Source organism: Poromitra crassiceps (genome assembly GCF_964638095.1).
Source record: "Poromitra crassiceps genome assembly, chromosome: 8".
NCBI classification, from domain to species: Eukaryota; Metazoa; Chordata; class Actinopteri; order Beryciformes; family Melamphaidae; genus Poromitra; species Poromitra crassiceps.
Window position 1 is genome coordinate 48,491,003 of NC_139629.1, and position 143,227 is coordinate 48,634,229.

Sequence of the window (143,227 nt, forward strand, 5' to 3'; positions counted from 1 at the left end):
ACTCATTCCATTCATCCTCCATGAGGTGCTGCTCTCTGCTCCAACATGGTCCGTTTGGAGGTGCTAAATGTTCCTCCTCAGCTGTGCTGAGTATTCTGTCTTTTTACACAACACACAGCAGCCTAATGAAGTCAAGGGTGGTCCAATTAAAACCTCAGCAGAACATCATGTCTGGCAACTGAGTGTTGGACCGGAGCAGGCAGAAAATCAGGACGGGTCATCACGGCAGAAGTTCTGCAGAGACCAGCAAGGCCAGATATTCAATACTCCTTGGTGGGGAAGACGGGTGCTGTGATGCAGAGATGGGAAACCCTGCTTAGTGTGTGTGAGCATACCCCGCCCCCACCCACCCCCAGGATGGCGAACGCATGTCCCGCCCTACTTTGCCTGATTGGCTTACCCTAATATTTTAGTCTAACCCTAACCAATCGCCCTAGCCCTCATGCCTAAACCCAACTCCCATCCTGGGAGGGAAAAAAATCTGCTTACACACAGCGCTCGTGTATGTGGACCATTGACGTGGACTGACCAGTGAAGATGGGGCAAAGCGTGTGTGTATGTTGTGGACTGACCAGTGAAGATGGGGCAAAGCGTGTGTGTATGTTGTGGACTGACCAGTGAAGATGGGGCAGAGCGTGTGTGTATGTTGTGGACTGACCAGTGAAGATGGGGCAGAGCGTGTGTGTATGTTGTGGACTGACCAGTGAAGATGGGGCAGAGCGTGTGTGTATGTTGTGGACTGACCAGTGAAGATGGGGCAGAGCGTGTGTGTAGAGTGGACTGACCAGTGAAGATGGGGCAGAGCGTGTGTATGTTGTGGACTGACCAGTGAAGATGGGGCAGAGTGTGTGTATGTGGACTGACCAGTGAAGATGGGGCAGAGCGTGTGTGTAGAGTGGACTGACCAGTGAAGATGGGGCAGAGCGTGTGTGTGTAGAGTGGACTGACCAGTGAAGATGGGGCAGAGCGTGTGTATGTTGTGGACTGACCAGTGAAGATGGGGCAGAGCGTGTGTGTGTATGTGGACTGACCAGTGAAGATGGGGCAGAGCGTGTGCCGTGTGTATGTTGTGGACTGACCAGTGAAGATGGGGCAGAGCGTGTGTGTATGTTGTGGACTGACCAGTGAAGATGGGACAGAGCGTGTGTATGTTGTGGACTGACCAGTGAAGATGGGGCAGAGCGTGTGTATGTTGTGGACTGACCACCAGTGAAGATGGGGCAGAGCGTGTGTGTAGGTGGACTGACCAGTGAATATGGGACAGAGCGTGTGTATGTTGTGGACTGACCAGTGAAGATGGGACAGAGCGTGTGTATGTTGTGGACTGACCAGTGAAGATGGGGCAGAGCGTGTGTATGTTGTGGACTGACCAGTGAAGATGGGGCAGAGTGTGTGTGTAGGTGGACTGACCAGTGAATATGGGGCAGAGCGTGTGTATGTTGTGGACTGACCAGTGAAGATGGGGCAGAGTGTGTGTATGTTGTGGACTGACCAGTGAAGATGGGGCAGAGTGTGTGTATGTTGTGGACTGACCAGTGAAGATGGGGCAGAGCGTGTGTATGTTGTGGACTGACCAGTGAAGATGGGGCAGAGCGTGTGTATGTTGTGGACTGACCAGTGAAGATGGGGCAGAGTGTGTGTGTAGGTGGACTGACCAGTGAATATGGGGCAGAGTGTGTGTGTAGAGTGGACTGACCAGTGAAGATGGGGCAGAGTGTGTGTGTAGAGTGGACTGACCAGTGAAGATGGGGCAGAGTGTGTGTGTAGAGTGGACTGACCAGTGAAGATGGGGCAGAGCGTGTGTGTGTATGTGGACTGACCAGTGAAGATGGGGCAGAGTGTGTGTGTAGAGTGGACTGACCAGTGAAGATGGGGCAGAGCTTGGCCCAGCAGGTGATCCCGCCCTCAGAGGTGTACTGGCCCAAAGCCACCTCCAGGAAGAACACCGGCAGCCCGCCCCCGAACAGGAAGATGAAGTAGGGGATGAGGAATGCACCTGGGTAACGGACAGAGAAAGAGAAACCCCATCAAGACAGTGTTAACACTTTACCCCCCCCCCCCCCCCCGGTACACTGACCGTATTCTGGTCTAATACTCTATATATATCTGCTGCTTACCTCCACCATTTTTATAGCAAAGGTAGGGGAAGCGCCAGACGTTTCCTAAACCCACGAAGCCGCCAGCGACGGACAGGACAAAGTCCAGCTTGCTGGCCCACTTCTCTCTCTGTGGAGGTTTGCCCTCGGCCTCGTCCTCCGGCCGCGTGCCGGGGCTCTTCCCCGGTGACGGCTTCAGGGTGTCTTTGTGGAAATCCTTCAGGCATTGGAGCTTCTCTTTTTGTGCCATGCTGTGGAGGGCAGAGAGGAGGAGAGGCATGTAGTTAAGTTAAGTTATCCTTTATTTATCCGCATGGGGAAATTCATCCTCTCCATTTGACCCATCCTCTACTTAGGAACCTTCCTAGAACTATAGGAGCAGTGGGCAGCAGCAGGTGAAGCGCCCGGGGACCAAGTCCAGTTCTTTCACCAGTGCCTTGGTCAGGGGCACTGACAGGAGTATGAACCCTAACATACATGTCTTTTGGTGGTGGGAGGAAACCGGAGCACCTGGAGAAAACCCACACGAACACCGGGAGAACATGCAAACTCCACACAGAAAGGACCTGGGACGGACCGGGGTTCGAACCCGGGACCTTCTTGCTGTGAGGCAACAGCGCTAACCACTGAGCCAAGGAGACAGACAGACAGACAGACAGACAGAGCGACAGATGGACAGAGCAACAGACAGACAGACAGACAGACGTACAGAGCGACACACAGACAGAGCGACAGAGCGACAGACAGACAGACAGACGGACAGAGCGACAGACAAACAGACAGACAGAGCGACAGACAGACCGAGTGACAGACAGACAGAGCGACAGACAGACAGACAGACAGACAGAGCGACAGACAGACAGAGCGACATACAGACAGACAGAGTGACATAGCGACAGACAGACAGAGCGACAGACAGACAGACACAGACAGACAGAGCGACAGACAGACCGAGTGACAGACAGACAGACAGAGCGACAGACAGACAGACAAACAGACAGACGGACAGAGCGACAGACAGACAGAGCGACAGATAGACAGACCGAGTGACAGACAGAGCGACAGACAGACAGACAGAGCGACAGACAGACACAGACAGACAGACAGACAGACAGACAGAGCGACAGACAGACACAGACAGACAGACAGACAGACAGAGCGACAGACAGACACAGACAGACAGACAGAGCGACAGACAGACATAGACAGACAGACAGACAGACAGACAGACAGACAGACACAGACAGACAGACAGAGACAGACAGACAGACAGACAGAGCGACAGACAGACAGACAGACAGAGCGACAGACAGATAGACAGACAGACAGACAGAGCGACAGACAGAGCGACAGACAGACAGACAGACAGACAGACAGACAAACAGACAGACAGACAGACAGACAGACAGACAGACAGACAGACAGAGCGACAGACAGACAGACAGACAGAGCGACAGACAGATAGACAGACAGACAGACAGACAGACAGACGTGAGCTGGATAAGACGCAGATAGGAGGGAGCATTAGGGAGATAATGCTGTCTCCTGATTGTGTTACGTGCTGCAGAACCATTGTGTGCATACAGTGCTACACTGCTAATCTGGCTAATCTGCAGCACTCAGGAATGGAGGTCACTCAGACGAGAGAAACATTCGGGTAAGTGATATACGCTGAGGTAGCAAAGCAAAAAGCCTATTCAAAAATGAAACGTATTATGCCCACAGAGGCACGGTATCAGCTACGAACAAGGAAACAGAAACAAGCGCACAGCGTTAATACGACACATTTTGCATTACAATGTATCAATTATTATGTCCACTAGCAAAACGTCTGAACTTTGAATGTAACTTTCTACTGTGGTCATAACACAGTAGTGTGTTTTTCTGTCTGCCTCCATTCATAAGAGCCCTGAAAACCAAAGAACTATATATTTTTTTGAAATAATCACATGGTACCAACTTAAATTCAATACCTTTTACGAAATGTTTTAAGACCTTTCCTTTTCAATCTATTTTAAGACCACGACGCCACTTTCGTCACATGAGCGACACAGGTGTGTAGTAGATCACAAGTTTCATCACGACACAATATTATATAGATTCCTGGGGGCAACGATGCGACATTTGCTGATAATCCCCCAAGTCTGCCACGATATGATTTTGATGAAATTCAGGGGGCTGCGATCGTTATGAGATGATATATGGCCCCATGGGCACTATTTAACACAATCAGCTACAAAATGTAATACTTCGTCAAATGGCGATAAGGGCCTTAATTTGTCCTAAATTGATTGATCAACTTTTAATACTTTTCAAGACTCTGCGGATACCCTGTGTCACTAATCAGGCACAACTCCTAGTAACAATGAACGTCATAAAAACAAACAATATAGCAAATTATGTTGGGGGATGTCCAGTCCACCTTAACTGAATTCAGAATGATCTATTTTATTCCGTCTTTGCTTGCCTCCCTCAGTTCACCGTCTTGCTCGACAGCACTCCAGCAGGTCAGAGGCTTGATCCTTCCTCGCTCACTATCGACACCCTGCCGCCCCAAATTCATGCTGGTTTTATGGCTGAATAGAATATTGTTGGCTTTATGCCTAAATCATCTTCATTTTGTCCAAATGAAGTTGGCTGGAGAGAGTGGATGTCGAGAGAGGAGGATGGACGGTTGATGGAGTTGGGGAAAGGTTGGGGGAGACGAGGCAAATAAATCTACACAGATTGCAATTTATGGATTCTTATTTGGAAGAACTAAAAGAAAATAAGAAATGTAACAACTGGAAGGTGTGTTTGTATGAAACTTGCTCAATAAAACATCAAGTTGAAAGAAAAAAACAGTGCTGCTGAAAATTCACAAAAATCAGCCTGGTCTGACAACAGCTTACAAAGTCCAAACCTGTGGTTTTGTTAACATTGCAAAACTAGACCTGCATCACGGTTGTTTTCTCAGGGTTGGACTTCGCAAAATGTCCAACTGCTCAGCGGGAGGCTCATTGTCAGTGAGGGAAGAGGAAAGGGCCTTTTGTGAGACGTCTCCTGAACGTGAAGGAAAGTTTTGAAACGTTATACAACGTTCTCTACTGTACACTACCAGTATCAGCAGCAACGCCTGGGCCAAATGTAATCCAGCTTTGGAGAGAAGAGATCCCCCTCTGCATTCCCAAAGCCTTTTGGCTGTGCTCCGGAAAGATACCAGAGCTTAGGTTCACCCGCGTGTTTGTACTGTAAAGCGCCTTTCCAAGAAACACAGGATTTGTTGTTATCACTGACTTAGGTATCCCGTTTCCCTCAGCGTGAGCGAGCCGCCCCGGAGAGAGGAGCAGGAGAACTCGACCCGTACTAGGGCAGGAATAACTTGCGTGCGCGAAACGACTTGTCGACATGTCCAGACCCCAACGTGATTTAAGCTTCCTGCTTGGCATATAATGAATGGCTGTGAATAACACGAGGCGAATAAAAACGCCGTGATTAATTGTACGCTATGTAATTAAGCGGGGGAAACATTTCCTCTTCTTTTGAGGCGGGTTCAGAGAGAGAGAGAAGTCGTTGGCAGGAGAACATCAAAGACTTCCCTTGTGCTCCTTGCCGGCTCCGAAAGAAATTTGCATTGTGCTTCTCGTTGAACCAATCGAAAGTGTAGCATTTTTTAACCCGTGAGGAGGACCGATAACGGCACTTATTATTTTTGATTTGTAACAAAGAAATGAAACGATCTATTCTACGGAAGAAAATATGTGCACATTATTAGGATGATAATAACACAAACTGAATACAAAGTAACAATCGCTGCAGCAATCAAACATTCGGGCGCTGGCACTCCTCCCAGCAAGCATCACACAAAACCAGATGAAATATTTCACCCCAAAACAACAACAACACGTTGTTGAAAATGTTGCCATATCTAAATGAATTCTCTCGCTCTTCCTAATTCAAGTACAGTCCAGTAGTGGATGTGGACTCTCCCACTCCTCCTCCTCCCTCGGTACTCGGCTCTCTCCCTTTTCGTGCACACTTTGTTCTATCTTTCTCTGGGTTTCCTCTCACTCTGCTATGCATGACGAGTCAACTTGAACCGCTTTCCACTCTCAAACCTCATTACATAACTGGATCAGCTCTCTCTCTCTCTCTCTCTCTCTCTCTGTCTGTCTCTGTCTCTCTCTCTCTATCTCGCTCTCCCCCTCTCTGTTGTTTACTCAGTGTGCTTTCACCTGCTGGCTGCTGGAAGGCCGTCGGATAAGACTTTAAGGCAAACAGTCCTTGGGATCAGGCAGCCATGTGACCCAGACACCCTTGACCATAAATTATCTCTCGCTTAAAAACAACAGCATCACAAGACAACAGTACCTGCTGCTGCTATCAGCCTGATTCAATCAACTCTTTAACTATCAGCCTGATTCAATCAACTCTTTAACTCACTCCCACTGTTTATACTGAAGACCTCCTGAATCAACTATTTAACTCACACCCACTGTTTATACTGAAGACCTCCTGAATCAACTATTTAACTCACTCCCACTGTTTATACTGAATACCTCCTGAATCAACTCTTTAACTCAACCCACTGTTTATACTGAAGACCTCCTGAATCAACTCTTTAACTCACCCCACTGTTTATACTGAAGACCTCCTGAATCAACTCTTTAACTCACCCCACTGTTTATACTGAAGACTCCTGAATCAACTCTTTAACTCAACCCACTGTTTATACTGAAGACCTCCTGAATCAACTCTTTAACTCAACCCACTGTTTATACTGAAGACCTCCTGAATCAACTCTTTAACTCAACCCGCTGTTTATACTGAAGACCTCCTGAATCAACTCTTTAACTCAACCCACTGTTTATACTGAAGACCTCCTGAATCAACTCTTTAACTCAACCCGCTGTTTATACTGAAGACCTCCTGAATCAACTCTTTAACTCACCCCACTGTTTATACTGAAGACCTCCTGAATCAACTCTTTAACTCAACCCACTGTTTATACTGAAGACCTCCTGAATCAACTCTTTAACTCACTCCCACTGTTTATACTGAAGACCTCCTGAATCAACTCTTTAACTCACCCCAACTGTTTATACTGAAGACTCCTGAATCAACTCTTTAACTCACCCCAACTGTTTATACTGAAGACCTCCTGAATCAACTCTTTAACTCACCCCACTGTTTATACTGAATACCTCCTGAATCAACTCTTTAACTCACCCCACTGTTTATACTGAATACCTCCTGAATCAACTCTTTAACTCACTCACTGAAGACCTCCTGCCGATATGAACCACAAACAGCAACATCAAAACAGAAAAGTGTGCAGTACTGGATCCCATCCAAACAGCACAGTCTTCCTGAATGAACGTTAACTCATGAATAGACCCAAGACACTAAACTGCTTATAACAATTTCTAAATCCACTCAAGGAGGGGGAAAAAAACCACGATACACACATGCAGCAGCAGACATGGAGAAATATCACTTTCTAAATTTCAAGCGAAGCAAATTGAGAAAACTTACATGTCCTTCATGGCTTTGCGACTATGTATAGGGTGCCTCTCTCTCAGCTGTCACCATGCCTCTGTCCTGAATGCCTTTATGCCAACACAGTTGAGAAGAAGTGGAGCTGACATGTAGAGACTGGCCCCGCCCCCCCCGGCTAAAGACAATTAAATCCTATGTGGAGATTGGGCACAGCCGCACAGTGACAGACAACTCAGATACTAACGTGGGGGACTGTAAATTTCCACTTCCCACTAACTGCCTGCCCACAAACCTACACACAGCCAGGGAGGGACTGGGGGCGAGTGCAATGCCCTCTGTGTGTGTCTGTCTCTCTCCCTCCCTCCCTCTCTCTCTCTCTCTCACACACACACACACACACACACACACACACACACACACACACACACACACACACACACACACACACACACACACACACACACACACACACACACACCTCTAATTCATATTGCAGATTGCAGAAACAAAGACAAGGCAGAGCCAGAGAGAAAGTGTGGGCTGGCCCAAACATGAGAAACATGAGTTGGGGGGGGGGGGGGGGGATCTGGGGGGGAGCTGTCTGTCTTAAATCATGACCTGGCTCAAGTGGATGAAGCGCAGTCAGGAGTGAGTTAGTAGCCCTACAGAGTTTCACTGTTTTGATTAGGGAGTGAGTTAGTAGCCCTACAGAGTTTCACTGTTTTGATTAGGGAGTGAGTTAGTAGCCCTACAGAGTTTCACTGTTTTGATTAGGGGGTGAGTTAGTAGCCCTACAGAGTTTCACTGTTTTGATTAGGGGGTGAGTTAGTAGCCCTACAGAGTTTCACTGTTTTGATTAGGGAGTGAGTTAGTAGCCCTACAGTTTCACTGTTTTGATTAGGGAGTGAGTTAGTAGCCCTACAGAGTTTCACTGTTTTGATTAGGGAGTGAGTTAGTAGCCCTACAGAGTTTCACTGTTTTGATTAGGGAGTGAGTTAGTAGCCCTACAGAGTTTCACTGTTTTGATTAGGGAGTGAGTTAGTAGCCCTACAGAGTTTCACTGTTTTGATTAGGGGGTGAGTTAGTAGCCCTACAGAGTTTCACTGTTTTGATTAGGGGGTGAGTTAGTAGCCCTACAGAGTTTCACTGTTTTGATTAGGGGGTGAGTTAGTAGCCCTACAGAGTTTCACTGTTTTGATTAGGGAGTGAGTTAGTAGCCCTACAGAGTTTCCCTGTTTTGATTAGGGAGTGAGTTAGTAGCCCTACAGAGTTTCACTGTTTTGATTGGGGAGTGAGTTAGTAGCCCTACAGAGTTTCACTGTTTTGATTGGGGAGTGAGTTAGTAGCCCTACAGAGTTTCACTGTTTTGATTAGCGAGTGAGTTATTCGCCCTACAGAGTTTCACTGTTTCGATTAGGGAGTGAGTTAGTAGCCCTACAGAGTTTCACTGTTTTGATTAGGGAGTGAGTTAGTAGCCCTACAGAGTTTCCCTGTTTTGATTAGGGAGTGAGTTAGTAGCCCTACAGAGTTTCACTGTTTTGATTGGGGAGTGAGTTAGTAGCCCTACAGAGTTTCACTGTTTTGATTGGGGAGTGAGTTAGTAGCCCTACAGAGTTTCACTGTTTTGATTAGCGAGTGAGTTATTCGCCCTACAGAGTTTCACTGTTTCGATTAGGGAGTGAGTTAGTAGCCCTACAGAGTTTCACTGTTTTGATTAGGGAGTGAGTTAGTAGCCCTACAGAGTTTCACTGTTTTGATTAGGGAGTGAGTTAGTAGCCCTACAGAGTTTCACTGTTTTGATTAGGGGGTGCGTTAGTAGCCCTACAGAGTTTCACTGTTTTGATTAGGGAGTGAGTTAGTAGCCCTACAGAGTTTCACTGCTTTTATTAGGGAGTGAGTTAGTAGCCCTACAGAGTTTCACTGTTTTGATTAGGGAGTGAGTTAGTAGCCCTACAGAGTTTCACTGTTTTGATTAGGGAGTGCGTTAGTAGCCCTACAGAGTTTCACTGTTTTGATTAGGGAGTGAGTTAGTAGCCCTACAGAGTTTCACTGTTTTGATTAGGGAGTGAGTTAGTAGCCCTACAGAGTTTCACTGTTTTGATTAGGGAGTGCGTTAGTAGCCCTACAGAGTTTCACTGTTTTGATTAGGGAGTGAGTTAGTAGCCCTACAGAGTTTCACTGTTTTGATTAGGGAGTGAGTTAGTAGCCCTACAGAGTTTCACTGTTTTGATTAGGGAGTGAGTTAGTAGCCCTACAGAGTTTCACTGTTTTGATTAGGGAGTGAGTTAGTAGCCCTACAGAGTTTCACTGTTTTGATTAGGGAGTGAGTTAGTAGCCCTACAGAGTTTCACTGTTTTGATTAGGGAGTGGGTTAGTAGCCCTACAGAGTTTCACTGTTTTGATTAGGGAGTGAGTTAGTAGCCCTACAGAGTTTCACTGTTTTGATTAGCGAGTGAGTTAGTAGCCCTACAGAGTTTCACTGTTTTGATTAGGGGGTGCGTTCGTAGCCCTACAGAGTTTCACTGTTTTGATTGCGTTCACAAACTCAACATCGCACTAGAATGCGAAGCGGCAGCGGGCTTCATAATCAGCCTCTTGTGACTCGTGTGTCAATTGGCGTCACGGCGCTACTTCCAAACGAGTCCGTGGGAACTATTTTTACGTATGAATCCACTGTGGTTAATTGCTGGCGCGCACGCCGAACCAGGGACGCGTTCAAGAGGGACATTTGGAGGACAGCGTTTGTCCTCCGTTCGGACGCCACACGTGGGGGGGAGCTGTCTGTCTGGGAAATGTAAACTCGTACAGTATCTCCCCCCCCCCCCACCCCCCACTATAACAACGCCTAATAAGGCAATGTGTCTTCCCCCGCTGTTCTCCAACGGGGCTGTTTAGATACTGTAAAACCAGGCCACAGTGGCTGGACACAAAGGCAAAGTCTATTAAAAAGTGTTCAACTTGTCTAGAGGATTTGCAGAGTTAAATAGGGGACGGGGGTCAGGCTGAGCGAGTGACAAGTGACAAGCCGTCTCTTAATCGCGCGCTCACACAGATACCTTTGACACCTCTTAACTTGACATGATGTCATCATCCATAATTATTTTTGGTCAGCATCGCACCGTGATGTCATATTTGACGGGAGACCGTCTAAAAAGCTTTGCCGCGCGAGTTGCCGTGGGATTTGGGCTGTGTTGCACGCTGGCAGAGAGAGGGGCAGATGAGTGTACTTACTGTGAATCCTACCATCAAGTCAAAGCCAATATACATCAATATAACAACAGCATGGCTGTTAAAAGACTGACACCTTCGCTGTGTTTGTTCACATCCCAGACAACTGACAAAGAGTTCTTTCACAGCAGCAGCAACAGCCAAAACCTGCCACAAAAAATGATTCCTAAAAATAGACGCGCGCGCCTCTTGCTGTTACATCTGGATTGGATATGGATTGAGGATCTTGTCTGCATATTTTGACTATGAATAAAACATTGTTCCCCACTTCTACTTCTTCTGACTAAATTCTGTCCAAAGCGTTGTGTTTATTGGCTCAACTGTGTTTTCTACTATAAACGTCTCCTCCTTACCCAGGCCCCATGCCTAAAGCGCTTCGCTGGGTAACAGCACAATTACAAGATTATGTAATTTTAACGATTTATGGATTTGGACTGTTTGTCTTGGCTCTGCAATCTATATGCCTCTAAGAAGGGTACATTTAAAGGGAAAACCTCTGTGGAGTTAAGTGTGTTGAGGGATGGGAGGGACATTCTTTGTGTGTGTGTGTGTGTGTGTGTGTGTATGTGTGTGTGTGCATGCGTGTGCGTGCGTGCGTGCGTGCGTGCGTGTACTGCACTGCTACGATAAGTGGTTGAAGATGGATGGATGTAAAAAGAGAAGTATTTGTTCCACTACATATGCTTGTTAAATTATATATTGAGTGTGTATGTCTGTGTATGTCTGTGTGTGTGTGTGTATGTCTGTGCGTGTGTGCGCGTGCGTGCGTGTGTGCGCGTGTGTGTGTGTGTGTGTGTGTCTTAAAAGGGAATAAACACAAGAGCGGGTCCAGGATGTAACATTGTAGCCGGCCAGCGGTTCTCGTGATCTAGTGACTAAAAACCACAGTCCAGCTGTGGCACATTATTGTGGAATGAATGGTTACTGTAACAATTCTCACGTGTCCAAAACAATGCACATGTCCACAACGCACGCCGGCCACATGTTTCCCCCCACAATGAATCATCTGAATAAAATGACATAATGTTCCGTCGGTCCCCGGCCGGCACACTGCCGGGCACTCCATGTACAAATTGATTTATGAAATGAATGAATAGACAAAACAAACAAACAACAACAACGCTGAATTCCTTTTGGCAGAGACCCAATCTCAGAGATGGAATGTTTTTTAAAGTCTATGAATAGGTTATGACCGACAACTTGAATCTTACTGATATATAAGATCAAACAAACGATAGATTTTGGAGTAATCTCTAGTTTCATGAAATCAGCGGGGGCCCTCTCTTGGCTTCGCCTATTGGATAAGATCCCTCACGTGAGTGTATCGACTGAAGACGTTTCTCATTAGCCCCATGCCTACCCATATAGGCTACTCCGGCAACCCCTATAGAGACAGTCCGCATGTCTGGGAACGCCCATACAGGCTCTAGGAACGCCCACAATAGACGCTGGTTTAGCTGGCTCAGCCTGGCTGGGGGCGTGGTCAGGGAGGGGTAAAAACCCCTGTTCTATCCATTCAGCAAAGTTAGAATTTAGCTGATAGCCCAGCCCAGGCAGACTCGATCGGGGATTTAACCACCGCAGTAAACGCACATCTGAGCAGACGTCTTGTGTTCTGCTCTAGAATCCCCAAACATGTAGTTTAGAGCCGCAGCACCGTCTTTTGGTGAGTCAGCCCATGAGATATATCGTCAGGTTTTACCCCACTCGCGCGCCAGCCGTTTAACATTTTGTGGGCGTTCCCAGACATGCGGACTGTCTCTATATAAGGGCGCTTCACCCAACAGCCGACTCCTAAGGGTATTCTTCCCCTAGAGGAGCAGGGAGCCGCATGCCAAGAGCGGGCCTCGCTGATTTCATGAAAGTAGAGATGACTCCAAATCTATCGTTTCATTTTACATTCAGCTCAGCCCTCTCTCGGCTTCCCCTATTGGATAATTGGCGGAGCAATCGATGTGGTGAATGCTCACTGCGACACTCAAAACGCAGGGGTCACCATCAGCCTGCAGACCATATGATGTGGGGTTGAGGTGGCCACTTCCTTCACCGGAGAAGGGTGACCTGAACAGCCTGTACGCATGCATCGCCCTGTTCCCAAGAGAGCACCACAGGGATGATGTGTTTTTCTAGGCTTTATCCAGAAATCGCCGCCATTTGGTTCTTCAGTGGAAAAGTCTATGGGGTTTTAGAATGGGGATTTCACTTAAATGCAAAAAATAAGGTCTGTGGTTAACAAAAGTTCATGGGAATGCAAATTTGGGTTCAGCATGATATTCTTCACAAACGTGGATAACTCGTATGCCTTTTGAAGCGTTTTATAAAAAATCGTGTTAAAAAAAACACGCATTTACGTTCCAAAAGTCATCAAAGTTATTCACGTTTGTGAAGGTTATCATGCAGAACCCAGTTCCCGTAAACTTTTGTTAACCACAGACCTTATTTTATGCATTTAGGTGAAACCCCCCATGTTAAATCCCATAGACTAGAAGTAGAAGTATACTTCCGGACTCATTCCTGCGGCTCTTCTAGTGAGATGCCCCGAGGGGGCGTTTGTTTCCAGGTACTCGGTCACCCTGCCCTAGAGGGCGTGCCCCTGAGGAGGTAGTGCATGTGGGTGTTTTGCATAGACATGTGATAATATGGGCAAATAACCCTGCCGCTGCGTCTCTAGGGCAGAGGTTTTTGCTCCCGAGGCAACTTGAGCGTATGTCTGGGAACAGGACATGCATGTATCTACTCTGGGAGGCGGAATCCTGCCAGAGGAAAAAGAAAAGGGGGGGGGGGGGGGGCGGGGCGAGGGAACGACTTTAGACATCGTTGCGTGCGCCCAGCACCGAATGACTCAGGGACGAACCTGAGACATTGCAGCAGGGAATGTCTCAGGTTGCAGGGGGATCACAGGGATGATTTTCATCAATAATCGAAAATCGATAATTGATCGTTAAGGAATCAATTCGATCATGTGGAATTTTGATCGTTTTTTTTTTTTTTGCAGACTAGGTTTGGGTGGAATTCTTTCCTGCTCTCCCCACTCCATTGCACAGCCGACTAGCGTGAGGCTTCGTATTAGTCTCTAGTTTTATGGCTGGGCGGGGCCCTTTGTGCCAACAACATTGTTTCTAACATGGGGGAATTCACACTGGCATGCGGCGGGGACACAAAACAAACGCACCCGGTGGTCTGCGGAGCTCATTGAGGCCGTTATCAACATGAAACTTTGTACACTTCTCTCCTAATTTTCAATCAAGTGTGAGTAACGGTACACGTGTTTGAGTGAATTCGTTTTATTTGTTTATAAAACATTATGAACTATGAACTTATGAAGTAGCGGCAGTCAGCATGGGTGGGCATGGACTCAGCTAGCCTTTAGCTGCTAAGCGTCCTGCTAAAAGGCTTAGACTGTTGTTTGACATACTTCAGACTACACCAATACACAAAAAAGGTCAGTCTGAAGAGGGATTTATTAATTAATTAATTCTATGTGATCTCCTTTTGATGACTAATCTAACAACTAATATTTTTTCACTTCCATTCACTTTTTGGGGCATGATTGACAGGTCGCCTGTCCAGTGATCACACAGCTTGCCGTTCACAGACCAATAGCAGGCCACACTGCGACTCTTCTTGTCCAAGTCACTTCTGGCTCCAAATAGCCAAGATGGCGACGGTGAAAATGCCAACCTCGAGGCTTCAAAATGGGAGTCCAAAAACCAATGGGTGACATCACAGTAGCTACGTCCATATTTATTATACAGTCTTTTGTATTGACACATTGATCTGGACTTGTGTGTAAGATTTCATGGCCTTTAATGATAGCATCCCCATCAGGCTGATTGGGTAGCCTAAATATTTCTAGAGCTAGTAATGGTTACAAATATCTGTCATTGGGCCAAATTTGATGTCACTGCAATGTAGGCTACCAACTCACGCGGCCCGGGAATTTGCACCAAAGCGGCAGGAAAATAATAATAATACACCAGCACAAAAACAATAGGGTTTCAGCCAAGCGGCAAGCTCAGGCTTGGACAGATGAAGTGAGCAGTTCCCTGAATAGCCACTTGAGGCTGGCTCCAAAAAGGGAGTCGTTCCCCATTCACCCCCATGATAAAATGCCCAACTTTACAACAGGATTAAACATAATGGTGATCGCGCAGCTTGCCGATTATGGACCAATAGCGGGCGGAGCTGCGGCTCTGTGGGAAAACCCATGATCTCATCATCTTGTGCAAGATCAAGATGGCGGCGGCCTAAACGCCAAACTAGAGGCTTCAAAACGCGTGTCCACAAACCAATGGGCGATGTCACGTGACTCCGTCCATATTTTTATACGGTCTATTGCTGCCTTCAAATGGGGTCGTGTTTAGCGCGTTTATGACATAAGTCCCCTCAGGTGGTATTCACGACTTGGTATTAAGTGGAATATTTCTGAAAGCTCAGAGTTCCCGATGTCGTGTGCACGACTCCCCAACTCATATTGAAGGCAGCGTGTTCAAAACGCCGTCACAGTGACTCTGTCCATATGTTTTATACAGTCTATAATGGTTTCAGGCTTGAACAATGTAGGCTAAATAATAGGTGAGGTGACAAGAGCTGGGAGGGTGAAACCTATGATCAATCACCATGATGCCTTCTGGGACCCCCCAGGAAGCCCCCTCTGACCTCTGGGGGCGGCACCCAGTTTTGGAATCTCTGGAGCCAGAATAGACCACGCCCACTCATCAGATCAAGCGCGCTTTCGCGACATTCTGGTTTCACCTAAAGGGCAGATGTGGGGGTTTTAAAGGACATGCCTTGATCAATCAGGATGGGCAAGTATGTGCAACTAAGCATAAAATAACCTCTTAAGCGCTCATATAAACTAGTCCAGCTGACTCCCATCCTCCTGGGCCTACGGTCCCCATCCTTAAACATGGACAGACCGTCGATGGGACAGACACATTCATTAATTGGGCATCGGAACAGACACGTGGGAGAGGGAGAACGAGAGAGACGAGATAGAAGACAATAAATAATCCAGACCAACCATTTGCATACATCAGAAAAAATGTCAATCAAGCCCGACAGTGAACCAGCCCAAATGATCAGGAACAGGAAGACGAATCGCAGCCCTCTATCTGGAGGAAATGGAGTTTCAATGCCAAAGCTGCACTGTTATCACAGCAAAAAAATACAATAAATAAGTCAATAAAAAATATGTAGCCTAACGTTACTTCAGTTGTTTTCAAAGTAGGCGAAAACGGAATTCAACCGTTTTCAGTCATAATGCAAGACGCGTCAGTTCGGACACAGCATCACTTCAAAGAAAGAGTGATAAAGTCAATTAAATTAATCAGCATGCCACAAACTGTCCAACCTTACACTACCCAAAGCATAGCAAAAAGGGATTGATTGACTACATATTCTGTTCAAATCACGCGGCTGACACGATCAATTAAAACCACAATATTCTCTATCATAACGCTATATTTTGTAGTTTTCAAATAAAACAATAGCCTACAGTAAAGCGATACGTAAAGATGATTACCTGTCAACTTATTGAGCTGCCTGTTGTTCCTTATTTTGTACGCTGCTGAACGCTGAATGGAATAATTTCATGGAGATATTTTTCTGTGTGATCTTTGTTTCTATGAGCTGGTGCGCGTTTAATATCAGTTTGAGTGGAAAATCACCAGCTTCTCCTCCATGCAACAGGAGACCTGATTCTTAAAGCGACAGGTTCCCCACCGCCAGCGCGTCACACCCGCCCTTCACCTCATTTGCATGATAGCTTAATTGAACTCGCACAAAACACTGAACAGTAAAAACCGGATCTAATATCCGGATAGGCTCAGAGGGACTGAATAACCCTGAATTGTATTATGTACAGATATAATAATATAACAGAATCCAAAATGAAGTCTGTCGTGTCAATAGCCTACATGTCAAAGCCTGTAGCCTACATATTAGTTCATCATTACACTGTAGTAGGGGGGCCTACTGTATATATACAGTCTTAATCCGCTGCACAGCCATACCAAACAGATGGCAAGGCCACGTGTCGACTTTGTATGTCATGTAGCCTATTGCAGGTAACTTGCCTTATAGGGCTACAGTCAGAGGAAGATGCTTCCTACTAACACATAAGGAACAGTGAACATAAGGTAGTAGAATATGTGGGTGACAGTCAATATATTATGCATTATTATAATTATTTCATTGTGTCTCAAGCTTTGTATTTCTCTATAGGCTAATCGAATCTGGTTGATCACTTAAAGAGCCTAGGGCAGGTTAGAGTAACCCCCAGTGAGTCAATATGTAAGATTCTGATTTAGTAAAGGATTTACCCTGCTCCATGCTTTTTAAGAGTCAGCTTTAGTAAGATTACCATTTTGCCTTTTCAAAAATGGAAAATAAAGGGATAAAACCTTGACTGGATGCTCAAACGAGGAACATTTACTCAATAATGACTGAGACGAGGCAGCAGGAGAAGCATTAATTGTGCAATTTCATTAAAAAAAGAGACCAGTTTATACAGCAAAATGTGAAAGAATGGAACTTTCTTCCATATTTTGTTGCGGTTTATGCTTCTATTTGCAAGCCTAGTTGCAAGAAGTCCAGTTCTTGTAAAGCAAAGTGTGTTTCAAAGCCACCCCAGTCCCTCGAGCTGCACTGATGGTTTCCCCTGCAGAGAACAAAAGCTCTGTCAGCACGACCAATTGCTTTCTGACGCCTAAAGGGGAAACAGGAACAGGAAAGCGACTGAAAAAACAAACAAACAATATGCTAGTTTGGACACTCACAGTTTGTAACTGTGACAAAAACCTAACTTGAATCTAAAGTAGTTGTCAGAGGAAACGGGGGGGGGGGACATAAAAAAAAAACTTTTTTTAAAGCTGTGTCTAACTTGTTAGCTGTTGCACCTGCAACAGCAGGCAGCACCACAAAGGATGCATGCTAATAAAGCATTCCACCCATTGTAATAAAAAAGGAATGATGTTTCTCTCCATGTTTATGATCTCATAACAGTAAAAAAAAAATGTTACAATGGAACAAAATGTTCTTAGTTTTTACAGCTCTCATAAGGTCATAATCATATTCAGTCTCATTCCTCGCATTCAGTGACTAGTTGCCCCTATATTTGTCAGTCGTCAAATTTGTGGCCGCTTTGCATGCAAGAACAGAACAGACGCAAGGATATAAGGATGTTCAGCGGTCTTCTAGGTCTTGTAACATCTAGTCCTATTAAGCAATCAAATTTGGATGTAGGAGGGTCTGTGTCCTGGATGGATTTAGCCTGTCTTGTGCTAGAGGTCTGTCTAAGGACAGACCAGTCACGTGGTACTGTGTAATCCCGTCTCACATGCGGGACGGGGACACTGTCTGCGTCTTCCTGCAGAGCTGCCATGTTCTCTACTGTCGTCAACCTTGTGAGTCACCTTGTGTCTGGTTTGTCTGTGCACTGATTGTACAACAAACAGACACGTGGTGAGCGAGCGTGTACACACGTAGCCAGACACATATGGCGTCTTTACTGCAGCACACCATGCATTGTCTCTCAGACTTACACTGTATATTTATGCAAAAGCCCAAATGCATTTTTTCCTCTCATGAAAACGGATCAATGCAACAGCACCACCTATGGCTTCGCTTGTTTGTTTTTAGCAGCTCCTATACTTCAAGTGAGCATGTAGGGTTTAATCCCATATTACTGGGCCTAGGTCATGTGAGCAGACTGAGCACATGTAAGTATCTGATGACTGTCACACACTGCCAAGAGGAGCTTGGATGCAGAGCGCGGAGATAAACACAATTCCCAGTCGATAAGCCTGTGTGCCGTGATTGCTGTTGATGGAATTTTGCAGACATCCTCAACCTTGCGTTCGGCACACTGCGTGACATTGGAAATGTGGGGGGGAAAGTGAAGGACTCCTAAACCCCCTCGCATTTCAGGGCAATCCTGTAAAGAGATCTTCATCTTGGCAGCAATTTAAAAGTTCAATTTAGAGCACGAGTAGCCTTCACCGTGCCATTTATTACATAATAGCCAGCCATGGCCTCAGTACAATAGGCCTACGCTGCTGGCCCGAGACTTAAGAGTCGAATACAATGGCCTTTCTTGTGGTACTACTGAGCTAATGGATCCGTATATGAACGCATAATAGGAACTCGCCTCCTTGATACTACGTGATAAAATGTTCTGCCTTCATTTTAAGTCAAAATCTTTGGCGTGTTCTGATTCATGCATGTTCAGAGAAATAGGAAATATATCAAATTCCAGGGGAGAAAATGGTGTGTCTAAAGAAATGAGAAGGAGAGAGAAAGGGAGGGAGAGAGAGAGAGAGCTTTTCACAATAGCCTTTGGCTAAGTATGTAGGCTTACCACTCTCTCTCAGGTGGTAAGCCGTAACTAATAGCAAATTAAGATATTGGCAGTGACAGCAGCAGCGAGCTATGTCTACTGCCTCCTAAAGGGCATATCAATACAAGGTCACAAGTGTGGAGCTTATGTATGCCAGCGCAAACACAGCCTCAGCACACTTGATCTTAATAGTGTAGAAATGCACCGTGTGCCATCCGGTAACAACACATGTTCCTTAAACACTCGAGGAGAAAATAGAGGCCAGACTCAGCTGACAAGATCCGATGATGTTTCTCGGCTTTACATCGGACCACCTGCAGCGCTCTCCATCTGCTGCTAACGTATTGAATCCCACATGCTAGCTGCATGTGTGAGAATGAGTATCTTCTCTGTTGCTGGCAAGACAAGCAGGCAGATGGTGTGAATGCCACGGCCCTGCAGGTCTCAACAGACATCATGAACCCAGTCATGATGCTGATAGTGAGAGCTGATAAAGAAATAAGAGAAAACACGTGGTGTAGGAAAACAACAGGATCAACTGCAGACGACTAGAGCCCTGCTTTTCAACCCTTTTTCACATCAAGGAGGACCCCCTCATTTCGTCCGCACGAGGGCCACGGAAACCCCCCATTTGATGAGATTTTGTCTCTTGACCTCAAATCTGCAAAGATCTTTACTGTTAAGATATGATTTTGTCCAGAATTCCATGACTGTCTGTATTGTAGGGTAGAGATAGATAAGAAACTATGATCAAAATAGTCCAAAAAGGTTCATTTAGTCTAACTTACTTCAAATAGTACTTAAATGTTCTTATAAACAGATTGAATAGGCGTTATTCAGGTACGAATAAGTCTGTTTATAAGAACATTTAGTCATTTACTATGATCAAAATAGTCATTCTTCTACATTCTCTAATTGTGTTTAACTTCTTGTAAATGAAATAATGCTTAAAGGAACACTCTGCCCATTTTCAACCAGCTTTGTATCATTAGAACATCAGTAGTATATCAGAAAACTGTAAACTGTTTTGAAGTCTGTCATTTAATTTGACAGTTATTGAGCGTTAAAGTGTGGACCAGTGACATCACTGGTCCACACTAACTCAAATTAATAACTCATTAACTCAAATCAATCAACTCTCAATAACTGTCAAACTAGATGAATGACAGAATGTTTGACAGTTATTGAGAGTTGATTTGAGTTAATGAGTTATTAATTTGAGTTAGTGTGGACCAGTGATGTCACTGGTCCACACTTTAACACTCAATAACTGTCAAATTAAATGACAGACTTCAAAACCGTTTACAGTTTTCTGATATACTACTGATGTTCTAATGATACAAAGCTGGTTGGAAATGGGCGGAGTGTTCCTTTAAGTTTAACTGAGAAATGTGCTGGGGTCGGGACCCTCTGGAACCCCCTCAAGGACTACCCTGGTGGTCCCCGAACGGCACGTTGAGAACCGCTGAGGGATGTTGGACGTAGAGTGAGGTGTGTGTGAAGGCTCCAGGAAAAAGAGAGCGGTAGGAAATGTTCCTTTGCCAAACTAAGTATCTGGCTGAAGTGTTGTTCAGGGCTTTTTGTCAACCAAAGCACACACACACTGGCGATGCCTCCGTGTGTCATGTGCCCATGTGTCTGACTCTATTACAGTGTCCCCTCCGTCGTTATAACCAAGAACACCAGCGCTGCACTGCAGAGGGCGAGATTTATTGCCCAACAGGAAGCTAAAGGACAAGCAGCGGAGAAAAGAGTTGTTTTTCTTCTTCTTCTTCCCCTTGTAAGGCTTTTTGTGAGGAGATGGATGTCACCGCAAAGGCTCAGTGAGTGAGTCACGACCTTTAGATGGTCCTCAACGTGTGGTCCGGGGACCACCGGGGGGTCGTTGAGGGGGTCCCAGGGGGCCCCTCCGGCAAATCAAAGAATCAATCAAGTGAAGTGAACGCAATTGGAGAATGTTAGATGAATGGTTTTTCTGTTATCCCTCTAGCTACTGTACTGTACAATACAGATAGGCACAGAATTCTGGATAAAATCATAATCTGACAATAAACACATATTCTCAGATTTGGGTCAGAGAGACACAATGTTATCAAATGGGGGGTCTGTGGCTCTAACATGGACTAACGTAGGGGTCCTTGATGTGAAAAAGGGTGAGAATCCCTGCCTTAGAGTGAGTCAAAAGCCAAGAGATTTGACACATGCATGCTGCCCTCGTCCAGACGGCGTTCATCATTTTGTGCTGCAGAAACACACAGGGACTGTCGCTGCACGCGATGTTCTTCAGGATTGTGTCGGACACGTCACAGTCAGGGTGGTTTCTCTTAGCCTGGGTAAACCCAGCCTCCACGTGACCTCTATCTATGTGCTATCATATATAGATAGAGGTCACGTGGAGGCTGGGTTTACCCAGGCTAGGTCTCTCTAGCTAAATACGATTCACGACTAGCACGGAGAGAGAAAAACTAAATGCAGTTGTTTTGATAGAATTCGTATTGGCTTCTTTTAAAGGTCGTCGTAGCTGCAAATTCAGGATATTCCAATTACAATCAAGGTTTTAATTTCAGAAGTAAATGGCTATTAAAAAAGTGTGAAATTAAAATACATAATGGATTAACATATTTGTTCATATACTGTATGACACCGGTCACATCTCGAGAATCGAGATGATAGAGACGTTTTATGGAGGTCTGTGTGTACTTTGTGTGCACTAAACCTGACTCACTCTTCCCAAAGATGCCATGTAAATCCATTCATGTCGGTTGAGAATGAGAACATTTGAATAGTTTGGGTTTAACAGGTAGACCTTTATTATGAGGGATTATAAGGCTTTGCTTGTAGACTTCCCCGGATTATATTTCACACGTGTCAAACTCAAGGCCCGGGGGCCCAAATCCGGACCAGCACCTCATTTTATGTGGCCCGCCGCGAGAGCTAGCAAATGAATACAATTTGCGCAATACAATTCTTTGCAAAATAGCTATTGTTAAATTGAATAATAGTTGTAGGCTACTAGTTTGCCATTGTTTATCCTATAATTCTGCTTTCATAGCTTACGTTATTACAAAAAGACTATAATAATCAAATCAGAGGCAATTATGAAATATGATAACACATTGATAAGCTATACATTTATATCGTGTTACATTTACAACCGGCCCTTTTGAGGACAACCATAATGCTGATGTGGCCTGGGATGAAATTAAGCTTGACACCCCTGCAGTATATAAGTCAAATGCATACTAGTTGATTATTTTCCCAGACAGTCTGCAAAGAATATTTACCTTTATAGTAGCCTACCAGGAAACGACAGACATAGCGTGTCTCACCCTATAGGGTCTCGCCCTATAGGAGGGTGAGTCATGTTAAATAGGCTACAGGCCCGGCCTACTGATACATACAACAAAGGCATTACGCAATCAAAGAAGAGGGGGGGAGGGGGTCAACCCCAGCCCAAAGTGTAAACAGGACTTCATGTTCTGAAGTTGGGTTTCCCAGACATTTTAGCATCAAGACAAGTAATGTCTTGCTCTCAACAAACTCTTATGAGACTGGAAATTTCCACGCTTCCCTCTGTCTGTGCCCCTCCCTCCCGCTGGAACCAGTGGCAGCGTTCAGTGGGAACTGTAGCTGGAGTCAAAGTGCAAAGACACCAGGCTTCTATCATCCAGGGGCTTGTTTGACTTCAGACACAGTCTCCATGGAAATGGAAAGAAACGGCCAGAAATATGAGTTCTTCCTCCACACCTCATAAATATTCAATTGTCCGAGCGAGCACTGTGGATCTGAAACCCAATAAACTGAACTTTCCCATCCCACCTCCAAAACCAGATTGAGTTGCCTAGGAACAACCATAAAATATTTTGTAAAGGAAGCTTGCTGGGGCAATAACTAATTGTGTTGTTTACGTCTCTTGTCTTTTTCAATATGTTAAGCCTTCAAGATACTGGGCACTAAGCCAAAGGTTTTGTTTTCTAATGGATGGCATTGTTTTGTTTTTTTCAGTTGAACTGTTTTTTTTTACCCGCAGCGTTGCTCCACAACTTATTCCCTGTTGTGAATTAAGCTAGCCCACTGTTCTGAACCTTCTGCACCTTCTGCACCTTCGCCTTTACCTTGACGTTTCTTTCAAATCAAAATGATGGAGACCAGAGGGTGGCCAATTATAAACTACAGTGCAAATGTGTGAGGCAGTGGTGTGCATTTTGGGGGGGGGGGGGCACCACCCCTCTCATGAAAAGTAGTTAGGCTACATACAGTCAGGCCCGGATTAACACAGTGTGGTGCCCGAGGGTGACCACACTTGAAGTGCCTCCTTCCACTTTACATGTTAAAAACATGAAATGTACTAAAGCAGAGGTTCTCAAATGTTTTTCAGCCAAGGACCCCTTACAAGATAGAAAATATACCGGGGACCCCCTCATTCTGATTTGTGATTTTGGGCTAAGCTTAATTGTTTCCACGGTAACGTGCTTGACTTTTAATTTGATAGGTTTGTTATTAGAATGTAATCCATGAACCATTTTAGATTTAAAGCATAAACTATTTTCATTGAACTATGAAGATTTTGCAAAATTTTTTTTTTTTTTTTTTTTATTACATTACATTACGTCATTTAGCAGACACTTTTGTTTTGTCCAAAGCGACTTACAATATCACAATTTGTCAACAGTACAGAAAACCACTATGCAACACAATCAATGACAGCCAAGATATTTTGATAGACTAGCACCATGTAGGAAGTAGTTTGAGAAGGAATAAGTAACATGTAGCATTTTTTTTTTACTTGCAAACTTTTCGCGGACCCCCTGGCAAAGTGCCACGGACCCCTGGGGGTCCGCGGACCCCCATTTGAGAACCACTGTACTAAAGAGCACAGCTTTGCATGAACTTATTGCTAAAGTGAGAGGGGAGAAAATTGTCCAAAGATCCCCTCATAATCTTAACACCGATTAAGCACGAGTGGTATAGAGAGTGGAGTACAATATGATCTGAACAGACACGTCTTCACTCCATCTGTACACATTGTTAATCTTACAGGATATTTGCTTCATATATCCTGTACGTTTTGCATTGCCTGTATATGTCATCATCATCATGTCATGTGTCATTTCTGTGAGAAAAATATCCTACAGATATTTGAACTTATTCCAAACCCAAGACAAAAATAAGTCAATATTTTAGTGTTTGCGCTGCATAACTAACACTTTGAGCCTCTCTGCTCACTTTCTCAGAGCATTATTCACAGTCTGTCATTATCTCAACACACATACTACGGAAAAATGTAAGACACAGACACAATGTACTAACTAAAAAAATGTCATTTTATACAGTGAGGTCAAGTTTACAATTTCTTTGTCACTATGAAATGGCTATTATGGGGACTAACGTCATCACACATGAATAGGATTGGCCTAATTAAATCCCCAGGAGTCTCAGCTTTCCAGTCATGTCCAATTTATATAATTCCAAGACTGTTTAGGAACCCCATATGCAGAAATACTCAAATAGAATAAGCAAAGATAACACATTTATACAGCATGCAAAAATGTGTGCCAAAAACAGTGTGTGTGTGTGTGTAGGGGGAGACTTGTGGGTACCCATAGAACCAATCTCATTGAGATATCTTGAGGTGAGAGGTCAAAGGACCCCTTTGGATATGGCCATGCCTGTTTTTCCTTTGCCAAAATGTAGCCGAAATTTTGAGCGTTATTTATCCCATGAAAGCCACTGAAAGACAATAATATCGGTGGCGGAAGTGTCTTAGATAAAGGGCACTTATCAGTCAAAGGCCAAAAGGGCAGGTGCTTGGGCACCACCTGGTGTCTATCTGTGCACATCCCTGGTGTTTTATGTGTGAAGCACTTTGTAACCCTGTGTTTTAAAGGCGCTATGTAAATAAAGCATTACTTACTTCTTTACTGTAGTGTGTGTGAGCACACCTCTGTGGACTCATGACAAACAGGTGATCTGAAAGATGGAGAACTGTCTACATAGAAGATGTGGGCAGCAGGCCCATTGAGAAAAGGTTCCCATTATTTAAGACATCCAGATGCAAAGTATATTTGTGGTGCCTCTATGCATAAGGGAGTGTGTTTCCACTCAGTAACTAAAAGGCCTATTTGCAAAACACCAAAGCCACCAAGTCCAATCTGGTAAATAACCTGAGAAATGGCGCCACCTTTAGGTCCTATCTTAAACTTCAAGCCAATTCATGGCAAGCAATCCTCTAATCAGTGGTTCCCTGATCGGGGTGGAGGTACTGTAGGTATATATAGAGAAAATGGGGATTTCTTTTTTAAGAATAAACCATGAAAATAAATTAAACATTCAAATAAATCTGCTCAGGAGGAACTAATTGCAACTTTTACTTTTCTTATTTTGTCATTTTAAATTCTTCAAAAGGTGGGTTGTCATTCATTCATTGCATCATTATGCTATCGTTTTCTCTTGCAGTTTTCTAAGCAAAATGTAGTTGGGTAAAGGGGGTAGGCCTACTTGGATTCAGAAAACAGGGAACGGGGGTATTTAAGCCAAAGAGGTTTGACAACCTCTGCTCTAACGTAAAACAATTGTATTTGCAACCTCTGAACATAAAAAGCATACTTAAGGAAAATCATTTTTCTACACCTTTATTCCAATTTAGACAAATACAATGTATTTACAGAAGACATTGCAAAACCAAGACACTGTTACACGAGCTAGAATATTCAGATTTATTTTTGGAAACTAAAATATGGTGAAAGAAATGACTAAGTAGGACGGAGTTCATTTCCTGAAAAGCCAGGATGTCACACTTCAAAACGCATGTGAGATATGTAATATGATGTGGATAAGGAACAGTACTCATATCTACATAATTGCGAAAAAAAATAAGAACAGTCGTCTGTTTATCCATCATAACAGCAGCAAGGTGGATGACATCCTCACTGTGATCACAATGACTGAATGCTTCTCCACTCTTCACGGTGGATTTCAGAGGAAAATGTGGAGGGAAATCAATCAACCCACCTTTCCACCATGCTGCCGTTTAATGACCCACTGCATAACAGCAGCTTTATTTTCTAGTGCATACACTGGGCAGCAGTACACAAATTATGATTACATGTAGCATAGGTATGTACAGCAGAAGAATTTCACAGTTTTATGGTAGGGAACCCAACACTAAGAGTTCAAAAATATTATTTTCAATTTGTGTTAAACTCATCAGTTTCTGTGCAGGTAATGTATAATAAACCTAAATGCTCGGACTATACTGCATCACCTGTAGTAGTAGTATTATTCTACTATAACTAGATGACACTCTGTAGGAGTATATTATATCCTCAAAAGGAAAATATTTTCAACATACATAATCATAATGCCATCTTATCCAAATGTCCTAACCACATGTGAAAATATCATGACTGACTCACTGGCTTCGATTTGCATAAAAATAAATGTAAAGAACTCTAAATGCAACATGCGTTTGAGCTAAACTACCTTCATTGGAGCCAATATAAAATGACTAGGCAGACTAGCTACTCTAAATTGTATCTACAACAAATAATTATTAAATATAAACCAATTTCATGCATTTGGAATGCAAACATAGATACATAATATACAATTTACTTAGTCATTACCCATCGTTCCACAAACTTAAAACATGATGTGACACAATACTTCATATCCAAGATCTATTTCAAGATTTGGTATTTCTCACACGCACAAAAATTAAACAGTCAACATAAACAGTTCCCTCTAAATGAGCCCTTATTGTTGTCCCAGCACCAGTCCTCTTGAAAATATATATTGTACTATATAAATGAAATAAAACCAACATACAGAAATATGTTTTCTCATCCCTCTCCTACTGTCATTTCTCGCCACAGAGGTTTACACCACTATTCCTTCACACCATCTCTCTCCAGAATCTTGTGAAGTGTTCTCCAAAGCGTCGGACTTAAAAAACAAACAAAGAAAAATATCCCAGACCTCACGGCGGCGGTAGCTTTGCCACACCCCCGGCGCCACAAACCGCGTCACCGACGATCACTTCAGCACTCCAGGTCAATGCTGAGCAGCAGCTCCTGCAGGGCCTGCAGCTTCTGGTTGGCCTCCTCGATAGCGCTGTAGGTCTGGACATTGCTGGCGATGTGGTAGCGGATGTCGTCCACCAGGGGGATGGAGTCCGTCTCGTGTCGCTCCTCCACCGACGCCGCGTCCTCTTTGATCATCTCTGCAAACTCCGCCTGCTCCACCAGCTGTGACAGCAGAGACATGTTTGGATTTGAATTTCTCCCGAGGCTATTTGAGCATGACTGATCAGCATATCCACCTGAGCCCAGAGTCGTTACAATAAACCGCAGATTGACAACATGGGGACGTGATAACGTTGGCACCCATTCCATATAGCTCGCAACCATATATATTCTAATATGCCCTCAGAGCTTGTTCTTTATTGTGATTATGGATAGGATGGCAACGAAGCATCAGCGTCACCAAAGTACCCATAATCATCACAGTAAAACATCCTCAAAAAACATTGGCCTATTGTTTTGTTATGGCTACCAATACATACTCTCGAAGATGTTTCATGTTTTCCTCTAAGAAAACAGGAACAAATAAAGCTGGCTCCCTGGGTACCACTAGAGTTGGCATAGCAACCAATAAGCACGACCAGGATGCTTTATGGGAGCTAGCTACCTTTATGGGAATTGCGAGCGTGACTAGAATACATCTTTGACCAATTAGTTTGCTCAGCCGAAGCGTCCCACTGTATGAACGTCAATAACAAGCCACTCAATAATTCATGCACACACAGTATATAGGAAGCATGAATACAAAGTATTGTTGTGCGCTTCGGTCACCGACTGCAGACTGACTGGGACACAAAGGCAGACATTCACCCTCTCGATGATCTTGGCCATGAACTCTGTGCACTGGTCCTCCAGGCGAGACAGGCGGAAAAGCTTGGCGGTCTTCCACATGTGGAGCACGTTGTCCTCGCATATCGTGTTAGCGAGCGTCTTCCCACACAGACGCTTCAGCCCCGGCAGCAGATACATGTCGGCCATGCAGAGCACGTCACACGCGTTTTCTGCAGTTAGCTGGACATAAACACAGTGATCGGAGTTTACATGTGGCAGACTGCGGTCAACAAATCCACCAGAATTAACAGGGTTTAACCCTGCTCATTAAACTTCCTGTTGTTTTATTGATCATCTAAACTAAATGTACGGTACATTTAAAATCTACTTTTTATTCAAGGGAAGGATTAATGTTGTACATTTTAAATTTAAAATGTACATCTTTTCCTTGAATAAGGCCTCTTACATCGTACATCCTTTCCTTGAATAAGGCTATCAAATGGAAAAACGGTGGAGCTACTAGGAGTATTTTTATATAGCAATATTTAATGCGAAGTAATATATCTGTGTACAGGCAGTTACAAATCAGAATAATTAATTATTCTGATTTGTAACTGCCTGTACACAGATATATTACTTCGCATTAAATATTGCTATATAAAAATACTCCTAGTAGCTCCACCGTTTTTCCATTTGAATACTTTTGCCTTTTGAGCTGCTTGGGTCCACACTTTCATTGATTGAATAAGGCTATGAAATGTGTTCAAGTAGCTTCATCTTTGTTATGTGCCTTTGTAACCTGCGTTGTGTTGACAGCACCGGCTGCAAACCCATGTGAATGTGAATTAGGGGCTTGCCCAGGGGTGGAGCGGGATTCGATCCACCGACCTCCCGCTTCCAAAGCGCACGCGTTAACCACTACGCCAAGAGAGCTACGCTCCTTTAGCGGAGCTGGTTAACGGGGCCTTTATACCGGGTGAGTGAGTTCAACCAACCTACTCGCTACCACTCGGGACTCACGAGGACTCGCATTCATTTTGTTACACACCTTAACACTCCTCGACCTCAAGATGGAAACCCACCATTCTGGTGATGTTACAGTACCACCGTATCCTTCCTAATATTGAATATTGCAATATTCGCTGTGCTATTTTTCACAATATCAAATGTTGTTGTTGTTGTTGTTGTTTTGCACAGTCTGTCTGCCCTGCTGCCAAGAGGCCCAGGAGTCAAAAAGGGGGCAAAAACCCCAAAACACACAAGAGGTAGAAACGTATAATTAAAATAACATATTTAATAACATGTTTAACAGCTGACACCATTTGTAAGTGATGCCGCCTCACTACAGAATGAAGGAGAGACATGACAGAAAGAAAGTGAAGGCGTGTGGAGAGTGAGAGAACAGGGGAAACAGGTCCCTTCAGGACCTGCATGCATCTAGAACACTGAAGCCATCTTGTAAGATCAATCATGGCCGACCACTCCCACCCTGGCAACGAGGCGAGCTCTTCAAAACATTCCCCCTCGGCAAGAGACTGCTGAACCCCCCCACCCGTCATTACTCTTGCTAACTACTTTGTGCACCGCATAGACTGTAACTCATATCTAATTTAATGCCTATTTAACTCTGACTGTAAACTCGTGTAAATTCATACTTGATGCCTACTGAATATACATCTCCACTCATGTACATATTGGACTGCACTTGCAATGTTGTGATTGTCTTTTTGTTGTTTTTCCTATTTCTTTATCTCTGAATATTGACATGACCGCTACACTGCAGAACAACACTAACACTAAGGCCATGTTCACATTACAGGCAAATCTGATTTGCTGATGAAGTCATTAATCATCATTATCTTGATTGGTTTCCCAAAAATCTGATTTGGGAGTGTGTCCGCACTGCCACAAATCTGATTCTCAAGTCGGATCTGTGTCCAGACCTAAACAGCCTTATCGGCATGGGTTGCTATGGTAACGATGTGGGCGTCAGTAAATACGTACGTTGGTGACGTGGTTTTCATGCGCAGAAGCATTTGATGACGAGTTGCGAGTGAAGTTCAAATCAGATTTGGTGGATCTGCGCGTCCACACTGAAGTCACATCAGTCGAAAGCAGATTGGAAACTACCTCCATATGTGGTTTGGGACAAGTGACACAAATCAGACTCGGGAGTGTCCAGACTCATAAAACCAATCTGGATAAAGTCATTAATAGGTCACTAAAGTTCACAAATCAAATTTGGCCTCCTAGTCTGAACATGGCCTAAGACACTGTGGCAATAAATGTGATTCTGATTCTGATGAAGGAATAAAGGAGAGAGAAGGAGAGAGGACAGAGAAAAAAACATTTTCATTTGTGTGAATTATTGACACTGTGCACTGATACGACGGATGAGTCATTTTAGGATCAAAATGGTGAAGATGGCCGAAAGGTGACAACTTTGCATCCCAGAGGGACAACCAGCCACCAGACAACAAATCCACAATCACAGAACACTGGAGACAGAACGTGTGAACTAACCTCTGTGTCGTCACTGTAGATGTAATACAGAAGCTGGATAAAGATCTTATGGGAGATGTTGTGGAGAGTGAGCACCGGGGTGCCGGGTTGGGACTGTAGAGTCTCCCCCTCACTGAAGTGATCCTCCAGCAAGGCTTTAAAATAATCACTGCGTCCACAGAAAAATGCCTGGACATGCACACACACGCAGACACACGTGCACACACACACACACACACACACACACACACGCACACACACAGTAAAGACACTCAACGCCAGTACAAATACAGTATGGGACTGAGGGCTGAAGCATATTGTGAGAGCTCGGCAAAATGGCAATGCGTACCTTATGGCACATGAAATTGAAACCATCGACTCTGAAGCAAATGTCGGGATAAGTAGGGAATTTGTCAATTCTGTTAAAGGGAAGTTCACCAAATCCAACCTGGAGAAAATCAGCACAAACAGCATCAGAAAATATGCTCATTGAAACGACTACTACTACACTTGACTACAATGTTGGATCAAAATACAGGCAGCTATGGTGTATGTTTTTGTTTTCTTCCTGTCACATTCTTACTCTTAGCTCTGCAGGAAGTGCACAGTCAGCGAGTTGAGCCATCTCGTCCTGGAGCCGACAGTTCTGAGGCTCCAGGGTGAGCACCTTCACACAGGTTCCCGGCTTATTGGACACTGGGCGGGGAGAGAGTAGAAAGGGAGACAGGCGTCACTCATGAGAAAAAAGGGCAAATCCGAGCTCCAGAACACTGGCAAGAGCTTCACGAGGCAGAAGCTCTCAATGATACAACATACAAGACAATTCCCTCTTTGCACCAGAGCAAAGGGGGGAATGGGGGCGGAGTTGTCAAACAGGTTAACACTATTTTGAGGTTATCTGAACAAAGCTCAGTTTCCTCCCGTGATGGCTATGGATGGGGCTTTCCAGTGTAAACATGAACAAGAGGACTTCCTTACCAAATCCATACCCCTGTTTATATTTAATCTCTAGCTCGTCTATGAGGTCTCCCATCTTGCACTGTTTAGCAAGACGCCTGCAGTCCTCCACCAGGCTTACATCGATGTCCATACGTCCTGCAGGCACGAAGGTGACAAAATGAAACACAAAAGGGACATTAAATGATTGCATTCAATTCTTCTAATTCATTATCTTAATAAGGGGACACCTTATTAAATCTTTTGTCTGGTTATTTTTCTGAGGACCATGTTGGAATTCAATTAAATTGGGAATTAAAATTAAATTTGAATTATATTGAGGTTATATTCAATACATTAATGCATGGCTTATGTGTATTATTCAATAATAACAATAATAATAAGCTGGTTTGTTTGCATTACTCTTTAAATCTGAAGGGTACGCTTAGCTGCAGCTTGAGGCCAATTGCATCCATTTTCAGACAGATTTTCACTGTTGAAAAGTCTGACTGTTAGTACCGTGCCAAATCACTCTTGAAGAAAGATATCACCAAACTTCAAGGCATCCACATCTCAACTGTTTTCGTTTATTCAGAAGTCATGCTTTGGCATTGGTTTTAGAAGTAGTAATAGTAGTGATGGGTTCAATTTTACTAGTCTGAAAGCAGAATGACCGAAATGTTAGGCAAAATAACTGCAGCTCTAACACACGCCCACCTGTATAGAAATACTGCAGGATGGCTCCAAAGGCCGCAGGGTTTATCTGAAATCAAAACAGCTTTTATCGGTATGGACACAATATTCACCTGTATTCGCTATGGCAATCTAACGACAATGCAAACAACTAATTAATGACAGAGCTAATGCAGGCTAGTAAGCAGGCATTAAACATTAAAGTCGAACTGAACCTGTTCGTCACGTGCATAATGAGTCCGTTTCAGACTGAAAACATAGTTTGTCTAAGATGACAGGTTGAGAGGCGGGTCATAGTATCATGTTGATGATTTTATTTGACAATTCTGGGGACTGGATTGGGCTTTGGCCAATCCTGGCGTGTTCCGCCTCCAAATCGAGTGGGATTCAGTGTGTTGTGGCGCTCCCCTCGGGAAGAGCCTTTTGACGGGAGGAGTGGAGCTCAGTGACCCGCAGGCAGCCAGCTGCCTTCGTGTTGCCGAGCGGAGAGTGCAGCACGTCGGCCTGGAATCTCCGAAGTGCGACCCCTGACAACCAAGCTCTCGGATGCGCGCGCCATTATCGCTGCTGTAACGATACGATATCCCTGGAATGCGCGTTTTAACGAGCCAGTTACATTTCTTTGCATTCTTAGAGATTATAGTTTTTGTTTTTTGTTCGTGTTTCTAACAATTGGCCAAGTTAGTACGGTAGTTAGTTTATGGGATAGGAATTCTGCCAAATGACAGGCACTAGGCGCCATTTTCGACTTCATTTGGAAGAGAAAATTATCCTGAAATGAAAATTTGATTGACAGCTGCATGTCGTGATATGATTGGTTGAAATGGGGTCGAAATTTGATAGTACTAGGTGACGTCAGCAAACTGTACATTACTGTTATCAATGAAATCTTGAAAAATGAACTTTTGATGTGAAAAAGTGTGAAAAACTAAAGAAATTAGATTGTTGTGATTTTGTTTGCATACATTATTAAATAGGTGCACTGCATACCCAGGTATTTGAACTAAAAGAAAAGAAAAGTCATTTTTGGGTTCAGCTCGACTTTAAACACACAGAATGCTACTGGACTTTTGCTGCAGCAGCAGCACCTACCAGAGGGTGTCTCAAGGTGATGAGGTTCTTGCCTTCCCACTTCTTCTCTAACATTGTGTTGAAGTACTCCGAGCGAGCGCTGAGGATGCAGCGGTGAGCCGGATACGTCTGTCCGTGAACCAGGAACTTGACGTCACTGTGTTGACCCTGCTCAAGTAACCTAACACATCACAAGTACACAAAACTGTATGGGTTAGATAGATGGGTGGATACAAAATGAGCACAAACACACCACAAACACAGAGGTTCTGTATTGTATGTTCTGTATTTCTCTCTACTAATTTTCCCGTTCCTCTTCACTGAAAACTATTGAAACAGTTGAGGAAGTTGAACTGCTTTGTCTCCTTAAATTAAATGGCGTGGGGTGGAGCAAAATCATATTTTGTCATGCAAGAAATATGCTGAAGTATGAGAAAATAAGCACTTCACACTGGTGGAGCTTGACCCTCACATGTGCAGAAAGTAGTCATAGTAGTCGCGCTGCATGGTCTGGGCACTGATGCACTTGTAGTCTTTGAGCAGGCGTCTTACGGAGTCGCTCAGGGAGCCGTACATACACCTCTCCGCATCAAACGTGTTGGCTTCACACTTGGCACCTCAAAGGAGAGCAAAGCAAAACATGAGGGCTATGTGTACAAAGATAGGTTTATTCCTGTGTTTTGACGAGATGTACCTGTAGGCTACTTATTGTTTACATTACTTGGCGAATAACTCCAGCAAAAAAAATCCAAACTTACCATTTGCCAACAAGTACTGGACCAGCTCCTCGTGGCCACAGAGGCAAGCATAATACCTGGGGAATATAAGTGTTCACATTTCAAGCAGGGTTGGGCAATAATTCAATATTATCGTTTCTCATCCTTCAATAGAATCATATCGTTATGTTATGTTATCTAATTAATCAATGATAAAGAGCAACTAATCATTATATCTCTCACAAAATGAGATTTCAAACAAATTAGAAGATATTATTTGAAAATGAAGAGTTTTATTGTACTTTCCACATTAGCAGATATTGTTATATGGATATTGAAATAATTTCTTGGGATTATAGTGATATCATTTTTGTCCATATCACCCAGCCCTAACCTCGAATGATCAGAATAATCATGCTGTGTAGGCCAGATAAGCCATTAATTGCCCATACTGTACTTACAATGGGGTGCTGTCCCATTTATCTCTTAGATTGAGGTCCACGTCTCTTTGTTCAACAAGGTAGCTTAGGAGAAAGAAAACAAAATAGTAGTTGTGGTGATGTGTAGTGGCAAATTAAAATCAATATGAAGTCCAGATGGTGATCACCCAAAGGCTGAGTGACAATAAACATTTTCTTTTCACATCACATGTCAGTCTGTCTTTCTGACTATTTCAGCAATAGGTCTGAGGTAATGGCCCTACCATTACAATAACTGTAACTCACAAAAGCAGTAGAATAGCCGAAACTAGAAACAATAGTGAATTAAACCAACATGTTATTCATATACAATAATACAATGATACATTGTAGCTCTTTCTTGTAATATAAATGTGCCGAGAGTGAAGGCAGTCACTCGCCACACTGCACGTCTTTGCTACTATGCACTTTATATCTCTACTGTGCACTTTAGATCGTTGCTACAGTTGTCATATTCGCACTTTAAACTGCTGCTCTAGACTGTTCTTATGTTTTTATTGTCTTATTTGTTTTTATGTATGTACTTTGTATTATGCTTTTTGCAACCCAAATTGCCCTTTTGGGACACTTAATAAATCTTGAATCAATCTGAACATCACCCATGTTTATATTGTATGTTTTTGCTGTTTTTTCGCATAAGCCCTCTGGGGTTTCTGTCTCTTGCCTGCACAATGTTTGCATTTACTTGTATCTGTCCTTTTGTTTTTGCTGTGTGCAAATATATTTAAATATATTTTTTATAGTATGGAGCACAGGGGCAGCATTATTTACATCACACCTAGTACTGCATTCTTTATGCGCATTATCTTTTATATTAATAACTATGGCTACGGATTCCAAACTGTCCCAGGTCAGAGGGCGTGTCTTGCACCAGTCAAAAGTGTACAATGGATAATTCCTCGCATGCCTTGCTGTCAGGTACTGACTGCAGGCTACAGCTACTAGACGCTTATTAGGAGGAAGTCGACCTACAAACCTAATTGCTAAAGTTACCAGCTGGCATCAAAGTTAATGTTGCATGCAAAACATGGCTTTCCTCAGCTGATTTGATCTGACCTAGCGTTAGTTCGGTTATTCGCCAGTACGGTTAGCTTTAACATATTTGCAGTGCAGACTAGGCCAAATTCGTGTAGCGCGCTGACAGTTTGAGCAAAACGGAAGCTAGCAATACTACCTAGCAACACGCAGGATAGATAATCTGGCACAAAGATGAGGACAACCGATTTGTCATCACGCCAACTTCAATAGAAACGCCTAGATATTTACCTGACTCTACAAATGTCGCCCTTTTTGCAACTTGTAAACAAATCGTAAGCATCCATGTTCTCCGCGGTGTTTTCGGTCCTCTGCGATGCATTGAGCCGGCCTGTCTTCTGGACAGGAGAGAGTGTGATTTCTGAGAGAGTAACTTCTGTGCTTCTTCAGTCCTCGTAGGGAGAGTTCTTCACTGTGTCAGCTTTGGCAGTGTTGTTGACAAGTTATCGGAGCCTCAATGTTTTGGTCGAGGATGCCAGGTTGTCATGTGACTAAAGAGGAGGAGCAGAGACGTCCCTCCCCACTGCCCTGCGTAGCCCATGGGGGCGTAGCCTGGATGGGAAAATCTCGCTCCGAGTCTTCCGGCTATGGGCGGAAGACCCGGAACCAAAGTGCTGCTGTGCTCCAGGAAAAATATTCCGCTCAATTCTTGCGTTAGAAAACATGGGCGAAGCGAGTAACTTAGTGTTGGCTAAAAACAAACACTTCGTTTGGTATGTCCATGCTTCTTATTTTTTCTCTAACTCGTAGCGACTGCCTACTGTTGCATTTATGTGGGGGAACGAAAACACTGCAGCACAGGCCACCGGAAGACGGTGGCGGGTCTTTTCTAGTCTTCCTGCCTGGTGACGCGAGGTTACGCCCTGCACCCGCCTACGCAGCAGTCAAGCGTCAGGATTGGCCAGGAGCGAGGCTTTTCTTCCTTTTTGACAGCTCTCACACACGCACGCACGCACGCACGCACGCACGCACGCACGCACGCACGCACGCACGCACACACACACACACACACACACACACACACACACACACACACACACACACACACACACACACACACACACACACACACACACACACACACACACACACACACACGCTGCGCCCACTCCTAATGTAATAATGGAGAGAGAGAGGGGGGGGGTAGCCTACATTGCATGGATATATTCAATTCAAACTTTATTTCCGACTCACAAGAATCCATAAAGTACAGCACAAAGCGAGAGAGAAAGAAAAGCCAAATAGATGAAACAATTAGTAATTCAATTAAAACAAGTACTGTATATTAATTGAATGCAACAACTTGCAATTGAAATGTATATATTTTTTACATTCACCAAGGATTAGTCCTCGCATCCCAACTAAAGAGTATAGTTATAATATGTCTAATTGAAACATTGGTAAATATCTCTATATATACAGTATATTATGTAAACAAGACAATTAATGAGCAGGGACCTTCAAAGCAGGAAACTCAGAAATATTACTCTTCGTGGGGTTGATGCAGGTAAACATCGTCTCATTTTTCTCGAGCTTTTGTTTGAGTCTTCCAATCAAGTCAGATTTTCTGAGGAGAAAGATCATATATTTTAGCCCATAGTATTCATAACATTCTAACATTCCCGGCGCTTGACTGCTGCACAGGCGGGCGCAGGGCGTGTTCTGCCCAAAACTCCAATGGGATCCATAATAACACATCTCCTTTAATATCATTGTCTGAGGAAACCGAATGTAGAAATAATGCATCATGGGGTATGTTATCAAGAGACTTGCTTGTAAGTCACCTCTGTTTTACTTACCTTGATATTGTGCGACACTGGTAGAAAGTGAAAATGTTTATATTTGTTTATTTTTTGTTTATACAAAAACACAGTGCCAGTGATTCAGTGCAACATGGGAAAACAATGATCAAGGCATACAAGTTATTAAAAGAATGCCCACTTGTAGCCTATGATTAGAAGCAAGAGTAGGCTACCTGAGTAGGCTTCTTTGCAGTGGTTTTCAAAGTGGGGTCAGAGGACCCCCAGGGGTCCTCAAGGGGGTTCCAGGGTCCCCCCAGCAAAAAGGGGAATAATGCCAGCGATAGCTATGGTCAAAGGCATTACCGGTATGTTTAGCTCAGGAACAATTGCTTAAAATTTTGCTCAAATGTCCACATGGACTCAAGGATGAACTGATTAGATTTTGGTGGTCAAAGTTCAAGGTCACTGTGATCTCATGTCCGTCCGTTCCATGGAAGGGGGCGGGGGTAGGTAAAAGGAGCCATAGCTAGGGATAAGAAGGTCATGGATTTTAGGGGTGCGTAGGGGGAGTGGGTGGTGGAAGGGAAAGGGGCGGGGCTAGGCAAAAGGGGTCAGGGCCATAGCTAGGAATAGGAAGGTTGTAGAGTCAGGATTCGAGGTGTGGGTAGGGGGAGCACATTCTTGTAGCATGTATTAGGCTTGCAGATGTTTACACGCTTGTATCTCAGACAAAATCTTGTCAAATGGGGGTCCATGGTCTAATTTGTGTCAGTTTAGGGGGCCGTCCTTGACGTGAAAACGTTTGAGAACCACTGGTTGGTTGGCAGGTCAACATGTCGTGTAGGCTGTTAAAAAATGCTAATTTCACCACTAGATGACGCCAATATCTAAAAAGTGATTAAATGGAACTGCAGCAGAGGGAACTTGGATATACTGTAGATTCTAATTCATACAAAAGTACTGACATCTCACAGAAACCAGAGTAGGAGATAAGACAAGAAACTCAGCAAAAGAAAACAGTAGTCTGTAATTTGGGATCTTCTCATTGGTCGTGCAGGTCCAGCGTAGACTGTTTTTGTTTTAACATGGAGATCTGCAGCTGAAGCTTCTCCCGTTCCAGCAGCAGGTTCTCCTTGGTCAATTTCAGCACATCAATCTGCAAGCTCTCTTGCAGACTCACTGATACACACGCACGCAGACACACACACACACACACACACACACACACACACACACACACACACACACACACACACACACACACACACACACACACACACACAATATATAATTTAACAAGCATATGTAGTGGAACAAATACTTCTCTTTTTACATCCATCCATCTTCAACCGCTTATCCGGGATCGGGTCGTGGAGGTAGCAGTTCCAGCAGTAGTTCTCTTTTTACTCGGATTTAAATATTTTTTTCGTCGCTTAAATTAAGCACTCGTCTAGAAAATTTGCCAAGGCAATTCTGCAGTGAAAGTGTTTCGGATTTCAACCATTTTCCATGTATTTTCTCCACCTCTGATTGACCTCCATTGTTTGTACAGTGATGATCTTCTATTTCAGGAACTTGTCAACATGGGTTGATAACAAAAATGGAGAAGTTGTATTGTAAGTGAGTAGTAATGGAATGTGTGCTTTGGGAAAAATAAGGACCTTCATCATAGAACTGCTTGGGATGGGGGCTGTTTAAACGGATTCACAAGCAAGACTCCCCGATTGTAAGCATTCCTTGCGAGCAGTGACTCCCATCTTACACAGAGGGCGCTGTTGCTTTATTAAATCAGACACTCTGACAGGTCACACTGTAGGATTAGGCAAGCTCCTGCATGTCAACCCTCCACCATGCTCCAAGTCCTACCATTAAAGGGACAGTGCTGGTTAATAAATGACAGTCTTGTTCTCTACCTTTGGCAGGCCTGGCATCTGCTGCAGGTGGAGATTCACCTCTCGGAATCGCCAAGGGAGGAGAGGAGTGACGTAACTCCACCTCGACAGGATAGTGATCGCTCACTTTTAGGGCCTGAGGGAGTGTGGACAGAGTAAATGAGGAATAGGTCATAGGTCAGTGTCAAAGCCATAGGCCTACGTGTGTACATTCATGTCTCCGACTAATTGTCTCCCACCAAAGGGGAGACTGAGACTACCGGTCTGTTAGTCACACTGTAACGTTGACTTTGTGTCACTAGGGGGCGGCATTGACAATGAATGGGACTGACCCAAGCGTGGATCTACATCACTGGTGGCGGGGCACAACATGTTTACTTTTCGCTTCTTTGATTATGAATATACTTGCGTCCAGAAACTTACCATTCTTTCTGTCATAGAAAACTCTTTATGGAAATCAAATGGCTTGGCTGAGTCTGGCACAATGGCGGCAAGCATGTCTTGTCCATATACAACAATCCTGTGAGGGCGACATGTTTTGAGCACGTTAGTGAAATGTAATGACGGTGTGCTCACCAGAGATGCAAACTCATGGAGTGTGAAAAAGGTGACATACCAGGGGACATACCATACAAAGGTGAGATACCAGGGCAGTGTCAGAAACCACTCTGAAATCATTCATTTAAAGTTGAGCTGAACCCAAAAATGACTTTCCTTTTCTTTTAGTTCAAATATCTGGGTATGCAGTGCACCTATTTAATAATGTATGCAAAAAAAAATCACAAAAATCTAATTTCTTTAGTTTTTCACACTTTTTCACATCAAAAGTTAATTTTTCAAGATTTCATTGATAACAGTAATCTACAGTTTGCTGACGTCACCTAGGCTAGTACTATCAAATTTCTACCCCATTTCAACCAATCATATCATGACATGGCAGCTGTCAATCAAATCTTCATTTCAGGATAATTTTCTCTTCCAAAACAAAGAGAAAATGACGCCTTGCCTGTCATCTGGCAGAATTCCTATCCCATAAACTAACTACTAACTTGGCCAATTGTATGAAACATGAACAAAAAACAAAAACGGTAATGTCTAAGAATGCAAAGAAATGTAACTGGCTCATTAAAACGCGCATTCCAGGAATATTATTTACATTTATAGCGATAATGGCGCTTGGTTGTCAGGGGTCGCACCTCGGAGATTCCAGGCCGACGGGCTGCACTCTCCGCTCGGCAACACGAAGGCAGCCACTAACCTCGCGTCAGCAGGCTCTTCCCGAGGGGAGCGCCACAACACGTTGAATCCCACTCGATTTGGAGGCGAAACACGCCAGGATTGGCCAAAGCCCAATCCAGTCCCCAGAATTTTCAAATAAAATCATCAACATGATACTATGAGCCGCCTCTCAACCTGTCATCTCAGACAAATTATGTTTTCAGTCTGAAACGGACTCAGACGCACGCGACGAACGGGTTCAGTTCGACTTTAAGTGCCCTATTTTGGGATCAAAAAGTTGTCACCTAATGGTGCCTAATTTGCATCCCTGGCAGGACAAATTGTCCTCAGGACAAATTGTTCTATATATCTGTATTGTCACTTTCTTCAAATTCTTCAAATTGTGACAATTTGTCCTCAGGACAAATTGTGCGACACATCCCCCCATTGTCGCATGAACAGGACATCACTTATGTTGAAGCGTGATGGTTCACATGCCTGTCGTAGGTGTGTTCATTCGCTAGGTTTGCAGTGGTGTCCACATCATCGCCAATCAGCCAGTGGAAATTCTTGTCGCTACGGATGCGGATCTCCTTCATTCCCTCATCTGAGAGGTACGCCCCATCTGCGTTGAAGTCTCCCAAGATCATTACGTTCTAAAGGAGATTGGAGAGTGCCATATTAGTTATGTGTGTTGAAAAAAACATGTCCAAAATCCCTGAACTCCTACTGTACAGACGCAGGGGCAAGATGACACAATAAAGCAATGTGGGGTCAAACATCAAGTGTACACCTGCACAGAAAGGTTACTATCACATCAGTAGTGGCCATGTCGCAACATTATTTGATGAAATGTTGTAGGACAGAATAGTTGCCACCCCAGTTTCAACCCGATGAGATTATAAAATAAAAGTAAGGCATTTGATTTGAACTGTTCTTAAACTCTATCATGAAATCAGCTGCTCTGTATTTTCATAATTCACTAAAAGTACTGCAGTGGGATGATGCAACTCACATCCGCTCTGCATTTGTCTTTGACTGCCAGGAAGGAGGAACCTTTATTGATATATGGTCACCATGGATATCAATCATGTCAGTAACGACGAGTGAATAAGGACAACGCTTCACTCCCTTTCTTTTATGTTGCTGACTGTTTTGTCTTTATCTCTGAAATGCCACAAATAAAAAGTTCCAAAAAAAGTAAGCCATTTGATTTGAACTGTTCTTAAACTGTCATGAACTCAGCTGCTCTGTATCTGCATACTTCACTAAAGTACTGCAGTGGGGGATGATGCAACTCACATTCGTTTTCCATTTGTCTTTGACTGCCAGGAAGACGTCATAGAGCTCGTCCAGCTCTTTCCATGTGTCACGTGGTGTGGTGTGGACCGGGATCAGGACTACATCCTTCAGCACTGCAACAGAACAATCCTGGTTTACTTCACTAGTAACACCATCTCTACTAAAAGCCTACCTGAACATGTTGTGCAGACCAAGGATGGAACTGACTAATCCTTTAAAGTTGATATAAAAGGGAGTAAGTGGATTCTGCGATTTTGGGCACATTTTTGGTTACACTCGTGCAATTGTGATGTCACTGATCATCACTGACATTGTCTATGACATCAGTGATGTCACTTCTTCTTCTTCTTCTTCTTCTGTGTTTTATAGCAGTCGTCATCCTTTATGTTGCATTTACTGCCTCCTTCTGGATTTATCAATCCACTGTTTCTTTCCCCTTCTCCTCTCCTTCCTCGGTCTATCACACCCTCATCAGTGATGTCACTCGAGCAATTGTGATTTTTTTTTATTATAACGTGAGAGGCAATGGCCTCTGTTTCGAGATACCTCAGGATCATGAGACTACAGGATCATCAACTCGAGCTCCTGAGATATAGAGCTGAACAGTCACATGACATGTCATGCCCCGGAAGAGAGTTCCCCATTCATTTCTCCATAGACATTTTGAAGAATCCTTATTACGAGTTTTAAGGCTGGAACCAAGCTAACCCGTGACCTACTGAATCGCGAGTGACCATAAATTAATTGGGGATTAATTTGGTCCGCCATCTCGAGCAATTGGGATGTCACTGTCACTGATTATGTCACAATGCCTGGTCACTCGAGCAATTGTGATGTCATCAGTGATGCGAAGTTGAGCAATTGTGCGCTGCGCAGGCCAATAATGCAGGCAAGGCCGCGCAGCGAACGAGCTGTGTATGTGAGCTGCAGGGCCAGCTCGGCGAGCTGCAGGGCGGGTGAGGCCACGTAGCGGCTGAGCTAGCGAGCCCGTGCAGCAGGCGAGCCTAGGAATCGAGCGATGCCTAGTTACTTACATTACTGTAATTGTGTACTGTTTTGTGTTCTTGTACATTTTTTTGTATTTTGTGCTAATTTCAAGCAGTCGTTTTTTTTCTTCCAGTAGTGTACTTGACTATGTTTTAAATTGCATCCAATAGACTCTATTGGATGCAATTTATACTCTATTGAATAGGGTTGACAAACTGGGGAGACATTCACAGTGAAAGATGGCTTTACTTTGTGCACTTTATTTTGAAATTTCCAATGACAAGAATCTAGATTGAACTCTCTCCATCCTTTTAGAATTGCACAGGAAATATCACAGCCAACATTGCTCTCTTTCATAAAAGAAAATAACTAACTGTTACTCTTCTTGACTACATTTTTAAAGAAGCAATGCTTTTTAAAAACGTTTACTTCATCAGATTGTTACACCAGTACTTGAGCAAACTAACAGCACTGCGCACGAGGGCACTAGTTTCCCTTTCACCGCTCTCACAGCTGCTTTTGACTAAAGTTGATCAACCTGCCCACGCCCCTTTGTCTGCCCACGCCCCTTTGTCTGCCCACGCCCCTTTGTCTGTCCACGCCCCTTTGTCTGCAATGCAGTGCGGGTTGAACCATCAGACTCAGGAAACCATGAAAAACAAGTCTATAAATAGACTCAGGCATTTCAAGGAGTTTATAATTGCAACACTCTCATTATAACGTTTCAGCAATCAACCAAGACTCAACACAACAAACCGCACAAGGCAAACATAAAGGAACAGCTTGATATCTGTGACACCCTGTTATTTCTTCATCTTTGCTTCAGGTACAGCTTTGGATTGGGAAAGTGGAGACTCACCTGTGTTGTGTGGTTTGAAGTGCAGAATGTAAGGCTCTCTGGAAAAAGCATCAGAGTCGTTCTCCTGGTTGTCTTCATATTGATAGGAGTCAATCAGGTCGACCACATCATCCCTTTCAATAGGACAACAATGACTTTTAGTGTAACTTTGTAATTGTGTGATGCTAATACTCCCTAACATGGTGACAGACGGAATGGACCAGGTTAACACTCTGGGTTGGGTACCCGAAACCCAGTACCACTATACCGCTACCTTTACAACCGGTAATACCGGTACCAAATTGCAACGCAGAATTAGATGCCTAATAGAGTACCGCTGGGATGACGTCTTTTTCTAGGCTTACCCAGAGGTCCCTCCCTGCACTTCTGACACTTACCTCTAAAAGTAGATGGGATTTTTGCATGGGAATTTCGGTTAAATGCATGAAATAAGGATAGAAATAACAAAAGTTTATGAAAGAGCGAAGTTGTATTTTTTTTTTACGTGATTTTCAGAAAACTCTTCTGGACTCATTCCTGCAGTACTCTATTTAGGTGCCATGCCTGAGCTGCTAAATGAAATACCCGCACCCCCCCCCCCGCGCACCCCCCCCCCGCGCTGGTCCGAAACTGGCGTCGCACGCACCTTCACTAACATTGGTGTTTGGAGCATGCCGCTTGAAATTCACATTGGTGTTTGGAGCATGCCGCTTGAAATTCACCACCCACACCCACACCCCCACACCCACACCCACACACACACACGCACACGCACACGCACACGCACACGCACACGCACACGCACACGCACACGCACACGCACACGCACACACACACACACACACACACACACACAAAATCCACTTTCAATTTGCTTTACATTTTTTTAAGTGCCGGTTCAGGCACCGTTTAGGGCACTGCTACCGGTTTAAAAGTATCATTTTAGCACCGGAATTCAGAAAAATACATAATGATACCCATCCCTACTGGTAACATAACTTCACCTGTAGAGAAATAAGAACTGCTCCTTGTATCTGGTCCTTCCCAGGCGGATACTGATCTTCAGAGTGTAGTGGTGTATTGTGTTGGCTCTGTGAGGAACAGGACAGCGAAAAACAAAGCATCTTGTGTCATAATAACCAAGGAGACACCAGGAACCTGTGTTTCATGAGAGGAGGAACAGTGGGACTCGTCACCTGTTCAGCGCGTTCAAGAACAAGTTCACGGACTCTCCGCTCGCATCCACCACCTCCAGAATCACTATAATGTCGTATCGAGACACGATCTACACACGACAAAACAAGACAGCAGTCAGTACAGCAGAGGACCGGGTTTGACCCGGCAAAGCTTTAGATCAGTGTGTGGCGGGTCGCCACCTTAGGGTCGCGACCCTAAGGTTGGGAACCCCTGGTCTACTACTTCAACAAAGACACGGAGCAACGACCCAGGATTTGGTTGTACGTGCTTTCCTTGGTCATTATATATAGTTACTCCTTGGCTGCTTCCCAAAAATTACAACAATCAATATGAATCATACTACATTTATATTTATTTTATTATATTTATAATAAGTTGCCCTCTGTTGACCCAGGACCTACTAAACTAGTGACTTTTTTTCTTCTTCACAACAACAAAGGAATATTATGACTCTTACTGGGATGCTTACTGCTTTCTGCAAAGCTTCTAATCTATATCAACTCCAATCTTGTCTTTTTGATCCGTAGGTCTGATCCAGTAGGCTTATCTTTAGTCCTACATTTGTAACATCCTCCACCCTCACACACACGCACGCAGCATACACACACACACACACACACACACACACACACACACACACACACACACACACACACACACACACACACACACACATACACACACACACACACACACACACACACACACACACACACACACACACACACACACACACACACGTACGTACAAAAAGCAGCCCCATGAACCTATAGGGAACGTCACTGCAGTGTCACATGTGTGTGTGTGTGTGTGTGTGTGTGTGTGTGTGTGTGTGTTTTACCTTGACCAGTGTTGACAGGACGTCTGGATTTGACACCTTATTCAGTCCAAACCTCTGCACATTGAACGATGCAATCTTCATAATCTGATAAGAAAAACAGACATCAGAGACATATAGAATTTTCGAAAACTCAACTTATTCAACATTAATTCAACATTGTTTTAATATAGCAATCTCTGACACTGGGGACAACTGTCGCCAAAAGACTCCTTCTGAAGGAATGGAAGTCCTCCTCTTCACCTTCTTTTCAAGTGTGGCTGATGGACATGATTTCTCTTATACAGATAGAGAGACTCAGGTCCCTGAGATCCAACTCGCTTAGAAGGTTCTCGACTATTTGGGACCCATTTCTGGCCTACTTTGACGAGGCTAAGAACGACTAGTGAGTAGTGACTGAGGTTAGGGGTGATGGTTTACCATGGACCCCTTGAGTGAGATCCTATGCACAATATCTCTCACAACAAGCACATAAGCACCTTATGCGGCTGGTAGCACCACGTTACAATGCCAAATGTCAATGATGTATGTATTTTTTTTCTCTTCTTCTTTTTCTTTTCCTGTGTCTGAGCCTGTTTGTCTTGTTCGTTTATTGTTCTATAAAAACAAAAAAACAAAACAACATTGTTTTAATATACATGACAATACACACCATAGTCTCCCCCTTCGCCTCGTCCCCCTCCTCCGTACTCACCTATTGCGGTGTATGATGCTTGAAGAAGATCGAGCAGATACAGTAGAATGCGACCATAAAAGACAAGAATGACCCACCAACCAGGTTGTAGGAGGAACTTATGTATTCTCTGTAGTCCTTTGTTCCAACAGACTGTGCTGATTGGGCAATCGCTCTCAAAAGGAAGACATAGGGAGAAAATGCAAAGCAGAGGATTAGTTTTGAATGACATGAAGAAGACATGCCAGTTTTACGTTTAGCCTGCAACCAATTTACGCAAACTTTCGCAAAGGTCAGAGAAAAGCAATCTATTGAACAAACGCTTGAGGCATTCAAAGTGTAATTATGTCACATTACCACACCTATTATAACGTTTTGAGTTCAATTAAAGCCTCAGACACGATTCATAAATGTTTTTCCCATGATCTGGGACAGTTCACTATAGATTTGTGAAAAGATCAATTTTCAATGATTATGGCACATTATGGCACAGTCCTTTGTTTTCTGTGAAACGCTTAATGACAATCGTTAAATCGCTCTACAAAAAAGATAACGCTGTGTTTTCATTTGATACTTTTAGCCAGGGTGGGTGTCACCCTCCATCAAATGCTGCTGAAGCTAAGTGTGTTTACTCTACCAGCCACACTGTAGTAGTTGTAGTAGCTGTTAGTAACCAGCCATCATTTGGAGGTCCTATTTCATTTTAAAACCCTCTTTGGCTAGTAAAACAGGGTAAGTGGTGAATGATTTGGGGGATTTCCCAGCCACTGTGTGGCCTGGTGTTTCCTTACCCCTCCGTCCTGCTCTTCTAGTCTCGTCACGTCTAGTCAGGACTCCAATCTCCAAAATCTCAGTAATGTTTATAACTTTGCAAACAAAATTGTTCAATCTAAAAAAATTACTCGTAATTCTTCATTTAACGTTTGTGACCTCGGCTCTTAAGATGCTCTAGTTTCCAGAAGCGTAAACAGAAACCACAAATGGAAAAAGAGCTAAAGGCATAATGCGCACATAAAGACCATTTTATCATGCACTCATGCAGAAGTGCAGGTGTAACACAGCAAAAACCCACGGAACGAGCCTGGATACTACTAGGGACAACCATGAAAACAATGCAAGCTTTTGCAGAAGGGGCAGGTGGGACAGAGACGTGGACGCGTCAGACTGGTTTACCCACATTGGGGAGGCACATAGCTTCACTATCGCACCACACCCTGTGTTGACTATAAAGTAGGATCCAAAAGATTTGAGATACGACAGAGCTCGATCACTCTAACCTCTCCGGCCGTCGCAGCAGCAGCACCACCTCCACACAGCAACACCATGAGTCTGAGGAACAAGCAGCGCAGTGGGCGCCCAGGGGGGCAGGCCTCCTCAGGGGGCTTCAGCAGCGTGTCCCTGGGCTCCTACAACATCCCCAGGTCCAGGTCCAGCAGCGGGCTTTACCAGGCCCCTATTACAGCTGTGACCGTCAACCGGAGCCTGCTGGCCCCGCTCAACATAGACATCGACCCCAGCATCCAAGCTGTCCGCATGAATGAGAAGGACCAGATCAAGGGGCTCAACAACCGCTTTGCTACATTTATCGATAAGGTAAGAAGCCATTTCACTAAGCTGTTGACTTTAGAGAAAGCTGAATGTCAGCGTTAATTGTTCTCAGATTAAATTCATTGGGATCATTCTGGCACTTCATTAATTATGTACACCCTAATGTTTACAGGTCTAATAGACACTGAGTAAAATATCAACACCTGTTAATAGTATTTTACTTATGCTACATTCTCCTTGTGCTCATGTGTGTCCCATCTGTGTGTCCTGACTCCTGTGTGTCCCATCTGTGTGTCCTGACTCCTGTGTGTCCCCTCTGTGTGTCCTGACTCATGTGTGTCCCCTCTGTGTGTCCTGACTCCTGTGTGTCCCATCTGTGTGTCCTGATTCATGTGTGTCCTGACTCCTGTGTGTCCCATCTGTGTGTCCTGACTCCTGTGTGTCCTGACTCCTGTGTGTCCTGACTCCTGTGTGTCCTGACTCATGTGTGTCCCCTCTGTGTGTCCTGACTCATGTGTGTCCTGACTCATGTGTGTCCCATCTGTGTGTCCTGACTCCTGTGTGTCCCATCTGTGTGTCCTGACTCCTGTGTGTCCTGACTCATGTGTGTCCCCTCTGTGTGTCCTGACTCATGTGTGTCCTGACTCCTGTGTGTCCCCTCTGTGTGTCCTGACTCATGTGTGTCCTGACTCCTGTGTGTCCCCTCTGTGTGTCCTGACTCATGTGTGTCCTGACTCCTGTGTGTCCCCTCTGTGTGTCCTGACTCCTGTGTGTCCCCTCTGTGTGTCCTGACTCCTGTGTGTCCCCTCTGTGTGTCCTGACTCATGTGTGTCCCCTCTGTGTGTCCTGACTCCTGTGTGTCCCCTCTGTGTGTCCTGACTCATGTGTGTCCCCTCTGTGTGTCCTGACTCCTGTGTGTCCCCTCTGTGTGTCCTGACTCCTGTGTGTCCCCTCTGTGTGTCTCCTGTGTATCTCCTGTGTGTCCCCTCTGTGTGTCCTGACTCATGTGTGTCCTGATTCATGTGTGTCCCCTCTGTGTGTCCTGACTCATGTGTGTCCTGACTCATGTGTGTCCCATCTGTGTGTCCTGACTCATGTGTGTCCTGACTCCTGTGTGTCCCCTCTGTGTGTCCTGACTCCTGTGTGTCCCCTCTGTGTGTCCTGACTCCTGTGTGTCCCATCTGTGTGTCCTGACTCCTGTGTGTCCCATCTGTGTGTCCTGACTCCTGTGTGTCCCCTCTGTGTGTCCTGACTCCTGTGTGTCCCATCTGTGTGTCCCGACTCCTGTGTGTCCCCTCTGTGTGTCCTGACTCCTGTGTGTCCCCTCTGTGTGTCCTGACTCCTGTGTGTCCCATCTGTGTGTCCTGACTCACGTGTGTCCTGACTCCTGTGTGTCCCATCTGTGTGTCCTGACTCACGTGTCTCCCCTCTGTGTGTCCTGACTCACGTGTGTCCTGACTCCTGTGTGTCCCATCTGTGTGTCCTGACTCACGTGTGTCCCCTCTGTGTGTCCTGACTCACGTGTGTCCTGACTCCTGTGTGTCCCCTCTGTGTGTCCTGACTCATGTGTGTCCCCTCTGTGTCCTGACTCATGTGTGTCCTGACTCCTGTGTGTCCCCTCTGTGTGTCCTGACTCACGTGTGTCCCCTCTGTGTGTCCTGACTCCCAGGTGAGATTCCTGGAGCAGCAAAACAAAATGCTGGAGACCAAATGGAATCTGCTGCAGCAGCAGACTGCATCCACATCTAACGTGGAGCCCATGCTGAAGGCCTACATCTCCAACCTGCAGCGACAGCTGGATGCTATCTCCGGTGACAAGAACAGACTAGACGTGGAGAACAATGCCATGCACAAAAATGTGGACGACTACAAGAACAAGTAAGACTCTGTCTCCAAAAACACTGAGCTGTATTGTACTCTGCTCCTGCAACTGCTAAGTCAAGTCTAACACATACAGTGACCCTGGCTAAGGTATTAGAACTGCTGAGTGAGTTATTATTTCTGGCTTATTCCAGGTATGAGGATGAGATCAACAGGAGGAACGGAGCAGAGAATGAGTTTGTCTTGCTTAAAAAGGTATGTCATCAGATCTACAGACGTTTTTGTTTTCTTGTGTCCTGACATAGGATTTATAGATGTTATTTATTTACCTTGACAGTTTCGACGAGTCAACTCTCGTCTTCTTCAGAAGCAGTCGCACTGACAGCTGGGTATGACGTGTCAACCGCCAGTTGCTTTTCAGCAACTGGCGGTGTGCCTGGAACCGCCATCAGATCTGTTATTACAGTTATAGTGATAAGATCTTTGCCACATACGTAAAAGAAAGTGCACGTATAATCTTGGTCAAATGGGGTAAACAATTAAGCGTGTGAAAAGGTTGTTTGACGATTGATTTATTTGTTGCTAAAGCATTTCTCTCTCCTCTAGGATGTGGATTCTGGCTATTTGTCCAAGGTGGATCTAGAGGACAGAGCAACTGGTCTGAGTGATGAAATCTGCTTCCTCAAGGCTCTCTATGATACGGTATATAGACAACTATTAGACAATAAATACATCAGATCAAATGAAATCTGTGTGAACTTTAGAGACTTGTCCACGGTGTGACAACGGTTTTGTATTGACAGACGTGTTGCTGTATGTGTTGTTTTACCACAGGAGCTCCGTGAGCTGCAGGACAGCCTGAAGCAAACCTCGGTGGTCGTGCAGATGGACAACTCCAGAGGCCTGGACATGGATCAGATCGTGGCTGAAGTTAAGGCCCAGTATGAAGAGATCGCTGTACGCAGCCGTGACGACGCCGAAACCTGGCACAAGAGCAAGGTGAAGAGATGTTAAACCAATCTCACACACAGCCCTTCACAATAAAAGGCCAGCACACACTTCACAGTTCACACACAGCCCTTCACAATAAAAGCCCAATACACACTTCACACACAGTCCTTCACAATAAAAGTCCAACACACACTTCACACACAGCCCTTCAGGGGGGAAGAGGTTAGGGACAAAGTTAGAAATGCCCGAAGGGCACTTTGTTCTAGTCTGAATAATTACATTTAAAAGGGCTATTTGTATAGATGTAATAAAACAGGTTTCCTTTAATGGGAGGAGTAGCAGAGTTCAAACACGCCAAGTGCAGTAAACTCACACAGAAACTGTGAAACTTGGGGCCACCCTAAAGAAAGGTGATAATTACTACTTATTTAACCCGTTCATCCTCTCTGCTCTCTGCCTGCACCAGTTTAACCAGATGTCTGCTCAGGCCGACCAGTACGGCGATGAGCTGCGCAACAGCAAGACAGAAATCGCTGAGCTCAACAGGCTGCTCAGCCGCTTGCAGAATGAGATCAATGCCGTCAAAGCACAGGTGAGTCAAATGTACTGTAATAAGCGTTCCATTACATCCGCCAAGGAGGTTCTGTTTTCGGTGCCGTTTGTCTGTCTGTTTGTTAGCAGGATTACCGAAAAACTACTCAGGCAATTTTCATGAAACTCGTGGGAGGGAGTAGCATGGGCCAACGAAGAACCCATCAAATTTTGGAGTAGATCCAATCCAGGTCAGGTCAAGGGAGGGGGGGCGGGGCTAGGGAAAAGGAGGCCTAGCTAGGGATAAGATAGAGTTGGGATTCGAAGGGGTGGGTAGAGGGAGTGGCTAGGTGTATCTGATCTGGGTGGTGGGAGGGGAGGTGGTCAGGAAGGGGGCGGGGCTATGGAAAATAGTGCTGTAACTCGGGATCGGAAGGTCATCGAGTCGGGGGTTCGAGGGGTGGGTAGGGAGAGTGGCTAGGGGATGTCGGTGCTGGGAGGGGGTGTGGTCAGGAAGGGGTGGGGCTAGGTAACAGGGGCCATAGCTAGGGATAGGCAGGTCCTAGTGTTGCGGTTCAAGGGGTGGGTAGGGGGAGTGGCTAGATATATGTGTGTGTGTGTGTGGTGGGAGGGCTGTGGTCAGGACAGGGGTGGGGCTAGGTAACAGGGGCCAGAGCTAGGGATAGGCAGGTCATAGAGTCGGGGTCCGAGGGGTGGGGTGGAGTATTTGCCTTGGTGGAGGTCTCCAGACACAGCCCTTCAGGGGGAAGAGGTTAGGGACAAAGTTAGAAATGCCCGAAGGGCGCTTTGTTCTAGTCTGAATAATTACATTTAAAAGGGCTATTTGTATAGATCAGGGGTGCCCAAATTCTTTCCCATGAAGGGCCAAAACTCAATCTGGGTGGAGGACCCGAGGGCCAAAAATAAACGTTGTGGAATTACATTCAAATGTATTGTGTTTTATAGAAAATTAACATTCTAAATCTAAAATAACATTTCAATATAATAATCTACTTTTGATCTGTTTGGTTCGCTCCACTGCCAAAAAAATATCAGTTCCTTTTGTGGTACCTGAAAGTGTCTCAAGTCCAGCCAACTCCTGTGAGACTTGGCCCGCGGGCCCCAAATTGGTCAGCACTGGTATAGATGTAATTTCAACCAGAGAGACACATTTCTAGAATGACAATGATTTATTAGATGATTAGATACATGAGCCTGTAGGAACATAAATAGATATATTTTTGGCGATTAGACTCCATCATGACGTCAGCTTGATTATGACGTCATGATCAGCAGGGGTAGATGGATGCAGCCAGAGTAGATTGAATATCCCCCCTGTGGAGTCTAGACCTGGTGGTGGTGAAGTAGACTTGGTCTTGCTGGAGAAGGCTTCTGAATCTGAAGACCTCAGAGAGGACTGGAGGAGAATGGGGTGGAGGAGGGACGCAGGAACGTACTGAAACCCACTGAGACGACAGAGAGAAACAGGAGGTTTTTAGCTATGACAGTATAGACCATGATAGGCTGAATGGGAAGATGTGTCATGCTCTGATTGGCTTAATCTAAATGATACCGCCCACAAACAGTGACGCTAGGTAGAAGCGGGAAAGGGGTGATTGATGACTGAGTTTTATGAATGAGTGGGCATGACATTAAAAGGTTTTCTCCTGACAGGGAAAGATGTGAATGAGGACAGGAGGGATGAATGAGTGCCAGTGACAACTAAAGGGTTTCTCCTAGAAACAGGAAAATGCAGGTTGATTAAGGAGTGGGTATGAGAGCTAGAGTTTTATCCTAGGAGAGTGAATGAATGAAAAGTGAGTGAATGAATGACATTACAGTCTCTCTTAAAGAATTTTCGCTTAGCTTCATAAAACAGGTTTCCTCTTAATGGGAGGAGTAGCAGAGTTCAAACAGTCAGGCCAAGTGCAATAAACTCACACAGAAACTGTGAAACTTGGGGCCAGCCTAAAGAAAGGTGATAATTACTACTTATTTAACCCGTTCATCCTCTCTGCTCTCTGCCTGCACCAGTTTAACCAGATGTCTGCTCAGGCCGACCAGTACGGCGATGAGCTGCGCAACAGCAAGTCAGAAATCGCTGAGCTCAACAGGCTCCAGGTGGAGCGTACTTCTAGTTTCAGTGTTTATTTGAATAGAGGGTAACTATGCACTGATGTCACTTTCCCACCGGAAAACACGCCCCCTCAATCGGGAGCGAGTGGCAAAACATTCAGCCGGCTCCTCCCTGTTGTTTGGAGCAGCAGGTGTCACGCAGGTGTCACATACCGTCTATAAGGACAGATACATAGACAAAACATTTGAAAGAAAATACTCCAATTTATAGCCTAGAGACTAATTGAAACTGATATAAAATACACACACAAGGACGTTGTCAACATAAGAAATTTGGTACCAAAGATTATTTTACAGACATCCGTGGAAGACAGAGGGAGGGAGGGAGAGAGAGAAAGAGAGAGAGAGAGAGAGAGAGAGAGAGAGAAAGAGAGACTGGTGTGAGAAAAGGAAACAAAGAAAGAGAGAGGAGACAGAGTGAGTGTGTGTGTGTGTGTGTGTGTGTGTGTGTGTGTGTGTGAGAGTGAGAGTGAGAGAGAGAGAGAGAGAGCATGTTAATGCCTTAAGCACAACAGAGATAATACCCATTCACAGATCACTGCTTTGAACTATTGTCAGCCATCTCAAAATGGATAACTGCTTGTGGAAGGAAGATTGTGTGTCAGTCAGGACTGAGCTATGACAGACAGGATCAAAGCATGCTGTTGTTTACTCTGTAGACTGGTGTGTGTGTTGCTACAAGACTGTCTGGCTAATATTTGCCAACTGCCATGCTGATCAGTCGTACGATGAGACAAAGCCAAAGACGTGATTATGAAACAGTCAAATCCTCTAATTCACACATCTATTACAGGCCCTAATGTCAACATTAGCAGTTTTGTTTTGCGTCTCTCCTCACAAGCCAAATTCATAACTGACGTGACACATTCACAATTAAAGAATCAACAAAACTAGAGATCATCTGGTGATGGGATCACACCAGCCGCCTACGGCGCCCGTGACTTAAAGCGAATGAGGGCCAACAGGGGTGTAAAGTGGCCCCTTCCCTGTTTCCTAATCCTACACCCCTACTTCTGGACCCCTTGTGTGGACCAAGACACCTATTTTTGAACTCTGCCTTCTTTGTGATCTGAAGTACACACATGTAAAGTTTTCGTGACGGTTGTGACACTATTGCGTTGGTAAAAAAAGTGTCACGTTGACCAGATGGCAGTTATTCCTGAAGTACTGTGTTAAACTAATCCTCTGTAGATCTGATCAAACTCAGTGGAACTGTAAAAAAAAAAAACCTTGGTACCATCCCTGTATTATTTTGTCTCAGCGTGCCAACCTGGAAGACCAGATCTCTGAGGTGGAGGGGCGCGGGGAGCAGGCGGTGAAGGACGCCAAGGCTCGCGTCCGGGACCTGGAGCAGGCTCTGCAGAGGGCCAAGCAGGACATGGCTCGACAGATCAGGGAGTACCAGGACCTGATGAACGTCAAGCTGGCCCTCGACATCGAGATCTCCACCTACAGGAAGCTGCTGGAGGGAGAGGAGGAGAGGTAAGCATGAGTTTTAACTGCTTAATGTTTTCAGCAGCATCAAACTAAATGCTGGTGATATATGAGGGATAGAGTTAAATCTCATAGTCGGTTTACCCACATTTTTATTTGCATAATATCAACTAAAAAAAATCTAATTTCTACCGTGCCCTGTTGGTTTGTCCTCGAGGTCTCGCTCCACTTTGCCGGCTTGCATGCCGCGTGAGAAGCGTGTGGATTTCTAGTCTTTATTATTATGACATAAATTCATAGTGTATAATATACACTATGAACTATGTATATCATACTAAGTAGTAGTATCAAACTGGTGTATGAGGAAAGTTAAATTAAAGTTTTTCTGAACATCTAATTTATTTTGATTTGTGGCTATTTGTGGTGCCATAGTTCACACACTTTTTTATTTCCCACTGCTTCATTGCTCACAGTGTGTTTCCTCCTCTCTCACTCACAGAATTGGACAGCAGTCTATTGTCAACATCCAGACGGTGCCCAACAAAAGTAAGTACTAAAAGTAAGTATTCTACAACCGTACTGTATGTAAGTATGTTACATTATTAGCACTATCGCACGGGTGAAACGATATATCACTTTGCCCTGTGTGTGTGTGTTTGTGTCATTTTTCAGCTGTCTTCTCCCCCCCAGTGCCCAGCTACCACCAGCAGCAGCAGCAGCAGCCGCAGCAGCAGCAGCAGCACAGGTATCCAGTTCTCATCAAGACAGTGGTGACTCGTGACTGCTCCTACAACTAAAGAACAACAGAACAACCGACCACGTAGCATATTGACGCTTTATCCCGTCCCTTATGCGCCACTTGTTACTAACATGGTACCCTTGAGCGACCCATGAAACGACTTGGGCTTTCCGACTAAACTCAATGCAAACCCATAGAAGTCAACTTTGACGCTTATGGCAACTGCGCCCCCATCATCCTAACTGCTCGCCCATTAGTCAACTGCTCGCCCATTAGCGTCTGGGGGGAGGTTAGGTTTAGGCGTGGGAGGTGGGAGAGGTTAGGTTTAGGGTCTGGGGGAGGTTAGGTTTAGGCATGGGTGGGAGAGGTTAGGGTTAGGGTTAGGGTCTGGGAGAGGTTAGGTTTAGGCATGGGGTGGGAGAGGTTAGGTTTAGGGTTAGGGTCTGGGAGAGGTTAGCTCCTCCAGACGTTAATGGGGGAGCAGTTAGGCTAACGGGGGAGCAGTTAGGCTAATGGGGGAGCAGTTGCCATAAGCGTCAAAGATTACTTCCATGGGTTTGCATTGAGTTTAGTCGGAAAGCCCAAGTCGTTTCATGTGTCGCTCAAGGGTACCATGTTAGTAACAAGCGACGCACAAGGGACGGGACAAAGCGTCAATATGCTATGCGCTCGGAGTGAGAACGGGTTTGCAATGCCATGGTCATTTAACTGTACCTGTACATTCATCTGTTTGTCATCCACAATAAGTCAAAATGAGCCACATGTGAACGTACAGTCCTAGTCAAACGTTTGGATACACTTTCTCATTTAAGTGAATGTATGTATTATCTATAATCTATGTATTGTCTTCATGTTGAATGTCACAATAATTTCCCAGTATAATAATGATAATAATAAAAGATGGACGTCCGCTCAGTTGCATGATCATTTGGTATCCTCTTTCTCAGGCAGTCACAGCAAACAAAGACTAGTACATGTCATTCATTCTCCTCGTTCCATCCCCATCAGAACACGCTGAAGTTGTTTTCTTGCCTGTCAACACAGCAGCCAACGTGAAACCGCTCAAAGGAATGAAAGCGCGAGGAAGTCTGAGTATCCTCGAAGGTTTTCTCACAAGTTGAGAATAATTCTAATGTTTTTCGGTGTCCGCCAGCTGCTGAATGATACGCACAAGGTATTAGCCAGCTGTCACAAAACTAAAGTGGCACAGTAGTCTGGTCTCACAGCAGCTATTACATCAGGGTAAGGTCATACTGATGGGACCTTACACCTTGAACAGATGGGAAAAAACACTGTGGGCTAATATTGTGTTATGATGAGAGATGTTTGTGATCTTAGATGAGAGCAGACACACATAACTGCATGAATACCCCGGGCATGAATCACAAAGGTGTTCTTCTGAAGAACTATCTACACGTATCATCTGAAAGCATTCCACCTCTGTTCAGCCAGTGTTTACATCTGCGTGGAATTTCGCACAACTGACTTGAAGAGATACCTGGAGGCCAGCCAGGTATCTCAGGTATACGATTGCTCAAGAGACGAGAAGAACTCCACCCAGTTCACATGAAAGAGTACATCCTTCGAAGGTTCTGGTATTTCAGTGCTCTGGATGATGATGATGATGATGATGATCATGGCTGGCAGAAAACGTAATTGCTTTTGGTAGGCTGTCGTAAATCAAAATGAATGCTGCGACGCAACAACAAAGCTTCATGAAGAGCTATTGGCTTCAGTTTGCAAGAGTTGAGATTAAATTGTTATTTTTGAAAGCATCAATTGTCCATGTGGCTCAGCCAAGGCATTATATACATTTTGTTAAGCATTTGCTTCCAAAGATGCATTGTTGGGCGAGAGGTAGTTCCATGGAAGCATGCAATGATGCTTATCGTTATTGCTTAGCAATGAGGAAATATGTTTGTTTATTTGGTAAATTTTTTCCAAAAGAAAGAGGTTACTTGAGGTCGTGCCATGCCCTGGTTATTGTGTCCCCATTGAGAATGAATGAACCCAGCCAAAGTGAACAGACCAGTTCAAACAGTCGATAAGCCCTCAACACGTCTTACAGACAAGGAGGGGGAGACAGGGGTCACTTGCAAACTCTACTCACTTGAAAAAATGTAGCAATGTTTGTTTGTATATTTGCAAAGTCACTGACTTGGTATGTAAATGAGCGTTGTGGTGGGAGGCTAACTCAGTGTTTCTCAAAATAGGGTCCGGGGTCCTTTTTTAACCTTTAGTTATACAGGGGGAGTCTCACTGAGAGCAATGCTCTCTTTTTCAGGAGTGCCCTGCTCACATTCACACCTGGAAGCTGACCACTACAACCACAGTCTGATCTGCTGGCCACTGAGCAGCAGTGTTGGGGGTAACTCATTACAAAAGTAACATATTACATGTAATATATTACTTTTTGCAGTAACTCAGTAATATAACTTATTACTTATAGGATTTCAGTAATATTACACCAGTTACTTTGTCAAGTAACTCAAGTTACAAATTGAGTTTTTTTTTTTTTTTTAATCAAAGCACATATTTAAAAAAAGATACAATCATTTCAAACAGTGTGTTTTTATGCAAATAACCACTATAGATGACAATAACAAAGGAAAAGAATAACATTTAGAATTTTGGATGGTTTACACTGACTTCATGGTGGTTGAAATTATTTTTCGGGATGGTTCCGGGGCGGTGATGTCATTCTGCTGCTGCTGTTGTTTTGGTAAATGTAATGCAAAAGTAGTATAATAAGTAACGAGTTACTCTACACAGACAGTAATATTGTAAAGGAACTTATTACTTTCAAATGAAAGTAACTAGTAATATGTTGTATATTACATTTTGAAAGTAACTTGCCCAACACTGCTGAGCAGCTCCACTGGAGCAGTTGGGGGTTAAGGGCCTTGCTCAAGGGCACCTCAGTGGTGATAATGAAGGAGGGGCAAGCGCTGCCTTTTCACTTTCCCCACCCAGATTTTTCCCGCCAGTCCCGGGGATTGAACGGACGACCTTTTTACTAGAATTCCAACCATAAATAACACAATGACAGAATGACTATTTTGGTCATGGGTTTCATACACATTCTGTAATAAAATCTCTAAAAGTGTGACGACCCCCACTCTCCTGGGCCTGTCTTGCAGGACAGACCATGGGGCTTTTTCACGGCAACCATTTACAACCCCAACACCAGGCTTCTGCAAGACAGGAGAGTGGGAAGGTAGTCACAAAAGCTCAAGTATTATTAGATGGGGGACCTTGTGACAAAATCTTATCAAATGGGGCCTCTGTGGTGTAATTATGTCAGTTTAGGGGTCCTTGACATGGACAAGTTTGAGAACCACTGGGCTAACTAACAAAAATGTAGCTTACAGTAATAATAAATTCTCAATCACTTCTGTTCTTCCCTTCAACTTTTCTCCCAATGCACACGGACCACCACACCTTCCTGGGGTCAGACAGTTACCCCATAAAAATCCACCCTTGGACAAGTCTGAAACACCACCATGTTAGGAGACATTGGCTTTTGGTAGGCTGCTGCTATTACAGACAGAGAAGAAGGGCAGAAGCTCCACACTCATTTGGCTGGAATGTCAACAGGCTTGTTTGCTTCAAAACCCTCTACTGGGCTCAGGAATGTGTAGCAGGTTTGATTCATACAAACCTTTGACTCAGACATGTTCTCTAATAGGCCTACTAATATATTTCAATTATCTGATTGTTTGATTGCCAGTTGACAGGTTCAGAAGACTGCGGTCTGTCTGTTGGAGCTGGATCTGTCAGTGAATGATTTGAGCCAGGAGGGGGCGCTGCTGCTCTGCGAAGCAGTCAGCAGGCTTCTGTTTTGATGTAGTGTCAGCTTTTACACGCTTCCAATTCAGGCGGTCTTCGTTGTTTGTACAAGCTATGACCTAAAATCACATTTTAAAGTTAAGCGATCTCTAGCGGTCGTGTGAATAACCAACACACACAGCCCAGTCTGAAAGAAAATTGTGAAATAGTAACATTTGTCCACAGTTTTGGTGTTTTTATTATTATTAAATAATTAGGTTATAAGGGAGCTGGGAGATGGTCGGCTATCTTGCATCTCTTTCTACAGTCTGTGGTCAGACTCAGTGGGTCAGAAAGACAGCAGTTACGCTTGCTAGCCTGCATGAAAGACATCTAAATAAACTCAGTTATACGGTTTGCAATTGTAACATTGAATAGGCCTATAATAAAGTAAGATCTCACACATAACCTTTTGATTCTATATGCTATGCTGCCATCTTCCATCTCATGCTTGTTGATTCAATGATTGTTTTGCACCTGCTGCTGCTCCTGTTATGAACAAAATGCTTAGATGACCCTTATAGCCTCAGCAGGAACTAACTGACTGCATAGTTATTTTAATAAAGTATGAATGTTAGCTGTCCAGCAAACACACCACAGCTAGCTACAGAGGTCATGACTCATCTATTTCAAACCATGTCATTGTCATCTATTTTAAATTATGACTCAGCTATTAAAGCAAATTCAGTATGACTCAACTTATATTTCTTGATTTGAAGAGATAATCAATTTCTGAAGTTTGTAGTGTGTCTAATACACATGATGGGACAAAGTTGAGAATCTATGGCATGCAGGAGTTTGGTTTGGTTGTTACAGATCAGTGCTGTGTTTATTTCAGCTAGGGGGAGTTTTGGGGTTTCCCATAGAAACTGGAGTGTAATCGTATCATCCTGTAGAGGTATAAAGCTAGGAGAGCTGGTCTAGACAGCACTACTGGCTCCAACTTCATTTTAAAGTCGATGAGATTAACTGAAAATAAAGTAGCACGAAAATTGGTCATTGCAGCATAAACATACATGAAAACATTAAAACTACAAACTAGTGGAGGATAAACCCACCTAAATTCAGTTTAACCAATTTTTTATTATTTAATTCATCCACTTTTTATGACTTTAGTCTTTATGACAAAAATATCCATCTACTGCGTCTCACTATGTAGGCATGCCGAGTTCAAAAATAGTTTTGTGCCACGTCATCACCTTTTTTTTCCTCCATATTTTATTTTAGATTTTTCATAACAATAACAAGACAAAGAAACATGCTCAGACACACATATACACACACAAAAACAAACCAACAAACCAAAAAACATAAGGTACATAGCTACCAGCCGCATAATGTGCTTATGTGCTCATGAGAAATGTGCCTGAGATCCCAGGCAAGGGGTCCATGAGAGAGCAGTCAGGCGAGTCATCCGTCACCCCTAACCTCATCAAGGTAGGCTAGGAACGGGTCCCAAATGGTGGAAAACTTTTTAAGTGAATTGGTCCTCAGGAACCTAAGTCTCTCCAGCCTTATAACAGAGGTCATGTCCGCCAACCACAGTTGGAAAGAAGGTGAAGAGGAGGACTTCCATTCCTTCAAAATACGTTTTTTGGCAACAATTGTCCCCTGTGTCAGAGACTGCTGCACAGCTGTAGGGAAGTTCAGAGAGGACTCCGAGCAGCCGAAGATGGCGATACGTCATCACCTTTAATAGCACCCTGGAGCCATACTAGACCGTTATATTTCCCCATACAGCTGAGCTATGTGAACAATCTTCTGGCTATGTCTAAATTCCCTCTGCCACTGTTTTGGTCTATGACTATGTCAAGTCATGTGTCTGAGTAGTGGCCTTATATCTGATTGTTGTGGATGTATCTGTGTCTGATTTGCTGTGGAAATGCATTTCCTCCGTGAGGAGGTAGACTATAAAGATCTAACATCTAAATTATATGAGGAGGATACAGTTTTTAAAGGGGGGAAAGAAAGGCATAAACATTTTCCTGAAAACTAATAGTTATTTGCCTTTTGATTATCGCCCACTGGAGGTCAGAGTTGCCCCATCCTGATGAAAATCACTGACATCATAATGAATCAATGAATGAATCTGATGATTAGGCCTAACAACAGGTATGTATTTTCGTACATAAAGACATGTTCTCTCTCAGTCAAATTAAAGTAACTTACATCATCAACATCAAGGATAAATGTGGTACGGTATACTGAATGGGGGGTAACAAACTACAAAAAAAATGTGCTCAGTCAAACGAGAAGTTGAAGAACTTGTCAGCGAAATAATTTAGCTACCGTTAACCCCCCCCAACACTTTAGCACCCGTCCAATGTTCAACCAATGAAACCTGGAAAAAAGGACCAATTCATTACCCAACAGGAAAAGTTGCTTTAAGTTACACAGAGATGGTGAGTGGGTGGTGCCCTTTCCTCTCTGCCTGCCCGTGTCGTGACTCGTCATTAAGCGGCCGCCGGTCAGAACTCAACAGTTTAGCAGGAGTCTTTTCACGGAGCGAGAGAGACGGTGATGCTAATGACCGTCAAGGAGGTGGGAACATCACTACAGAGCTACCAGGCTTTAAACTAAACTGAGCCCTGGATGACGGAGGAGAAGTCAAGATAACTGAGCAGCTGCCTTTTTAAAATACCTTCCCGATGACTTCCTCGATCTCGGCGTGGATTTGGAGTGAGAGTTTTTGGCTGCCACCGAATGTTACGTGGGCGGACCTTGAGCATCCACCACCTGGCGTGGAGTATCCTCGGGTCGGCCACATACTGTACGCCCTACCCCTGGCTGTGTGCCTGCTTGTTTTGAGACTGGTTTTTGAGAGGTAGGCCAACAAAAAAATGACAACTTTGTTTACTTGCGGTGCGTGTGTGCACAGCTGTGTTTTCTGTATGTGTGGAATCTGCTCATACAGGAAAAAACCCCGTACGAAAATGTAATCAAACACATTTTTATAAAGAAAGAGAACAAACAAAACTCTAGGCATAAGCCTATTAATTTCTGAGAGGGATATCATTTAGTAGTATCACTAAACAACTCACCATTGAGTAGACCTATACCACTGCCGCGCTATAAATGAATGTAATTTAGGATCAATATGGAAATTATTGCGATTTGACGTTAAAATATAATAATCCACACTAAATCTGTATTTACATAACCACATGATCTAGGCATTCAGTCAAACTTGGAACACAAACCCCAGAAACTAGACTAAACTAGCCAATGTGCTTATTTTGAACATGATTTTGAAGAGGAATCCTGAGCTGAGCTGTTCCACTGACACACTGATGGAAGACACGTGGACAGATTTCTGGCTCATAAAATGTTACATGTTGCAAAATGAAGCTCACAAGTAATTCATTGTTCACAAATTATGCAACTCTGCAAATGCATATTATGGGCGAAAATACATCATAAAGTATTTTGATACAAATTACAAATACTTGCTCAAAAAATGTATCACAATACAAATACAAAATACTCGTCTGAAAAATGTATTTGAGATACAAATACGTATTTTGAAAATACATAAAAATACATTTTATAAGAACTGATAAAGAGCTGCAACAATTAGTAAAGTCAATCCATCAATTCATTGCCAAATATTACATTAATTGCCTATTTTGATCATCTGTTCATCATTTTGAGCCATTTCTGTAAGGAAAATGTCCTAATTCTCTGGTTCCAGCTTATCATGTGAAATTTTTTGGTTTCCTTAGATGGTAAATCATCTCTTAGTCCTCTGTGACAGTATTCTCCTTTGTGTACCCTCTAACACATTACAGTTCTTTCATTTCAGTTTTAGCTGTTTTTCAGCACAGCTAATTTCTCCCTCACTTCAGCTGTTAATCACCTTCTGTGAGGGCTTTTGACTTACAGGCAGCATTTCTACATGTTAACCTCAAGCTTTGGAACTTTGACCATGTTAGCCCTAGATATCTGACATCATAACAGTATCCCTGGAGATAATGCGCCATGGCTGCAGTTATGGAAATCGCCGGCTCCACGGGCTCCCAAAATCATGACTGACAGACAGACAGACACCATCGGCTCATACTACATCAGAGTTGCTCGAGTGACATCACTGATGACATCACTGATGACATCACAATCATGACCCACACTGCCGCCACACACACTGCCACCCACTTTGCCAATTTTAATTAAGAAGATAATTAGTTGTGTCTTGATACATACAATATGATACACTGGTTTGAATATGCAGTAAAACGTTTCATTTGCAGATAGGCCAGTGCATGCAATATCTAATCATCAATTTATATTAGTAATTTATCTCTGGGGGAAGTTCCACCAACACAAGGCTTCATACTAGACGAAGAAGTGATGTGAAGTCTGACTCAAGACCCACCCTACTCTGCCTCTGATTTGTCGTTGAGTTTGTTCTGAGGGTAAGCCAATCAGAGGTAGAAAAAAGTATTTTAAGTATTTAAAATACACAAAATACAAGGAAAGTATCTTGATACAAATTACATCTTATTTTTCTCGGTCCAGCCAAATACAAATGACAAAATACACAAATGTATTTTAAATACGTATTTTAAATACATGTATTTAAAATAGTGCCCATCTCTGCTTGTTAACAGCTCCAGGAGACATCACAGATTTGAGTCTGGATCCTTTCTCTTCCCCCTCTCACTTTTTTAAGGATACATATTTTTAGCACCATGCAAAATCCTCAGAATGACTCATGGGTGAATTCTCAGAATGATTTATTTTGTTTCCGTTCAACTTTACTTTTAATAACAATGTTATCATTCCTGTGAGGTGAGGAAGTGAAACTCCTGCTAGCCTGCAGACATGACACATTGATTCCTCTGGTTTGGGGACAAATATTAAACTTGGTCAGAACTTGTAGCGTTTGCTTTTGTTATTAATAGTTTAAGAACAAAAATCGAGAAATGTTGACATTCTCTCATTTTACAGACTTGTCGTTTTCGATGTGATTCCAGGAGACGAGTATTTTGTGCCCCAGTGAGGATTGTTAAACCCTTTCTGAGTAGAGTCTCTATCATTAAGCAGGCACTATCTTATTTACCAGGTGTTCATCAGTCCAACTTGTATAAAGGAACTGCACACAGCTGCCTGCCACCAGGCCTTCTTCTCAGAGGAAAGGTCACCTCAAGCATAACCTCGCTTTTTGCGCGCTAGAGTGCTTCATTTGACAGATGAAAGTGAAGGGAGAGGCCAAAGCCCAGCCTATACTTATTCACTCTGTATTTTTCCATGCTGTAAGATCATTGCAGATCTCAACTGGGGTTTAGCCCTGGGGTTGCAAAGGTCTAACGGGGTGTTTCCCTTTCGCTTGTAAGACTTGAGAAGTTGTAAATGGCTGTGACATTTTGATAATGGTCAACAGAACTAGACGATCCCATGACAGAGATCAGTAGTAATTTGGTCTGGGACTACACACCCGCTCTCTGTCTGTGCTTCCATCCTCTCACATGACAGCTCATCGCCCTGTGTTTAGACGATGTGCTAAATTCCTCTGGATTCTCTTTCTGTCGCTTGCCTGTGTCTCCTCTATAGCCCCTCTCTCTCTCTCTCTCTCTCCTGCTCTCTCCCCCTCTTCCTAAGACATGCATGCTCTCTCTCTCTCCTGCTCTCTCCCCCTCTTCCTAAGACATGCATGCTCTCTCTCTCCTGCTCTCTCCCCCTCTTCCTAAGACATGCATGCTCTCTCTCTTCTGCTCTCTCCCCCTCTTCCTAAGACATGCATGCATGCCAAACATAATTATTGTGGGCAAACTGTGAAAGCTCTTCAGTCCGTGTCAATGAAGGAACCCCCTTGGCCAAACTTGGCTAGTGGTCCATCTGTTTCCATAACCTGTGTGCAAGATGGTCGATGTCTTTCTCTGACTCGCTGCCTCTCTGAGTCTCTCTTTTTATTCCCACCCCGCCCTGTTTTTTGCCTCCATCTGTGTGTGTGTGTGTGTAGGTTAGTGGCCAAGCCCTGTGCCCGCATACTTCAGATTCAGCCAGGAGTGAGTCGGCAAGCTCAGCCCAATGCCATCCTGGAGAGGGTGTACACTTCCACGACGGTACAGACGTGTCATGTTTGTGCTCTAGTTCAGTGGCTCTCAAAGCTCCGGGGACCCCCAGGGGTCCTTAAAGGGGGTCCCCAGCAAAAAGGGGATCATTTATTTTCACTCTTAATTCCAACCATAAGTAACACAATGACAGAATGTATGACTATTTTGGTCATGGGTTTCATACACTTTCTGTAATAAAACATCTAAAAGCTAAAGTCTTGTCAGATGGGGGACCCTGGGACAAAATCTTATCAGATGGGGGTCCGTGGTCTAATTTGTGTCAGTTTAAGGGTCCTTGAAGTGAAAAGGTTTGAGAGCCACTGCTCTAGTTAATTAAATATGATGATATGATGAATATGTAAATACATTAGAACTGGACTGTACCACTTTTATATCCATTTTAACTGCTGTCCTCAGAATGCACATTCTTGTAGCATGTATTGGGCTTGCGGATGTTTACACGGTTGTATCTGTTAATCTTATTTCACATGTCTTATGTTTTGTTGTCGTTTATGCTTTATGAAGCAACATGCTGGCTTCTTGATCAGGGCTCACTTGAAAAAGAGATGGAAATCTCAATGTGACTCCCCTGCTTAAATAAAGGATAAATACAATAAAGTGAATGTAGTGTGGCTGTAGTAGTGAGTTTGTACTAACACATGTTGTTTTCCATTCAGAGGCAAGTCATTTCATAACTCCTCTGTGCTGCCCTCCTCAGTGTCCAGACACAAGGCAACTGGATGGGCTCTCCAAGCAGCTGGACTGGGATGTTCGGAAGATCCAGAGATGGTTTCGCCTCCGTCGGAACCAAGACAAACCCAGTGTGCTGACAAAGTTCTGTGAGAGCATGTAGGTTCCTGCTCAGGACTCGGTGTAGCGTGCATCGAGTTGATACGAAGGGATTTTGTGCAACCACATGTTTGTTTCAAGCAGATGTCATGTGTTCTCCTAACTTTATTTTATTCCACTTCAGGTGGAGATTTACCTTCTACCTGGGAATATTTATCTATGCAATTCGCTATTTGTGGGTGGTGAGTAGAATTCAGTGACTAGCTTAATCAGTATGACACAGTCTGACTATTGCTTTTACTTGTGCATCTATTGACCTAAGCTATTAATGAGAGAATTAAACAATGTTGCATCGCTTTTTCGAAAGCTGGAATTTCAAGCAGATCTATTTTTTGAGCAATCAGAGAGAGGCCGAATCATGTCCACATTTTTGGTGGTTTCTTGCAGTCTCCTTGGATGTGGGACACCAGACACTGCTGGTACAACTACCCTTTTCAGGTACGGTAACTTTATTTATTTATAACTAATTACTTAAATGCCCTGTTCGGTTGCCAGCATGAGGGGACAAGGTGTTCAGCACTATAATGTTGCCTGGTCTGCAGGGATCTGTATTTGATTAAGGTATTATTGTGTCCCTCCCTCCCACAGCCTCTGAGTCCTGGCCAGTTCAACTACTATGCAGCTGAGCTGGCTTTCTATTGGTCTCTGATGATTTCCCAGTTTACAGACATCCGACGGAAGGTGAGTCACCTGCACGGGAAACTAGTGCTTGCTCAATACGTAACCTTTGTATTGTTACTTGTATGCCAGCTTCTCCTATCCACTTGTTTTTCCTGGATTTTCTTAGGTGGTCTGGTCTGTTAACAGGCTTTACAACTTCATGCCAACAAAAGACTTGGCTTTCATGCCTTACACACACTAATATAACTCAAAACTCAGGTTAGGTGCAGGTTAGGTGCTGAGGTGCTGCAGAACACAGAGCTCTGCTTCTATAGCCGACTCTTTGCACGAGCACAAACATCCCAGTATTTACATAGCATAAGCCCTTTCAGCCAGTGTTGTAAAGCCAGTCTTGGCGAATGTGCGACCACAAGTGAATTTCATTTTAGCTCAAGCAGCAATTGCATTCTTAGCCTTGTGCTGTCTTTCTAGCTACGAGCGTTTCGTGTACAGCAGAGCCAGCTTGAGCATCATATTAACCTACCTGCCCATCTCTCTTCTTCTGTCATCTCTCTTTGTTTCCACCGATGACAGGATTGGTTGATCATGCTTGTGCACCACCTGGCCACCATAGCCCTCATCACCATCTCCTATGCCAACAACATGCTGCGAGTAGGGAGTCTGGTCATGTGTGTGCATGATGCCTCCGACATCCTCCTTGAGGTAAAAGACAATAAAGGTTATGAGCGTGTGTGGGTGCCCTGTGCACGGCCGTGCTCCTAATCCAGGGTGCAGCTAGAGCAGCATTCAGGAGCAAGTAATCCAGTTCACACCAGAGGCCACATGTATAAACCATGTGTGAACACGAAAAGGGTGCTGCACCACTTTCCACACAGGTTTCCCAATTTATACAAATCCACGTAGTCTTCTGAGTCCGACTAGTGTGTGGCACAAAAGGATCATGTAAGTGTGAATTTGGGTGACATTTTACTTAAGAGCTTTTTGGGCTAACAGATTCTACACCTAAATATTTATACATGTATACATTATACATACCCAGGAGTGTTAAATTGACCTTTTAAACTCAATTAATATTAAATTGGGCGAACAACACGTTTCACACCTGATACCAATCAAGTGAAGAGTAGTCTCTTAGAACAGACGAGTTGGCTTCCGCAATTTTCAAATGCTTCCACCATACCGTCTGTACTTCGTGGGGGAGAATCATGCACCAACCGGAATGGGAAGTAGAAAGGCGGGTTTTCCGCTCATTAGTCCAATCAGAATCCAATATGCCGCATTTTTCGTGGACACACGTGTCGTGATTGGTCGGATTCCGTCGAACTTCTTTCCTGTCTGAAGGTTTTTTTCCCAACTTCCTTGTGCATGTTCTGGGGGTGTAACATACAGACTGTGTATAGCTGCATTCGCCGGATGTAGATGAGACAGTCTGTTTTAAGAGACTAAGTGAAGAGCGTGCCCGTCCGCATGTCCTCAAAAGGGCCCTTCTGTGTGGAGTTTGCATGTTCTCCCCGTGCCTCCCGGGGGCTTCCTTCATATAGGAACCCCCTTCACCAAAACATGCAATATCCTGGTTGCTAATGTGGTTCCTCCTCTGGTCGTTAAGGGCACCTGTTCAGAGGGAGGGGAACTCGTTGGAATAGCGTGAACCTCCCACGTGCTATGTCCTACCGGTGAAGCCTCCTCTGTCAGGTGAAAAGAAGTGGCTGGCTAACTGCCCATGTCTCGGAGGAAGCATGGAGCCAGCTTCGGCTCTCCCCAGATCAGCAGAGGGTGGAGCAGCAACCAGGATAAATACATTAAATTAGCACTAATGCGGGATAAAAATGGGATAAAAATCGGTAAAAAAATATATAAAAAAAAAAGTGAAGAGCGAAACTGAAGAAGCAATGATGCCAAACCTGTTGTTTGCCCAATTTTATATGAATTACATTTTAAAAAGTCAATCTTAACACTCCTGGCATGCGCTGGATTACTTGTTCCTGAATACAATAAATAATTCATTATGTTCGGTTCAGGATGTTGCCAGGCATTGTAGGGCAAAATGCAGGTAAGCACACCCTCTAATACCTGAGTATTTACAATTTGCCATTTGGCAAGACACTTTTATCCAAAGCGATGTACATATATATATTTAATACAACACCAGCAAGGTTCTAGTCAGGAGAGAACGAGAGGTGCCATGAAGCGAAGCTCTGGACCAACAGGACATGAATAGAGGCAGATAAAAGAGCGCATATGAAATGACACCCTGTGCAGCACGTCAGCCTGTGCTGTGTTCCCACACTTCCACAGTGACGAACACATCAAAGCCATGGCTACCTGTGTTATTGTGTTACCTGTCTGACAGGAAAGCCTTCCTGGTACGGAGATGACTAGTGAGACAAGGCGTCATTCATGGAAATTAGACTATTATACTATCATCACGGTGATTCATTGCTTATTTCTTCCCCAAGGCTGCCAAGCTGGCCAACTACGCCAAGTACCAGAAGCTGTGTGACGTCCTGTTTGTGGCGTTCAGCATCAGCTTCTTCTTCACTCGACTCGTCATCTATCCATTCTGGTGAGACAATGATAGCCAGTGATGAATTATTTAGCTGTCACTTTTGCCAACGGGTTATATGGAATGAAAGAACATATCGACAGTTCCAGTAATGTGTTACCGCTTTCAGACAGACACGGTTCTGGTTCTGGCTCCGTTCTGGAGTCTCAGAACCTTGGTGCTTTCTGGCGAACCAGCCCGTGTTCACACCAGTTTAAGCGGAACCAAAGTGGGAGGACATTATTCGGTAGTCCTTCTTCATTTATTTTTATTTTTTTAAGTGTATTAATTATTTGGTTTGGCGTTCGAGTGAACCCAGCCTTGGCCCTCTCTTCTGCAAGTTCAGCATATGACTTGCTCTTTCTTGTACTGCTTTCTAGCTTTTCTTGAGATTTGGTAGATGCCCAAATCGCCACTAAACATGTGGTTTCCTCAGGAGACCACTGCAAATTATTTTTCTCTGTGTTGTCACTGCCTTCTTCTCCTTCCTACTCGTTTTCACAGCCTAGAATGAGACACGCCCACTGATGATGTCACGGTTCCCAAGGAAAACCAACTATTTTTTGGTTCCGCTGAGAACCAACTTTTCAGGTTCCGAACCAATTATTTTTTCGGTCTGAACGCGCCGGCCAGTTCAGATTAGGGTTCTGGAACCGGAACCGGCACGGAGCCCTGCCGGTGTGAAAGCCCTATCTGTGTGTGTGTGTGTGTTGTAGGGTTGTAAACAGTGTTCTGTTCGAGAGCTGGGAGATCGTTGGCCCGTACCGGTCCTGGTGGCTGCTGAATGGGCTGCTGTTGGTCCTGCAGGCTCTCCACGTCATCTGGTTCTACCTCATCGCTCGCATTGCTATCAAAGCCATATTCAAGGGAAAGGTAGGTCCGGTTGTTTGTCTGTGTGTGCGTCGGTGCGCAGAAAGAATTTGTTCCATTCCTGATGAAGTGCGATTAGTGAAATGCGACTGTCATCTCCACCTCGTCGCTCCTTTTCACAGGTGTCAAAGGACGAGCGCAGTGACATCGAGAGCAGCTCGGAAGAGGAGGGTTTGTCCAATAACCGTAAAAGCCCGGGTCATAGCCCGAAACCAAACGGCCACAACGGCAGCCTTCACGTTAACGGGTAGATTCATGACCACTGAGGTGTGATGATAAACCAGTTGTTCTTGTAATGTGGCTTCAAATCACCTCCTGTGTGCCTGTGGAACCCACCATGTCTCTGCGACGCGCTGAAGACACGCCAACTCCTGTCACTTTCACAACTGAAGTACGGCTTGTTTGAAGCAGGAGAGGAACGGATCCAAGGAACTGTGTGTGTGGTTTACAAACTTATCACTGTTTTTCTGTCAGGTTTACAGCTGCTTTTTGCCTACACAAGACATACAGAAAGAAATGTTTTGTAGCAGTTTTACAAGACAGACACTAGTAGATTGTGTTGCGTTGCATTATATTGATATTGTGAGAACTTGTTTTATACTTGGAAACAGAGCTTTATCAATGAAATTGCTAATATATTTGATAGCTGTAGGAAATGTACCGTTTGTGCCTTACTGACTATGCTGCGACCTTGCCCTCATTTTACTTTGCGACCAAATGAAAAATGTTTCTTATATAACATCTATTTAATAAAATCCAGTGGCGCACATGCGTTGAATAACTTTACGTTGTAAATGTAGCATTTAGTGGATGGTCAGTTGGACTGTACTAGGCATCTCGTTTCCTAGGCTCGCCAGGCGGCCTCGTCTGCTCTATTGGCATGTGCAGCGCACAATTGCTCAACTGATGACATTACAATTATGTCACAATGTCTACTATGACATCATCAGTGATGTCACAATGCCTATGACATCATCAGTGGGACAAAAATTGAAACTGAACCGAGAACAAACATTGCCCACTTGCTCCCTTTTAATATAAGAAGATAACATGGTAGCATTTGATGCAGCGTGATCCACTAGAAGACTTTCTTTCAGTGGATGGTCAGTTTGACACGGAAACATTTGATGCAGTATCATCCACTTAATGTATAACATGGTAACATTTGATGTAGTATCGTCCACTAGAAGACCTTTTTTCCAATGAGATGATAATCCAACCTTCTTCAGTATTTTATTTTATCACATTGGTCCAACATGTTAAAGGCTTCTTCACCGATGTCATTATAGCTCAGGCTGAAAGAAAGTGATACAAAAGCAGCCATTAGGTAGATGCTAGCGCTAAGTGTTTCTTCTCCAATAAATCACCTTTATACAGTGCATCTTGACAATTACATGACGTTTATAAGTACAGGTTTAGCAACAACCGTCTTTCCTTCACCACATGATGCTCACTCACTTCAGCTCCTGCATGTTGTGGCGTTCCTGCATGAGCTGGACCAGGGCCGGGACAGAGGCGTCTGTCAGCAAGTTGTTCTTCAAGTCCAGGCTCCTTAAAGTCTTACTGGCTCTCACAGCAGCACACAAGTCCCCAACGCAGGCATCTGTCAGCTGGATCATTTCAACACTAAGACAGACAAGAGATAACACAATTATTTAGAGTGTGTAAGTAGTGGACATTCTGCACTTGTGATAAATAAAAATGCTGGTGGTATAATGGTGTGCGATGTAATAATTCTGTCAACTCACTCCAGGTCCTCCAACAGACAGCTTGGATGTGCGACCGCGTCCCACAGGTGTTTGACCCCCTCGTCTCCGACACTACTCATAGCCACAGACAAGGACTTGAGTCGAGAGGTACCACTTCTCAGCAGTGAACCCAGTACCTCGAAGACCACCTGGGTTAACTCGCACCGTGTCAAGCTGTAGGGAGGAGCAGAATTCACACTGTGCTGGATTTCACCAAATATTGGAGACTGGTTGATTTTGTCTACATAATTGGAAGTGCTTAAAAAGCTGACACTATTATTATTACCCAAGTTTCTCCAATGGGCATCCAGGCCTACTGAGGGCTTCACAGAGCAGCAGCGCCCCCTCCTGGCCCAAATCGTTCACTGACAGATCCAGCTCTAACAGACAGCAGTGCTCCGACTTAAGGGCCTCAGCCAAACGAGCACAGCACGCACCTGTCAACTGGCAATCAAACAATCTGGACAGATAAATGAGAAATATTAGTATTCGGGTTAGCATGTCTGAATCACAGGTTTGTATGAATCAAGCCTGCTATACATTCCTTTAGAGGTGTCAGCTGGGATGTTGAAAAAGACACCGACTTCAATTTGATCCTTTTAAAACGGGGACTTACTGGAGGCTCTGCACTTTACAAAGTGGATGCTGAATGGACTTGGACAGCAGATCCATTCCACTGTCACCAATAGTGTTGTATGTCAGGGTCAGTATTCTCAACTCTGCCTGGCCAGAACACAAAGCCGTCGACAAAGCCTCCATGGATGCTGCAGTCAGCTGGCAGGTTTGCAGCCTGGTCATGAACAAAACAAAAATGTGTGTATCTTTCAAAACTTCAATTCTGAAAACATCTATGTGAATATATCCTGAACAAAACTATGAATGCAACATGTAAAGTTTTGGTCCCGTCATGTTTTCCCGAGTTAAACTATTCCATTACTTTTCCGTTAAAAAAAAATCTCTTATGTCGTGTACAAGTTTGTTTACACCCCTGTTAACTGAGCATTTCTACTTTGCCCAGAATTTCTCTTAAGCGATTTTCTCATATGAACTGTAACCAAGCAACATTTTGAAAATTGTTGCATGTTTCTTTTTTATTTTTCTTCCGTTTATTTGCAGAGTTCTAACACACAAAAACAGGAAAATCTTAAAAAAACAATTATACTGCACAATAATTATCCTGCAAGTGTCGTGCTACGATGATACTGAACCACACATATTACATACTGAAGCTCGTGCAGTTTGCAGTGAGGGCGACACAGCGCTTGGCACAGTTGCGTGAGGCCCTGGTCCCCAAGCTCATTAAACATCAGCTCCAACACACACAGCTGGGATGAGGCGGAGGTCAGGACAGACACCAGGTCTCCGCAGCACGCCGCCGTCAGTCTGCACCCTGCAAGTCTATGAAACAACAGCAACGCACTGAAAATGCCTTGTTTTCCCCTTACTTAGCATAGAGGACATTTGAAAAAATGTGCAGGCTAGTCTCACTTTAATTTGAGTAGCTTGCAGTCTCGGAGTCCAGTGCAGAGGATTTTGAAGCTTGCATCACCCAGGCGGGAATGAGAGAGATCCAGCTCCTTGGTCCTTCCTTTACTGAGAGCTGAAGCCAGGTGAGGGACAGACCCAGGTCTCAAGGAGCTCTGGGACAATCTGGGGGACACAGGAGAGAGATGCGATGTGTGCAGTGCACCAAACTGTGAGTGTGGACAGTGAACACAAAGTCAGACATGATGTGTAGCTACTAAAAGGCAAAGGTAATGGATGTCTGGACATACACCAATTTTCAGACTTTTGTTGTGTTTTCTCTACATGACTTACATGATCTTCTGAGACAGGGCCATGGCTGGAGCAAGCATCTCTGCTTCCTCCTCCGTTAAATCCTTCGTACAGTACAGATTCAACAGCTCCATCTCCCCGAGGCACATGAAAACATAGTTCAAAGCCACACAGTCCTGGAGGCCCACATCCCCGTAGCTGATGCCGATTCGCGCTGCAGGGGTGACAATCTCTTTCACCAAACTCTCATTCTGACTTTGGTGGAGCTGACGGAAGCAGCGATAGTGTTTCTCTTTGTGGCGCCCCTCCAGTGTCTCCTGGGAGCTGCTTTTAAGCCAGCTTTTGAAATCCGAGACCCGATCAGAGTTAAACTCCCCCAGCAGGGCCTCTAGCGCCCCCCGCTGACGTGGCTCTGAGAGGCCCGACAGGTAAACATCCAGAAGCTTTGCGTGGCCCTCCTCCTCGTGCTTCTCCAACATCTCCTTCACACTCTCAGGCATCGACTTGTCCAAAAGGAACGCCGCAGCCAAGAGGAACTCTTGCATCACTTGGGAGTGGAAAGAGAAGACGCATCCGTCCGATTCCAGGTCACCGTCTACTCTGAAAAACGCGTCTGCTGAGCTTTGAGAGGTGAGAAACTGCTGAAAACCAAAGGAGATTACTTCCTCCTTGGTGCAGCTAGAATGTTGGTCAAGAAAGCAATGAGAAGCCATCTTCCCTAGGGCCGACACTAGATCTCTGGAGCGGGCCTCATTCAGCGAGAGAGCCTGGATCAGGTGGACCATGATGCTTACACACACCTGAGTTAATGTTTCAGGCAGCCTCTCATCAGCATCCATCAGAGACTTGTAAATAGAACAAACTGTCCAACAAAATCTAGGGGAGGTGCAGAAATCATAAAAGCCTAATGACTTCTCCATGTGCATTAGTGCTCGGTTGGCAATAGCTGGGTCAGTAAAGAACGCGTTAACAAAGGCCTTTCTCTGGGGCTTCAGAAAGCCCAGCAGGTCGACCCGGGTGCCACTCAGAACCTGCAGACATCCTGTCGGCCTGGAGGCTACCAGAAAGGCAGCTCCTCTTAGCAGCGCCCCATGAAGCAGGCTGGCCACTAAACAGGACACTGACGCCAGCTGTCTTGGGTCGGGGCAGAGAGTATGGGCTGAGGGGTCCAGGCTGTGTTGGTACTGATCCAGCTCGTCAAATACAAACAGCAGACTCCCAGGCTTCTGCAGAACTTGGGCCATGGCCTCGGGAGAAAAGTGACTGTGATGCTGTGACATGAATGTCTCCAAGGAGAGCATCCCATCAAGAGAATTCAGCTCCCTGCACTGGAAATGGAATATGTAAGAAAAGCTTTGGAGGTGTTCTCCTTTGGCCCAGTCCACTACCAGCTTCTCCAGAGCAGTTGTTTTGCCAGATCCTCCTGGACCAACCAGTAGGACGGGTTTGTTTTTGTCAGACAGTGCAGTGTGGATGGCATGATCAACAGAGGGCAGGTCGTCTGCCACATATTTCTCTGTCACCTCCCCAGCAGTCAAGGGAGAAATGTACTGGCAGTTATTGATCACATTGGTTGGCAGCTGGCCACCAAGGAGTGTTGGCGTGCCCTTTGACTTCAGACTACGTGCCAGCAAAGCCTCTTTGTGCATTGTGTGTAGATCACTGTTATGAGAATAGGCTACACAAAAACACAATGGAAAACAGTTAGGATGAGTACATGTGAACACGCATGCTCTCCAACAATAACATCATCTGACATGCATGCAAATCTGTCATTCATATTTGCGTAATAAATGATTTTTACATTGTGTAACAGACCTTTCTGTATTTGTTATTGTGTACTCTTATTTTGAAGACCGGAAACGGAAGTGGACGGTTGGTTCACTCTCCGTGTTAGGAATGGTTCACTCATTCACTATTCCCCATGTAGTGTTTATCATAATCATAATAGTGAACTATATGGGGAACGATGAGTTTCGGAGACTACAGATTTGTATTTTCTTCTCAACATCATTGCCACAAGATGTGCCGGGTATTCGTGTGACGCAAGCAATCCGCGCCCAGTATCACGTAATCCTTATTATTTAATTATGATTAGTGTGTTTTTAGTCCACACTCCAGATCAGTGGGTGGCGGTAATGCACCCGAAAGTTGTTTGCCAACCGCCATTAAAAGGCAAAAGAAGAAGAAGCAGTATCACGTAATCAATGGCACTTACAAAACGTACACACAAGCTAGGCTACTACTTACGTGTTAAATAGTACAGAAAAGGCAGCTAACTTTATGTTACTTACATTTATAAACGTTTGGCAGCCCTTCTCCTGCTCCCGCCATCTTGCTTAAAAACGTTCTTCTCCTTCAAGACGACTGTTCACTAGCTGTGCATTGTGGCTATTTTATAGTGAGAATTCGGATCCACTATTAAAAAAAAGGCCAACACATTAAACAGTCCACTATTTCTGTCAAGGATCGGGCCGATTTGGGCACTGGGCAGGCACGTTGAGAGCCTCCTCTACCACCGCGTGCAGACGGCGGCTACTTTGATGTTCTCAACGGTTCTGTAATGGTTCTACCCCTGCAGCAGTGTAAATACGCAATGGAGTACTGAACGTCTTTCAGCTTTATCTCCCTTTCCCCTCGAAAAACCACTTCGTGTTTGTTTCAGAAATATAGTTTCTGCTATTCATTTATTGGTAATGGTGGTTGTGTCATCAAGTCGTCCACTATTTCTGTCATTAGGGACCGATTTTGAAAAGGGCTACTGTGTTTTTCTTGAGCAGGCAGTATGCTTTGAAAGCTGCTAGTATGTCATTTACAGTCTCTTCCCCATCATGCACAATATTAATAGTTATACAAATACTTTCCTCTCCCAGTAAGATAGACTCAGTTCTCAGTCTATCCGAGACTAGCAGTAAAACGGCGGCTAATTTTATGTTCTCCTCCTTACCAGCTGCACTATGCGGTGGCTGTCTCCAGTCTTTGCTGGTTTATTACCGTGCGACGTGACGTTAGCTGCTATCGTTTGCGTAGCTTCTCAGCTAACAACTCCGGTGTTTCTCGGTTTCGGCAAAATGGCGAACTGGACCGACTTCTGACACTTTCTTGTGACCTGCTACATGACTGTACTCAATAGTTTCAGATCGATTCGGTTGGCCTTTTCTGCACGCGCTAAAAGGAGAACTGTACTTTCGCGAGATTTGCTTGCCGCCGTGACCCCATGGAGTACTGAACGTTTTCCAGGTAAGCAGGTAAAAACATATATTTTGTGTCATCGAGTTGTGCAGCCGTCATGCTCTACAGGAGTGTGTCTAATTTAATAGATCCATGTGTGTGTGTGTGCTGTCTGCTGCTGTGCCCAGTGGTTCTGGTCTGCGTCTGCTTAACCTCGCGTCATCACCAGCCTGGCCTCCGTTCACAAGTGACTTTGTCACCCTGCCTGTTTCCGGCCTAGAGCCCGCCCTAGACAGGAAACAACAGCGGAAATAGCTCGTTAACTTGACAATTGGACACAACGAATCAGAAAATAAAACGGCAAACAACAAAACAAAAGATGGACGTACTGAACGAAGTTTTTGAAGAAGTTCTTGTAGAAAAATTGCGGGTTCACAATCTCACATATTTTAAGCCAATACAGAAGCTTTACTTTTCAAACAAATGGCCAGTTGATGGAATAGTTATAACGCTAGTTGTCTGTCCGCTGTTATCGATAATGGAGGATCAAGTACAACAGTTGAAGCATCTCTGCTGCCTGTGCTGGGAAAGACATGGACATTGATCATAAGATTTCACATGGCGAGTACTCCGAGTCCATTGTCTTTGGCTCTCCAGAAACCTCTGCAGTGACTAGAAATGTGCTAAACGCTACTATACAACTTGTGTTGTTCTTTTTATCAGGCTCTAGCTAACGTTACCTCGCCGCGTCAAGCTAACGGCAACAAAGGCGTTTTTTTGGCGCACTTATTTCCTGTTTCCTTGGTTTACGCCCCCATGACAAAAAGCGGGGTGGAAGGTGCCCAGCTAGCCACCTTCTTCTTCTGATGTTTAATGGCGGTAGACAAACAGCTTTTTGTGCATTACCGCCACCTTCTGCATTTTAGCAGTTTCACAGTAATCTATTTGCAGTGTGAAAAACGAAACGATGTCCACCCAAATTGCTCCAAATCATAATACTGTATTGTCCATTCTGTCTGTCGTCTTGAGTTTTCTCAAATGCTTCCCTTAGTGTATTGTCGAAGTAAGAAGATAAAATGTGGGACTCAAAATCAGACAAGATACATCAAGCTCCATGGAGATAACCTATGTGATGCTCTTGTAGGTTTCCATGCCTTTACGGGTTGTGGTAGCGTAAGTACCTTTGCAGGACAAGGTAAACTCAGTTAAACTTGTCAAAGGCTGAGGCACAGGTCAGAGCAATGCTGTCTGTTAGAGCTGGATCTGTCAGTGAACTATTTGGGCCAGGAGGGGGCGCTGCTGCTCTGTGAAGCCCTCAGTAGGCCTGGATGCCCATTGTTGAAACTTGGGTAATAATAGTGTCAGCTTTTAAGCACTTCCAATTATGTAGACAAAATCAATCAGTCTCCAATATTTGGTGAAATCCAGGACAGTGTGAATTCTGCTCCTCCCTACAGCTTGACACGGTGTGAGTTAACCCACTCACTTTCCTTCAGCCTGCAATTGTGCGCTGCACATGCCAATAGAGCAGGCGAGGCCGAGCTGCGTATGCGAGCTGCAGGGCCAGCTCGGCAAGCTGCAGGGCGGGCGAGGCCGCCTGGCGAGCCTAGGAATCGAGATGCCTAGTACAGTCAAACTGACCATCCACTAAATGCTGTTTACAACATAACGTTATTCAACGCATGTGCACCACTGGATTTTATTAAATAAATGTTATAATAAGAAACATTTTTCATTTGGTCGCAAAGTAAAATGAGGGCAAGGTCGCAGCATAGTCATTAAGGCACAAACAGTACATTTCCTACAGCTATCAAATATATTAGCAATTTCACTGATAAAGCTCTGTTTCCAACCAAGTATAAAACAAGTTCTCACAATATCAATATAATGCAACGCAACACAATCTACTAGTGTCTGTCTTGTAAAACTGCTACAAAACATTTCTTTCTGTATGTCTTGTGTAGGCAAAAAGCAGCTGTAAACCTGACAGAAAAACAGTGATAAGTTTGTAAACCACACGCACAGTTCCTTGGATCCGTTCCTCTCCTGCTTTAAACAAGCTGTACTGCAATTGTGAAAGTGACAGGAGTTGGCGTGTCTTCAGCGCGTCGCAGAGACATGGTGGGTTCCACAGGCACACAGGAGGTGATTTGAAGCCACATTACAAGAACAACTGGTTTATCATCACCTCCCAGCGCTCAGTGGTCATGAATCTACCCGTTAATGTGAAGGCTGCCATTGTGGCCGTTTGGTTTCGGGGTATGACCGGGGCTTTTACGGGAATTGGACAAACCCTCCTCTTCCGAGCTGCTCTCGATGTCACTGCGCTCGTCCTTTGACACCTGTGAAGAGGAGCGACGAGGTGGAGATGACAGTCGCATTTCACTAACCGCACTTCATCAGGAATGTAACAATAAATTCTTTCTGCGCACCAGGGTAGGAAATTAGCAAATCTAGACTTGGCGTTGGAACTGGTACTAACCCTAACCCATGAAATAAATAGTTTAATACTTTCTGTATTTTAACATTATTCTGTATTTGCAAAGCGTGACTCGAATATGGCCAACTAGGCATCCGTACAACCCCCGCCCCTCCTCCTACTAGTGTTATTTACCTCAGTGAGAGGCAGCACAAGCTAGCTGGCCAGCTGGTTCACTCATGTTTTTGTCAAGTACATTAATAACATGCCAGACAATCAACAGTGTTGTTGAGATAGGAAATGGGGATCTTCAACTGTGATTGTTTATGAACTTTTAGAAAAAAAATATGATTGGATAAGAGTCACTGATTGGTCTGTCATGATACAAAGGTGCAACTTATGTATTTCCCAACATTTGATCAAATTGCCGTGGAAATTATCCAAAATGCCCCCGAAATATTATTTCACAGGGGCAAAAATAGCCCTTGTTTAACAAAGTTAATTTCCTACCCTGCTGCACACACAGACAAACAACCGGACCTACCTTTCCCTTGAATATGGCTTTGATAGCAATGCGAGCGATGAGGTAGAACCAGATGACGTGGAGAGCCTGCAGGACCAACAGCAGCCCATTCAGCAGCCACCAGGTCCCGTACGGGCCAACGATCTCCCAGCTCTCGAACAGAACACTGTTTACAATCCTACAACACACACAGATTACTGGGGCTGTCAATCAATACGTTATAAAAATGTTATTTTAATAATAGCCAATCATTCCATAATAGAAATGGCCTTATAACCTGTTGGCAAAAGTGACAGAGCTAAATAATTCGTCGCTGGCTCTCATTGTCTCACCAGAATGGATAGATGACGAGTCGAGTGAGGAAGAAGCTGGTGCTGAACAACAAAAACAGGACGTCACACAGCTTCTGGTACTTGGCGTAGTTGGCCAGCTTGCCAGCCTTGGGGAAGAAATAAGCAATTAATCACTGTGAAAAGTGATAAACAGAGATCGAATATTCTCATTTCCATGAATGACGCCTTGTCTCGGTGAGCTCCGCACCAGAAAGGCTTTCCTGTCAGACAGGTAACACAGGTAGCCAAGGCTTTTATGTGTCCGTCACTGTGGCAGTGTTGGAACACGGCACAGGCCGACGTGCTGCAGGGCATCATTCTAGAACCTTGCTTGTGTTGTATTAAATATTGTTATGGAAATCAACTTCTCACTCATCATCTGCAAACAACAGCATTTTCAGCCAATATGAAAACAATGACCAATTATTTGATTGAAGCCAGGAGACGGGAAGTTGACTTAAAAAAGTGTTATTAGCCATCTTCGTAACAATGGTTACGAAGAGACTCCAATCATCTCACATATACATTATGGAATACAGAGGTTACAGAATGCAGTCAACATGTGTCAGTTGACATGGATTCTTATACTGAGGCAGAGAGGAGGGGAGGGGTGATTAAAAGCACCCAGCACACTCGAGAGATTGTGTGTGTGTGCGTGTGCATATGTGTGTGTGTGTGTGTGTGTGTGTGTGTGTGTGCGTGTGCGTGTGTGTCAAAATGCATTGGCCTTCCTTCTGTCTGTAGATTATGGTCTGCCTATTGTGTCTGTCCATATGACGTGCATTTATGTAATAACTCATACCATTAATTATGTGTATGTAATTCTATCTTTATTAAATATGTAATGACTTAAATTCTATAACAAATATATGTACATCGCTTTGGATAGAAATGTCTGCCAAATGGCAAATTGTAAACTGTGAAATTGTAATTGTCCTTTGACTGAAACCTTTGCTGCCTTTTAAATCCACTGTTTTGTCTTGCACCATGTAAAATAAAGTAAGTATTTTTTTGCTTGATCTCAGCCTCTGGACCTCCTCTGTGGCTTTTTTAGCCCTGTCATATCTGGTGTGCGGGTATTCCCTTTGACCTAAATTGTAAACACTACAATGCCTGGCAACATCCTGAACCGAACATACTATTTTTATTGTATTCAGGAACAAGTAATCCAGCGCATGCCAGGAGTGTTAGATTGACTTTTTAAATGTAATTCATATACAATTGGGCGAACAACAAGTTTGGCATCATTGCTTCTTCAGTTTCGCTCTTCACTTGATTGGTATCAGGTGTGAAATGTGTTGTTCACCCAATTTAATATTAATTAAGTTTAAGGGGTCAATTTAACACTCCTGGGTATGTATAATGTATACATGTATAAATATTTAGGTGTAGAAATCTGTAAGCTCAAAAAAGCTCTAAGTAAAATGTCACCCAATTTCACACTTACATGGTCCTTTTGTGCCACACACTAGTCGGACTCAGAAGACTACGTGGATTTGTATAAATTGGGAAACTTGTGTGGAAAGTGGTGCAGCACACTTTTCGTGTTCACACATGGTTTATACATGTGGCCTGTGGTGTGAACTGGATTACTTGCTCCTGAATGCTGCTGTTCCTGCTCTAGCTGCACCCTGGATTAGGAGCACAGCCGTGCACAGGGCACCCATACACGCTCATAACCTTAAAGCCACTTCTTAACATGCAGTGGAATCCGTATTATAACCCGCTCCTAGCCGGTTGGCCTGCATGTTAACACATTCACTGCCAACAACGTGTAAACACGTTTTCAGAATCCAGCTGTTGCCTGCCAACAACGTGTTTACACGTTTTTGGCATCGATTTTTTTTTTTTGACGGTGGGTTGTGCATCTAACCCTTTTACATCTCTTATATAATTATTGGAGCCACCGAACGTTTACAACCCATTCCACCGACCCACTAAGTGGCAACAGTGCTCTCCTGGCTAGAGGAAGGAAAGCATTTTTTTTAACTTGTCACGCCATTCTCACCCCAGCCATTCTCATGAAAATTGATGGGGGAAAACGCTTTCTTTTTCGCGCTGATTGCTGGCGATGCGGGATTGCAAATTTACATAATAGATTACAGTTGGAACACACTTTGAAACACGCAGCATAAATATGACCAGAATCGCAAAAGCTTCTCTCAACCAAAACTCCAAGAAGCGAGCAAGTCCATGCCGACTTCCTCAAACAGCGGCTGTGCAGACAGGCACAGGCAGCAGCAAAGCACTTAGACTGTGACGGCCGCTGCAGCCAAGAAGAGGGAGGAGTTGAAGCAACTCTCCATCTCGCTCTCTCCCTCTCTCTCTCTCTCTCTCTCTCTCGCTCTCTCTCTCTCCCTCCCTCCCTCTCTCTCTCTCTCTCTCTCTCTCCCTCTCCCCCTCTCACTAGGATTAAACCTAGTGCGTCTCCCTCCCGAGAGGGAGGGAGAGAGAGAGAGAGGGAGGGAGAGCGAGAGGGAGGGAGAGAGAGAGAGAGAGAGAGAGAGAGGGAGGGAGAGCGAGGGGAAGGGAGAGAGAGAGAGAGAGAGAGAGAGCGAGAGGGGGAGGGAGAGAGAGAGAGAGAGCCAAAAATGAATGGTTAAAGTGACAGTTCTATCGAATTTCACAAAAAGCCGTTTATCTCTGAATATTTTTTCTGATGCTAAAACCATGCTGTATTCAACTGCTAATGCTTACATAACTACTAACTCTACAAACTAACTCTTTTAGACAGAGAAAGTACACATTCTATTAGTACTTTTGAGATATTGTATGTTCACAAACTCCAAGCAGAAAATAATCCTGGGCTCTTGTAAAATGAGCCACAATCCTCAAAAAACGGCTTGGCAGAAGCTACCTACAGCAAGAAAAAAACGGCTGGCAGTCAATGTGTTAAACAACAATTAGCCGGCCTACGCGCACTCCCGCGAGTCCGTATCATATTCATCTCGGTCGCCGGTGTAGGATCCGCATTCGCGCTAAAGCGGGTGCTGTTTAACTCTGGCAGCTCATGATCCAGATCATCTAGCTGGTATGTGAGTGGGCGCGTGGTGGCACTTTACAAACCATTAATGTCCCATCATTATTTTCATGAATGGACGTAGCGTTAGTTACGTGGCTGGATTATTTGGAAGAGAGCCAATTTAGGTGAGTAAACAACTAAAAGTTGAATCCCCCATCTGCCAGTTTAAAAATGCAACAAGAGAGATGATAGCCTACTAGAGTTGCGCGATCTTGACCTCAGTCAGATCGTCAATCGCCACCCTTTGACATCGCCAATACATGATGTCATCGCGCACACATGCACATGGCTATATATTATATGGATGTTAACATCCATATTATTTAGCTTCAGCTGTGCTCTTGCTGTAGGCTACTTTGCTAACTTAGCATCGATGCTAGCAGGACTTACCCAGCTATCGTCATTGCCTGCTTTTACTGCTGCTTGCTGGCAATAATCCCATCATTCCCATGTCAGAAAAAGTCTCCAGATTTGTCGCTAACGTTAATCTCTTCTGAGAAGTTTTCTCGAGTTGGATGCAGCCAATTCTATTGTGTGAGGCAGCCATTTGAGGCAGGCAGTGTTGTGTGACTGTGCGTCCACACTGCGGAGAGGATAGGAGCTGACTGACTGACAGCCTATATCGAGACATATAGGCCTAGCCTAACTTTTGTGGGGAGAAATAAATTTAAAACTACTCAGATATGACTTGAATGCCACTTGTAAAATAAATCACCCACAGTGATTGACGACGGTGCGACCACTATTTTGACTGCGCTCATTTTCGGCACAATGCCAGGAATGGACCCTCTGTTAAAACGGCATGTTTTTGAATGGAGTTTGGTTACAAATTCGCTAAAGCTGTCTCCTATCACATTTCTTGTTATCGATACATGCTACCGCACCCCCCCCCCCCCCCCCCGCCCGCCCACTGGCAGAAAAAACGGCTCATATCCAGTTGTTTCTAAACAAAGACCTCTCATGTTTAAAAAGGTAAAACGGAAAATATCCTGTTCTGGCTAGCCAGACATGATCCAGACTTCATGTTTAAAAGCCACTTAATTGTCTTTTACCTCAAGGAAGATGTCGGAGGCATCATGCACACACATGACCAGAGTCCCTACTCGCAGCATGTTGTTGGCATAGGAGATGGTGATGAGGGCTATGGTGGCCAGGTGGTGCACAATCATCATCAACCAATCCTGTCATCGGTGGAAACAAAGAGAGATGACAGAAGAAGAGAGATGGGCAGGTAGGTTAATATGATGCTCAAGCTGGCTCTGCTGTACACGAAACGCTCGTAGCTAGAAAGACAGCACAACAATGCTAAGAATGCAATTGTTGCTTGACCTAAAATGATCTTCACTTGTGGTCGCATATTCGCCAAGACCGGCTTTACAACACTGGCTGAAAGGGCTTATGCTATGTAAATACTGGGATGTTTGTGCTCGTGCAAAGAGTCGGCTATAGAAGCAGAGCTCTGTGTCTCTGCAGCACCTCAGCACCTAACCTGATTTGCCAGAGTTATCGTGAACTAATTGTAACAAACTAAAAACAATAATTAGTGTGTGAAAGGCATGAAAGCCAAGTCTTTTGTTGGCATGAAGTTGTAAAGCCTGTTAAACAGACAAGACCACCTAAGAAAAACAAGTGGATAGGAGAAGCTGGCATACAAGTAATAATACAAAGGTTACGTATTGAGCAAGCACTAGTTTCCCATGCAGGTGACTCACCTTCCGTCGGACGTCTGTAAACGCCGAAATCATCAGAGACCAATAGAAAGCCAGCTCAGCTGCATAGTAGTTGAACTGGCCAGGACTCAGAGGCTGTGGGAGGGAGGGACACAATAATACCTTAATCAAATACAGATCCCTGCAGACCAGGCAACATTATAGTGCTGAACACCTTGTCCCCCCCATGATGCTGGCAACTGAACATAACATGACATTAAGTAATTAGTTATAAATAAATAAAGTTACCTGAAAAGGGTAGTTGTACCAGCAGTGTCTGGTGTCCCACATCCAAGGAGACTGCAAGAAACCACCAAAAATGTGGACATGATTCGGCCTCTCTCTGATTGCTCAAAAAATAGATCTGCTTGAAATTCCAGCTTTCAAAAAAGCAATGCAACATTGTTTCATTCTCTCATTAATAGCTTAGGTCAATAGATCCACAAGTAAAAGCAATAGTCAGACTGTGTCATACTGATTAAGCTAGTCACTGAATTCTACTCACCACCCACAAATAGCGAATCGCATAGATAAATATTCCCAGGTAGAAGGTTAATCTCCACCTGAAGTGGAATAAAATAAAGTTAGGAGAACACATGACATCTGCTCGAAACAAACATGTGGTTGCACAAAATCCCTTCGTATTAACTCGATGCACGCTACACCGAGTCCTGAGCAGGAACCTACATGCTCTCACAGAACTTTGTCAGCAGACTGGGTTTGTCTTGGTTCCGACGGAGGCGAAACCATCTCTGGATCTTCCGAACATCCCAGTCCAGCTGCTTGGAGAGTCCATCCAGTTGCCTTGTGTCTGGACACTGAGGAGGACAGCACAGAGGAGTTATGAAATGACTTGCCTCTGAATGGGAAACAACATGTGTTAGTACAAACTCACTACTACAGCCACACTACATTCACTTTATTGTATTTTTGTATTTATCCTTTATTTAAGCAGGGGAGTCACATTGAGATTTCCATCTCTTTTTCAAGTGAGCCCTGACCAAGAAGCCAGCATGTTGCTTCATAAAGCGTAACCAACAACAAAAGATAAGACATGTGAAATAAGATTAACAGATACAACCGTGTAAACATCCGCAAGCCCAATACATGCTACAAGAATGTGCATTCTGAGGACAGCAGTTAAAATGGATATCAAAGTGGTACAGTCCAGTTCTAATGTATTTACATATTCATCATATCATCATATTTAATTAACTAGAGCAGTGGCTCTCAAACCTTTTCACTTCAAGGACCCTTAAACTGACACAAATTAGACCACGGACCCCCATCTGGTAAGATTTTGTCCCAGGGTCCCCCATAGAGACAGTCCGCATGTCTGGGAACGCCCATACAGGCTCTAGGAACGCTCACAATAGACGCTGGGTTAGCCTGGGGGCGGGGTCAGGGTGGGGTAAATTCCCCCGTTCTATCCATTCAGCAAAGTTAGAATTTAGCCCAGCCCAGGCAGACACGATCGGGGATTCAACCACCGCAGTAAACGCACATCTGAGCAGACGTCTTGTGTTCTGCTCTAGAACCCCCAAACATGTAGTTTAGAGCCGCAGCACCGTCTTTTGGTGAGTCAGCCCATGAGATATATCGGCACGGCAGTTTTACCCCACTCGCGCCGCGCGCGGCAGCCGTTTAACATTTTGTGGGCGTTCCCAGACATGCGGACTGTCTCTATCTGACAAGAAGACTTTAACTTTTAGATGTTTTATTACAGAAAGTGTATGAAACCCATGACCAAAATAATCATACATTCTGTCATTGTGTTACTTATGGTTGGAATTAAGAGTGAAAATAAACGATCCCCTTTTTGCTGGGGACCTCCTGGAAACCCCCTTTAAGGACCCCTGGGGGTCCCCGGAGCTTTGAGAGCCACTGAACTAGAGCACAAACATGACACTTCTGTACCGTCGTGGAAGTGTACACCCTCTCCAGGATGGCATTGGGCTGAGCTTGCCGACTCACTCCTGGCTGAATCTGAAGTATGCGGGCACAGGGCTTGGCCACTAGCCTACACACACACACACACACACACACACACACACACACACACACACACACACACACACACAGATGGAGGCAAAAAACAGGGCGGGGTGGGAATAAAAAGAGAGACTCAGAGAGGCAGCGAGTCAGAGAAAGACATCGACCATCTTGCACACAGGTTAACCCATTGATACCTGATGCAGCATTTGCATGTATATCCCTCATTTGTGTGTGTATCCCTTTAAGGGTCTTAAAGGGATACACACACAAATGCTGCATCAGGTATCAATAGAGAGCTCCAGGAACGAGTCCGGAAATCATCGATGCTAACAGCCCTGGTTCTTCACAGTTTTCGCCTATGGGAGTTTTGAATGGGTTTTTGGCGCGATGCTTCTAATAATCTCTCTGGGCAACGCTGGCTTAATCAAACGCGAACCAGTGTTTAGTAACATCATCTTCACACATGAAGACCACTTTTATGAGTTTTGAAGCTTTTATGTGCCGTTAAAAGGGTGGCTAGCTAGCAAACGGCTAAATGAGACTACAATGTCGACGCGGATATTATACGTCATCACGAGTGAACGCGGAAATTCTTTCTCTCGCAATCAATGCGTGGACGCCTATGCGACACTGTAAGTGTAGTTCTGGATTAGCTTAGCACAAGCTTTTTACCTCTAGGGCTCGCAGCTACGCTTCGAAACTCATGAAAGTGGTCCTCATGTGTGAAGATTATCCCGCTGAACCTTGGTTCGCGTTTGATTAAACTTGCGTTGCCCACGGACATTATTTGAAGCATCGCGCCAAAAACCCATTCAAAAATCCCATAGACAGAAACAGTGAAGAACCAGGAAGTTTGGGACTTCCGCATTCAGCCTACAAAAATACGTCATCCCTGGAGCTCTCTATGGGTTAAGGAAACAGATGGACCACGAGCCAAGTTTGGCCAAGGCGCTTCCTTCATTGACACAGACTGAAGAGCTTTCACTGTTTGCCCACAATAATTATGTTTGGCAGCATGCAAGAGGGGGAGAGAGCAGGAGAGAGAGAGAGAGCATGCATGTCTTAGGAAGAGGGGGAGAGAGCAGGAGAGAGAGAGAGAGCATGCATGTCTTAGGAAGAGGGGGAGAGAGCAGGAGAGAGAGAGAGAGCATGCATGTCTTAGGAAGAGGGGGAGAGAGCAGGAGAGAGAGAGAGCATGCATGTCTTAGGAAGAGGGGGAGAGAGCAGGAGAGAGAGAGCATGCATGTCTTAGGAAGAGGGGGAGAGAGCAGGAGAGAGAGAGAGCATGCATGTCTTAGGAAGAGGGGGAGAGAGCAGGAGAGAGAGAGAGAGAGCATGCATGTCTTAGGAAGAGGGGGAGAGAGCAGGAGAGAGAGAGAGAGAGCATGCATGTCTTAGGAAGAGGGGGAGAGAGCAGGAGAGAGAGAGAGCATGCATGTCTTAGGAAGAGGGGGAGAGAGCAGGAGAGAGAGAGAGAGAGAGCATGCATGTCTTAGGAAGAGGGGGAGAGAGCAGGAGAGAGAGAGAGAGCATGCATGTCTTAGGAAGAGCGGGAGAGAGCAGGAGAGAGAGAGAGCATGCATGTCTTAGGAAGAGGGGGAGAGAGCAGGAGAGAGAGAGAGAGAGCATGCATGTCTTAGGAAGAGGGGGAGAGAGCAGGAGAGAGAGATAGAGAGCATGCATGTCTTAGGAAGAGGGGGAGAGAGCAGGAGAGAGAGAGAGCATGCATGTCTTAGGAAGAGGGGGAGAGAGCAGGAGAGAGAGAGAGAGAGAGAGAGCATGCATGTCTTAGGAAGAGGGGGAGAGAGCAGGAGAGAGAGAGAGGGGCTATAGAGGAGACATGCATGATGTCTTAGGAAGAGGGGGAGAGAGCAGGAGAGAGAGAGCATGCATGTCTTAGGAAGAGCGGGAGAGAGCAGGAGAGAGAGAGAGCATGCATGTCTTAGGAAGAGGGGGAGAGAGCAGGAGAGAGAGAGAGAGAGCATGCATGTCTTAGGAAGAGGGGGAGAGAGCAGGAGAGAGAGAGAGAGCATGCATGTCTTAGGAAGAGGGGGAGAGAGCAGGAGAGAGAGAGAGCATGCATGTCTTAGGAAGAGCAGGAGAGAGAGAGAGAGAGCATGCATGTCTTAGGAAGAGGGGGAGAGAGCAGGAGAGAGAGAGAGAGGGGCTATAGAGGAGACATGCATGATGTCTTAGGAAGAGGGGGAGAGAGCAGGAGAGAGAGAGAGAGCATGCATGTCTTAGGAAGAGGGGGAGAGAGCAGGAGAGAGAGAGCATGCATGTCTTAGGAAGAGGGGGAGAGAGCAGGAGAGAGAGAGAGAGCATGCATGTCTTAGGAAGAGGGGGAGAGAGCAGGAGAGAGAGCATGCATGTCTTAGGAAGAGGGGGAGAGAGCAGGAGAGAGAGAGAGAGAGGGGCTATAGGAGACATGCATGATGTTTTAGGAAGAGGGGGAGAGAGCAGGAGAGAGAGAGCATGCATGTCTTAGGAAGAGGGGGAGAGAGCAGGAGAGAGAGAGAGAGAGGGGCTATAGAGGAGACATGCATGATGTCTTAGGAAGAGGGGGAGAGAGCAGGAGAGAGAGAGAGAGAGAGAGGGGCTATAGAGGAGACACAGGCAAGCGACAGAAAGAGAATCCAGAGGAATGTAGCACATCGTCTAAACACAGGGCGATGAGCTGTCATGTGAGAGGATGGGAGCACAGACAGAGAGCGGGTGTGTAGTCCCAGACCAAATTACTACTGATCTCTGTCATGGGATCGTCTAGTTCTGTTGACCATTATCAAAATGTCACAGCCATTTACAACTTCTCTGTCTTACAAGCGAAAGGGAAACACCCCGTTAAGACCTTTGCAACCCCAGGGCTAAACCCCAGTTGAGATCTGCAATGATCTTACAGCATGGAAAAATACAGAGTGAATAAGTATAGGCTGGGCTTTGGCCTCTCCCTTCACTTTCATCTGTCAAATTTACTGTAAAAATGAAGCACTCAAGCGCGCAAAAAGCGAGGTTATGCTTGAGGTGACCTTTCCTCTGAGAAGAAGGCTTGGTGGCAGGCAGCTGTGTGCAGTTCCTTTATACAAGTTGGACTGATGAACACCTGGTAAATAAGATAGTGCCTGCTTAATGATTAGAGACTCTACTCAGAAAGGGTTTAATAATCCTCACTGGGGCACAAAATACTCGTCTCCTGGAATCACAGCGAAAACGATGAGTCTGTAAAATGAGAGAATGTCAACATTTCTCGATTTTTGTTCTTAAACTATTAATAACAAAAGCAAATGCTGTATTTGTCCCCAAACCAGAGGAATCAATGTGTCATATCTGCACTCAGGCTAGCACGAGTTTTACTTCCTCATCTCACAGGAATGATAACATTGTTATTAAAAGTAGAAGTTGAATGGAAACAAAACAAATCATTCTGAGAATTCACCCATGAGTCATTCTGAGGATTTTGCATGGTGCTAAAAATATGTATCCTTAAAAAAGTGAGAGGGGGAAGAGAAAGGATCCAGAGACTCAAATATGTGATGTCTCCTGGAGCTGTTAACAAGCTATATGCATTTGCAGAGTTGCATCATTTGTGAACAATGAATTACTTGTGAGCTTCATTTTGCAACATGTAACATTTTATGAGTCAGAAATCTGTCCACGTGTCTTCCATCAGTGTGTCAGTGGAACAGAACAGCTCAGCTCAGGATTCCTCTTCAAAATCATGTTCAAAATAAGCACATTGGCTAGTTTAGTCTAGTTTCTGGGGTTTGTGTTCAAGTTTGACTGAATGCCTACTAGATCATGTGGTTATGTAAATACAGATTTAGTGTGGGTTATCTTACGTCAAATCGCAATATAGTTTCCATATTCATAAATTAACTACATTCATTTATAGCGCGGCAGTGGTTCTACTCAATGGTGAGTTGTTTAGTGATACTACTTTATGATATCCCTCTCAGAAATTAATAGGCCTATGCCTAGAGTTTTGTTTTGTTGTTGTTCTCTTTTCGATCTTTATAAAAATGTGTTTGATTACATTTTCGTAAGGGGTGTTTTCCTGTATGAGCAGATTCCACACATACGAAAAACACAGATGTGCACACACGCACGCAGGCAATGACAACAAACCGAGGCAAAACTAACTTCCCCAAAAAAGCAAACAAAGTTGTTGTTTTTTGCCTACCTCTCAGAAATTAATAGGCCTATGCATGCCTAGTTTTGTTTAGTTGTTGTTCTCTTTTCGATCTTTATAAAAATGTGTTTGATTCATGGTTTGATTACATTTTCGTAAGGGGTGTTTTCCTGTATGAGCAGATTCCACACATACGGAAAACACAGATGTGCACACACGCACGCAGGCGCAATGTACAGTCAATGACAACAAACCGAGGCAAAACTAACTTTCCCAAAAAAGGAAACAAAAAAGTTGTGTGTTTTTTTTTGGCCTACCTCTCAAAAACCAGTCTCAAAGCAAGCAGGCACACAGCCAGGGGTAGGGCGTACAGTATGTGGCCGACCCGAGGATACTCCACGCCAGGTGGTGGATTCTCAAAGTCCGCCCACGTAGCATTTGGTGGCAGCCAAAAACTCTCACTCCAAATCCACGCCGAGATCGAGGAAGTCATCGGGAAGGTATTTTAAAATCCAAGAGTAGCAGCTGCTCAGTTATGTGACTTCTCCGTCATCCAGGGCTCAGTTTAGTTTAAAGCCTGGTAGCTCTGATGTTCCCACCTCCTTGACATTAGCATCACCGTCTCTCTCGCTCCGTGAAAAGACTCCTGCTAAACTGTTGAGTTGTTCTGAGTTCTGACCGCTTAATGACGAGTCGAGACACGGGCAGGCAGAAAGGAAGGAAAGGCAACACCCATCTCTGTGAAACTTAAAAGCAACTTTTCCTGTTGGGCAATGAATTGGTCGTTTTTTCAGGTTTCATTGGTTGGACATTGGACGGGGCTACAGTGTTGGGGGTTAATAACGGTAGCTAAATTAGTTCGCTTTTTCGCTGACAAGTTCTTCAACTTCTCGTTTGACTGACCACATTTTTGAGTCGTTTGCATGGAGTCGTTTGCTACAAACAACCCCCGCCCACCCCCCTTCAGTATACCGTAATACCGTAATGCCGTACCACATTTATCCTTGATGTTGATGTAAGTTACTTTAATTCGACTGAGAGACAAAATTTCTTTACGTACGAAAATAGATACCTGTTGTGCTAGGCCTTTTTTTTTTTTTTTTTTTTGTGCTAGGCCTAATTATCACATTCATTGATTCATTATTATATGATGTCACAGTGATTTTCATCATGATGGGGCAACTCTGACCTCCAGTGGGCGATAATCAGAAGGCAAATAACTTATCAGTTTTCAGGGATTTTTTTTATGCCTTTCTTTCCCTCCTTTAAAAACGGTATCCTCCTAATATAATTTAGATGTTAGATCTTTATAGTCTACCTCCTCACGGAGGAAATGCATTTCCACAGCAAATCAGACACAGATGCATCCACAACAATCAGATATAAGGCCACTCCTCAGACACATGACTTGACATAGTCATAGACCAAAACAGTGGCAGAGGGAATTTAGACATAACCAGAAGATTGTTCACATAGCTCAGCTGTATGGGGAAATATAACGGTCTAGTGGGTTATGGGTCCAGGGTGCTATTAAAGGTGATGACGTAGCACAAAACTATTTTTGAACTCGGCATGCCTACATAGTTAGACGCAGTAGTAGATGCATATTTTTGTCATAAAGACTAAAGTCATAAAACGTGGATGAATTAAATAATAAAAATGTGGTTAAACTGAATTTAGGTGAGTTTATCCTTCACTAGTTTGTAGTTTTAATGTTTTCATGTATGTTTATGCTGCAATGACCAATCTTTGTGCTACTTTATTTTCAGTTAATCTCATCGACTTTAAAATGAAGTTGGAGCCATTAGTGCTGTCTAGACCAGCTCTCCTAGCTTTATACCTCTACACAGGATGATACGATTACACTCCAGCTTCTATGGGAAACCCCAAAACTCCCCCTAGCTGAAATAAACACAGCACTGATCTGTAACAACCAAACCAAACTCCTGCATGCCACAGATTCTCAACTTTGTCCCGTCATGTTTATTAGACACACTACAAACTTCAGAAATTGATTATCTCTTCAAGTTGAGTCATACTGAATTTGCTTTAATAGCTGAGTCATAATTTAAAATAGATGACAACGACATGGTTTGAAATAGATGAGTCATGACCTCTGTGCCAACTAGCTACAGGCCAACTCCATACCACGGGGGGGGGGGGGGGGGGGGGTAGTCTTCACTTTCCACTTCAAAGTTTCCAATGTTCCGCTCTTATTCCATACTGCCAATAGATGTATGAGTTGCTGCTGATTCTTTAGAGGGGAAGAGTAGGGAGTAATGGCTGCTGCTATGGCTAAAGGAGATTTTTTTTAATCTAGTTATTATTTGGGCTTCATACAGCTTGCTGGTTGATGGCCTTTAATTATACTTTTAGGAATATTCTTCTCAATTTCTACTCTTCACCATCGATTGATTTTCTGGGTGCAGCATTCTTTCATCATGTATCACCGGTCTGGAAAAACAGTTGACCACACATGAGCTGGTCAGACTTTTACAGCCTCAAGCCTTAATATGAAGATGATAATACCACCATGGCTCAATTGTTTTATTCTTTATTGTTGGATATTGGATATGTAATGGTATAACATTCCAACATGTTATACCAAAAATAATTGAGAACGTGATAACATAATATGATTTGTCATTTGGGAAGCAAACTGATGCCAGATCAGTTAGGCTAACGCTACATCTGCACACAAACATGAAAGTAAGCATAACTTCATCAACTGTAACTCCACCAATGTGGTATATATGCTAACATGCCCTTGTGGCAAAGCATATGTTGGGCAAACAAAAAGATGTCTGAAACTACGCATCTCTGAACATAAAACTGCAATCCGCTAGGGGTGCTCCGATCCGGCTAAGCCACGATCCGATCCGATTCCGATTCCTGGGGTCACGATCCGATTCCAGAATCGATTCTCGATTCCAACGATTCTCGATTCCAGAATCTAGAATCGATTCTCAATTATGTAGTTTTATATTGCAATAACACACAAAGGTAAATATAAGACAAAAAATGTATTAATGCTGAACTTCAAATTCAACTTCTGTATTACAGAGAATTCATTTAGCAAACTAGGGGGGAATTCCCCCTTTATGTTCTTCAGATAAGATGGATTTATAGGCTGGGGGGGATCTGTAGACTTTGAGAAGGATTTATAGATTTTGGGGGGAATACATTAGCCAGAGTTCTTAAGTGCAAGAGGTGGTGGCACCGTGGCAGTACAGTACACAAATTACATGAACATTTGGACACTTATTCAGCCGGTATCTTGCATGTTGCGTTCAGGTGCACTGTAAAAACATTTTTTTTTTATTTTTTTTTACGATTTTAAGAATCGATTCTTGGGAGTTTGGAATCGATCCAGGAATCGTGGCATTAAGAATCGCGATCCTTTCAGAATCAAATTTTTGGACCACCCCTGAATCCGCACAGGAAATGTAGAATATGCCATGGCAAAACATTATCTTGATGCAAACCATGGTTCTCCATCTACCCTCAGGTTTGTTGGGATAGAACAGGTCACTGCTCCACCTAGAGGGGGAAATCTCCCCAAACTCCTGTCCCAAAGACAGATGTTTTGGATCCATCAATTGAACAGCATGCAACCTAAGGGACTCAATGATGACTTTTCATATCGCCCTTTCTTATAAAGAGATAGGTGACTTGGCTATAGTTTCTGTTTTCTACTCTGGTTCCCCTATTTCCTTGGTTTGTTGTTGTACATACGTGTTTCTGTTGATATTTAACTTTTTCCTTTCAGCTCCTTGTCAATCTCTGGGTCTGAGCAGATTGTCCTTGATTTATCATAGTATTGTCTACAATTCCTTGTTGCCTGTATGCCTTGATGTTGATCCAAGTGTCCCTAAACTTCAGAATTCTTGTCAAACGTGATTTTCTTAGAATATAGCCTAATGTCACTATTATAAAAATGTACTGTGTCTATGCAACTCTTTATGAAGTCACTGTTGTATCATGTACCTTTTTCTATATTGTATTGCTATATTTCTATGTTGTATTAACTTTAAGCAAGTACCTCCCCCTACACAGGTGGGGATGATTATTTTACCTGCATTATAACAAGAGGCTGGTACCATCATTTTGTATGATGCTCTGATGAAGGCCCATGGCCGAAACGCGTCAGTCTAGCCTGAAATAAAAATGGAAACCTGAGCAAAAGTCTTGCATTTTACTTTTTTTACTTTTTCCTACAAGTTTCTTCTGTAGCTGAGCACCCACAGCCAAGCAGGCAATTGAGGAAGCGCACCTGTTCTACATCTCAATGAAAGTAAGCATATTTGTGTACACGTTACGATGAATTATTGAACTAAAAATCTGAAGGGATCCCTCCCTCCCACTTAACGCCTCTGTGACGCATGTAAACAGCAACCCAAACCTGCATGTCTGAATTGAACCAAAGTATGTGGTGATGATGATGAGGAGGAGGTGAAGTTATGCAAAGGCTATTCAAATCTCTGTGACATGTTTTCCTCATTATGCTACTACTACTATCTTGATGAAATTATGAAAAGGCTAACTCCAATACAATGCTCAGTCCAAATTTGCTAAATAAAACAATAGCTACAGTATATAGCATGCACTTGCAGTGGCTCCACCCTTCAGGATGACGTCTTACTGTCTATCTATAGACCCTCCCCCTAGCCTAGGCCAATAATTAGTTAATTTAAAGTGACAAAAGAATGGCCTACATGGCAAAACTAGGAAGAGGGGTTGCACATATGTACTTGGCACACACTCTGGCTCACAGTCGCAGGCCCTATTGTGTGTCATCCTGTGTAGATTTTTACATCAGCACCAACTGACCAGTGAGCAGCACATTTCCCTGAACAAAACCTCTCTGTGTTTCAGTATGCAGCTGCAGCTTCCGAGATGCCCTACTCGAATGCATGACCTAGTGTGGAGGGGCAGTGTACTTCAACCACAAACGGGGGTGGGGGGGGCTCTCGTGAATCAGAGGATATTCGTCTGACTTGACAGTGTAGCATTTGAGTGATCCTCAAGGTATTTGTCCATTCATGTCTACCGGATCTTTGTCTTGACTGGCTGCATTTCAACAATAACTGGGATGTCTGGCAGGCAGCCTCGGTCTCTGCTCGTGGTCCCCCCCCCCCCTCCTCCTTTCCAGTTGGACTGTTCCATTTCGCATCTGATAAATCAGATAGTTGGAGAAGAGTTCCTTCATGTCAGGGACTGCTGTAGCCCAGCACATATAATAGCTCTTGGATCACCTAAGGTAATATTTTCTGCTTTTTACTTTTTATTATTACTAATCTTTTATGATACATTTTCTGTGAATTAGACTTCAAAGGACATTTCTGAGCAAAGTGAGCATACAGGCCACTTCTAGAAGTACTTGTTTTCTGTTCATGGATGAAGGCTTTTTGTGTTTTCCCTTAGAAATGCCATACCGTTTTTATTATTATTATTATTATTAGTAGTATTACTATTACTATTACTATTATCCTACTTATTATTAGTTATTTTACTGAATATATTAATTTTAAAGTGGTTTCATGTTTGTCAACATTGGCTCTTGATTTAGTGATTTGTCTATTTCACTGCTCTGTCCACTGACATCATCATGTATGATTCTTCTGCTACAGATAAGCAAATGGATGAGAAGCAGCTGAACGAGCCTGTGAAGAATGTGTCACTCATTAAAGGTAACAGCTGTTTTCCTTGCTGGATGTACGTACTGGCAGGCAGACCTGCAGGGGGGATGACTTGGCAGTGTGTCGCTGTTCTCACGGCACTTAACCGGCACAGCAACTCGTACTGGTTGAGATGATAAGAAAGGAAAATCTTTAGGGCTTACGATGCTTTGCTTTTGTGGGGGTCAAATGTTACTGGTCAGATGGAGTCTCTCTTCACACATAGAGGCCTACTCTGAGGCTAATATTGGTTAGCTTTGACATTTAGGGCGTCTAGAACAAAATAGAATGTAGTGACTAATGCAATCAGGAACAGAGAAAGTGGAAGCAAGCAAGCTCAAAGTCAAAATAGTGATCAATAGTGGAAAAAGGAGCTTCTTGATTTCTTTTTAGAGAACAATTTAATGCAGAAGTGTTGGTACACAGGTAACCTGCACAGGTTTACAATACAATGTACAACTTCAAAAAATAGGAGACATGGGCACGGGTGACTAATGCACTAATGCAATCAGAATCAGAACCAGAAATACTTTATTGATCCCCGAGGGGAAATTGAGGAATGCGGCGGTTGCTCACATTCAGATAGGAAAAATATGAACATAGAAACATAATAAGAAGAGTAGGAATAAGACAATCAAATATGAATAAAGGTACATATATACAACAGTGTCAGAGATATGTGCCTTCTCCTACAATCATGATCAAAATAATTGAGTAAAGTAATACGAATACAAATGCAATACAGACAACTGCACAGATGAATGGGGACAGTCATGACTCAGACCAGTGATACTGAACATATTGGTGAGTGAATGAATTTTGCACGATGAATGAATTTGTCATGCTTCACTGCACATTATAGCGAGGAGGGCACAAAACAAAACTGTAGCTGTCAAGTAATAGCAGGCAGATTCATAAAGAGATGCATTGTATATTCTAATCATTCAGTGCGAGGCGTGATAATCCTCTTTTAACACTGCTGTCACATTCGTTGGGAACGATGGAGCATGATGGCTATCTATATACCCTTCGGCATTTGTGCTAGAAAAAGAAAATAATTATAGCGACTTTTTTCTCCTGTTGTCACTTGGAAGCAATTTGTTCCTCAACAACCCAGCTAGTCTGACACACACACACACACACACACACACACACACACACACACACACACACACACACACACACACACACACACACACACACACACACACACACACACACACACACACACACACACACACACACACACAGTTTGTCAAGTGTCGTTTTTTGACACTAATAGATAACGGCGATAATAACTGGCCATGCCATGTTACTAAAGACGTAAAGAGCTCCATTTTATGCCTCATTGTCTGAGATACACACTCGCTCTCGCTCTCTCTCTCTCTCACTCGTACACACACACACACACACACACACACACACACACACACACACACACACACACACAGAAACACACACAATCACAATCAACCTCACTCAGCTGTGCACATACACTCGCACAAAATACACAAGTGCATTCATCTTTGACACCCACACACACACACACACACACACACTACACACAGAAAGCCCCACTTACAGGGAGCCCACTCACATTCTGATGCTCACTCAGCCGCTCACACATTATGCATACACACACACGCGCACGCGCACACTTACACGCGCACACTTACACACGCACACACACTCTCTCTCTCTCTCTCTCTCTCTCTCTCAGTGCTCGTTAGACTGCAAAGCCAGGAGGGAACATTCTGCCCTCTCATCTTCAGCCTGGCACCCAGCAGGCTGGTCATGCTTTGAACCAGGCAGGGGCCAGGGGGCGCCACCAGCCTCCGGCGGTCTGTCTACGCCCTTTCATTCTAGGAGCGTCTGTTAGAATAACTTAATCTGATAGCCGTCAGTCCTAATGAAATGTGTGTGCGTGTGTGTGTGTGTTTATATTAGTCTGTGTGTGTGTGTGTGTGTGTGTGTGTGTGTGTGTGTGGGTGTATGCATAATGTATGAGCGGCTGATATTAGTGTGTGAATGTGCGCATGTGTACGAGACACAATGAAATCCCAGTTTCTTCTGACCAACATAGCGTTTGACAGCGACGTCATGGTCCTCTGCTGTGTCCATGTATGGTGCACATGCTTGACCTGTCCTGCCTCTTGTTTCCTCCTCTGCCAAAAAGGCTTGAATTGAGATGAGCTCAACTCTTTTTCTGGCCTTGGCACATTAGCGGCACCAGGATGCTACCTGCATATTAGAAAACCCCTGAAGTATTTGTGGAGCTGGTTTCCACATCTAGAAACCACAACATACCCAAGACAATGGTGGCTAGTTCTTTCCCTCTGTGCGTTGTATCAGAGGTTCCTCAAATGTTTTTCAGCCAAGGAGCCCTTACAAGAAAATATAGAAAATATACCGGGGACCCCCTCATTCTGATTTGTGATTTTGGGCTAAGCTTAATTGTTTCCACGGTAACGTGCTTGACTTTTAAATTGATAGGTTTGGTAGATTAGAATGTAATCCATGAACCATTTTAGATTTAAAGCATAACATATTTTCATTGAACTATGAAGCTTTTGCAACAACAAAAAATGTTTTTATTTTTATTTTCCTGAAAACCTTTCGCGGACATCCTGGCAAAGTGCCACAGACCCCTGGGTCCCTGGACCCCCATTCGAGAATCACTGGTTTAACTTACTGTGAGCAAGCAGTGTTGATGTGTCAAAGAAACAGCTCATACGCTGCTGGGGTATAATGAAGACTTGGGTAGACGATTCAGAGAATGCATCTGTGTGTCTATTTCTGGGTTAGCAATTAGTTTATGTAATAGGCCCATTTGTAATGTCTAGGGAAATTATCCAGTATGTCAGCCCTGGTGAAATATTTGGGACTGAAGCAAAATTAACAAGGCACGAAATTCAGTTATCATAGTTCTATTTTTGTGCAAACCTACAGAATTGCTGATTACTGCTTAAAGTACCATTTTGTACTCAGCTTTACTTTATAGTGTGCTCTGTTGAAAGAAAACATGCGCAGCGCACGCACCTCAGAAACCTGGGCATCATTTTCGACCAAGCAATGCACCTGGACAAGCATGTCAAATCCCTCAAGACCTGTTTCTTTCACCTCAGAAAGATTGCAAAACTCCGGTCCATCATATCACACACCGAACTGGAAATGTCTGTACATGCCTTCATCTCATCCGGACTTGATTACTGTAATTCACTGTTCACCTGCCTCAACAAATCATCTGTCAACCAACTCCAGTTAATTCAAAACGCCGCTGCCAGACTGCTCACTAAGTCAAAAAGAATCATGTCACATCACCCCCATCCTTGCCGCCCTGCACTGGCTCCCTGTACAATTCAGAATACATTTCAAACTCCTCATCTTCACTCACAGAGCCCTCCATGGTCACGCCCCCTCCTACATCTCAGACCTCATCCTCCCAGACTCCTCCAGCCGGTCACTGAGGTCATCTGACCAGGTGCTCCTGGTCCCCAGGACCAAACTCAAAACTAAAGGGGGCCGAGCCTTCGGGGTAACAGCCCACAGGCTCTGGAATGCCCTCCCCCTCTCCCTCCCCCTGGCCCTGGCCCTGGCCCTGCGAACCGTCCCAACTGAAAGCCTTTTTAAAAAACAACTAAAGACTAACTTCTACAGACAGGCTTTTGGCAATCTATAATCAATCACTGCTTTTACTTTTTACTTGTCGTATCTGTTGTTTTCATCCCATGCTTTTATTTGACCTCGCTGGTTTTTTAACTTATCTTATTGCACTGTATTGTTTTTAGGCCGGTGCTTGCACTGGCCTATTGGAGCACGTGTGTCCCAATCGCTCCTGTCACCCTTCCTGTCACCCTTCCTGGCACCCTTTCATCAAGATGGGCTTTTACTTTGAAATTTGTTTTATTTGACGAATGTCCGGTTTCGGACTTCCTGTCTGCCCTGATCTGATCTTGTTTAGCTTGACAGAGTGGCTCACGGCTGGCGCCCATGTTAACGTTACACGCGACGCAACAAATAAACAAACACACATTTCCCACTCCCAGTGTCTCTGGACATCAACAGTAGCGGGAGACGTCTCCCCTTCCAGCAAATATACATGAATGTTATGCGTAAGGAAGATGAACATCTTACCGGGAGGGAGGCAGAGAGCTAAGATAAGTAGCTAACAGCTGAGCTAAGTAGGCTATAACTAGCGTAGCCGATCGGAAAAGCATGTAAACAGCGGTGAGATCTCCTTTATTAAAGTATGCAACCATTTCCAATGAACAAATGACATGTAGCCTTCAACTTTAAAACAAAACAATGTGCTTCTGCTTACTTCTTACATTCAACTCTGTATGGCAGTGAGTGCAGACAGTGCAACACCAGTGGCATGTAGCCCTCAAGTATTTAAAACAAAAACAATAGTGCTTCTGCTGCTTACTTAGCCTCCATTTAACTTTTTATGGCAGACCTGTTCAAAGAATTCAAGGTGGGTTCATTCTTTCAAACGGTGTAAAATAACACGTTTAACAACATATCAAACGGACCTTATCCTGTCACATTAGTTTTTGAGATAGCTGGCAATGCATTGTGTAACCAAAAAAACGTTTGGCTAACGTTAACGTGTTTTGTAATGGAATCTTTATGGGACACGGCTAATACCTGGCACAGCGTTAGCTAGCATAGTGTAGCACGTGTGCAATGCAAATGGAATCATTATGGAACTATGGCTAAGTTTGGCTCTTAGCCGTGTCCCATAATGATTCCATTACAAATATTGCATTGCACACGTGACATGTTATTTTACTAAAAATAATACATTTTACCATCATTTCAATTATACCACCCAAGTAAGAATATTTCAAGTGTTTCAAGTGCTTTACTGAACAATTATCTCAACCTTAAAAGGTTACATATACTATATGTAACCTTTAGTAGGTGCCAAAAAGCCATACATTCACATCAAACAACAAAGAAAAACAACAATTATAATTCAAGTTTAAACAGTAAGTGTGCAGCTGCAGCATTTATATATATAAAAAAAAAATCTTTATCCTGCATCCCTAAACACAAACAGGGAAAAAAGGTGGAAAATCAGATGACGGCTTATATGTGTTCTGTTGATTGTTAAAATGTGTATGGGTATACATGGGTGATCCCATGCACCGGCCGTATGCCAGGTTTTGACCTGGCCTTGTTTTTTCTTGCCTTGCTTTTCCTATGTAAAGCACTCTGTGCATGTGTGCTGTGAAGGGCGCTATATAAATAAAGTTTTACTTACTTTACTATGCAGGTTTGACAAGCCAATGTAATTATGATGAAGGTCTACCCTTAAAGTTACTCCTATGTTAGTAGAATAGATCTTCTACCTCTCGGGTAAAACACTTTCGTTCTGTATTTTACTCAGATGAGCTTCACCGGTCAAACACGGGGTCGTCTGGCGACTCCGAGAAAATCATCCAGCGTTTGAATGATGACCTTCGGGAAGCCCTGGAGCTCGTCAACAGCAAGAAGCTGAAATGCACGGAGCTACACGGTACAGAATATAAATACCTTGATGTCAGACTATGAACTCTCTGAAATACCATTTGATGACTTCTACAAGTTGACTTACTGTATACGTGTTGACCTGATGTCCTTAAAGGTCTCCTGGAGGACGAGAGAAGAGAAAATCAGCATCAAACTGACGAATCTGTAAAACAGATCAAACTTCTTCAAGGTAATTAAGGCCATGTCCACACGGAGACGGAAGCTATCTTTTTTTTTTTCGTTTCAGAAAAGTTTTCCATAAACATGGAAACGTTTCAAGAAATGTGTGTATCCACATGAAACCACTGAAACCGCTGTAGAATAACAGAGAAAGACAATCTCGTCAATAATGGCATACAACCTCTAGGGGCGCACAGTCTATAATGTGTATCTCACTGTAGCAGCAGCTTAAACCCTTGGCTTTGCGGGGAGGTTTGCCATGTCGATGAATAAAATGATTAAACCTACAGTATACAGGCAAATGCAGAGCTGTTCAGCAGGGCTGATGGTCTCCCTGTAGCCTACAATATAGAACGTTAACTATCGGTGACGTTCCTGATATCATCCACTTCCATGATCTGTAGACATGTTGCAAACACATCCCAGCGTATTGGCCGCTCCTGCACATCACCGCACAGGCTAAATGATGCAACATAAATATACATTATTTAAACTCATGGCATAAATGTGTTTTTATTGAAAAAGTCGCGTCAAGTAAGCTAAAGTCTTGTTGGAGTGGACACGAGCGGATATCACAGACATCACAGTGCAACCTGTGTTCGTCAAACCTCTCACTTCCCTATTCACGTTGTATTTACGAGGGCTATATATAGGGCAAGAGAGTATGTTGGTTACACTGAGGGTTTACATTTCATTTTGTCCAATATTAAAATATTCCAGAATTGCATGTTGTATTAAAAATAAATATAATTTCTATCTAACACGTTAAGCCTGATTTTGTTTGTGTTATTGTAAAAATGTAGCCGCCGCTAAGCCTTCTGGGAAATATCCGATGAAGGGAGGGGAGGGGTGGATGGTTAGAGTCAGCTGTGTGGAGCCCTGAGGATGTTGTACACGCTGTTCTCCGTGTCCACTTGTTGCTGACGGTGGTAATAGAGGAGCATTATATTTTGCTGCAAGATCCCCACTGCTGTAGCACGAACGTTACTGCCATGATTGTTATTGTTGCTGGTGGAGAGAGGTGGGGCTATGGCGTCATCGTTTCAGGAAAGATGCGTATGGGTTGTAAACACAGGAATGCAAGATGCAAGGGTGGCGTCTTCAGATTTAATCACTCTGGGACCCGTTTTGAGAAATTAGCGTATACGGCCAGAACGTATCGTCCCAGAACGCGGTTCCATCTGGACGAAACGGCTATATGACAAAAAACTTTAGCGGATACACCTAAAGTCGTCTCCGTGTGGACATGGCCTAAGCCTGTGTGTTGTTTGGAGCTGCCCTGTTGCCTTTTGGGCCATGTGCACTAGGGCTGCCACTAACGATTATTTTCATAATCGATTAATCTGTCGATTATTTTCTCGATTAATCAATTAGATGTTTGGTCTATAAAATGTCAGAAAATGGTAGCAAATGACGATCAGTGTTTCCCAAAGTCTAGATGACGCCCTCAAATGTCTTGTTTTGTCCACAACTCAAAGATAATATCAGTTTAGTGTCATACAGGAGTAAAGAAACCACAAAATATTCACATTTAAGAAGCTGGAATCAGAGAATTTAGACATTTTCTCTTAAAATTGTGCTCAAAACGATTAATCGATTATCAAAATAGTTGTCTAGTTGTTGATTAATTTTCTGACGATCGACTAATCGATTAATCGTGGCAGCTCTAATGTGCACGTTGTAAATGATTTGTGCTTCTTGCCACTTAAAATAGCTTGCATACTGCCATCTTCTCTTGATATACATACATCCTTGTATATATGCTTGTAATCTATAATGAAAACAAACCATGACTGTGGGCAGGCCAGCTGCAGCAGCTGCAAGATGAAGTGGGCGTCGTCAGAGGGCAGAGAGACAAGGCCTCGTCCAGCGCCCGTGACGAGGTGAAGTCACTGCAACGTGCTCTGGAGGGGGCCACGTCCGAACGGGAGCGTGAGGTCACTGCACTGCAACGTGACCTGGAGGGGGCCACGTCTGAACGGGAGCGTGAGGTCACTGCACTGCAACGTGCCCTGGAGGCCGCCACGTCCGAACGGGAGCGTGACGTCACTGCACTGCAACGTGCCCTGGAGGTCGCCACGTCCGAACGGGAGTGTGAGGTCACTGCACTGCAACGTGCCCTGGAGGTCGCCACGTCCGAACGGGAGTGTGAGGTCACTGCACTGCAACGTGCCCTGGAGGTCGCCACGTCCGAACGGGAGTGTGAGGTCACTGCACTGCAACGTGCCCTGGAGGGGGCCACGTCCGAACGGGAGCGTGAGGTCACTGCTGTCCACATGAATCTAGCAACGGTCACCAAGGACCTGGAGAAATGGCGTCAGGCTGCCAACAAATATGAGCACGTGATTATAAACCTGCAGGATGACCTTCAGCAACAGGGCAGGCACTGGCAGAAGAAGGCAGAGATACAAGGTACTACTACATGGTGCAAATACACATATTGATACAACAACATAATGATAAATAGCTGGTGAAAATGACATTTGTGACACTACGGTAATAATTGTAATCATCATAATGTCTGCTATTCTCATTTGCCATATCTAAATTAAAGGGATAATTTGCACAGAAACAAGTATGCACAACTCAAACACAAAAGTATAATCCAGATAATCAAGACTTTAATTAAGGCGTTGCTTCACTGACAGTCAGTGTTGGGGGTAACTCATTACAAAAGTAACATATTACATGTAGCCTAATATATTACTTTTAGCAGTAACTCAGTAATATAACTTATTACTTATAGGATTTCAGTAATATTATACCAGTTACTTTGTCAAGTAACTCAAGTTACAAATGATTTTTTTTTATTTTTTATCAAAGCACATATTTAAATAAAGATACAATCATTTCCTAATCAAACTCTGTTTTTATTCAAATAACCACTACAGATGACAATAACAAAGGAAAAGAATAACATTTAGAATTCTTCGATTGTTTACACTGACTTCAAGGTGGTTGAAATTATTTTTTGGGGTAGTTCCGTTGCAGCGATGTCATTCTGCTGCTGGTGTTGTTTTGGTGAAAGTAATGCAAAAATAGTGTAATAAGTAACGAGTTACTCTACACAGACAGTGATATTGTAAAGTAACTTATTACTTTCAAATGAAAGTAACTAGTAATATGTAGTATATTACATTTTGAGAGTAACTTGCCAAACACTGCTGACAGTGAATGAGAGGCTTTCATAGCAGTTAACAGTTTCAAACCAGAAATTTCTCTTTCGGTTCTAGTTATAAGAGACTAGTATATGCTGTCCAAGATCTCAGGAAAAATAGTTATAACTATCATTAGTTCTGAATCATTCTATGAGCTGATTCAGAGAAGAGTTTCTGCTTAAAACAATATGCATGTAAATGACTTTATGCTGTTGTAGTAGTGTCATAATGTACGTAAAGCCGTGAATGCTTTCCACAGCCGGTGAACTGCAGTCCATGCAGAAGGAGTGTAACGGCCTTCAGAAGGAGGGTTCTGCCCTGCGATCTGAAAAACAGGACATTGCCAATAAGCATCAGAAGGAAAAGAGCAGTCTGCAGAGTGAATGTGCTGCCCTCAGGGTGGAGAAGGAGGACCTTCTCAAGACTCACCAGAAAGAGAGAGAGGCCATGCTGAAGAAACAGCAGCAGCTAGCGAAGGACTTTGCCAGGTGAGGGCGAGAGCTCAACTCCACCCCACCTCCCTGCTCCCTCTGTCTCATTTGCTCCACACTAGCGTCCATTTTGCTGTTTATACCTGACATTGCTCTCACCCTGATCCTCCACCTCCTCACATCCTTGTTTTCTTGTGTCTGCTATAGTTCCCGTGCCCAGAATGATGAGCTGAACAGTAGCCTTAATGCCCTGGAGAGATCCCAGGAGGAACTGGAGAAGAGGGTGGAGGCCCTGAAGCTCCAGCACCAGCAGGACAGCACCAAGCTCCAGACCCAGCTGGATGAGGCGGACAGCCGCACCCAGGACCTGCTCAGGGTGGAGAAGGAGGAACTTCTCAAGACTCACCAAAAAGAGAAAGAGGCAATGCTGAAGAAACAGCAGCAGCTAGAGAAGGACTTTGCCAGGTCAGGGCGAGAGCTCAACTCCACCCCACCTCCCTGCTCCCTCTGTCTCATTCGCTCCACTCTAGCGTCCATTTTGCTGTTTATACCTGACATTGCTCTCACCCTGATCCTCCACCTCCTCACATCCTTGTTTTCTTGTGTCTGCTATAGTTCCCGTGCCCAGAATGATGAGCTGAACAGTAGCCTTAATGCCCTGGAGAGATCCCAGGAGGAACTGGAGAAGAGGGTGGAGGCCCTGAAGCTCCAGCACCAGCAGGACAGCACCAAGCTCCAGACCCAGCTGGATGAGGCAGACGGCCGCACCCAGGACCTGCAGAGAGAGGTAAGCTCTCAAAACAAATCAGCCTCAAGCCGAGGGCCAGATCCGTTATCTGTCTGTCTGAACCAGTTTTCATGTCTTCACTGTGCTTGACTTTAGTAGTATCTTGAGATCATTTCTTTACGAGCATTTGCATCAGCTGCCCCCAGGCTCTGGAACGCCCTTCCCCTCCCTATCCAATCAGCCCAGAGCCTAGAGGCCTTCAAGTCCCTGCTCAAGACCCACCTTTTCTCCCTGGCCTTCGACTCTAGTTAGCTGCTATTCTGCGCCTTTTATTTATCTTATTACATTATTTATTTTATTACTTACTGGTCTATCTTCTCTATTTTTATCTTTTTATTATTTGTTCTGCTGCACTTTATTGTAGCTACCTTGCTCCATAGTGTATTGTTTCTATACCTGCCTTTATATTTGTGTTTCTACCTGTAAAGCACTTTGGTCGGCTGCTTGTCGTTGTAAATGTGCTCTATAAATAAAGTTGACTTGACTTGACTTGACTTGACCCCAGTACACAGGATGTGATGTTACAATCATCTGTGACAAGCATTCATACATTAACTCAAAGAGAACAATGTGCTAGCCCACAAATAGTGTTCGTACAGGACATCGGCATCATAAATCTACAGGACCATCAGACAGGCAGCACCCTTCACCAGCCTTAGGAGAACTAGGAGAACTAACCGGTACTCCAAGTCTTTCTTCCCTTCAGCTGTCAGGCTGTTAAACACAGTAGTCATTTTAAATGAATGCCTTCACTTATATAAGTGCACAACAGGCTGTACTGTACGTATCCTGTCTGGTTAGGCTCGTTCATACATATATATATACTGTATATATGTATATCTTTTATTTCTTATACATGTTCTCATGTCTTTACATTTTGCATACTTTTATATTTCTTGTTCATGTTTATATGAGGCTGATCTGTTATCTCTGACATGATTTGTTTGTTTATGTTATGTCATGCTGTTACGTTACGTCCTGTCATGTCTGAAGTTTGTAGCTCGCTGTGAGCTTTTGAAGGTGTTGGGTAGGCTGTGAAACTGAATTGCCCTTCTGGGATAAATAAAGTTGTCTGAATCTGAATCTGAATCAGCTACATCATCTAAATGTAAATGTTATCTAGCCACATATAAGTAATAATAATATATATACACCATCAGCAACAGCAAGCATGGCACTAACAAACTAAATATTACATACAAACTTACCACCAATCCAGCAAAACTGAAACCAAACCAAAAGCATAGCAACCCACTATACAAGCAAATGCATTTATACCAAACTATATTTGCAAACCTACCAACATGCCAACATATCAACATGCTAAGAAATATATACCAGCAATATACCAGCAAACATGCTACGACAAACAGCCAAAGCAGCCATGCTAACAACACACATTGTCAGCTAGCATGCTAAAACCAAACAAAAGTAGCCAATTAACATAAACAATGCAAAATAATAATAATAATAATAATCGGTATACTAGTATAAAAACCAGCAAGCATGCCACAAAACATTTTCACCATATAACAAGGGCATCTACTACATCAGATCATTGTGCTTCCTCCTTTAGCCAGATCCACACTGAAAAGCCACTGAATTTAATTTGAATTGAGCGTGTGTTGATTTCATATGAAAACTGATTTGCTTTCTGCAGTATGAGGAGGCTAAGAGCGAGCTGTCAGACCTTAAGGAGAAATACGAGAAGACTGAGCAGGAAAAGCAGTCGATCGCAGATGAGCTTCAGGAGTGCCAAGCCAGCATGAAGATCTTACAGGAGGAAGGAACGAAGGTGAGTGCTGCTCTGTCGGTACAAAAGGAAGAAAGAAGCATTCATGCTTCTCGACAAAATCATGTTTAAAAATTTTGTTAAAAAGTGAATCTCTGGAATGATAGATTCACAAGTTGTGGTTGTTGTTGTTTGTTGTTTATCTCAGCACACCTGCTTCCCTCTACTCATCCACGGTCCCATTACTGTTGCTTTTAGACACAGACTCTTGTGTAACTTTGATATTTGTATACACTAGGGATGCACCGATATGAAAATGTTGGCCGATGCCGATAACCGATATTAACATTGCTGTTATGGGTGATAACCGATATTTACCGATGTCGATATGATCTGTATAAAAACACATTTCTATGATCATAATCAAATTTTGTACATACTGTAAAACACATGTAAACACTGTGAATTTGAAAAAGTCATGGATTTCTTTATTTCAAAAACATTTGTAAAAGCCCATAAATCATAGATTTACTGGATTATTTCATCTCAATGTGAAGAATTTGGCTGATAACGATAACCGATATTAACATTGCAACATCGGCCCGATACCGATATGTTAAAAAATGACTAACATCGGCCGATACCGATATGATTGCCGATATATCGTGCATCCCTACTACACCAATTACAGACTGAGTGGGTTTATTAATGTGCCCAACTAAAGTGTATCCCTTTGCAGTTGATTGCTATAATATCCCTTCCCTCCTGTAGACTTCCCTATTGCTGCCTGTTCAAGCCATAGTCATCGGCCTTATCCTGGCTTTGCTGTATTGGTGCTTCGGCGCATTGTGGTAGAAAGGTACACATTACTCCTGTCAAGCTGAGCTGGCCTACATCTCATCCTCATCTCTCTTTTTTTAGATCATAGAGAGGCAAAGTGAACGTCACTTCCTGCTTCAGCACTGTACCAGAGATTTTCTTCCGCAATTTATTTTCCCATAGACATTTCGTAAAACGATGGTAAAAATAGTTTTACGTGGTGAAACCAAACGGTTCAGCTATATTTAGAATCGGGCGAGACCATAGAACATTTCACTTTGACCAAAACTTAAAAAAACAACATAAAAAAAAATCTTTAAACCTGCTTTTTTTTTATATATTTTGGTCTGAGTGAAATGTTACACGGTCTCTGCTGTTTCTAAATATATCTGAACCATTTGGTTTGAACAAGTACAACTATTTTTATGAGCATTTTATGAAATGGCTATGGGAAAATAAATGGCGGATGAAAATCTCTGGTACAGTGCTGAAGCAGGAAGTGACGTTCCACTTTGGCTCTCTATTGCATGAGTTAATCAGGTCTTCCTCATTCCTCAGAATCCCTCCCTGTGGGAACCTCCAAAAGCCGTCTCCTCTGAAGTCTAACCTTTATAATCATACAGTGTCAACATCTGCTTGTCTTGTCTGGATGGCTAATATCTAATAACAGGGCTCGTCTTTCTCTGTCTGAAAGAGCTGCTTTTTTCACCCGTGATTTCTGTGCACTGCATTCGTCTCAGTGGCAAGCTCCCTCTGTCAAAGCTTAGACCATCTTTGGACGGGCGGTTTAGATCTGGTGATGCTCATGTTTCATCTCTGTGTCACCGCTTGTTTCAGAAATCGTGGATGATCTGGGGGCCTGCGCTCGCTGTGGCTCTAACAGCTGTGACTGTGGCTGTGCTCTTCAGGACCTGAGGGCAACACGCGCAAACACACACACACACACACGTCACTCGTCGTCAGATTTGTCCCCCCTGAAACCGGAAGCCCTCACCTCTTTATCATATCTGCACTATTAATTAGGAGGGCTCATACTTACACTGGTTAATTTTTAAGATCCTGTATTTTAGATGGCAGAGAAGTTAATAAAAGAATGTCAGTTATCTGTGCAAATGATTAAGTTTGATCTTTGTATATTTATTATTTTAGGAAATCTAGTGGGCAAATTTTTCTTTCTTTTGTTTGACCATTTTGCAATAGGACTTATAGAATATCCAGTAATGAATGTAAAGATAAAGATACTATACACTCTGCACTAATACAGTATATGATGATGCAGATGGATCACCTGGAGGTCCAACTGCCCTAAACATAGCACATCTATGTAATTGTCAAATGAATCAAAATCGTCACAGTAATGTAGCCCGTAATCGAATCCATGATGAATGCCATCAGTATTTGGTTGTGGTGTGTACAGCTAGGATGCGATATTGTTATCTGTTAACATAACCAATATCAATATGAAAATAAATATCAAAATATATCAGTATAGACTCCATGGGCTGTGATGATTCACGAGCGACCTCTGACCTCTGACCCCTCCCCTGAGAGTTAGAATAGCGTCATCGGAGCACTCATAAATCACGGAGGTGAGAAATCGTGATAACCATCGGATCTCTACCTAATAGAGGCTATCCCATACGACTAGAAATACCCAGAGCAAAGGCATGCATGTAAGTTCCCCGATGAGTAACAACATGTTAATCCTTTGTACACCTCCAAGTCTTAATCTAGGACCTCTATCCCCTCCTCCCCGAGCATCGGGTAGGCAGTCTACCGATACAGGTGGCCTGACGGCACTTTTTCCCTCCAGGGTGAAAGAATTGACTAACCTATATAGTAGAATCACCCAGTACATATTGTGCAAACGAGCTGAAGCCCGAGATCATTCTGTCATTTCTACATGCATGGAGGAGGCTAATTATCTGAACCCAAAATCATGCCTCTTACCTTTTTGGATTTGTGGACCCTTCTCAATGATGTTTTGAAGAAGAAAATAAATAAATAAAAATCCTTGGGTTTTATAGGTTTTATATATAAGTTAACACTTTTCCTTATAAAGCATACTATCATTTCCATTACACTCTGTCCAATATACATGACATCATTGTCCAATATACTCTGTCCAATATACATGACATCATTGTCCAAAATACATTACCTTAATTTTCAACATGGAGTTCATTATACACTCCCTATTTAAGCATCACTCTTGGCTTAAACGATATTCCAATTTTTGTTCTGTCTTTGTATTTTCCCTGTCTTCACTGACTAATGAGAACCTGTCTGTCTATCAGCAATTTAGCCCTCACAAACAGTTTCCCATCGTATTCTGAATACGAGCCTTTTATTTTTTTCCCTATCTGTATCCTACTTTTCCCTAAGATCACTGTCTAATAAGAGCCTGTCTATCTCTCTGCGTCTTCACACTCCCTGGTGGAGCCGAGACAATTCCATCTAAGTGACGGTTCTCCCGTCTGGCTCCCTGCCTGTGCAGGAGAGCAAAAAGGCTCTGAGGTCCGTTTCTTTTATGGTCTTTTTCGTCGAGGGTGTGTCTATGTTTTGCTGAACTCAATGACCTCAATTCTGATTGGATGCAACATGATCCCTCTGCTAATGGTAGCCCTGCCCATCAACTGAGTCACCTCCTATGTGTTGTAAGGGGCTGATGGGCATGGTGATTGAGGGCTGCTATGTCCCCGCCCGTTGGCTCCATCATGTGGTCTCAGGAGGATGGTGCACCTGACTAAACTCACCCAGCTGTCCCCATCCACCTGATTAGGCCCAGAGGAGACTAAGTGCAGAGGGCCACACTCATTGAGGAGAGAAGCAGCAGAGCAAAGAGGCTCAGAGAGAGAGCTGAGCAAGGACAACCAGACCTGACTCCTAAACTTGTGAGTTTACAATCCGGTAAGCCGGATAGCGGCCCGGATAGGGCTAAAGCCGAGTTCCAGTCGGAACCAGTTTATGTTTACCTTTTGAGACTCTTTTTGGTTCTACCATTTTTATAAATAAAAGCCCAGGCCATTGCCACTGGAGAGAACTCACTACTTTGTATGTGTGTGTTTGATGACTGTACAACTCAATGCTCTCAACCTAACCCGTCCTGTTACATTGGTGGAGAATGCAGGCAGAGCTGGTGATGTGTACAGTAATCAAGCCACACTGAAGGAGCAGAGTATTAAAAAAAAAAAAAAAAAAAATGGAGGGCCTGATAACAGAACTGCTGAAGATCACCACGGAGCAGCAAGCAATGCAGAGAGACCTTCTGGCAGAACAGCGGCAGCAGAACGCGCTCATCCTCCATACAGAGCTACAGAGGATGATGGGGGCTGCCACTGCCCAGTCCGGTGGAACAGGGAGTCATCCCAACCCCAGTCGATTCATCCCCAAGATGACAGAGAACGATGAGGTAGAGCCGTACTTTCTTGCATTTGAACGCACTGCTACAAGGGAGGGCTGGCCAGAGAACACCTGGGCAGATCTTATTTGACCTTTTCTCACCGGCCTCGCCCAGCAGTCCTACCTTGACCTTCCTCCTGAACGAGCCAAGGTTTATAGCGCCTTAAAGAAAGACTTTGGCCAGGCATGGCTACAGCCTACATGCTCGAGCGCAGAGGTTTCATGAGTGGAAATACAGCCCCGAGATGTCGGCTAGAGCCCAGGTCTATGACCTAGCACGGTTGGCTAAATCCTGGCTAACCAACGACCCAGAGGGGGTGAGTGTGTTGGAGAGAGTGGTGATGGACAAATTTATCCGGGTTTTACCCCATGATGCTAAGAAGATGGTAGCCAATGGTAACCCGAACACTGTGGAGGGTCTAGTTACTCTTGTTGAAAGCCACCAGGTTACAGTGGAGATACTGAAGTCGGGGAGAGCTGAGTGACCCGACGCTGCTAAAGCCAGCAAAGTCCCGGAGAAGGTGACCCTGGGGAAAAATGAACAGGAGAGGGAAGACGAAGGGGTGAGACGACGCTTCCAGGGCCCTGGGGAACGGAGAAGGTGTTTCGAGTGTGGAGAGGTGGGTCACCTGGCCTGGGACTGCCCCACCAGGGACCAATCTATGCCCACTGCAGCCTCTGCTGATGGAGGTCCGGGGAAGCCCTGCCACCTGCTGGACTCCTGCTGGGTCTCTGAATGTTCACCTCCCCACATGGTGCCGGTGAAAGTCAATGGGAAGGATACCGGAGCGCTGGTGGATTCGGGTAGTGCAGTCTCACTCACCCAACCCCATCTCCTGGACCAACTGCACCCGAGTGAAATGTTACCTGTGTCCTGCGTACATGGAGACACTAAGGAATACCCGGTGGGAAAAGTTCAGCTCACCACAACACAGGGCTCCTGTGAACTGAAGGTAGGAGTGGTTCCCCGTCTCCCAGTGCCTGTTCGGGTCGCCCGGGACTGCCCCCTCTATGATAAGCTGTACAGGAAAAAAACGGTGAGTGAAAGAAGACATCTGTGTAATACAAAGTCTAACAAACTCAAAGTTAAACCGACTGTCTCCCAGGTACCTTCCCCAAAAGAAGAAACCACTAAGCTTGTGTGTGCCGCTCCAGAGAACAGGGACAGTAGTCCCACAGGGCCCAGCTCAAACGAGGCATTGGAGAACACGTTTGTGGTTTTTCCAGAGGAACAGAGTTCAGGGGAAGCTGACCAGGGGGCCCAGCTGTTACCCCAGCTGTTACCCCCAGTTGGAGGACCCCAATCTGACACATGCCCGAAGCAATGTGCAAGAGATCGAGGGGAGACTGGGCCCCGGGGTGAGTAACCTGACATATCCCCACTTCCTGATAAAGAATCAGCTCTTATATTATGCTCAGAAGAGGAACAACCAAAAAAGATGTTTGTTAGTTGTGCCCAAACAGTATGTGTCCACAGTGTTGCACCTGGCCCAAACAGTATGTGTCCACAGTGTTGCACCTGGCCCAAACAGTATGTGTCCACAGTGTTGCACCTGGCCCAAACAGTATGTGTCCACAGTGTTGCACCTGGCCCACAGCCATGTCCTTGGGGCCCACTTGGGAGTGGAGAAGACAAAAGAGCGCATAATGAGCCGGTTCTATTGGCCAGGAGTGGTAAGAGCGGTGACCGATTACTGTCGCACCTGCCCAGAGTGCCAAAAGAGGGCACCAAAACCCCACTTTAAAAATCCTCTGATACCGCTGTCCATTATTGATGTGCCGTTTGACAGAATTGCCATGGACCTAGTAGGGCCACTGGTGAAATGGGCCAGGGGGCACCAGTATATCCTTGTTGTTCTCGACTATGCCACCAGGTATCCGGAAGCCATTCCCCTGTGGAATATGACAACGAAAGGCATTGCAAGAGAGCTGTTCCAAATGTTCAGCCGAGTGGGACTGCCCCGAGAGATACTTACGGACCATGGGACTCTATTCATACGTAATTTTTGCTGATGACACCAATATTTTCTACTCAGATGTCTGTTTACAGAGGTTAATGGAGAAGGTGACAGTAGAACTAGAAAAACTTAAAATGTGGTTTGATGTTAATAAGTTATCTTTGAATTTAAATAAAACTAAGTTTATGATTTTTGGTTATCGCAAAACACATTTAATAACTCAGGTAGGTTTAAGGATAGGAGGGGTTGATTTAGAAAGAGTATACGAAAACACTTTTCTGGGGGTAGTAATAGACCATAAATTCAGTTGGAAATCCCAAGTGAACAAGGTAAGATCTAAAATCTCCAGAAACATCGGGGTTTTGAACAAAGTAAGACACTTCCTTAACTGCAGATCCATGATCACTCTTTACTCCACGTTGATTTTACCTTATTTAACTTACTGTGTTGAGATCTGGGGTAATGCTTGCAAAACACCAGTCAGTTTGTACAGTACAGAAAAGAGCAATACGAACAGTGAATAATGTTGGATTCTATGATCACACTAATTCATTATTTATAAAGTCAAAAACATTAAAATTCATGGACTTGGTGGATCAAAAAACAGCTTTGATTGTGTACAAAGCCAGAAAGGGAGTGCTCCCGTCCAACATACAAATAATGTTCAAAGAAAGAGAGGGGGGTTATGCCCTCAGAGGCGAACAAAATTGGAAACAACCCTTCTGTAACACAGCCATGAAAAGCAGGTGCATATCTGTCTGTGGTGTGAAGTTGTGGAACGCTTTGCCGGAAGAATTAAAATCAAGTAAGAATGTGTTGATCTTTAAAAAAAGGTATAAGGACATGATGATGGAAAATTACAGTCTAGCTCCCAGGTAACTGAATGATGTAGGGGACAAAGAGAAAAAAATAAATAATAATAATAAATAAAAAAGTGTATGTATAAGTATATATATATATATATATATATAGGTATATGTATATATTAATAATAATAATAATAATAATAATAATAATAATAAAACGATTATAAAATGTATGAATATGCATGTATGGATTGTGTTTGTTTTGTTATTTGCTACTCACTGGTTTTTGACTGTTGTATTGCTTATTTACTTTTTTTTGCTTTTTTTGTTTTTTTGTTTTTGTTGTTTCCTGTATTAGGATATTTTTTCCTTGAAATCCTTTGTTGTTTATATGATGGCAAGTAAGGACAATGTCCAAAATGTCTGAACATGATGATTTACTTATTTTAATTGTAAGAAAAGGGGGGGCTTTACATAAGCGTTTGCTTCTGCCCCTAACCTTTGGTTATGACCCAAGTGTATGGTTGTTGGTGGTGGTGGTGGTGACCAATACATTTTTTTTCATTCATTCATTCATTCAATCATTCATTCATATTCATGTCAAAGATCATGAAGGACCTGTGCCGGCTCCTCAAGGTAAAACAAATCCGAACATCTGTCTACCATCCACAAATGGATGGCCTAGTAGTGAATAGCATTTTGATTTACTAGGAGTCTCCTCTCCTCCAGTCGGCCTTGCCCCCTCGGCAGGTGGTGGAGCAAAAGTTCATCCAAAGTTCAGCTTTTCCAACAGTTTCAGTATGCAGCTGCAGCTTCCGAGATGCCCTACTCGAATGCATGACTTAAATCAGACGTAAATCTCGTAAATCAGACGATATTCGTTTGACTTGACAGTGTAGCATTTGAGTCATCCTTAAGGTATTTGTCCATATCTACCGGATCTTTATCTTGACTGGCTGCATTTCAACAATAACTGGGATGTCTGGCAGGCAGCCTCGGTCTCTGCTCGTGGTCCCCCCCCCCCCCCCCTCCTTTCCAGTTGGGACTGTTCCATTTCGCATCTGATAAATCAGATAGTTCCCCCCCTCCTTTCCAGTTGGACTGTTCCATTTCGCATCTGATAAATCAGATAGTTCCACCCCTCCTTTCCAGTTGGACTGTTCCATTTCGCATCTGATAAATCAGATAGTTGGAGAAGAGTTCCTTCATGTCAGGGACTGCTGTAGCCCAGCACATATAATAGCTCTTGGATCACCTAAGGTAATATTTTCTGCTTTTTACTTTTTATTATTACTAATCTTTTATGATATATTTTCTGTGAATTGGACTTCAAAGGACATTTCTGAGCAAAGTGAGCATACAGGCCACTTCTAGAAGTACTTGTTTTCTGTTCATGGATGAAGGCTTTTTGTGTTTTCCCTTAGAAATGCCATACCGTTTTTATTATTAGTAGTAGTATTACTATTACTATTATCCTACTCATTATTAGTTATTTTACTGAATATATTAATTTTAAAGTGGTTTCATATTTGTCAACATTGGCTCTTGATTTAGTGATTTGTCTATTTCACTGCTCTGTCCACTGACATCATCACGTATGATTCTTCTGCTACAGATAAGCAAATGGATAAGAAGCAGCTGAACAAGCCTGTGAAGAATGTGTCATTCATTAAAGGTAACAGCTGTTTTCCTTGCTGGATGTACGTACTGTACATGTGCAGGCAGACCTGCAGGGGGGATGACTTGGCAGTGTGTCGCTGTTCTCACGGCACTTAACCGGCACAGCAACTCTTACTGGTTGAGATGATAAGAAAGGAAAATCTTTAGGGCTTACGATGCTAGAGAAGGCTTTGCTTTTGTGGGGGTCAAATGTTACTGGTCAGATGGAGTCTCTCTTCACACATAGAGGCCTACTCTGAGGCTAATATTGGTTAGCTTTGACATTTAGGTCGTCTGGAACAAAATAGAATGTAGTGACTAATGCAATCAGGAACAGAGAAAGTGGAAGCAAGCAAGCTCAAAGTCAAAATAGTGATCAATAGTGGAAAAAGGAGCTTCTTGATTTCTTTTTAGAGAACAATTTAATGCAGAAGTGTTGGTACACAGGTAACCTGCACAGGTTTACAATACAATGTACAACTTCAAAAAATAGGAGACATGGGCAATGCTAATGCACTAATGCAATCAGAATCAGAACCAGAAATACTTTATTGATCCCCGAGGGGAAATTGAGGAATGCGGCGGTTGCTCACATTCAGATAGGAAAAATATGAACATAGAAACATAATAAGAAGAGTAGGAATAAGACAATAAAATATGAATAAAGGTACATATATACATACAACAGTGTCAGAGATATGTGCCTTCTCCTACAATCATCATCAAAATAATTGAGTAAAGTAATACGAATACAAATGTAATACAGACAACTGCACAGATGAATGGGGACAGTCATGACTCAGACCAGTGATACTGAGTGAATGAATTTTGCACGATGAATGAATTTGTCATGCTTCACTGCACATTATAGCGAGGAGGGCACAAAACAAAACGGGCTCCTCGCTACAACAACATTTTTGCCATCAGCACATTCTGTAGCTGTCAAGTAATAGCAGGCAGATTCATAAAGAGATGCATTGTATATTCTAATCATTCAGTGCGAGGCGTGATAATCCTCTTTTAACACTGCTGTCACGCCCCTAGCAACAGTGGGATATCCAGACATCAATCAGATTTAATGGCCTTTTCAACATTACTAGCTCGCCGGCTTATTCTTTTTAGCTGGAAATCGCCCACACCTCCATCACACTCATGCTGGATTCGTGAGGTAATGTCATTTCTTAAGCTAGAAAAAGACAGATGCACAGTCCAGGGTTCTCTGGAAAAGTTTGAAATGACTTGGCACCCCTTCTTAGATTATTATGATAAGGAATTTGACGCAAGAACTTTAGATTAGTAGCCCCCAACAGCTCTACCCTACCCTCTTCCCACCCCCCTCTTGTTCTTTCCTTGTCTCTATTATTATTATTAATTTGTTTGTTTGTTTTGTTTTGTTTGTTTGTTTTTTACACTTGGTTGTCATTGCATCACAAATATTCAGGAGATTGTATACACGTATGACATCATGCAACCTTGCACTTATTTTGTATTGTCTGTCTTCTATGGGGTTTGCTTTTTCTTGTTTGTATTGTTTAAAAACGAATAAAAACAATTTGAAATAAAAACACTGCTGTCACATTCGTTGGGAACGATGGAGCATGATGGCTATCTATATACCCTTCGGCATTTGTGCTAGAAAAAGAAAATAATTATAGCGACTTTTGTCTTTACTCAAAACTAAAGGGGACCGAGCCTTTGGGGTAACGGCCCCAAGGCTCTGGAATGCCCTGGCCCTCCCCCTGGCCCTGCGAACCGTCCCAACTGAAAGCCTTTTTAAAAAACAACTAAAGACTCACTTCTACAGACAGGCTTTTGGCAATCTATAATCAATCACTGCTTTTACTTTTTACTTGTCGTATCTGTTGTTTTTATCCCATGCAGTAACACACTGGACAAATGTTACTCAAATATCCGACATGGCTACAAGGCCGTCCCCCGCCCCCCCTTCGGCAAATCGGACCACGCCTCCATTCTACTCGTACCCAGGTACCAACAAAAACAAAAAAAACAACCCCCAGCATTCCGAACCGCCCACTGCTGGTCAGACCAATCAGACGACATCCTGAGGGACTGCTTTGACCAAGTGGTGTGGGAGGAGTTCAAAGCTGCAGGAGACCTGGGCGAGTGTGCAGAGACGGTGTCATGCTTCATAAAGAAGTGTACAGACGACATAGTCCCCACAAAAAGAGTCAAAATAATGCCAAACCAAAAGCCCTGGGTCAACAGCGACGTCAGGGCTGCCCTTCACGCCAGGACCACCGCCTTCAGCTCTGGCACAACAGACCAATACAAGCAGTAGGGGTGGGGGAAAAAATCGATTCACCTAAGTATCGCGATTTTTAATGTCACGATTTTTTGGATCGATCTTTTATTCCAGAATCGATAATCGCAAATTAAAAAAAAATAAAAATTGGGTGCTTGCAGTCAGGCCACTCACTGAACAGCAGGCCAGGCGCCGCCTACTGGTTTACTAGTGGTTTTATTACTTTATTAGTTAGTCTGAAGTAATAATTACACTTCAGGGTTAAAGTGGGTGCATCTCATTGTAAAATTGGACTTCAAACGGCCTAAATCTGGCTTCAAACGGCCCAAATTTCACGCGCGTTGGCCCATATCGGCCTGGCCTGCTTGGTATCTACCGGTAATGCCTGGCCTGAATTATGATCCCAGTCCGCCCCTGTTTTTAACTATATCGCCCAGCCCTACTCATGATATATAATATACAGTCTCTAGTGTATGATTCAACTTTTCATATGTTCTAATCTAGTGTAAAAAAGCAAACAAAGAAAAGAAAAGAAAAAAAGAAACAAAAATCGCAATAAATCGTAATATCGAATCGCAATAATCGTAGAATCGCAATACTTAAGAATCGCAATATAAATCGAATCGGCACCCAAGAATCGTGATAGTATCGAATCGGGAGATAAGTGAATCGCCACAGCCCTAACAAGCAGGCACAATATGCCCTCCGGACTGCTATAAAAATAGCACGGAGAGATTATGGAAGGCAGCTGGAGTCAAAATTGGACACTAACAACCCCAGACACCTGTGGAGAGGGCTCCATGCTGCCACAGACTTCAAAGAGGTGAAACGACAGAACCCCAGCACGTCACCCACCCTACCGGACGAACTCAACGCGTTCTACGCTAGGTTCGACCCCTCTGCCAGAGCGCCTCCCCTCCTCCCCCCCCCCTCTCCCCCTCTCCTCCCCCCCACCACCCCTCCTCCTCCCCTCCCCCCCCCACCCCCCCTCCTCTCCTCCCCTCACCATCACTGAGGATGAAGTGTGCCGGTCGTTCCTGCGTATCAACCCACGCAAGGCGGCCGGCCCGGACGGCATCCCCGGGCGGGTGCTCAAGGCCTGCGCCCACCAGCTGGCAGGCGTATTCACAGACATTTTCAAACAGTCTCTCTCCCTCCGACAAGTTCCCTCCTGCTTCAAAGCAGCGACAATCATCCCCATTCCCAAGCAGCAAAAAGTGACCAGCCTCAATGACTGGCGCCCAATAGCCCTCACGCCAATAGCCAGCAAGTGCTTTGAGAAGCTGGTCATATCAAAGATCCGCCCCACACTCCCCCTGGACCACGACCCGCTACAATTTGCATACCGCCCCAACAGGAGCACAGCGGATGCAGTAGCACACGTGCTCCACACCGCCCTGTCCCACCTGGACGGGAAGGACACCTTTGTAAGAATGCTGTTTGTGGACTACAGCTCAGCATTCAACACCATAGTACCCTCCAGGCTGGTACGCAAGCTCAAGGATCTGGGACTAAACACAGCAATGTGCGACTGGATCCTGGATTTCCTGACAGACCGCCGCCAGGTGGTGAGGGTGGGCAACCTCACCTCCTCACCACTGACCATCAGCATAGGAGCGCCCCAGGGGTGCATCTCCAGCACCTTCTGGTACGACCTCTACACCCACGACTGCGTGGCGACTTGCAGACGACACATCGCTCGTGGGGCTGATCTCGGGGGGCGACGAGACGGCCTACAGAGAGGAGGTGGGGGCCCTGGAACAATGGTGCCAGGACAACCACCTCTCTCTGAATGTCTCCAAAACCAAGGAGATCATTGTAGACTACAGGAGGGGGGGGGCACACACACCCCAATCACCATCAATGGCACAGTGGTGGAAAGGGTGGACAGCTTCAAGTACCTGGGAGTCAACATCCACCAGGACCTGACTTGGGCCGGCCACACCGCCACTGTTGTCAAAAAGGCCCAACAGCGAATACATGGACTCAGGCGCCTGAAGAAATTTGGGCTAAGGCCAGAAATCCTTACGGACTTCTACAGAGGCACCATTGAAAGCCTGCTGACTGGCTGCTTCACCACCTGGTACGGGAACTGTACCACCATGGACCGCAGGGCGCTACGGAGAGTGAGACGCGCGGCCCAGCACGTAACAGGATGTGAGTTGCCAGATCTGCATGAACTGTATAAACAGCGGTGCCTCAGGAGGTCCCTGAAGATCATCAAAGACACAAACCATCCCCACAACAGCCTGTTCTCCCTGTTACCCTCAGGGAGAAGATACATGGTTCCAAAAGCACGCACAAATCGCTTGAGGAACAGTTTCTTCCCGCAGGCCACGAGACTCCTTAACATACACAAATAGTGTAGTAGCCGTACTGTACCGTACTGTAGCTGCTACCATTACGTATGTCTAATGTTTAACTGTATGTTTAATAAGGAATATGCTACTTGCACCCGTATGTCAAATACGCCGAATTTAAAACACCGAGTTTAATTGTATGTTTAATAAGGAATATGCTATTTGCACCTATGTCAAATACGCCGAATTTAAAATGTTTAAGCACGGCTAAAGTATGCACAGGACATGTTCAGTGCAGTGTGTGCATAGTGCATATTCACTATGTGCAGTGAATATGCCACTGTCTCTGACTTGTCTTATCACTATACTGCCTTATTGCTTGTTGTGTCTCTTGTTGTTTTTGCACTCATATGCCCTACATTTGTACTATGTTGTAAACGGAGTCCACAGCACAAGAATTTCACACGTGATACTTGTACCATGGAGTGACAATAAAAATCTTGAATCTTGAATCTTGAATGCTTTTATTTGACCTCGCTGGTTTTTTAACTTATCTTATTGCACTGTATTGTTTTTTTTCTTGCCTTGCTTTTCCTATGTAAAGCACTCTGTGCATGTGTGCTGTGAAGGGCGCTATATAAATAAAGTTTTACTTACTTACTTTACTATGCAGGTTTGACAAGCCAATGTAATTATGATGAAGGTCTACCCTTAAAGTTACTCCTATGTTAGTAGAATAGATCTTCTACCTCTCGGGTAAAACACTTTCGTTCTGTATTTTACTCAGATGAGCGTCACCGGTCAAACACGGGGTCATCTGGCGACTCCGAGAAAATCATCCAGCGTTTGAATGATGACCTTCGAGAAGCCCTGGAGCTCGTCAACAGCAAGAAGCTGAAATTGACGGAGCTACACGGTACAGAATATAAATACCTTGATGTCAGACTCTGAACTCTCTGAAATACCATTTGATCACTTCTACAAGTTGACTTACTGTATACATGTTGACCTGATGTCCTTAAAGGTTTCCTGGAGGACGAGAGAAGAGAAAATCAGCATCAAACCGACGAATCTGTAAAACAGATCAAACTTCTTCAACGTAATTAAGCCTGTGTGTTGTTTGGAGCTGCCCTGTTGCCTTTTGGGCCATGTGCACTAGGGCTGCCACTAACGATTATTTTCATAATCGATTAATCTGTCGATTATTTTCTCGATTAATCGATGAGTTGTTTGGTCTATAAAATGGTAGCAAATGACGATCAGTGTTTCCCAAAGTCTAGATGACGGCCTCAAATGTCTTGTTTTGTCCACAACTCAAAGATAATATCAGTTTACTGTCATACAGGACTAAAGAAACCACAAAATATTCACATTTAAGAAGCTGGAATCAGAGAATTTAGACATTTTCTCTCAAAATTGTACTCAAAACGATTAATCGATTATCAAAATAGTTGTCTAGTTCTTGATTAATTTTCTGACGATCGACTAATCGATTAATCGTGGCAGCTCTAATGTGCATGTTGTAAATGATTTGTGCTTCTTGCCACTTAAAATAGCTTGCATACTGCCATCTTCTCTTGATATACATACATCCTCGTATATACTGTATGCTTGTAATCTATAATGAAAACAAACCATGACTGTGAGCAGGCCAGCTGTGGCAGCTGCAAGATGAAGTGGGCGTCGTCAGAGGGCAGAAAGACGAGGCCTCGTCCAGCGCCCGTGACGAGGTGAAGTCACTGCAACGTGCCCTGGAGGGGGCCACGTCCGAACGGGAGCGTGAGGTCACTGCACTGCAACGTGCCCTGGAGGGGGCCACGTCCGAATGGGAACGTGAGGTCACTGCACTGCAACGTGCCCTGGAGGGGGCCACGTCCGAACGGGAGCGTGACGTCACTGCACTGCAACGTGACCTGGAGGGGGCCACGTCCGAACGGAAGCGTGAGGTCACTGCACTGCAATGTGCCCTGGAGGGGGCCACGTCCGAATGGAAGCGTGAGGTCACTGCACTGCAACATGCCCTGGAGGGGGCCACGTCCGAACGGGCGCTTGAGGTCACTGCACTGCAACGTGCCCTGGAGGGGGCCACGTCCGAACGGGAGCGTGAGGTCACTGCACTGCAACGTGCCCTGGAGGGGGCCATGTCCGAACGGGAGCGTGACGTCACTGCACTGCAACGTGCCCTGGAGGGGGCCATGTCCGAACGGGAGCGTGAGGTCACTGCTGTCTACATGAACCTAGCAACGGTCACCAAGGACCTGGAGAAATGGCATCAGGCTGCCAACAAATATGAGCACGTGATTGAAAACCTGCAGGGTGACCTTCAGCAACAGGACAGGCAGTGGCAGAAGACGGCAGAGATACAAGGTACTACTACATGGTGCAAATACACATATTGATACAACAACATAATGATAAATAGCTGGTGAAAATGACATTTGTGACACTACGGTAATCATTGTAATCATCATAATGTCTGCTATTCTCATTTGCCATATATAAATTAAAGGGATAATTTGCGATTATTTTCTCGATTAATCAATTAGTTGTTTGGTCTATAAAATGTCAGAAAATGGTAGCAATTGACGATCAGTGTTTCCCAAAGTCTAGATGACGCCCTCAAATGTCTTGTTTTGTCCACAACTCAAAGATAATATCAGTTTAGTGTCATACAGGAGTAAAGAAACCACAAAATATTCACATTTAAGAAGCTGGAATCAGAGAATTTAGACATTTTCTCTTAAAATTGTACTCAAAACGATTAATCGATTATCCAAATAGTTGTCTAGTTGTTGATTAATTTTCTGACGATCGACTAATCGATTAATCGTGGCAGCTCTAATGTGCATGTTGTAAATGATTTGTGCTTCTTGCCACTTAAAATAGCTTGCATACTGCCATCTTCTCTTGATATACATACATCCTCGTATATATGCTTGTAATCTATAATGAAAACAAACCATGACTGTGAGCAGCAGGCCAGCTGCAGCAGCTACAAGATGAAGTGGGCGTCATCAGAGAGCAGAGAGACAAGGCCTCGTCCAGCGCCCGTGACGAGGTGAAGTCACTGCAACGTGCCCTGGAGGGGGCCACGTCCGAACGGGAGCGTGAGGTCACTGCACTGCAACGTGCCCTGGAGGGGGTCACGTCCGAACGGGCGCTTGAGGTCACTGCACTGAAACGTGCCCTGGAGGGGGCCACGTCCGAACGGGAGCGTGAGGTCACTGCACTGCAACGTGCCCTGGAGGGGGCCACGTCCGAACGGAAGCGTGAGGTCACTGCTGTCCACATGAACCTAGCAACGGTCACCAAGGACCTGGAGAAATGGCGTCAGGCTGCCAACAAATATGAGCACGTGATTAAAAGCCTGCAGGATGACCTTCAGCAACAGGGCAGGCACTGGCAGAAGAAAGCAGAGATACAAGGTACTACTACATGGTGCAAATACACATATTGATACAACAACATAATGATAAATAGCTGGTGAAAATGACATTTGTGACACTACGGTAATCATTGTAATCATCATAATGTCTGCTATTCTCATTTGCCATAATATAAATTAAAGGGATAATTTGCGATTATTTTCTCGATTAATCAATTAGTTGTTTGGTCTATAAAATGTCAGAAAATGGTAGCAATTGACGATCAGTGTTTCCCAAAGTCTAGATGACGCCCTCAAATGTCTTGTTTTGTCCACAACTCAAAGATAATATCAGTTTACTGTCATACAGGACTAAAGAAACCACAAAATATTCACATTTAAGAAGCTGGAATCAGAGAATTTAGACATTTTCTCTTAAAATTGTACTCAAAACGATTAATCGATTATCCAAATAGTTGTCTAGTTGTTGATTAATTTTCTGACGATCGACTAATCGATTAATCGTGGCAGCTCTAATGTGCATGTTGTAAATGATTTGTGCTTCTTGCCACTTAAAATAGCTTGCATACTGCCATCTTCTCTTGATATACATACATCCTCGTATATATGCTTGTAATCTATAATGAAAACAAACCATGACTGTGAGCAGCAGGCCAGCTGCAGCAGCTGCAAGATGAAGTGGGCGTCATCAGAGAGCAGAGAGACAAGGCCTCGTCCAGCGCCCGTGACGAGGTGAAGTCACTGCAACGTGCCCTGGAGGGGGCCACGTCCGAACGGGAGCGTGAGGTCACTGCACTGCAACGTGCCCTGGAGGGGGTCACGTCCGAACGGGAGCGTGAGGTCACTGCACTGAAACGTGCCCTGGAGGGGGCCACGTCCGAACGGGAGCGTGAGGTCACTGCACTGCAACGTGCGCTGGAGGGGGCCACGTCCGAACGGAAGCGTGAGGTCACTGCTGTCCACATGAACCTAACAACGGTCACCAAGGACCTGGAGAAATGGCGTCAGGCTGCCAACAAATATGAGCACGTGATTAAAAACCTGCAGGGTGACCTTCAGCAACAGGGCAGGCAGTGGCAGAAGACGGCAGAGATACAAGGTACTATTACATGGTGCAAATACACATATTGATACAACAACATAATGATAAATAGCTGGTGAAAATGACATTTGTGACACTACGGTAATCATTGTAATCATCATAATGTCTGCTATTCTCATTTGCCATATCTAAATTAAAGGGATAATTTGCACAGAAACAAGTATGCACAACTCAAACACAAAAGTATAATCCAGATAATCAAGACTTTACTTAAGGCGTTGCTTCACTGACAGTCAGTGTTGGGGGTAACTCATTACAAAAGTAACATATTACATGTAGCCTAATATATTACTTTTAGCAGTAACTCAGTAATATAACTTATTACTTATACTGTAGGATTTCAGTAATATTATACCAGTTACTTTGTCAAGTAACTCAAGTTACAAATGAGTTAATTTTTTTTATCAAAGCACATATTTAAATAAAGATACAATCATTTCCTAATCAAACTCTGTTTTTATTCAAATAACCACTACAGATGACAATAACAAAGGAAAAGAATAACATTTAGAATTTTTCGATTGTTTACACTGACTTCAAGGTGGTTGAAATTATTTTTCGGGATGGTTCCGTTGCAGCGATGTCATTCTGCTGCTGGTGTTGTTTTGGTGAAAGTAATGCAAAAATAGTGTAATAAGTAACGAGTTACTCTACACAGACAGTGATATTGTAAAGTAACTTATTACTTTCAAATGAAAGTAACTAGTAATATGTAGTATATTACATTTTGAGAGTAACTTGCCAAACACTGCTGACAGTGAATGAGAGGCTTTCATAGCAGTAAAGTTTCAAACCAGAAATTTGCAGCTCTTTCGGTTCTAGCTATAAGAGACTAGTATATGCTGTCCAAGATCTCAGGAAAAATGGTTATAACTATCATTCGTTCTGAATCATTCTATGAGCTGATTCAGAGAAGAGTTTCTGCTTAAAACAATATGCATGTAAATGACTTTATGCTGTTGTAGTAGTGTCATAATGTACGTAAAGCCGTGAATGCTTTCCACAGCCGGTGAACTGCAGTCCATGCAGAAGGAGTGTAACGGCCTTCAGAAGGAGTGTTCTGCCCTGCGATCTGAAAAACAGGACATTGCCAATAAGCATCAGAAGGAAAAGAGCAGTCTGCAGAGTGAATGTGCTGCCCTCAGGGTGGAGAAGGAGGACCTTCTCAAGACTCACCAGAAAGAGAGAGAGGCCATGCTGAAGAAACAGCAGCAGCTAGAGAAGGACTTTGCCAGGTGAGGGCGAGAGCTCAACTCCACCCCACCTCCCTGCTCCCTCTGTCTCATTTGCTCCACTCTAGCGTCCATTTTGCTGTTTATACCTGACATTGCTCTCACCCTGATCCTCCACCTCCTCACATCCTTGTTTTCTTGTGTCTGCTATAGTTCCCGTGCCCAGAATGATGAGCTGAACAGTAGCCTTAATGCCCTGGAGAGATCCCAGGAGGAACTGGAGAAGAGGGTGGAGGCCCTGAAGCTCCAGCACCAGCAGGACAGCACCAAGCTCCAGACCCAGCTGGATGAGGCGGACAGCCGCACCCAGGACCTGCTCAGGGTGGAGAAGGAGGAACTTCTCAAGACTCACCAGAAAGAGATGGAGGCAATGCTGAAGAAACAGCAGCAGCTAGAGAAGGACTTTGCCAGGTCAGGGCGAGAGCTCAACTCCACCCCATCTCCCTGCTCCCTCTGTCTCATTCGCTCCACTCTAGTGTCCATTTTGCTGTTTATACCTGACATTGCTCTCACCCTGATCCTCCACCTCCTCACATCCTTGTTTTCTTGTGTCTGCTATAGTTCCCGTGCCCAGAATGATGAGCTGAACAGTAGCCTTAATGCCCTGGAGAGATCCCAGGAGGAACTGGAGAAGAGGGTGGAGGCCCTGAAGCTCCAGCACGAGCAGGACAGCACCATGCTCCAGACCCAGCTGGATGAGGCAGACGGCCGCACCCAGGACCTGCTCAGGGTGGAGAAGGAGGAACTTCTCAAGACTCACCAGAAAGAGAAAGAGGCAATGCTGAAGAAACAGCAGCAGCTAGAGAAGGACTTTGCCAGGTGAGGGCGAGAGCTCAACTCCACCCCACCTCCCTGCTCCCTTTGTCTCTTTCGCTCCACTCTAGCGTCCATTTTGCTGTTTATACCTGACATTGCTCTCACCCTGATCCTCCACCTCCTCACATCCTTGTTTCCTTTGTCTGCTATAGTTCCCGTGCCCAGAATGATGAGCTGAACAGTAGCCTTAATGCCCTGGAGAGATCCCAGGAGGAACTGGAGAAGAGGGTGGAGGCCCTGAAGCTCCAGCACCAGCAGGACAGCACCAAGCTCCAGACCCAGCTGGATGAGGCAGACGGCCGCACCCAGGACCTGCAGAGAGAGGTAAGCTCTCAAAAACAAATCAGCCTCAAGCCGAGGGCCAGATCCGTTATCTCTCTGTCTGCACCAGTTTTCATGTCTTCACTGTGCTTGACTTTACAAGTATCTTGAGAATATTTCTTTACGAGCATTTGCAGCAGCTGCCCCCTAGGCTCTGGAACGCCCTTCCCCTCCCTATCCAATCAGCCCAGAGCCTAGAGGCCTTCAAGTCCCTGCTCAAGACCCACCTTTTCTCCCTGGCCTTCGACTCTAGTTAGCTGCTATTCTGCGCCTTTTATTTATCTTATTACTTTTATCTATTTTATTACTTGCTGGTCTATCTTCTCTATTTTTATCTTTTTATTATTTGTTCTGCTGCACTTTATTGTACCTTGCTCCATAGTGTATTGTTTCTATACCTGCCTTTATATTTGTGTTTCTACCTGTAAAGCACTTTGGTCGGCTGCTTGTCATTGTAAATGTGCTCTATAAATAAAGTTGACTTGACTTGACTTGACTTGACCCCAGTACACAGGATGTGATGTTACAATCATCTGTGACAAGCATTCATACATTAACTCAAAGAGAACAATGTGCTAGCCCACAAATAGTGTTCGTACAGGACATCGGCATCATAAATCTACAGGACCATCAGACAGGCAGCACCCTTCACCAGCCTGAGGAGAACTAGGAGAACTAACCGGTACTCCATGGCCCCTATCGTTGCATCAGCCTGTAAACTTGGCTGAGTGCCCAGCGCAGCGCAGATCAGTGGGTGTGGACCAGCGTACTTGATATTTTGGTATCGGCGCTACACGCAGCATTAAGCATTACAACCATGCCTTTTAAGCGTAAAATTATGCACTATCTGCTCATTGGTTAAGTGCAGTAAACGAATCACATGCTTCACTTTTCAGCTCCAATTCCACGGAGTGATCCAGTCCGGCTTCAGAAAAGCCGAGGGCTCTGATCTCCCCCCCCCCTTTTATCCCCTCTGATCTGTCTGGCTATTATTTCATATTATTCTCAAACCAATCTAACTGCAGTTTAAATACTGCAAGTATGTAAATATGCTACACTATAGCAAGATCAAAGTGAAAAGAACGTTCTAAACGCATCAGCTAGAAAAATATAGCCTATCCCTATATGATGAGATTAATTAGATTGGTGAAAGTTTGTCCAGAATGATCTGTTTTCTCTCCCCTGCTGCACAGGTAGGATGATGCACATAAATATAGCCTACATTATGTAAAGTCATTGCAGAAATGTGTTTTTATTGTAAAACTAAATGTGAAGTAGGGCCAATTTATTGGAGCAGACATCACAGTATAGGACATGACAGTAGAAGCGCGTTACGCTGTCACTTATCTAAATCACGTTAAATCAACGAGGGACATATATGTTTCACATAGGGTTGTGTTTGGATTTCGCGATTTTATTTTGTCCAATATTGAAATGTTCTACAATACCATGTTGTGGGAACATTACACATTATTTAGATCTATTTCGATGTACCTTTCTATCTATTTAGGCTAATTTCCATGCGATTTATTATCGAAATGGATTAGCCCAATGCATGCTGGGAGATTTCACATGTCTGGCTGTTGCAGGGAAGCCACATCATCTCGTTTTCACTCGCCTTCACTGCACAGGTAGGATGATGCAATAGCCTCTGAATGTGGGCTCAAAACTGTCATGTTATAAAAAACTGTCATGTTGTTAAAATATGTACGGTAGAACAACTTATTTTTTCTGAGAGAGAGAGAACCGGCGAACTTTTTTTCAAGCAGTCCGTATTGTGCCTGTCAGACTGATGAGTAAGAGAGAGGGAGTGACACAGAGAGAAGGGACAGAGGAAAGGGCAGAGGAGTGCTCCGCGCAACCAGCGACTGAATAGGCCTGGTTTTCAAAAGCGCAAAGCACTAAATTTACGCCAGGTGGGAAGATATCATTAGGCCGGTATTTAAGGCCGAAACGCCCATTCTCGCCCATTCTGTGACTGCGCCACACCCATTCCGCCTAAAGCGCATTTGGCAGCCTAAAGCCATGTTGATATTATCTTCCCAAGGCAGGCGCAAGGCACGTTTTTTTTGCGTTTAAGGCCCGTTTTACCGCCGAAGGCCTGTGGGAGAATAGGGCCCCAAGTCTTTCTTCCCTTCAGCTGTCAGGCTGTTAAACACAGACAGTAGTCATTTTAAATGAATGCCTTCACTTATATAAGTGCACAACAGGCTGTACTGTACATATCCTGTTTGAAACTGAATTGCCCTTCTGGGATAAATAAAGTTGTCTGAATCTGAATCTGAATCAGCTACATCATCTAAATGTAAAAGCAAAATGGTGTTTAGGTTGTTATCTAGCCACATATAAGTAATTTTTTTTTATTTTTTTATTTAACCTTTATTTATACAGGTGAATCACCTTGAGACCTAGATCTCATTTTCAAGTGTGACCTGTTCAAGCAGCATCCAGACAGAAAGTTACAGTAACAAAAGTTGACAGACAGTATGACAACAGTATACAGTACCAGTACAGACAATAAATAAAATAACCAAAAGGCTAACAGAGACACATTACACAAAAAAGGGGGATGTTAAAAAGGAGATGGTCAGTTGTTAAAACAGGAGCACAGCGAGGCAGGGATTTCAAGGTTGCGCAGCAGTAACTTAAAGCTAGGCAGTGGGATGAGGCTGGACAGCTTCAGTGTCTGTTGAAGCGTGTTCCAGGTGAAAGGGGCAGAGTAAGAGAAGTCTTTTTTCCCCCTCTCAGTACGGACAAGTGGGATGGTGAAGGTGATGTAGTCCTGGGTGCGTAAACTGTAACTTGAGTGCTTGTGAGATAAGTAGGAGGAAATGTAAGTGGGTAGCAGACCGGTGATGGATTTATAGATGAAAATATACCAGTGCAGGGTTCGGCGCATAGTGAGAGATGACCAGTTGACTAGGGTGTATAGATGACAGTGATGAGTGAGAGGTTTACAACCGGTTATGAATCTCAACGTGCCATGGTAGACAGCGTCCAGCAGATGGAGACAGTTTTCAGAAGCGTTCATATACAGCACATCACCGTAGTCAAGGACCGGCAAGAAGGTGGCTGCAACAATACGTTTCCTTGTGTTGAAGGAAAAACAGGATTTATTCCTGAAAAAGAAGCCCAATTTCAATTTCAGTTTTTTTAACAGGTTCTCAATATGGGGTTTAAAAGACAGACCGTCATCAATTAAAATTCCTAGATATTTATAGGAGGCAACGGCCTCAATGGGAGTCCCCTGCAGTGAAGTAATGCAAGGGAGAGCAGCTGGCACCTTCCTGTTACCAGAGAAGAGCATAGCTTTAGTTTTGTCTGCATTTAACACCAGTTTGAGGCAGTACAGGTGAGATTGTAGGGCATCAAACGCAGTTTGTAGGAGACCGAAGGCAAGAGCAACAGTGCTCGCACAGCAGTAGACAATTGTGTCGTCCGCATACAGATGGGCAGAAGCATTAATGGTGTGCCCCAGGTCATTGATGTAAATAGTGAAGAGAGTCGGAGCAAGGACCGAACCTTGGGGCACACCATTTGAGACTGTGAGATTACTGGAAAACAGCTCACCGAACTGTACACACTGTTTGCGGTTTGACAGATAGTTAGAGAACCATCCGACAGCATGGGCTGATAGACCAATGTCTGACAAACGCTGGCATAAAATGGAATGGTCCACAGTGTCAGAAGCTTTGGACAAGTCAATAAAAAGTGCAGCACAGAAGTTTTTCTTGTCCAAAGCCGCCACAATGTCATTAACGACCTTGGTAGCAGCGGTCACCGTCCTGTGCTGCTTTCTAAAACCAGATTGGATTGGGGATAAAATGTCATTTAGACACAGGAAATCCTTAATCTGGTAATTTACTAGCTTTTCGAGGACTTTGGCTAGGACCGAGAGCTTGGAGATGGGTCTGTAATTATTTAGACACTTAGGGTCTCCACCTTTCAAAAGAGGCAACACAAAGGCAGTTTTCCAGACATCAGGAACGACATTGTTCAAAATAGACAAGTTAAGAACATGGGATAGTGGTTCGGCGATAATATATGCAGCTAGACGCAGAAAGAAGGGTGGGAGGTTATCAGGGCCTGCCGATTTCCTGGGGTCCAGCACCTTTAAGGCCTTACAGACATCACTAGTGAGGAAGGGAGAGAAGGAGAAGGACTGAGTACCGGAGTGACTACTAGAGGTGATTCCAGGAGGGGGAGGAGGGGGCGGTTTGCATCCAGTTACGGTGTCAAACAGTGAACCAGATTTTATGAAGTGCTGGTTAAAACAGTTTAACATATCAGATTTATTATATACTGGAGTGGAGTCAACAATAATGTTGGGAGGCAGTTCAGCAGAACCAGAGTCGGCAGAGATATATATATAATAATATATATACACCATCAGCAACAGCAAGCATGGCACTAACAAACTAAATATTACATACAAACTTACCACCAATCCAGCAAAACTGAAACCAAACCAAAAGCATAGCAACCCACTATACAAGCAAATGCATTTATACCAAACTATATTTGCAAACCTACCAACATGCCAACATATCAACATGCTAAGAAATATATACCAGCAATATACCAGCAAACATGCTACCACAAACAGCCAAAGCAGCCATGCTAACAACACACATTGTCAGCTAGCATGCTAAAACCAAACAAAAGCAGCCAATTAACATAAACAATGCAAAATAATAATAATAATCAGTATACTAATATAAAAACCAGCAAGCATGCCACAAAACATTTTCACCATATAACAAGGGCATCTACTACATCAGATCATTGTGCTTCCTCCTTAGCCAGATCCACACTGAAAAGCCACTGAATTGAATTGAATTGAGCGTGTGTTGATTTCATATGAAAACTGATTTGCTTTCTGCAGTATGAGGAGGCTAAGAGCGAGCTGTCAGACCTTAAGGAGAAATACGAGAAGACTGAGCAGGAAAAGCAGTCGATCGCAGATGAGCTTCAGGAGTGCCAAGCCAGCATGAAGATCTTACAGGAGGAAGGAACGAAGGTCACCAAGGACCTGGAGAAATGGCGTCAGGCTGCCAACAAATATGAGCACGTGATTAAAAACCTGCAGGATGACCTTCAGCAACAGGGCAGGCACTCGCAGAAGAAGGCAGAGATACAAGGTACTACTACATGGTGCAAATACACATATTGATACAACAACATATATAAATAGCTGGTGAAAATGACATTTGTGACACTACTGTAATAATTGTAATCATCATCATAATGTCTGCTATTCTCATTTGCCATATCTAAATTAAAGGGATAATTTGCACAGAAACAAGTATGCACAACTCAAACACAAAAGTATAATCCAGATAATCAAGACTTTAATTAAGGCGTTGCTTCACTGACAGTCAGTGTTGGGGGTAACTCATTACAAAAGTAACATATTACATGTAATATATTACTTTTAGCAGTAATTCAGTAATATAACTTATTACTTATAGGATTTCAGTAATATTATACCAGTTACTTTGTCAAGTAACTCAAGTTAAAAATTTTGTTAATTTTTTTTATTATCAAAGCACATATTTAAATAAAGATACAATCATTTCCTAATCAAACTGTCTGTTTTTATTCAAATAACCACTACAGATGACAATAACAAAGGAAAAGAATAACATTTAGAATTTTTCGATTGTTTACACTGACTTCAATGCAGTTTAAATTATTTTTCGGGATGGTTCCGTTGCAGCGATGTTATTCTGCTGCTGGTGTTGCTTTGGTGAAAGTAATGCAAAAATAGTAACGAGTTACTCTACACAGACAGTAATATTGTAAAGTAACTTATTACTTTCAAATGAAAGTAACTAGTAATATGTAGTATATTACATTTTGAGAGTAACTTGCCAAACACTGCTGACAGTGAATGAGAGGCCTTCATAGCAGTTAACAGTTTCAAACCAGAAATTTGCAGCTCTTTCGGTTCTAGCTATAAGAGACTAGTATATGCTGTCCAAGATCTCAGGAAAAAAAGTTATAACTCTAATTAGTTCTGAATCATTCTATGAGCTGATTCAGAGAAGAGTTTCTGTTCAAAACAATATGCATGTAAATGACTTTATGCTGTTGTAGTAGTGTCATAATGTACGTAAAGCCGTGAATGCTTTCCACAGCCGGTAAGCATCAGAAGGAAAAGAGCAGTCTGCAGAGTGAATGTGCTGCCCTCAGGGTGGAGAAGGAGGAACTTCTCAAGACTCATGAGAAAGAGAGAGAGGCCATGCTGAAGAAACAGCAGCAGCTAGAGAAGGACTTTGCCAGGTGAGGGCGAGAGCTCAACTCCACCCCACCTCCCTGCTCCCTCTGTCTCATTTGCTCCACTCTAGCGTCCATTTTGCTGTTTATACCTGACATTGCTCTCACCCTGATCCTCCACCTCCTCACATCCTTGTTTTCTTGTGTCTGCTATAGTTCCCGTGCCCAGAATGATGAGCTGAACAGTAGCCTTAATGCCCTGGAGAGATCCCAGGAGGAACTGGAGAAGAGGGTGGAGGCCCTGAAGCTCCAGCACCAGCAGGACAGCACCAAGCTCCAGACCCAGCTGGATGAGGCAGACGGCCGCACCCAGGACCTGCAGAGAGAGGTAAGCTCTCAAAACAAATCAGCCTCAAGCCGAGGGCCAGATCCGTTATCTGTCTGTCTGGACCAGTTTTCATGTCTTCACTGTGCTTGACTTTACTAGTATCTTGAGATCATTTCTTTACGAGCATTTGCATCAGCTGCCCCCTAGGCTCTGGAACGCCCTTCCCCTCCCTATCCAATCAGCCCAGAGCCTAGAGGCCTTCAAGTCCCTGCTCAAGACCCACCTTTTCCCCCTGGCCTTCGACTCTAGTTAGCTGCTATTCTACGCCTTTTATTTATCTTATTACTTTTATCTATTTTATTACGTGCTGCTATTCTGGTCTATCTTCTCTATTTTTATATTTTTTATTATTTGTTCTGCTGCACTTTATTGTACCTTGCTCCATAGTGTATTGTTTCTATACCTGCCTTTATATTTGTGTTTCTAGTTGTAAAGCACTTTGGTCGGCTGCTTGTCGTTGTAAATGTGCTCTATAAATAAAGTTGACTTGACTTGACTTGACCCCAGTACACAGGATGTGATGTTACAATCATCTGTGACAAGCATTCATACATTAACTCAAAGAGAACAATGTGCTAGCCCACAAATAGTGTTCGTACAGAACATCGGCATCATAAATCTACAGGACCATCAGACAGGCAGCACCCTTCACCAGCCTGAGGAGAACTAGGAGAACTAACCGGTACTCCAAGTCTTTCTTCCCTTCAGCTGTCAGGCTGTTAAAGACAGTACGGTAGTCATTTTAAATGAATGCCTTCACTTATATAAGCGCACAACAGGCTGTACTGTACATATCCTGTCTGGTTAGGCTCGTTCATACATATATAGATATATATGTATATCTTTTATTTCTTATACATGTTCTCATGTCTTTACATGTAGAAATATATGTATACTTTTATATTTCTTGTTCATGTTTATATGAGGCTGATCTGTTATCTCTGACATGATTTGTTTGTTTATGTGATGTCATGCTGTTACGTTACGTCCTGTCATGTCTGAAGTTTGTAGCTCGCTGTGAGCTTTTGAAGGTGTTGGGTAGGCTGTGAAACTGAATTGCCCTTCTGGGATAAATAAAGTTGTCTGAATCTGAATCTGAATCAGCTACATCCTCTAAATGTAAAAGCAAAATGGTGTTTAGGTTGTTATCTAGCCACATATAAGTAATAATAATATATATACACCATCAGCAACAGCAAGCATGGCACTAACAAACTAAATATTACATACAAACTCACCACCAATCCAGCAAAACTGAAACCAAACCAAAAGCATAGCAACCCACTATACAAGCAAATGCATTTATACCAAACTATATTTGCAAACCTACCAACATGCCAACATATCAACATGCTAAGAAATATCTACCAGCAATATACCAGCAAACATGCTACCACAAACAGCCAAAGCAGCCATGCTAACAACACACATTGTCAGCTAGCATGCTAAAACCAAACAAAAGTAGCCAATTAACATAAACAATGCAAAATAATAATAATAATCAGTATACTAATATAAAAACCAGCAAGCATGCCACAAAACATTTTCACCATATAACAAGGGCATCTACTACATCAGATCATTGTGCTTCCTCCTTAGCCAGATCCACACTGAAAAGCCACTGAATTGAATTGAATTGAGCGTGTGTTGATTTCATATGAAAACTGATTTGCTTTTTGCAGTATGAGGAGGCTAAGAGCGAGCTGTCAGACCTTAAGGAGAAATACGAGAAGACTGAGCAGGAAAAGCAGTCGATCGCAGATGAGCTTCAGGAGTGCCAAGCCAGCATGAAGATCTTACAGGAGAAAGGAATGAAGGTGAGTGCTGCTCTGTCGGTACAAAAGGAAGAAAGAAGCATTCATGCTTCTCCACAAAATCATATTTAAATTTTGTTAAAAAGTGAATCTCTGGAATGATAGATTCACAAGTTGTGGTTGTTGTTGTTGTTTGTTGTTTATCTCAGCACACCTGCTTCCCTCTACTCATCCACGGTTCCATTACTGTTGCTTTTAGACACAGACTCTTGTGTAACTTTGATATTTGTATACACCAATTACAGACTGAGTGGGTTTATCAATGTGCCCAACTAAAGTGTATCCCTTTGCAGTTGATTGCTATAATATCCCTTCCCTCCTGTAGACTTCCCTATTGCTGCCTGTTCAAGCCGTCATCGGCCTTATCCTGGCTTTGCTGTATTGGTGCTTCGGCGCATCGTGGTAGGAAGGTACACATTACTCCTGTCAAGCTGAGCTGGCCTACATCTCATCCTCATCTCTCTCTTTTTTTAGATCATAGAGAGGCAAAGTGAACGTCACTTCCTGCTTCAGCACTGTACCAGAGATTTTCTTCCGCAATTTATTTTCCCATAGACCTTTCGTAAAACGATGGTAAAAATAGTTTTACGTGGTGAAACCAAACGGTTCAGCTATATTTAGAATCGGGCGAGACCATAGAACATTTCACTTTGACCAAAACTTAAAAAAACAACATAAAGAAAAATCTTTAAACCTGCTTTTTTTTTTTTACATTTTGGTCTGAGTGAAATGTTACACAGTCTCTGCTGTTTCTAAATATATCTGAACCATTTGGTTTGAACAAGTACAACTATTTTTATGAGCATTTTACGAAATGGCTATGGGAAAATAAATGGCGGATGAAAATCTCTGGTACAGTGCTGAAGCAGGAAGTGACGTTCCACTTTGGCTCTCTATTGCATGAGTTAATCAGGTCTTCCTCATTCCTCAGAATCCCTCCCTGTGGGAACCTCCAAAAGCCGTCTCCTCTGAAGTCTAACCTTTATAATCATACAGTATCAACATCTGACATCTGCTTGTCTTGTCTGGATGGCTAATATCTAATAACAGGGCTTGTCTTTCTCTGTCTGAAAGAGCTGCTTTTTTCACCCGTGATTTCTGTGCACTGCATTCGTCTCAGTGGCAAGCTCCCTCTGTCAAAGCTTAGACCATCTTTGGACGGGCGGTTTAGATCTGGTGATGCTCATGTTTCATCTCTGTGTCACCGCTTGTTTCAGAAATCGTGGATGATCTGGGGGCCTGCGCTCGCTGTGGCTCTAACAGCTGTGACTGTGGCTGTGCTCTTCAGGACCTGAGGGCAACACGCGCAAACACACACACACGTCACTCGTCGTCAGATTTGTCCCCCCTGAAACCGGAAGCCCTCACCTCTTTATCATATCTGCACTATTAATTAGGAGGGCTCATACTTACACTGGTTAATTTTTAAGATCCTGTATTTTAGATGGCAGAGAAGTTAATAAAAGAATGTCAGTTATCTGTGCAAATGATTAAGTTTGATCTTTGTATATTTATTATTTTAGGAAATCTAGTGGGCAAATTTTTCTTTCTTTTTTTCTTTTTTTTGATCATTTTGCAATAGGACTTATAGAATATCCAGTAATGAATGTAAAGATAAAGATACTGTACACTCTGCACTAATACAGTATATGATGATGCAGATGGATCACCTGGAGGTCCAACTGCCCTAAACATAGCACATCTATGTAATTGTCAAATGAATCAAAATCGTCACAGTAATGTAGCCCGTAATCGAATCCATGATGAATGCCATCAGTATTTGGTTGTGGTGTGTACAGCTAGGATGCGATATTGTTATCTGTTAACATAACCAATATCAATATGAAAATAAATATAAAAATATATCACAAATATATATGTCATCGGAGCACTCATAAATCACGGAGGTGAGAAATCGTGATAACCAGCGGATCTCTACCTAATTAGAGGCTATCCCATACGACTAGAAATACCCAGAGCAAAGGCATGCATGTAAGTTCCCCGATGAGTAACAACATGTTAATCCTTTGTACACCTCCAAGTCTTAATCTAGGACCTCTATCCCCTCCTCCCCGAGCATCGGGTAGGCAGTCTACCGATACAGGTGGCCTGACGGCACTTTTTCCCTCCAGGGTGAAAGAATTGACTAACCTATATAGTAGAATCACCCAGTACATATTGTGCAACGAGCTGAAGCCCGAGATCATTCTGTCATTTCTACATGCATGGAGGAGGCTAATTATCTGAACCCAAAATCATGCCTCTTGGATTTGTGGACCCTTCTCAATGATGTTTTGAAGAAGAAATTAAATAAAAATCCTTGGGTTTTATAGGTTTTATATATAAGTTAACACTTTTCCTTATAAAGCATACTATCATTGTCCATTACATTCTGTCCAATATACATGACATCATTGTCCAATGTACTCTGTCCAATATACATGACATCATTGTCCAATATACATTACCTTAATTTTCAACATGGAGTTCATTATACACTCCCTATTTAAGCATCACTCTTAGCTTAAACGATATTCCAATTTTTTCTCTCTATTTGTAATTTCCCTGTCTTCACTGACTAATGAGAACCCTATCTGTATCCTACTTTTCCCTAAGATCACTGTCTAATAAGAGCCTGTCTGTCTATCAGCAATTTAGCCCTCAAACAGTTTCCCATCGTATTCTGGTGTACATGATGTATATTATATTGTAATATACATTATGTAAAGAATTGTTGTGTACATTGGATGGATTCTTGGATGCATTGGTTCAACACAGGTTGATATCAAAGCATTGGGTTTTTTGGGGTAATGTTGGATTGTATTATTGGGTATTGATAGGGATTTGTAGGTGGATTTATGATGTATGGGTAAGTTTGTGTACGTTTGTGTATATACATGCATATATATGTATGTATGTGTATGCATGAGCATGTGGGGAGGAGCGTGAGAGTTGGGATATGCATATAATATAGGGATGTATGATTTTGTTTATGAATGATTTGGGGGCAGGACTCGATAAGCCTAGGCTTCTTCCTGCCCCTTTTCAAACAGTTCGCCTTTTTTATGTTTGAGTTTACGTATTTTCCTTTTGATGAAGTCTATTAGACCAGCGTTTCTCAACTGGTGGGTCACGACCCAAAGGTGAGTCGCGGGGCCGTTTTGATTGGGTCGCGGACATTGGCAAAATAAATAAATAATCATATTTCATTTGAGTTAAATTCAGATTATTGAAACTGGATTAGCCTGACCAGTTTTACTTGTTTAACAAGCTGAAGCATATGCTCTGCCTGTAATTCAAGAGAAGTCTGCCTTTTCATTTCATATTTAATTTTAGTTCAATTCAGATGATTGAAACTGGATTAGCATGGCCCCAGTTTAATTAAAAGTTATGACCAGTTTAATATTAGTTAAATTCAGACTACTGAAACTGGATTAGCATGACCAGGTTAACTTGTTTTATTATTATTATTATTATTATTATTATTATTATTATTATTATTATTATTATTATTATTATTATTAACTTGTTTAAAAACATATAGGCATGTAATTCAAGATAAGTCTGCCTTTTATTTCATATTTCATAGAGGTCAAATAAGACTTTCTGAGCATGACCAGTTTGACTTGTTTAAATTTAAAAACATATAGGCCTGTAATTCAAGTCTGCCTTATTTCAATTGGTTTTTAGCCCTAGTTGCACTTCTGTTGCGCTTTTTTGTTCATTTGAGGTTTATAACAGTGCATGAAGGCATTGTGTATTAAATTAATGCGCTATTTTTTGTGCAATAAATTTGAGTGGTTTAAAAAAGAAATCTGAAATTTGGGTCGCGACTTCATGACAAGGAAAATAGTGGGTCCTGAGGCTACACCAGTTGAGAACCACTGTATTAGACTGTTATGTTTACTGTTTTTTTCACTTTATGTATTGTTTTAACTGTTTGAAATAAATCGTATCAATCAATCAATCAAATTCTGAATACGAGGCTTTTATTTTTCCCCCTATCTGTATCCTGCTTTAAGAACCTGTCTGTCTATCAGCAATTTATCCCTCACAAACAGTTTCCCATCGTATTCTGAATACGAGGCTTTTATTTTTTTCCCTATCTGTATCCTACTTTTCCCTAAGATCACTGTCTAATAAGAGCCTGTCTATCTCTCTGCGTCTTCTTCACACTCCCTGGTGGAGCCGAGACAATTCCATCTAAGTGACGGTTCTCCCGTCTGGCTCCCTGCCTGTGCAGGAGAGCAAAAAGGCTGTGAGCTCCGTTTCTTTTTGGGCTGCGTTCCAATACCCATACTTGTACTTCTTTCTTGTAGTATGTACTGCCGCTGCCCTCACAAAGTATGGATTGTAGTGTGTAGCATGCATGCAAAATGCATACTATTGGGACACACTACATCTGTCGTCACATGAGCTTCCTGAACTCCGACCTCTTGCTCACTTCCGCCGACGTCCGCAGTCACGCACGTCAATAAACAAAGTCTGGCAATAACAAACAGTACATTATACAAAAAATTCAGACTAAGCATTTACAAAATTGGAACAGACAATCAAATAAACAAATTGCTGTTATATTGTAATGTATGTTGTTGTTTCTAATAAACTGATGTGATGATACTTACATGCAGTCTCATTCTTAACAGTATAATAACGTGCATATTTCTGTCAGTGTTTTTATCATAGTTATTGACGTGTTCACGGCGTCATGGAGGTGAGCGTGGATTATACACGCAGCTCAGTCAGTGCGACGTAACTCCAGTAGGTGGCGGTAATGCACAAAAAGTTGTTTGCCAACCGCCATAAAACATTAGAAGAAGAAGAACTTCCACTGCGCAAAGGATTGTGGGGAAGTTTGGCTGGCGCAGCATGCATCGATGCATACTCCGAAATAGGAGTATGCATCGATGGGATGCATAGGAGTATGCATCGGTATTGGAACAGGGCCGGTCTTTTTTGTCGAGGGACCGGGTGTGTCTGTTTTGCTGAACTCAATGACCTCAATTCTGATTGGATGCAACATGATCCCTCTGCTAATAGAGAGCCGCAGTAACGAGTCCGGAAATCATCGATGCTAACAGCCCTGGTTCAACACAGTTTTCGCCTATGGGAGTTTTGAATGGGTTTTTGGCGCGATGCTTCTAATAAGCTCTCTGGGCAACGCTGGCTTAATCAAACGCGAACCAGATGGTAGTAACATCATCTTCACACATGAAGACCACTTTTATGAGTTTTGAAGCTTTTATGTGCCGTTAAAAGGGTGGCTAGCTAGCAAACGGCTAAATGAGACTACACTTTTGAGTCGATGGGGATATATACGTCAATAACGTCACCACTTCAAAGGGCGAACACGGAAATTCTCTTTCCCTCACCTGGTTCAGCCCCGTTCAGCCCGGGGTAATCAGTGCACACATCAACAACAGTCCAGGTTGAGTGCTGACGTGACGTGGAAGCCTATGCGACAGTGTGTAGTTCTGGATTAGCTTAGCTCGAGCATTTTACTTCTAGGGCTCGCATTTACGCTTCAAAACTCATGAAAGTGGTCCTCATGTGTGAAGATTATCCGACGGAACTCTGGTTCGCGTTTGATTAATCTTGCGTTGCCCAGAGACCTTATTTGAAGCATCGCGGCAAAAACCCATTCAAAAATCCCATAGACAGAAACAGTGTTGAACCAGGAAGTTCGGGACCTCCGCATTCAGCCTACAAAAATACGTCATCCCTGCGGCTCTCTATGGTAGCCCTGCCCATCAACTGAGCCACCTCCTATGTGTCCTGAACTCAATGACACTCTTTTCCCACTCTCATCTGAAAACATTTGTTATGTAACATAGGCTTATTTTAGCACACAATAATGCATTATTACATTTGTCATTTCAAACATTGTGCATGTAACATAGACTATTTCAGCATACAATTAAAATCCATTATTATTGAGGTTACATTTACCACACTCTTGGAAGTCCATGGTCACGTGTTCACATCCCTCAGTCAACACAATGCATTTCAATGATATAATTCAATCCATGTTTCACGTGACATATGGTTATAACATTGTGACTTCAGTGCACACAGGATATATAGAAAAACTTTGGTGAATAGCATTTTGATTTACTAGGAGTCTCCTCTCCTCCAGTTGGCCTTGCCCCCTCGGCAGGTGGTGGAGCAAAAGTTCATCCAAAGTTCAGCTTTTCCAACACATCCTGTACATTTTTACATCAGCACCAACTGACCAGTGAGCAGCACATTTCCCTGAACAAAACCTCTGTGTTTCAGTATGCAGCTGCAGCTTCCGAGATGCCCTACTCGAATGCATGACCTAGTGTGGAGGGCAGGGTCGATTTTACCAACGGGCTTACCGGGGCTGAAGCCCCGGGGCCCGGGACATCAAGGGGCCCAATTTTTTTC

General features: G+C 43.8%; 8 protein-coding genes across 12 annotated transcripts in view; 3 read left to right on the forward strand and 5 right to left on the reverse strand.

Moving 5' to 3' along the window:
- The window catches only part of LOC310780943 (sodium- and chloride-dependent taurine transporter-like), a 36,992-nt gene extending 20,582 nt beyond the window's left edge, over window positions 1-16,410 (reverse strand). The window contains exons 1-3 of the mRNA XM_083641469.1: window positions 16,327-16,410; window positions 2,118-2,347; window positions 1,862-1,996 (exon numbers count right to left, since the gene is read on the reverse strand). Coding sequence (XP_083497595.1) covers window positions 1,862-1,996; window positions 2,118-2,346 — 364 coding nt within the window. The 5' untranslated portion in view covers window position 2,347; window positions 16,327-16,410. The remainder of the gene's footprint in view (window positions 1-1,861; window positions 1,997-2,117; window positions 2,348-16,326) is intronic.
- A 9,346-nt stretch (window positions 16,411-25,756) lies between these two features.
- Window positions 25,757-35,889, reverse strand: abtb1 (ankyrin repeat and BTB (POZ) domain containing 1). Its single transcript, XM_083642444.1, has 12 exons — window positions 35,656-35,889; window positions 34,372-34,434; window positions 33,953-34,008; window positions 33,667-33,811; window positions 33,216-33,375; window positions 32,148-32,193; window positions 31,473-31,589; window positions 31,078-31,190; window positions 30,844-30,942; window positions 30,516-30,683; window positions 28,032-28,232; window positions 25,757-27,386 (listed from the first exon to the last, which is right to left on the reverse strand). The coding sequence occupies exons 1-12, from the start codon at window positions 35,709-35,711 to the stop codon at window positions 27,180-27,182; spliced, it is 1,431 nt and encodes a 476-aa protein (XP_083498570.1). The 5' UTR covers window positions 35,712-35,889; the 3' UTR covers window positions 25,757-27,179.
- A 1,375-nt stretch (window positions 35,890-37,264) lies between these two features.
- On the reverse strand, window positions 37,265-49,849 carry LOC310780326 (deoxyribonuclease-1-like). Of its 2 annotated transcripts, none has more exons than XM_083640900.1 (11): window positions 49,810-49,849; window positions 46,210-46,269; window positions 45,442-45,525; window positions 44,600-44,688; window positions 44,408-44,494; window positions 43,425-43,537; window positions 41,579-41,691; window positions 40,775-40,932; window positions 39,482-39,578; window positions 39,080-39,194; window positions 37,265-38,345 (listed from the first exon to the last, which is right to left on the reverse strand). In XM_083640900.1, exons 3-11 carry the CDS (start codon window positions 45,520-45,522, stop codon window positions 38,209-38,211), a joined length of 990 nt encoding a protein of 329 aa, XP_083497026.1. In that variant the 5' UTR covers window positions 45,523-45,525; window positions 46,210-46,269; window positions 49,810-49,849; the 3' UTR covers window positions 37,265-38,208. The 2 variants fall into 2 exon arrangements, with proteins under 2 accessions (XP_083497026.1, XP_083497025.1); XM_083640899.1 differs by lacking the exons at window positions 46,210-46,269; window positions 49,810-49,849 and adding exons at window positions 45,918-46,035; window positions 46,133-46,200.
- Window positions 47,349-55,603, forward strand: LOC310780325 (keratin, type II cytoskeletal 8-like). Of its 3 annotated transcripts, none has more exons than XM_083640896.1 (9): window positions 47,349-47,704; window positions 49,329-49,537; window positions 49,675-49,735; window positions 50,087-50,182; window positions 50,315-50,479; window positions 50,898-51,023; window positions 54,360-54,580; window positions 55,032-55,078; window positions 55,205-55,603. In XM_083640896.1, exons 1-9 carry the CDS (start codon window positions 47,435-47,437, stop codon window positions 55,327-55,329), a joined length of 1,320 nt encoding a protein of 439 aa, XP_083497022.1. In that variant the 5' UTR covers window positions 47,349-47,434; the 3' UTR covers window positions 55,330-55,603. The 3 variants fall into 3 exon arrangements, with proteins under 3 accessions (XP_083497022.1, XP_083497024.1, XP_083497023.1); XM_083640898.1 differs by having other exon boundaries at window positions 47,350-47,704; window positions 55,032-55,091; window positions 55,223-55,602; XM_083640897.1 differs by having other exon boundaries at window positions 47,350-47,704; window positions 55,223-55,602.
- Window positions 55,604-61,575: 5,972 nt separating this feature from the next.
- On the forward strand, window positions 61,576-70,287 carry LOC310780949 (ceramide synthase 5-like). Its single transcript, XM_083641479.1, has 10 exons — window positions 61,576-61,923; window positions 65,059-65,161; window positions 65,871-66,001; window positions 66,126-66,183; window positions 66,389-66,439; window positions 66,590-66,682; window positions 67,196-67,324; window positions 69,079-69,185; window positions 69,881-70,037; window positions 70,157-70,287. Exons 1-10 carry the CDS (start codon window positions 61,748-61,750, stop codon window positions 70,283-70,285), a joined length of 1,134 nt encoding a protein of 377 aa, XP_083497605.1. The 5' UTR covers window positions 61,576-61,747; the 3' UTR covers window positions 70,286-70,287.
- A 903-nt stretch (window positions 70,288-71,190) lies between these two features.
- LOC310780948 (NACHT, LRR and PYD domains-containing protein 12) lies at window positions 71,191-77,924 on the reverse strand. The gene is made up of 9 exons (XM_083641478.1): window positions 75,853-77,924; window positions 73,601-75,236; window positions 73,271-73,432; window positions 73,007-73,180; window positions 72,399-72,572; window positions 72,069-72,242; window positions 71,783-71,956; window positions 71,493-71,660; window positions 71,191-71,329 (listed from the first exon to the last, which is right to left on the reverse strand). The coding sequence occupies exons 1-9, from the start codon at window positions 75,890-75,892 to the stop codon at window positions 71,260-71,262; spliced, it is 2,772 nt and encodes a 923-aa protein (XP_083497604.1). The 5' UTR covers window positions 75,893-77,924; the 3' UTR covers window positions 71,191-71,259.
- A 161-nt stretch (window positions 77,925-78,085) lies between these two features.
- On the reverse strand, window positions 78,086-91,513 carry LOC310781306 (ceramide synthase 5-like). Its single transcript, XM_083641909.1, has 10 exons — window positions 91,173-91,513; window positions 86,652-86,754; window positions 85,422-85,552; window positions 85,240-85,297; window positions 84,984-85,034; window positions 84,738-84,830; window positions 84,078-84,206; window positions 80,004-80,110; window positions 79,693-79,849; window positions 78,086-79,071 (listed from the first exon to the last, which is right to left on the reverse strand). Exons 1-10 carry the CDS (start codon window positions 91,346-91,348, stop codon window positions 78,943-78,945), a joined length of 1,134 nt encoding a protein of 377 aa, XP_083498035.1. The 5' UTR covers window positions 91,349-91,513; the 3' UTR covers window positions 78,086-78,942.
- An 8,996-nt stretch (window positions 91,514-100,509) lies between these two features.
- LOC310781061 (uncharacterized protein) lies at window positions 100,510-111,146 on the forward strand. Of its 2 annotated transcripts, XM_083641595.1 has the most exons (10): window positions 100,510-100,645; window positions 101,926-102,054; window positions 102,163-102,237; window positions 104,031-104,639; window positions 105,645-105,873; window positions 106,024-106,281; window positions 106,432-106,603; window positions 108,264-108,398; window positions 109,107-109,194; window positions 109,992-111,146. In XM_083641595.1, the coding sequence occupies exons 1-9, from the start codon at window positions 100,633-100,635 to the stop codon at window positions 109,188-109,190; spliced, it is 1,704 nt and encodes a 567-aa protein (XP_083497721.1). In that variant the 5' UTR covers window positions 100,510-100,632; the 3' UTR covers window positions 109,191-109,194; window positions 109,992-111,146. The 2 variants fall into 2 exon arrangements, with proteins under 2 accessions (XP_083497721.1, XP_083497722.1); XM_083641596.1 differs by lacking the exon at window positions 109,107-109,194.
- The last annotated feature ends 32,081 nt before the right edge of the window (window positions 111,147-143,227 follow it).

Bases quoted from the DNA above. Each gene is read 5' to 3' on its own strand.
- LOC310781061 (XM_083641595.1), top strand. The intron at 104,640-105,644 runs GTACTACTACAT...TGCTTTCCACAG, and splicing joins GAAGAAGGCAGAGATACAAG to CCGGTGAACTGCAGTCCATG. The intron at 106,604-108,263 runs GTAAGCTCTCAA...TGCTTTCTGCAG, and splicing joins CCCAGGACCTGCAGAGAGAG to TATGAGGAGGCTAAGAGCGA.
- LOC310780949 (XM_083641479.1), top strand. From the start codon at position 61,748: ATGACTTCCTCGATCTCGGCGTGGATTTGGAGTGAGAGTTTTTGGCTG. The intron at 65,162-65,870 runs GTACAGACGTGT...TGCCCTCCTCAG, and splicing joins GGGTGTACACTTCCACGACG to TGTCCAGACACAAGGCAACT. The intron at 66,683-67,195 runs GTGAGTCACCTG...CACCGATGACAG, and splicing joins TTACAGACATCCGACGGAAG to GATTGGTTGATCATGCTTGT.
- LOC310780325 (XM_083640896.1), top strand. From the start codon at position 47,435: ATGAGTCTGAGGAACAAGCAGCGCAGTGGGCGCCCAGGGGGGCAGGCC. The intron at 50,480-50,897 runs GTGAAGAGATGT...TGCCTGCACCAG, and splicing joins AAACCTGGCACAAGAGCAAG to TTTAACCAGATGTCTGCTCA. The intron at 51,024-54,359 runs GTGAGTCAAATG...ATTTTGTCTCAG, and splicing joins TCAATGCCGTCAAAGCACAG to CGTGCCAACCTGGAAGACCA.
- LOC310780948 (XM_083641478.1), bottom strand. From the start codon at position 75,892: ATGGCGGGAGCAGGAGAAGGGCTGCCAAACGTTTATAAAT. The intron at 73,181-73,270 runs GTGAGACTAGCC...GTTGTTTCATAG, and splicing joins TGCAAGCTACTCAAATTAAA to ACTTGCAGGGTGCAGACTGA. The intron at 71,330-71,492 runs GTGAGTGAGCAT...ACTTTCTTTCAG, and splicing joins CACAACATGCAGGAGCTGAA to CCTGAGCTATAATGACATCG.
- abtb1 (XM_083642444.1), bottom strand. From the start codon at position 35,711: ATGGATGCTTACGATTTGTTTACAAGTTGCAAAAAGGGCGACATTTGT. The intron at 34,435-35,655 runs GTAAATATCTAG...CTTTCTCCTAAG, and splicing joins GGCGACATTTGTAGAGTCAG to CTACCTTGTTGAACAAAGAG. The intron at 30,943-31,077 runs GTAAGAATGTGA...GATTTTCTCCAG, and splicing joins CACTTCCTGCAGAGCTAAGA to GTTGGATTTGGTGAACTTCC.
- LOC310780326 (XM_083640900.1), bottom strand. From the start codon at position 45,522: ATGAAGATTGCATCGTTCAATGTGCAGAGGTTTGGACTGAATAAGGTG. The intron at 41,692-43,424 runs GTGAGTCTCCAC...GTTCTGTTGCAG, and splicing joins CTTCAAACCACACAACACAG to TGCTGAAGGATGTAGTCCTG. The intron at 39,579-40,774 runs GCATGTGAACCA...TCGCCCTCACAG, and splicing joins AATGAACACACCTACGACAG to GATTGTTGTATATGGACAAG.
- LOC310781306 (XM_083641909.1), bottom strand. From the start codon at position 91,348: ATGACTTCCTCGATCTCGGCGTGGATTTGGAGTGAGAGTTTTTGGCTG. The intron at 85,553-86,651 runs GTACAGAAGTGT...TGTCCTCCTCAG, and splicing joins GGGTGTACACTTCCACGACG to TGTCCAGACACAAGGCAACT. The intron at 79,072-79,692 runs GTAGGTCCGGTT...TCCTCTTCACAG, and splicing joins AAGCCATATTCAAGGGAAAG to GTGTCAAAGGACGAGCGCAG.